Genomic DNA, 121,896 nt, shown 5'->3' on the forward strand with positions numbered 1-121,896 from the left:
AGGAAACCCACGCAGACACGGGGAGAACATACAAACTCCTTACAGACAGTGGCAGGAATTCAACCCCAATCACTGGCGCTGTAATAGTGTTATGCTAACCACTACACTGCTGTGCCGCCTCTGAAGGTTATTTTCCCACCTTGCTCCTAGGCTGCTGCAGAAATTTGACTTTCCCTCGATGAAGTTCACACTCTACTTTCTGGGCTTCGAGGACAAAAAGGAAATCCCAGGAGAGAAGAACGAGCACACGGCCTGGACCTTCTCCAGGAGGGCTACCATTGAGCTGACGCAGTGAGTGTGACAGGGTTCCTGGGGGGGGTTGCTGTGTGGGGCAAGGTTCGTGGGGTAGGAGGTCGGGGAGGAGGTGATTCGGCTGAGCAGATCCTCCGCCCTGGTGGATATCCCATGGTTACCAGAAGCGCCCAGAGTTCCCTGTGTAGTGTTTGATGGCGCTGTGAATTGGAACTGACCACCAGGACAGTGGAATGTTCATTATTGTACAGCTGATCTTCACGTGCAGTTCTTGCAGTCTTATGAAGTTAAATTCGCTAACGTGCACTTGTGTGATAATGTGCAGAGCTCACTGATACAACCTTGGTGTAGAAGCCTCGGGCCGAGTGCTGGAAAATTAGATTAGTTCAGGTGGGTAGCAGGGACACAATGGGACGAAGAGCTGTTCCATGCCCTGTGACTTCATTTCACTTGTACGTCACCCTTTGTGCAGTAAACCGTCCCAGTCAGGTGCTCACAGGAATATTCTCAACAGGTCACGTGAGACAGGTCTGGCTAAAGGGAGAGGTTCTGAGGAAAATCGGAAAGAAGAGATGGAGGGAACCGGGGAAGGGATTCCCAATTTGGGGCCGAGGCACGATTGCCAATACGCGAGGCAAAGTTGGAGATGGACGAGAGGTTGGGGTGAGAGCAGGTGTGAGGGGTTCAGGACTGGAGAGCAGAAGGTCTGAGATCGAGGGGTTTGGAAGGTGTGGTGAGGCTTTCAAACTGAGGTGCGGAGGCCAGCGTGGGTATAGAGCCCAGGGTGTCATGACCGTATGTGTGAGGTGGGAACCGGCTGGAAGGGAAAGGCCCAAATATCTGCTGTTGGGAAGAACCCTGGTGACCTTCAGCTGAAACCTGGGTCGGTGTCCCTTCCCCACACCTGCTGGAGATTTATATTGGACTCCTGGAGTCTCCTATATGCCCCCCACCGGTTCCATCCACCTACCACCCAAGCATTTCACCCACTGGCTTCCCATCTCCCTCACCTGGTTCTGGTGTCAGCTGTCCTTCCCCTCTCCTCTGATGGTTCCCATTATCAGTCACCGTTACTTATCAGATTCCAGCACTGGTTCCTGTTCATTACCCTTCACCAGCTGTTTCCAGCTTCACCCTCCCCTTTCCTGGCTCTATCTGCCCTTTTTGTTTGTATTTTTGCCTGCCTCCATCTATCATCCCCCTGCTTCTGTCCTCCAACTCTATTCCTACCATCAACCACCCCCCCCACCCCCCCCCCCCCCCCCCCCCCCCCCCCCCCCCCCCCCCCCCCCCCCCCCCCCCCCCCCCCCCCCCCCCCCCCCCCCCCCCCCCCCCCCCCCCCCCAACACACACAGGCTCCATCTGCCCATCACCCTCCTCAGTCCACCAATCATCTCTGGCTCCTGCCTCACCTCTCCCCCTCTCATCTACACTGGACATCTTCCCTCTCCACTCAGCCCTGGTGCGGGGTTTTGATAACTAAAGGTGAATGATAACGTCGACAATTCCTCTCCCTCCACAGACGCTGCTCGACTTGCTGAGTTCCTCCAGCAGATTGTTTGTTGCTCCAGATTCCAGCATCTGCGGTCTCTCGCCTCCCTTACTGCTGGTCCCACGCACTGACCATTCCTCCAACACTGGGACTGTTTCTCATCCCAGTTTATCACGATTGGGTGGAGTTCCTGTCAGAACGCTGTTTTGGGGGAGCCCACAGCGTACGAGTTGTGCTCACTGTCCAGCACTCCCAGTCCTAAAGTCAGACCGTCCTCCTCATTGCGGAGAAGGCAGCGAGTATGAGAAGGTAGACTTCGACAATGAACCCCTCTCGACTGCAAGGACCTCCTGATAGCTGATATGAGGCAACTGGGTCACTGCAGAGTAGCTTGGTCTGGGGTCCCGTCTGATTGCATTTCTGCACAGCACTTTGGGACGTGTCTGTGTGGAGAAGGCTGAGTATAAATTGAAGGAGACTTTTAACAGTGAGGACAGGAGGGGCAAAGGGAAGAAGTTCACAGGAGTTCTGGAGAGTAAGGAACAGAAACTTGGCAGCCAGCACGGAAGGAGGAGTGGAGACGTGGGCCGGGGGCTGTTGAGGGATGTGAGGGTGCTGGCTGGAGGCTGATATTGTGGCTGAGAAAGTATATGGGTAACTGGTGTGGCATGAATGGAGGAGCCTTGAAGTTAGGGATTCACTGTATAAAACTCCTGGGATATCACTAAAGTACTGTGTACAGTTCTGGTCATCACGCTATGTGAAGGCTGTGACTACAGGAGATTTGAGGATGGTGGCAGTGGTGGAGAATGTTAATTACAGGTGGGGTTGTCTTTGTACTAAAGGAGACTGGATGGGAGTGTGTAAGTAACTGAAAGCAGCCACCCTCCCAGCAGAGTGGTCAGAGAAATTTGCATCGTCTTCAGCCACGCGTAAAATTCCGAAGGACTGGAGGGTGGCTAATGTTGTGCCATTAGTTACGGGCAGCAAAGACAAGCCAGGGAACTACAGGCCAGTGAGTCTGACATCGATGGCGGGTGAGTTACTGGAGAGGATTCTGAGGGACAGGATCTATCAGCCTTTGGATGGATAGATTTCTTTATTAGTCACATGTACATCGAAACACACAGTGAAAATGCACCTTTTGCGTAGTGTTCTGGGGGCAGCCCGCAAGTGTCGCCACGCTTCTGGTGCCAACATAACATGCCCACGACTTCCTAACCCGTATGTCTTTGGTATGTGGGAAGAAACCAGAGCACCCAGAGGAAACCCACACAGACATGGGGAGAACGTACAAACTCCTTAAAGACAGCAGCTGGAATTGAAACCGGGTCGCTGGTACTGTAATAGTGTTACGCTAACTGCTAAACTACCGAGCGACAAGGACTGATTAGAGATAGTTGGCCTTTGACAACGTCCCACGTGGAAGGCTAGTCTGGAAGGTTTGCTCGCACGGTTTCCAGGGAGACCTGGCTAATTGCACACACAATTGGCTCGATGGTAGGAAGTAGAGGGTGATAGTGGAAGGTTTCTTTTGGACTGGAGGCCCGTGACTAGTGGAGTTCCCCGGGGATTGGTGCTGGGCCCATTGCTATTTGTCATCTATGTGAATGATTTGGATGAGAATGTACAAGGTGTGGTTAGTAAATTTGCGGATGATACTAAAATAGGTGGTATCGTAGACAGTGAAGAAGGTTGTGAAAAATTACAGGGGGAGTCTTGATCAGTGAGGTAAGTGGGCTGAGGACTGGCAAATAACATTCACTCCAGATGAGTGCGAGGTGTTGCAATTTGGGAAGTCAAACCAATGTACGACATTCACAGTGAACAGCAGGGCCCTGGGGAGTGTGGTAGAACAGAGGGACCTAGGTGTACAAGTACATAGTTCCCTGAAAATGGCGTCACAGGTAGACAGGGTGGTGAAGAAGGCATTTGACATGCTGGCCTTCGTCAGTCAGGGCACTGAGTATAGGAGCTGATATGTTGCAGTTGTACAAGGTGTTGGTGAGGCAGCACCTGGAGTACTGGGTACAGTTTTGGTCTCCCTGTTATAGGAAAGACATCACTAAGCTGGAAAGAGTGCAAAGAAGATTTGCAAGAATGTTGCCTGGACTCAAGGGTCTGAGTTACAGGGAGAGGTTGAGCAGGTTAGGACTTTATTCCTTGAAGCATAGGAGACTGAGGGGTGACCATATAGAGGTGTATAAAATCTTGAGGGGCATGGATGGGGTGAATACACACAATCTTTCCCAGGGAAAGGGTACTAAAAACTAAAGGGCATAGATTTAGGGTGAGAGGGGAAAGATTTAAAAGGGACGCAGAGGATGGTGCACATATGGAACAAGCTGCCAGAGGAAATGGTTGAGGCAGGTACAATAACAAGAATTAAAAGACATTTAGACAGGTCCATGGATAGGAAAGGCTTAGAGGGAAATGGGCCAAATGCAGGCAAATGGAACCAGCTTAGATGGGCAACTTGGTCAGCATGGACAAGTTGGCCCAAAGGGCCTGTTTCCGTGCTGTATTACTCTATGATTCTAATAACTAGGCATGGGGCAGATTGAAAGATTAGGAGAGAGTAGAGGAAATAAAGTTCCTTCTCATCCAAGCAGTGGTGGGTTTTGAAACTTGCTGCCTGGATTGTTGACGAAGGCAGAAGCTCTGACTGCTTCAAGAACAGGACCGAGAGCTGGGAAGGGAGATGAGTCTCATTGGCTGTTGAATGGATGGCATGGCCAAAATGGGCTCTTCCTGTGTGATGAACTGACTGGTGGCTTCAAGCTGTCACCTCTGCGTGGGCTGATTGATGAGGGAACGTGCTGGATGGAGCAACTTGTTGTTCATTCTCCATGCTTGTGTCTTGCAGCAACTGGGGCACTGAAGTTGATGAAAACCAGGCCTACCACAATGGCAATTCTGACCCCAGAGGATTTGGTAAGTCTGGTCGCCTTGATTCCCCTGAAGGTTTTGTGGGTCATTTGGCCAAGGTGGAACAAAGCTCTTAGATCAGGAGATCTGTCTTCTCTGCTTGCTTTGTGTGTGTGTGTGTTTGGTGGGGGGGGGGGGGGGGGGGGTGGTGGGGGGAGGTGTGGGGGTGTTGGCAAGACATAGTGGTGGTGGTCTGCTGTGGTGGGATTTCCCAACTGGGCTTGTTAATAGTGTTGGGAGGTTTTGGGGGTGAGAATTTAACAGTGGAGAAGGCTATTTGGCCTATCCTCTTCCTGGTAGATGATTAGTGTTTGACAGAGCTCTGGTTCCTGTTTACAGGCTGACTTTGAAATAAGTAGCTGATATGGCCCCAGGCTTGGGTGCTACAACTTGGGGAGATGATGATTATCCCTCTCAGTACTGTGACAGTGAAAGGTGGCTACATGTTCAGTCATCTCAGGTAGTCAGTGCTTTGAATTTCCAACTGGAGATGCTCCTTACCTGCAGGTCACCTGGGCATTGCTGTCCCCGATGTGTACGCAGCATGCAAGCGGTTTGAGGAACTGGGAGTAAAGTTTGTGAAGAAGGTGGATGGTGGTGAGTCCGTTGGTCTTCGTGCCGTCTTGTTTGACAGCTGTTGAGTGTATTGACATGATAAATTTCACATCCTATGTATACTCAGCAGGTCAGGCAGCATTTGTGGATAGAGAAACCGAGTTGACATCTCAGGTTGATGACCTTTTGTCAGAACGGGAAATGTGAGAGGAGGGTGGAGAGAATGGGAAATGTTTGGGATGGAGTGGGGAACCATGCTTGTCCAGGTGACATGATGCTTTCGGTGCCAAGCAAGCCAATCTGTCTGGAGGATGTAAGTATGGGCAGATGAATGAGGGCAGTGGAGGCCATGCTGGAACTGGAAAACCTTGGTTTCCACCCTATCACTGACTCTCCCTCTGCTCTCCACACCCTCCTTTTCTCTGCACCTTAAAACACACTTGTTTTCTCATTGTTCCAGTTCTGATGAAAGGTCTGAAACATAACTTTGTTTCTCACTCCACGGATGCTGCCTGACTTGCCAAGTGTTTCCAAAATTTTTTGTTTTTCATATTTCCAACATTTTTTTTCTGCTCTTTCCATTCATTTGTTCTAGGACAAGTAAGTGAGGGGAAGTGGTGAGGAATGATATGAAAACCAATGCTTGATCTATTTTTTCTGCTTCAGGTAAAATGAAGGGGCTCGCTTTCATCCAGGATCCAGATGGTTATTGGATAGAGATTCTCAGCCCAAACCAAATGCTTACCATAGTCCCTTAGGTGTGAAGTGTGGAGCATGACACTCCACAACAATTTGGATACTTGAATACAGAGCAGTCATCATTGAACCTATGCAGCAGTGTTTTACCATGAAATGAAATATAATTGCACTGTTATGGAATTTGGGCAAATACAAGTTTTTGTGAAGTGGGATTTTTTTAAGCTCATCTCTGGGCAGTCACTACCAGCTTCTTGGTAAATTATAAATTCATTAATTGCCAAGGAAGTTTGCAGCTTGAATATTCTGCAGCTACGAAATCTCCAAGAACTGACTATGAAGCCTTGACTAATCCAGGTGTACAGTGAAGAACAGGTCCTAATTTCTCAGTGATTTCTTATATTTGCATAGATTCCCTCTTGCAATTTTCAGCAAAGGGGGTGGGGGAAAGGAAGTTGAACTCTTTCGCAGCATATAAAATATGATTAGAAGTTTGTTTTAAGATTTTAAATCCACATTTCTACTTCTGTTGAAGTACTTTCAAATTGTAGTGTCAAATGTAAATTAAATGCCAAAAGGGTTGGAGAAAATCACCCTCTGTAATCACAATTAGTGATTTTTTTTATTCCAATTTGTTGGGAAACCTTGAAGTGGATTGTGGCTTAGTGAAAATTTGTTGTCACTTAGTGGAGATAATCTGAGAGCCACTGCTGTTTAAAATTGCAAACGAGTTCAGTTGAAATTTTCTTCCCTTCTTCCAGCCTTAAAACATCTATGATAGTGGGGAATTCTGATCCCAGTATTGTAGATTATAATCTGTCACCACTGCCCAGGGATCTGAGTAAAACATACCCAGGCTGCTCGCTTATTAAAGGTATTTGGGAAGATTCCCTTTGTGTTTTGATGAACGTCAGTGGGCCAGGCACACTGTTGGCAACAGTCTTGCCTGCAAATTTGTAGATTAACTGAGTCTTAATTTCTGTTAAATAGCAATTATTATCATGCAGAGCCTAATCTGTAATAAATATTTACTTCAGTGTTCACTTCCAGAATTATGCTTTTTTAAATGAATTGTAAGCTGGGCTTCAAGACCTTTGGAATTAGTCCCCAAATTGTTTGCTTGTACTGTAACACCAACAAATCCACCTCCTGCCTGTACCCTCTCTCCTAAAACACTCCCTGACTGTGCAGTCCAATGAAACCATTTTCTTCAATGGCTTTTTACTGGAGGAACCAGATGTCTACAATTCTTCTGGGCGGAGGGGTGGTGCATTGGCCATTGTGTCTGCTGCTGGGGAAAGTCACAGCCAATCCCACTGTCCTGTTCTTCCCCCACAGTTTTGAACCACCTTTGTGTAAAATATTGCTCTGATTTTCCATCTTTTAAAGGATAATAGTCTCCAACTTTTAAATACTTTTTTTTACAAATATACTTCAAAATGTGTCACCATTCTCAGTAAAAGATCTCATTTCCAATCCTCCTACACAATTATATGAGAGTGCTATCGGTTTTTCCCTCATGCACAATCAGTCTGACGTATTTTTACATGGGTTCCAGCCCCTCTGTAAGCAACGGCGAGAGGACCTGAAAGTGTGGACTCTCACTGTACAGCCTCTGTGACACTGGCACTCTCAGCGTCCCTCAGCATGTAGTCTTGGACCTTGGAATCCATTGCGCTGATCATGGACGGTCCTTACACTGGAAACCCAAGTTCCGTAGCAGTTGGCTTGTCTCGATTATGCATCCCTGGGAACAGCCCATATACCACAGAATTCATCTTCACAGCTGTAAGGGATGAACCTCGACAAGACTTCTGCATTACTATCCAGACCCCCTTGCCAAATGCATGTTCCAGAAGGAGATGGACATCAGTCTCCTCTCCACCACAGCTGGCTGAAGGCCACGTTGTAGCACTGAGACTCCTGCTGTGCCTGAAGAGAGGGCCCTGCTCAGCTTCAGTGATGTTTCAAGTTAGTTGAGAATTCTGGTCATACAGCCCAACTGGTCCATGTCGACCAAGATTCCCATCTAAGCTAGTCCCATTTGCCTGTGTTTGGCCCATGTCTCTCTATACCTTTCCCATCTTTGTACCTTTTAAATGTTGTTAATGTACCTGCCTCAACCACTTCCTCTGGCAGCTCATTTCCATATACTGACCATCCTCTGGGTGAAAAAGTTGCCCCTCAGGTTCATAGAATCAATCCCCTCTCACCTTAAACCTGTGCCCTCTAGTTCTTGATTCCTCAACCCTGGGAAAAAGACTGTGTGCATTCATCCTGTCTATGCCCCTCGGGATTTTATACACCTCTATAAGATCACTGATTCTGCACTGCGATGAATAAAGTCCCAACCTGCTCAACCTCTCTCCATAACTCAGTCCCTTGGGTCCCGGCAACATCCCTGTAAATCTCTTCTGCACTCTTTCCAGCTTAATGGCATCTTTCCTATATTAGGGTGACTAAAACACAACACAATATTCCAAATGTGGCCTCTCCAATGTGATGGTGATGAGCATTCTTCCAAATAATGGCCTTTCAGGGAACCATCCACCAGGACCCCTTATACTTGAAGTACATCAAGACAATCCATGTAGCCTGCTGCCTGACTGACCTGAGGTGAAAGGTGGCCTTCTATATGGGACGTGTGGTGCTGAACGGAAGATCCCGTAGCAACATGGCCAGGCCAAGCTTTCCAAAAGTGGAGACAAAACTCAGACCCTGGTGAAACTTTGTGTTCCGGTGCTGTGTGTGGCTATGTCACACAAACGGAGCTGGGGGATGAGCACATTATTGGTGAAATTCCCTCACCACCACCCCTTCTCTGGAGACTATAGCTGCTCTATAACATAGAACAGTACAGCACAGGAACAGGCCCTTCAGTCCACCATGTCTGTGCCAACCATGATGCCAATTTAAACAAATCACCATCTGCCTGCACATGGTCTACATCCCTCCATCCCCTGCCAGTTCATATGCCTGTCTAAGTGCCTTGCACGTTGCAATCATATCTGCTTCCACTACTTCCTTTGGTAGCACGTTCCTGGCACCTACCACTCTCTTCGTATAAAAAAAAACTTGCCTCATAAATCTCCTTTAAACTTTTCCTCCTCTCAGCCAAGAGCTATGCTCTTTAGTATTTGACATCCCTGCCCTGGTTAAAAGACTCTGTCTACTCTACCTACTGTATGCCTCTCATAGTTTTATAAACTTCTATCAGGTCGCCCCTCAGCCTCTGACACTCCAAAGAAAACAATCCAAGTTTGTCGAACCCTTCCTTATAGCTAATACTCTCTAGTTCAGGCAACATCTTGGCGAGCCTCTTCTGTACCCTCTCCAAAACCTCCACATCCTTCCTGTAATGTGGCGACTGGAACTGAAAGAATTGTTAGGCTGTTAAGAGTCAATGTCATTGTTGTGGTTATGTAGTCACATACAGACCAGACCAGGTATGGGGAGCAGAGATCCCCGCAGAAGTACTTAATGATGTTTCATGGTCACCATTATTGAGAGTAACTTTTTACTCCAGATGTACTTAACTACCTGAAGTTAAATTTTGCCTGAGCCATGTGGTGGGAGTCCAGTAACAGAACCAGCATGCTTCTGAACCCCTTCAAACTTCAAGCACTCCAAATTCCTACACTCTGTGTAAGGTCATTCTGCCCAGCTTTTCATTTTGCTATATAACAAACTTAAAAATTTGGACCCCAGTCAGTGACTTGAGAGTGGAAATACTTTGCCTGTTGACTGCAAATCATTTTGGGCCTAAGTGCCATGTGTACCCACAGCTTTAATGCCCCTTGTATGGGGTGCTCAGAAATTCACAGAATACCAACAGTGGGCATCTTCTGCTGTTCTGTGCTCAATTTATGGACAACCTTCCTTACCCAACAAAAGAAAACAGTGCTTTGCCTTCTTCAACCTTTGAGTAATTTTACATTTGAACCACCAATTTATTTCCTTTGGTGGAAAATTACCATGATTTTTGGTGTTCTGAGTGAGAACTGAGGGCAGATCAGCATTAGGCAGAATGAGGCATGTAACAGCCAATACGCCAAGACAGGGTATTTGTAGTGAAGACTGTCCTATCCACAGGTGAGATGAGGCTTTGACAGGAAGGGCCCGTTACTGAGCTGTGCTGCATGTTTTAAGTTGCCTTCACTGGCTGCCTAACTCGCTCAGTGCAGTTTTCATCACTCTTATTGTGGGTCATTTCCAGTCCGTCCCAGGATTTAGTGCAGGCTGTGCACCGTATTATAAAACATCTAGATCGCATTATTTGGCACTTAAAGCCAGCTCATGTAGTTCTTCCTGACCAACCAACCGGCAGTGTGAGAGGATTCCTCAAGGGCTAAAGTGCTGGTCTGTCTCCTTGTCTTTAGGCTCCCTTGATCCATCCTACTATGTTTGTGCACAAAGAGTTCACTGTTTGTAGCTCTACTTCCTGCCAGCTGCCATCAGGCACTGTGGTGTCTTTCACTCAGAGGAGCCATCTGCATTCTGTTATTGTTTTACCTTGTACTACCTCAATGCACTGTTGTACTGAATTGATCTGTATGAACGGTATGCAAGACAAGTTTTTCACTGTACCTCAGTACATGTGATGATCATAAATCAATTTATGAATCTCTCTGAGAGCTCCCAACACTTCAAAGCCCACTATCTCCAGCCATGTGAATGTGCTTTGCCAGAACACAGACCTCAATAGGATTACGCTGGTACTGGAGTCTTCACTGCACTGAGATCAGTATGGAATGCCCTGAAATGTAGCTTCCCTTCCCCTTGGAAATATAAAATGTATTGTAAGTGTGCTGCCTCCCGACCAAAGGGGAGCAGGCTTGGAAGGAAGCAGTGGAGAAAAGCCACTTGGAATGAATGAAGTCCATTCATTGGTGGTTGTGACAGACTTGTCCATTTTCACAAGAGATTACGGGCGGCATGGTAGCGTAGCGGTTAGCGCGACGCTATTACAGCGCCAGCGATCAGGGTTTGATTCCCGTCGCTGTCTGTAAGGAGTTTGTACGTTCTCCCGTGTCTGCGTGGGTTTTCTCCGGGTGCTCCAGTTTCCTCCCACATTCCAAAGACGTACGGGTAGGTTAAAATGGGTTTCAAATGGGCGGCACAGACTCGTTGGGCCAGAAGGGCCTGTTACCACGCTGTAACTAAAACATAAAAAAAAAATTTGTTGAGGCTAAAGGATGCAAGGTCATGACCCAAAGTGTTGACCATACTTTTGCCTCTATGGATGCTGCTTGACCCGCTGAGTTCCTCAGGCAGTTTGTTTTTTTTGGACCAGATTCCAGCACCTTCTGTCTCTTAGTCTACACAGGAGATTTCACTGCCATATTTATCCGCTGTACAAGTTGAGTAGGTGACATTTTATCCCTTCCCAATATAAAGATGCCTTCATTTACTGACACTTGAGTATGTTTAACAAATTGGGTGGCTCCATCTCTTGACGTTTCATCACGTCACACTCTGCCAGAAAGTGTGTGTGCATACATTGCCTTTGCTGCTGCTGCAACAGCTGAAGATGGTTCACTCTTCCTATTAATATTCTACAGACCATGTGTATTTTAAAATTTTGATTGCTCATCTGAGTGTAATTTGGGGCACACAGGTAAGGGGCAGATCATATATGAGCATGGATGAGGAGATGCCCTCTGGAGACTAGAGTTGTTTGCAAGGATGAGAAGAAGTGATGAGGAGGAGGAGGAGGTGAATAGCAGCATTCATACAATAAAGGACAGGTCATTAGATTTCTCTCCATGCTTTGGGCCGAGTTTCGCCCGATTTGGACCTTCGCTACCATGAGGGGCTGTGGCGGCTCAGTCATTCAAATCAGATCGGTAGATTAATGGGCGTTAAGCAAATTGAGGGAGGTGGGGACACGGCAGGGAAATTGGTTCCGTGGTAAAAAGATCAACCAGCTTCTCAATGAACGGCAGAGCGGACTTGAAGGGCCGTGAGGGACACTCCGGCCACATCGTCTGCATGGTCACTTCACTGGGTGGACAGAGGGGAGAGGTTGAAGGATGTGCCCAAAGCCTCCTTGAGGAAATGCAACACCGACCCCCGACTCCTGGGCATCTCAGGCCCACGAAGAGTGGAGAAGGAGCAGGGGGGTGGTGCCGAGAACCTGCCCGGGAGCAGCACCGTCTCACCAAGCCCCACCACCAGCTCCCTCCCTCTCTCTCTCCCTGCCTGCCCGCCCCCCGGGCTGCGGCCCCTGCATTTACATCTCATCATCAGCCGCCTCAGAGCGCAGGGAACCGGGGGGGGAGGGTGTCACCTCAGTGCTCGAGGAGCCGGGTCCCGACGGCGGCCGAGCGATCCCGAGGGAAGCGGCGCCTCCGGCTTTTCACCAAAATGGCGGCAACGTGGCCCCGTCGAACAAAAAGCGCGACTGCATCAACACGGCGGTCGGAAAGGGATCGGGAGCAAAGGCAAAGCGGCACTTGTGACCGGGAGGCGTCCCGGGGACCGACGGAGAGGCCGGGGATTGACGGGACACCCGCCGAGGCCGAGCCGCCGCCGCTGCCAAAATGGCGGTGGCGGTCACGTGGGCCGGGGGGCCCGCTCCGCACGACGTGGGCGGCCGGAACCTTTCTCCGGGGCTGGCGCGGGCGGAGGTCGCTTTGCGGCGGTGCGCAGGGCCTGCGCTATATAAGCGGCCCCGCTTCCGGTGGGTGCGCACTCCTGCTCGGCAGCGCAGCGGAGTCGGAGCTGGTCCGGTGGAGTCGGCAGAAACCCCGCCAAAAGGAAAATCCAACGACATGGGTGACGATCGAAAGCTGTTCGTCGGCGGCCTGAGCTTCGAGACGGACGAGCAGGCCCTGGAGGCCGTCTTCTCCAAGTACGGCGAGATCGTCGACACCCGGGTGATCAAGGACAAGGTCACCATGACGTCCCGCGGCTTCGGCTTCATCACCTTCGAGAACCCGGAGGACGCCACCGAGGCCATGCAGGCGATGAACGGCAAGTCGCTGGACGGCCGCCAGATCCGGGTGGACCACGCCGAGAAGAAGTCGGGTGATGGCGGTGGCTACGGCGGAGGTCGCGGTGGCGGCGGCGGCTACCGGCGGGGCGGTGGCGGCGGCGGCGGCTACGGCGGTGGCGGATACGGTAGCGGCGGCTACGGCGGTGGCGGATACGGTGGATACGGCGGCGGCGGTGGATACGGCGGCGGAGGCTACGGCGGGGGCAGCTACGGGAGCGGCGGCGGCGGATACGGCGGCTACCGGCAGTACGATTCCAAGTCGGGCGGCGGCGGCTACTCCCGGGGCCCCCGCGGCAATAACTACGATCGGTACGCGACCAACAGATAGGAGGAGCCCGCCGCCGGCTGGGCGCTCACCAGGTCGCCGCGATCCTCGACCACTCGCTGTTTCTGAAGGGACTTTTTTTTGGGGCGAACGCCGTCTAATCTCTTGAATTCAATCTCGCTTGTTCGGGACGCTGTCTAACTCCCCCTCCGCCCACACTCCCATCCTTTTGTTGCAGTCAACGTTTCTCACAGCAACCGGGGGGAAATCCTGTTCCGAAATTTCCACCTTAATTAGTCCCTTAGCAGCCTTCCTTCTCCCAGGATAAGTTCCCTATAGCATTTGTTCTTTTCCGTTTGTTTTATTTTTTTTGACTGTTAGGAGTGTAGCTTTATTGATCACCGCATTGTAGCCCACCAGCTCAGTGCTGCCTCTCCCAGTGCCCGGGCATTGCATTAGCTGCTGATTTTTTTTTTGTTTGCTCCGTTCTGGTTTTAAAATGGCGCACTCGCCTTGTGCAGAGACACTCAGTGCTCAAGTGTGTCGGCAACGTGCTCCAACTCCTCCTTTTCCCTGCCCGCAGTAATCATTAGGGCCGCCAGGGTATCTGGTCGAGTAACTCTGCATTGTAACATAACATTTTCGCCTTTAATTCCGAGGCCAATTTTGGAAGTGGGAGCATTTTTCTATTTTATTCACCTCGAGGTTTTTTTATTATGGGGCCAGGTTTCTGATTTAAATGGGGAACAACGATCCAATTTGATTATTTTTTTTTAAGTAGGCTGGGGAATCCGATTGTAGTTTCAGCCGGTTGGGCCAAACGCCACATTTCTGGAGATTCCATTCGTGAGCAACTGTTTGACTTTGTATCTGCTGTTACAGACATGACCATGCTTTAACGAATGCAGAGCATTAAAGAACATTGATTCGGGGGGAATGGTGCAATCCATCCACTGTCAATTGTACACATGCCTGGTTATTTTGTGGGTCGTATTGATATCTGACAAACTGTTTTCTATGTAAATCTTAAGACTGGTGCCATCCCAGCCAGAACACCACTGTGTGTGTGTGCTGGTTCTGGGTATGGCCTCTGCATCAAGTGAGAAGTCTACAGTAAAACTTTGGTACCATCCTACTCTAAACAGTACAACATACTTTAAGCTAACATTTTTTTTAAATGGCAAACTGGTAGGAAGTTGATAGCTGTTTCTTATTGAATTTTCATGAGTTAGCATGGAACGTTTTTGTACAAAAACTTGCCACTTTGGAGACGGATGTCAATGGAAAAATAAAAGTTAAAATGTTCAGTTGCTGTCTCGGTCAAGCTTTTTGGAAACTGGTAAAAGAACCAGTGTGTATGAATAGTCCTTAAGAGGACTTCCACTGGGAATGTTAACTTTGGTTTTTTTCCACAGATTCCACCCATGAGTTTTCTGCTGCCTGCAGCATTTTGCTTGGTTTGAATTAAATGCCTGTATCACATGGATGAACTATTAGTTGACTGTCTGCTGGCAGAATTGGGGGCAGAAACTCCAGTTGATTTGAAGATCAAGTGACATACTGAACAGGCCACTGCAGTAGTGGTCTGTGGGGGGTGACATCTTAGAGCTGATGTCTAATGGAGTTGATCAGTGCACCACATTAGAACAATAGTGCTGACTGTGATGCTTATCCACATTACTTGCCTGCATTAGACCTATTTCCCTCTATGCCTTTCCTATCCAAGTAACTGTCCAAATGTCTTTTAAACATTGTGATCTTATCTGCCTCTAGTACCTCCCCGGCTGCTCATTCCAGATAAACCATCCTCTGTGTGGAAAATTTACCCCTCAGATCTCCCTTAAATTTCTCCCCACTCAGCTTAAACCTGTGTCCTGTAGTTCTGCTCTGAGAAAAAGACTCTATCCTATCTATGCCTCTCATAATTTAATAAACCTCTATAAGGTCACCCCTCAGCTTCCTACATTCCAGTGAGAATAAGCCCAGCCTGTCCAATCTCTCCTTATGACTACATTCCAGGCAACATGCTAGTGAATATCCTCTGCACTCTCTATTGATACCACATCCTTCCTGTAGTACCAACCAAATTCCATGATATTATGCAGGCATTAATACTGAACTTGCTGTATCTAATACAAGTAACATTAAAGAGTCACTTCAGAAAGTTATATGGGGTGGTGCAAAGGTTTATAGCTTCAGTTAATGACTCGATTGCAGAAAGCCATCCAAACGTTGCCCAAGAGATGTGAAGCATTTCCTGTTCTCCTTTGTCACCATGTATTTCACACAGATCTTCATTAATATTAGTGCTTAAAGCAATGTGCATTTGCCTGGCAGATTTCTCTTAAATCTGCTTTCCTCATTGTGATGCATCCATCCACTCACTGGTTAAATGTATTCAAACAATGTTTGGAGAACCAAAATCCCCTTTTCCTGGTTTTTAAATTGGAGCTTAATTGAGTTGTGGTGACACATTCCTTCAGCCACCAAGACTGCATTAACGGACTGCAGTGATGTTACTGCTCTCCATTGTGATGCATTTGGCTGGTTCTGTTCATAACCAACTATGTCTAACTTCACTTTGTTGGATTATTATTGACAAACTGGGAGTGAGATACAGTACAATCAAACAACCAGTCCCTATGTGCAATCTCCTTCCATCACCTGTTCAATTTGACCACAACAATTAAGACTAAAATGGGAGGATAAAACAACTATGATTTGTCTATTCTCCCGTCCATGTAAGTCTTTCTATTATTACGTATTCTTTCAGAGTTTTCAGCCACATTGCCCTTGTCGATAACAGATGGTATTTTAGTGAATAAGTTGAAGTTAATTATCTTTATTGGTTCCTTGCTTCTTGACTTGACATTTACTTTCCATATTGAAATTGTACCAGTGGCCTGTGTGGAGTTACCAACCTCCTCTGGTTACTGACTTGTCAAGCAGAGACTTGAATCCATCATGATTTATAACTGTTGCACCTTACTATTTGTTGGCAAAAGCTGCACAGCCTGAGTACTGTATAGTTTTGATCCAAGTCTTTATCTTTAATCTGCTTTTCTTATTGTGATACATCCATCCACTCATTAGTTTGATATCATTTTCATAAAAAACTTGGGAGAACCTTGGCACAAAGTCCCTTTTCCCTGTGCTTGGTCGATTCTAGTTTTAAGTTGGAGCTTAAGTGGTGGAAATGCATTCCTTCAGCCACCAAGACTGCATTAACGGACTGCAGTGATGTTACTGCTCTCCATTGTGATGCACTTGGCTGGTTCTGTTCAGAAATGGTTGTTTTTGAATTTCTAATTGCAGACTTGTTGGTGCTTTTTTTTTCTTTTTTCCCCCATAGTACCTTCCATCCTTCAAGATGTGGTGTCCAGAATTGCAAGTGTGATTTCCTTCCTTTTAGCCTTGAATCCAAATGGAGCAGTCCTGACGCAGGGTTTCGATTCCAAAACATCGGCAATTCCTTTCCTCCCATGGATGCTGCTCGACCTGTCTGTTGCCTTCAGTGAAAGAATGGCTGAGCTGACCTTGGCCTCATTACTCTTCCTTTACTCATTTTGACCAAAAATCTATATTAGATTCAAAGATTTGGTATCCACTACTTGGAATTCCAAACATTCTTAATTCTGCAAAGGAAGAAATTCTGCCTTGTGTCCAATCAACTTCTACTGAGATTTGTGAAGCATCTACCTGTAAGCCAATAGGGAATGCAAGTATATCCTTCAACTAGATCAAAACTGCAATTCTCTGGGTGTAAATTGGTTTATTATTGTTGCATGTACAATGAAAAACTTTGTTTTGCATGTCATCCATACAGATCATTACAACTGCTTTGAGGTAGTACAAGGGAAAACAATACAGAATGCAGAATAAAGTGTCACAGCTACAGAGAAAGTACAGTGTAGGCAGACAATAAGGTGCAAGGCCATAACAAGCTAGATTGTGAGGTCAAGAGTCCCATCTTATTGTACTACGGGACTGTTCAATGGGATATAAACTGTCCTTGAGCCTGGTGGTACATTTTCAGGCTTTTGTATCTTCTATCTGATGGTAGGGGGACAATGTCTGGGATGGGTGCTGCTCTTGCTAACTACTTTAGTGCCATCCCTTGCAATGGAGGTCAATGTTCCATTTGAGAGAAAGTGAGCATTTTTCATCAATGATTTATTTGAGTGCCTCTCTTAACATGGCTTGTTACATTTGTAGTTTTCCAATCAGTTTTTTCCCGAATCCAATGGGTTTTTGGAAGATGGCAATATATCCACCATGTCTAGTCAATTGTGAGATCCTCAGGTGTACACCACCACTTCCTGGGGTTTGTCAGTTTTTAGTCTTAATTTGCCTGGCCCCCTTCTCTCGGGTAATGGCGATTCCTCTTTTAACCTCTATTCCTTTTAACATCTTGCCCCACAAACATGAATGTGATAACATGTGATTAAGGCCATAATTCCATAAACTCTAAATCTTTGCTTCTAAAAAGCCTTTTATCTGTGGTCTTCAGTAGCCATACTTTCACTTGGTGTACAAGAGTAGTAGTGGCCTTACTGGTTTTTCATTCTATCTGCTATTATTAGTGGTTCATTTCACTTAAGCTGCATTCAGTTTCCTTTAAAATAGTTTGGTTTTGATTGGAAAATTTGACACCAGGGAAGTCAACTATTTAGCACCTTCTGACACCTGGTCATCCCAAAGCATTTTACAGCCAGATGCAAGAGTTTTGAAGTGTAGTTTTGTTTGGAGTACAACACACCAGCCAAATTTTCCACAAGAACTGGACCACTGGGCAATAGCTGGAAATAAACATTGGCCACGGCTGCATGCAAGCTGCTTGCTCTGGTTTATTAATTCCAGGAAGTTTTTCCCTGGTTGTTTTTCTTTGTATTGCCAATTTTTCATTTGGCTGGCTGACTACAGTGCAATCAATTGGCTCAAGGATTTATAACCTCAAAAGACTGACTTAAAACTTAAGTCCTCTCCAGTCTGGAAAGGAGTTTGAATTTATTTAGAATCAGGCTGGAAAATGTCAGATGCTCAGTGGGTTGGGCAGAGTCTGTGGACACAAAACTAAAGTTAACAAATACAAGAAATAGGAAGCAAAATTCAGCTAAACGGCTGCTCTAACCTGCTCTGCCCTTTAACAAGACCACAGCTGATTCCATCTTGGCCCCAGCTACTCAGCTTGAGTTTTTTTAAGGAGATGACCAAATGTATTAACGAGGGCAATGTGGCTGATGTAGTCCACATGAACATCAGTAAGGTCTTTGACAAGATCTAAGGGATATTGCTGTGCAAGTTTAGAACCTATAGAATCCGGGGCAACTTGCCGAAGTGCATCTGAAATTGGCTTGCTTATGGGAGGTAAAGGGTGATGGTTGTCTTTGTGATCAGAATCAAACTGATTTAGGCAGCACAATGGCATGCTGGTGCTCAGAGGCCAAACTATCATCATTGACAGGACTAAGGCCTGTTGACATCTGCAAGACAAAGGTCCTCTGCACACCTGCCTCTGCTACATCTCCCCGCCCTCCGATAATAAAGGTTCATGGTTTGGAGGAGACCTGAGGAGGATTTTTTTTTGCGCAGAGAGTGGTTGGATTCTGGAACACACTGCGTGAGAAGGTGGTGGAGGCAGATATTCTCACAATGTTTAAGTTCTAGTCAAGCACTTCAACTGCCAAGGTATATAAGGCAATGAATCTAGTGTAGGTAAATGGGATTAATATAGATAGGGGCAATGGTTGGTGTGGATGTGGTGGGTTGAAGAGCCCGTCGTGCTGTATGACTCTTTGAGTCTGTTTCCCCATCCATTGCTGTTGGTGCTAAAGCCTAGCAAACATGCAGGATGGGAGTGTTGTTCCCATGTGCCTGTTGCTCTAAAAGTAATAGAATTAAGCAGAGTCAGAATGAAGTAAAGATAGGGAACTCGTATCTGACCAGTCTATGGGGATTCTTTGATGTTGTGATGAACAGATTAGATGTGGGAGGGAAGTTAGTGGATATGGTTAACTTAGATTTACAGGCATTTGATAAGGTCTTATACAGGGGATTGGTCAGCGAGGTCAGACTGTGTGAAGTGGGTTAGTTAACAGGGAGCAAAGAGTGGGAGTAAACTAGGCTTTCTCAGGTTAGCAGGTGTGTTTAGTGGGGTACTACGACTTTGGTACCTTTGCCCAGTTATTCATTATTGAGAGGACCAAACGTCATATTTTGAAATTCACTGATTGTGCAAAACTAGATGGTATTGTAAACAGGAAGGAGGATATAACAAAACATCAAGGGCATAGAGCCAAGTGTTCATAAACTCAGCATGTAAGAAATAATGTGGAAAAATGTCATATCATCCACCTCAAGGCATTAAGCAGAGAAAGCAGAGTATTTTTAAAATGGTGATCAATTGGGGAATGCTGTTGTCACTGAAGGGACTGGGGTGTCACTGAAAAATACCAGCAGGTGTGGCAAGCAAGCAGGAAGGCAAATGGTGCATTGCATCTTATTTCAGGAGGATTTGAAAACAGAGTAAAACTTCAATAATCCAGCACCAGTGGTGCTAGACTGAAATTTTCAGGACTATTGGGTGTTACTTCTATTAATACCTCAACATATTTTCATTTCACTCTTTTTTGCCTGTTACACAATAGTATAATAATTTTTTGTGAGTTTGAAGGGAAGGCGAAATGGAACTCAGTGAGTTTCAGCTTGTTAAACATACAAGCACTTTGGCTACAAATCAACCCATGTTCCAGACCCCTGATGTTCCTGGTTCCAGACACATCTGGACCCGCCACTTGTACTCCAGATCCCCGGTTCCAGCCTCACACCTAGCTCGCACTCTGGATGCCCGGCTCACACTGTAGACTAATGAGTAACCCAGAGGCTGAACAGTCAGGATTTCCAAACAACTGGATACTGGAATATTGAAGTTTTACTCTATATGGGGCCTTTTCTGAATCATGCACTACAACTCCCAGATTCATCTGCATCTCAGAGCTCTGCTGTCTCTTTCCGTTGACATAATCTGCTTTTTATTTTCTTGCTGGAGTAAACAATTGTCTACAATTTCACACTGAATCTTTCTATATCAATACACAAGATGCTGGCTGGAGGAACTCAGCAGATTGAGCAGCATCTATGGAGGGAAATGGACAGTGTTTCCATATGCTCTTTTGGCCTCCTTCTATCTTCCTCATGGCTTTCCTGCCTACCTGTGTTGTCAGCAACCATGGTATCAATGCCTTCATTCAAATCATTTTAATCAATTAGGGTCATAGAGTCATACAGCATGGAAACAGGCCCATCAGCCCAACTGGTCCGTGCCAGCCAAGATGCTCATCTAAGCCCAACCTCCCCTTATAGCTAATACTCTCCAATCTAGGCAACATCCTGCTGAAACTCTTCTGCACCCTCTCCAAAGCCTCCACGTCCTTCCTGTAATGCAGCAACTGGAACTGCACACAAAACTGTAAATGTGGCCTCACCAAGTTTTACACAACTGCAATGCGACTTCCTGTCTCAAACACCAGAGGTCCCAGCACTGATCCTTGTGGGATCATCACTGGTCACAGATCTCCAACCAGAATACCACCCCTCCACCTCTACATCTGTCTTCTATGGCCAAGCAAATTTAGAATCTAATCTACCAAATCATAGAGTAATGTAGCACAGAAACAGGCCCTTCGGCCCAACTCATCCATGCTGACCAAGATGCCCATCTAAACCAGTTCCCTTTGCACGCGTTTGGCCCATATCCCTCCAACCCTTTCCCGTCCATGTATCTGTCCAAGTGTCTTTTCAATGTCATTATTGTACCTACCTTCGTTTGGCAACTTGTTCCACATGTGCACCACCCTCTATGTGAAGAAGTTGTCCCTTAGGTCCCTTTTAAATCTTCTGCCTCTCACCTTAGGTTTAAGCTTTTTGACTGAGTGGGTACAAAGTTGGCAGATGAAGCATGAAGTGGAATAATGTGAAGTTATCCACTTTGGAAGGAAATTGAAAAAGCAAATTATTGTTTAAAGGGAGTGAAACTACAAAATGTTGTAGTACAAGGGGATCTCGGGGTCCGAATACATGAAACTAAAAATAATTAGCACACAAGTATAGCAAGTAATTAATTAGGAAGGCTAATGGAGTATAAAAATCTTGATGCAACTTCATAGGAAGCTGGTGAGACCACACCAAGAGCACTGCATGCAGGTTTGGTCTTCATATGTAAGGAAAGATATGGTTGCATTGGAGGTTAACTAGGTTGATTCTTGGGATGAAGGGGTTAACGTAAGAAGAGAGGTTGAGCAGGTTGTGCTTACACTCACTGGAGTTTGGAAAACTGAGAGGAGGTTTTATGGTAACATAAAAGATTCTTGCAAATTTCTACAGATGTACGGTGGACAGCATTCTGACTGGTTGCATTACAGCCTGGTACGGAGGCTCCAATGTACAGAATTGCAAGAGGCTGCAGAGGTTTGTAGACTCAGCCAGCTCCATCATGGACGCAACCATCCCCACCATCAAGGTCATCGTCAAGAGGCGGTGCCTCAAGAAGGTGGCATCCATCACCACCCAGGTCATGCCCTCTTCTCGTTACTACCATCGGGGAGGAGGTACAGGAGCAATTCAGGAACAGCTTCTTCCTCTGCGCCATTAGATTTCTGAATAGTCCATGACCTATGATCACTACCTCAATATTCCCTTTTCTTGCACTAATTGTTTATTTTGTAATTTATAGTAATTTTACGTCTTTGCACTGTACTGCTCCTGCAAAACAACAAATTTCACGTCATGTAGGTCAGTGATAATAAACCTGATTTGGATTCTGAGTAATTTGACAGGATGGATGGATGGTGAGAGGATGTTTCACCTGGTAGGGGTGTCAGGAGGCATAGTTTCAGAATAAGGGGTTACCCATTTACGACAGAGGAGGAATTTCTTCTCCTCATCTCTGATGAGCTAACAGAAGTCCTTAAAATGACTGAAGGTTTTGATAGAGCAGATGCAGAAAGAATGTTTTTACTTGTGGAGAGGTCATCAATAGAAGCTAGTCGCCCAGAATTCCAACAGGAATTCAGAATGGGGGGTTATGCTGATAGATTTGGATGAGGAAAAACAGGAGGAGGCTTAAATGGAGCACAAAAGCCGGCATGGACTAGATGGGTGAATGGTCTGTTTCTGTGCAGTATACCCTATAGACTGCTAGTTGCTGGTGCCTGTCCCCTTCCTAACACCTGCTGGCAAAGTTCCTTGTGAGAACATAGATCACAGTCCCATTGAAATGCACCCCATCCACCTTAGAACATGTCCCTCCTGCCCTTGTTCTGGTTCCAATGCCCCAAAAACCTGGAGTCCTCCTTCCTGCGTCCTGTTCTGGGTCCTGCACTCATTTGCTTATCTTCTGACACCTGCCCTCCTGGCCTCATCCAACATGCATTAAGCTGCTTTATCACATTGATGGAGATCCAAAGACCTTCAAAATCCTATTTCTGGATCCACCCTAGCTCCTGAATCTGACTGTAGAACCTCTTTATGTCATTGTTACCCACCTGTACCACGATTTCTGGCTCATCACTGTCCTCCTACTGACAACAACATGCCATGGAAGACTCATGCTGACTGCTACAGAAACGCCTGCCCACCTGCCTCCTGATTTATGGAATCTTCAATTACTACTGCACTTCTATCTGGTGCCACATTCTGGTCTGCACTCCCTCAAGCTGCCATCAGCTCCTATAGTCTGCAATGCTGAGTCCTGATTTGAGGGTGCATGTATCCTGGATGCCTGCTCTTCCTCTTTTGGATGGCCACCCACTAACCATCCTGGATGCTCTGTCTCTGCATGGTGATCACCTCCCAAAATATACAGACCGGGAGACTCTCAGCTTTCCTCAGCCTCTGCAGTATCTCTGAAAGGCCTGGATAGAGTGGACAAGGAAAGGATATTTCCATTACTAGGAGAGCCTAGAGGGTCGAGGGCACAGCTTCGGAATAAAGGGACATCCATTATAAAGGGAATTTCTTCAGCCAGAGGGTGAATCTGTAGGTGAATCAGCCAGAATCTGTGGAATTCACTGCCACAGAGGGCTGTGGAGACCAATTCATTGGGTGTATTTATTCTGCTCTTATATCTTATGGTCTTACCCCCAGCTGACACCCCCAAGCTCAGAATATCTGAGTGTGAGCTCAGTCATCTGGAGACACTTCCTACACACTTGGTCCTCCAAAAACACAAAGCATCCAGAAGTTCTGCATGACATCGGAATTGCAGTGATGCCCATCGATGTTCTATGATGAACGAGCAGAAATTCAAAGGTAGTGATTTCTAAATTTGTTCCAGTGCCTTGTGCCAATGAGCACAAAGTAGGAAGAAGGAGCAAATGAACAGATGGCTAAACAAAATGGTGTAGATGGGAGGGCTTCAGTACATTGGGATCATTGGGATCTGTACAAGCCAGACAGATGGGGAACTCAGACGGGACCAGGACCAATATCCTTGTGGGGAGGTTTGCCAGCGCTGCTGCAGAGAGTTTAATCAAAGTTGGCAGGGCGTGGGAACCACTCAGGAGAAGGGAGAGAGGCGGAGTTTGGGTGGGGAAGTGTTTAATAAATAAATGAGTTTGGAAGGCCAGAGGAAACAAAGACTGAAAAAAGAACCAAGTTTATACTAAACAGTTCATTGTGCTGCCATTTCTTGCTTCTCCATTATAAAGTTCTCATCTAGATTCCAGCATCTGCAGTCCTTTGTCCCTCTCATAAAGTGGCCTACATTTGTCTTCACTCATCTTTTTTCCTTCTACATACTTGTGGAAGCTTTTTCAGTTTGCTTTTGTGACAACATAGGTAGACAAAGTGGTGAAGAAGGTTATAGCATACTTACCTTTATCGGCATTGAGTACAAGAGTTGGGACATCATGTTAAGGTATGGTATGGTATTGGTTTATTGTCACTTGTACCGAGGTACAGTGAAAAACTTGTCTTACAAACCGATCTTACAGGTCAATTCATTACACAGTGCAGTTACATTGAATTAGTACAGAGTGCATTGATGTAAGTACAGGTAAAAACATTAACAGTACAGAGTAAATTGTCACAGCTACAGAGAAAGTGCAGTGCAATAAGGTGCAAGGTCACAACAAGGTAGATCGTGAGGTCACGAGGTCATAGTCCATCTCATTGTATAAGGTAACTATTCAATAGTCTTATAACTGTGGGGTAGAAGCTGTCCTTAAGTCTGGTGGTACGTGCCCTCAAGCTCCTGTATCTTCTACCCGATGGAAGAGGAGAGAAGAGAGAATGTCCCGGGTGGGTGGGGTCTTTGATTATGCTAGCTGCTACACCAAGACAACGAGAGGTAAAGACAGAGTCCAAGGAAGGGAGACTGGTGTCCGTAATGCGCTGGGCTGTGTCCACAACTCTCTGCAGCTTCTTGCGGTCTTGGGCAGAGCAGTTGCCATACCAAGCCAGGATACATTCTGATAGGATGCTTTCTATGGTGCATCAGTAAAAGTTGGTGAGAGTCAAAGGGGACAAACCAAATTTCTTTAGCCTCCTGAGGAAGTAGAGGTGCTGGTGAGCTTTCTTGGCTATGGCATTCATGTGGTTTGTCCAGGACTGGTTGTTGGTGATGTTCACTCCCAGGAACTTGAAGCTCTCAACCCTCTCGACCTCAGCACCATTGATGTAGACAGGTGTATGTACACTGCCCCCTTTCCTGAAGTCAATGACCAGCTCTTTAGTTTTGTTGACATTGAGGGAAAGGTTGTTGTCATGACACCATTCCACTAAGCTCTCTATCTCCTTCCTGTACTCCGACTCATCGCTGTTTGAGATACGGCCTACAACGGTGGTGTCATCTGCAAACCTGTAGATGGAGTTAGAGCAGAATCTGGGCACACAGTCATGAGTGTATAGGGAGTAGAGTAGAGGTTTACAGTCCTACATGACATCGGTGAGACTGCACCTGGAATATTGTGGGCAGTTCTGTTCATCATGCTATAGGAAGCATGTGATTAAGCTGGAAAGGGTGCAGAAAATATTCATAGGATGTTGTCGGGACTGGATAGGCTGGGACTGTTTTCCCTGGAGCAAAGGAGGCTGAGGGGTGACCTTATAGTGGATTATAAAAACATGAGGGGCATAGATAAGACAGATTGTCACACTCTTTTTCCCAGGGTAAGGGAGTCTAAAGCTAAAGGGCATAGGTTTAAGGTGAGAGCGAAAAGCTTTAAAGGGGACCTGAAAGGCAAGTTTTTCACACAGAAGGTAGTGATATGTTGAATGAGCTGCCAGATGAAGCGGCAGAGGTGGGTACAATTATAACATTTAAAAGACATCTGGACAGGTACATGGATAGGGAAAGTTCTGAGAGATATGGGTGAAATGCAGGCAAATGGGACCAGCTCAGGAAGACACCTTAGTCACATAGACAAGTTGGGACAAAGGGTCTGCTTCCATGCTGTATAAATATATGGCTCTATGACTTTATCTTCCTTGCAAGTTTACTCTCATACTCTAGTTTTGCTCTCTTAATCAATCTATTTTTTTTTGTTTAATCATAAACTGCTTCTACTGACAACTTTATATGTCTCCAATTTGGATCTAATAGTATGCTTTACTTTCCTTTGTGAGATGAACACTCCTAATCTAAGCTTTAGGTATAATAATCTATATATAAATTATAATCCCCCATGATTATCCTAAAATAGGTGGTGTTGTAGACAGTGTAGAAGGATATGAAAAATTACAGGGGGATCTTGATCAACTAAGTATGTGGGCTGAGGACTAGAAAATGACATTCAATCCAGACAACTGTGAGGTTTTGCATTTTGGGAGATCAAACCAGGTTAGGACTTATACAGTAAATGGTAGGGCTGTGGGGAGTTTTAGGGAGCAGAGGGACCTAGGAATGCAAGTGCATAGTTCGCTGAAAGCAGCGTCACAGGTAGATAGGGCGGTGAAGAAGGTGTTTGGCACACATCATCAGTCAGGGCACTGAGTATAGAAATTGGGAAGTTATGTTGAAGTTATATAAGACATTGGTGAGGCCGCACATGGAGTATTGTGTACAGTTTTGGTCACCCTGTTATACGAAAGACATTATTAAACCAGAAAAAATTAACCAGGATGTTGCCTGGACTTGGGGGCCTGAGTTACAAGGAGAGGTTGTGTGGACAAGGACTTTACTCTCTGGAACATCGGAGATTGAGGGTGACCTGATAGAGGTATAGAAGATCATGAGGGGCATAGACAGGGTGAAAGCACGCAGACTTTTTCCTGGGGTGGGGGCTAAAAACAAGAGCGCATAGGTTTAAGATCAGAGGTGAAAGATTTACAAGGGATATCAGGGGCAGCTTCCTCATGCAAAGGGTGATGTGTTTTGCAGTGAGCTGCCAGAAATAGTGGTTGAAGCAGGCACATTAGCCACATTTAAAAGCCATCTAGATAAGTACATAGATAGGAAAGGTTTAGAGCCAAACGCTGGCAGATGGGATGAGCTCACTGGGCAACACAGTTGGCATGGACGAGTTAGGCCAAAGGGCCTGTTTCCATGCTGTATGACTCTATCACTCTCTGTTTCTCGGAGCCCATTACTAATTAACAGAGACCCTCCTCCACCTTCTCCTATCTTCCTGTCCTTCCCAAATACCAGGAACCCTTCAGTATTAAAGTCATAGAATAATACAGCATGGAAACAGGCCCTTCAGCCCACTGAGTCCATACTGACCATCAAGCACCCATTTACACCAATCACATTTTATTTTCCATACTTTTAATAGGAGGCTACTCCCTACTAAGTTTCCCTTAAATTATTCTCCCCATATTGCCATCAACTCTTCCCAGATCCCACCAGCCACCTACATACTAGGGGCAATTTACAGTGGCCAATTAATCTACCAACCTGCACATCTTTGTGATGTTGGATGAAACCCATGCAGAGTTTCACCTAGCAGAGTCGGGAGTCGGAGCAAGGTTTGGAGCGGGACATTTGAAAAGAGGCGAGTCTCTGTGCCTGAGCTTGTGAGTTTCACCTTGCTGAGTCTAAGCAAGGCATATTTGCAAATTGTTACCAGTTGACTGGCTAATTAACAGCAGTAAATAAAGGGAAGGCAGGTATAAGTGGAGCAGCCATTGTGTGAGTGGACAGTGTTACAGTGGGGGACTGAGGCTTTGGCTCAAGAGGCTTCAGGGAGAAGAGGTGAAGCTAAGTCTCTGGTAAGTTCCTTTCTTTCTTGCTTTGGTGTTTCCTTTAGTGCCAGGCCAGAGTAGTGAGAATGGCTCCAGGGTCAGTGGTGTGTTCAGCTTGTGAGATGTGGGAGTTCTGGGAGACATCCAGTCTCCCTGGTAACTACATATGCATGAGGAGCAGCCAATTGCAGCTCCTTACAGACTGTGTTAGGGAACTGGAGCTGCAGCTGGATGACCTCTGGCTCCTACGGGATAACGAGGAGTACACAGACAAGAGCTACAGGGAGGCAGTCACTCTGAAGCTGCAGGTGGCAGGTAGCTGGGTGACTGTCAGGAGAAGGATGGAGAATAGGCAGGTAGTGCAGAGTACCTCTGTGGCTGTTCCCTCAATAAAAGGCATACTGCTTTGGGTGCTATTGGGGGTGATGGCCTACCGGGGAAAGCCACAGTGACCAGGTCTCTGGCACTGAGCCTGGTCATGTGGTGCAGGTGGGAAGGGGGAGGAGGGTGATAGTGATAGGAGGTTCCATAGTAAGAGGGGCAGACAGGAGATTCTGTGGACATAAAAGAGACTCCCGAATGGTATGTTGCTTCCTGGGTGCCAGGGTCAGGGACGTCTCAGATCAGGTCCACAGCATTTTGAAGGGGGAGGGTGAACAGCCAGAGGTCGTGGTACATATTGGAACCAATGACAAGTAAAAGAGATGAGGTCCTGAAGAGGGAATATAGGGAGTTAGGTAGGAAGCTGAAAAGCAGGACCTCAAGGGTAGTAATCTCTGGATTGCTGCCTGTGCCACTGGCCAGTGAGAGTAAGAACAGGATGATTTGGCAGATGAATGCATGGCGAAGGAATTGGGGCAGGGTTTCAGATTGGCTGATCATTGGGATCTCTTCTGGGGAAGGTACAACCTGTACAAAAGGGATGGGTTACACCTGAACTGGAGGGGGACCAATATTCTTGCGGGCAGGTTTGCTAGAATTGTTGGGGAGGGTTTAAACTAGCTTGGCAGGCAGATGGGAACCAGCGTGATGGGTCAAAGGTTGGTGCATTTAGTGTACAAGTAGATGCAGAATGTAGAAAGACTGTGAGAAAGGATAGGCATTTTGAAAGGACAAAATTGCAGTCAGTTGGATGGGCTGAAGTGTGTCTACTTTAATATGAGAAGTATCAGGAACAAGGGTGATGAACTTGGAGCATGGGTAAGTACATGGAACTATGACGTGGTGGTCATGACAGAGACTTGGCTGTCATAAGGGCAGGAATGGCTGTTGGATGTTCTGGGGTTTAGATGTTTCAAAAGGGACAGGGACAGAGGTAAGAGGTGGGGGAGTGGCTTTGCTGATCAGGGACAGTGTCACAGCTGTAGAAAGGGAGGACATCCTGGAGGCTTCGTCTACGGAGTCAGTGTGGGTGGAAGTCAGAAACAGGAAGGGAGCGATCACTCTATTGGGAGTATTCTACAGACCCCCCAGTAGCAGCAGAGATGCTGAGGAGCAGATCAGATTTTGGAGAGATGCAAAACTAACAGGGTTGTTGTCATGGGTGATTTCACATTCCCTAATATTGATTGGCTCCTTCTTAGTGTAAAGGGGACAGGTGGGGCAGTGTTTGTTAGGTGTGTCCAGGAAGGATTCCAGACACAGTATGTGGACAGGCCGACTAGGGGAGATGTCATATTGGACCTGGTACTAGGTAATGAGCCTGATCAGGTTTCAGATCTCACGGTGGGAGAACATTTTGGAGATAGTGATCATAACTCCATGACCTTTACAATAGCCTTGGAGAGGGACAGGAGCAGGTGATATGGGACAGTATTTAACTAGGGAGGGGGAATTATGATACTATCAGGCAGGAACTTGGGAGTGTAAATTGGGAACAGATGTTCTTGGGGAAGTGCACAATGGAAATGTGGAGGTTGTTTAGGGAGTACTTGCATGGGGTTCTGGATAGGTTTACCATCCTTACCCTGCCTCAATGGGATAAAGTGAAGGAACCGTGTTTGACAAGAGACATAGAATATTTTGTCAAGAGGAAGAAAGAAGCTTACCTGAGGTTTAGAAAGCATGGATCAGACAGTGCTCTGGAGAGTTACAAGGTAGCCAGGAGGGAACTTAAGCACAGACTTGGGAGAATTAGAAGGGGGCATGAGAAGTCCTTGGCGAGTAGGATCAAGGAAAACCCCAAGGTGTTCTACACCTATGTGAAGAATAGGAGGATGACTAGTGTGAGGGTAGCACCAATCAGGGATAAGAGGAAACCTGTGCCTGGAGTCAGAAGAGGTAGGGGAGGTCCTTAATAAATACATCGCTTCAGTATTCACCAGTGAGAGAGACCTTGACGTTTGTGAGGATGTTGTACAACCGACTGGTATGCTGGGGCATGTCGACATGAGGAAAGAGGATGTGCTGGAACTCCTGACAAACAGTAGGATAGACAAGTCACTGGGGCCGGATGGGATATATCCAAGGTTATTACAGGAAGCAAGGGAAGAGATTGCTGCGCCTTTGGCGATGACCTTTGTGTCCTCAATGGCCACAGGAGTAATGCCAGATGATTGGAGGGTGGCAAATGTTGTTCCTTTGTTCAAGAAATGGAGTAGGGATAAACCTGGGAATTACAGACCAGTGAGTCTTACTTCAGTGGTGGGCAAATTACTGGAAAAGACTCTTAGATACTGGATTTATGGGCATTTGGAGAAGCATAGGCTGATTAGGGACAGTCAGCATAGCTTTGAGAGGGGCAGGTTGTGCCTCACTAACCTGATTGAATTCTTTGAGGATGTGACAAAGCACATTGATGAAGGTAGAGTAGTAGAAGTGGTGTACATGGATTTTAGTAAGGCATTTGGTAAGGTTCCTCATGGAAGGCTTATTCAGAGTCAGGAGGCATGGGATCCAGGGAAACTTGGCTATATGGATTCAGAATTGGCTTGCACATAGAAGACAGAGGGTGGTGGTAGATGGAGCGTATTCTGCCTGTGGGAGCCCTGCTCTGTGATTTTTTTTTCTTAATATGAATGACTTGGATGAAGATGTGGAAGGGTGGGTTAGTAAGTTTGCTGATGATAAAGGTTGGTGATGTTGTGGATAGTGTAGAAGCTTGCTGTAGATTACAACAGGACATTGATAGAATGCAGAGCTGGGCTAAGAAGTGCAGATGGAGTTCAACCCAGAAAAGTGTGAAGTGATACACCTCAGGAGATCGCATTTGAAGGCAGAATACAAGGTTAATGGCAGGACTCTTAGCAGTGTGGAGGAACAGAGGGATCTTGGGGTCCACATCCATAGATCCCTCAAGGTTGTCGCGCAGGTTGATAGGGTAGTTAAGAAGGCGTATGGTGTGTTGGCCTTCATTAGTCTGGGTATTGAGTTCAAGAACTACAAGGTGATGTTGCAGCTCTATAGAACTCTGGTTAGACCATACTTGGAGTATTGTGTTCAGTTCTGGTCGCCTCATTATAGCAAGGATGTGGAAGCTTTTGAGAGGGTGCAGAGGAGATTTACCAGGATGCTGCCTGGATTGGAGAGCATGCCTTGAGGATAGGTTGAGTGAGCTCGGGCTTTTCTCTTTGGAGAGAAGGAGGATGAGAGGTGACCTGATAGAGGTGTACAAGATGATGAGAGGCATAGAACGAGTGGATAGTCAAAGACCTTTTCCCAAGGCGACAATGGCTAATGAGGGGGCATAATTTTAAGGTGATTGGAGGAAGATATAACGGTGATGTCAGGGGTAAGTCTTTTACACAGAGTGGTGGTGTGTGGAACACACTGCTGGCAGACGTTGTGGGGGCAGATACATTAGGGGCACTTAAGAGACTCTTAGGTCGCCACATGAATGAGAGAAATGGGGAGCTATGTGGGAGGGAAGGATTGGATAGATATTAGAGTAGGATAAAATGTCGGCACAACATCATAGGCCAAAGGGCCTGTACTGTGCTGTGATGTTCTACAACAGACAATACCAGAGGTCACGATTGAACCCAGACAATGGAGCTGTGAGCCAGCAGCTCTACTAGCTGCATCACCACGCTGGAGATAAGGAAGTACGATTAGTAAGTTTGCAGATGACACGAAAGTTGGTGGTGATGATAGTAAGGAGGACAGTCTTAGGCTACAGAATGATATTGATGAATTTGTAAGATGGGCAGAATTAAATCCTGAAAAATGTGAGGTGACGTATTTTGGGATGACTAACACAATGAATAGTGTAATCCTCAGAAGTATTGAGGGACTTGGGTATACAAGGAGTCCTGAAGACAGCAGCACTGGCCAGGGCATAGAATATAAGTGCAGGGAGGTTATGGTACAACTCAAGAAGTTATGATGCATCTCTATAGAACTCTGGTTAGGACGCATTTAGAATATTGCGTGCACGCACTATAGGAAGGATATTGAGGCTTTAGGGAGGGTGCAGAGGAGGTTTACTAGGATGCTGCCTGGATTAGAGGACATGTGCTATCAGGAAAGGCTGGACAAACTTGGGCTTTTTTCTCTGGAGCGGCAGAGGCTGAGGGGTGATCTTTTGGAAGTGTATAAAATTGAGGGTGGACAAGCAATGTCTTTTTTTCCCATTGAGTGATCCAATACCAGAGGGCATGCATTTAAGGTGAGGGGGTAGGTTCCGAACAGATGTGAGGGATATGTTTTTTTTACTGAGAGTGGTGGATGCCTGGAATGTGTTGCCTGATAGGGTGGAAGAGGCAAATTCATTGGGGGCTTTTAAGAGGGGCTTGGATGGGCACATGAATGAGAGGAAAATAGAGGGATATGGACATTCTGTAGGTTGGAAGGGATTAGCTATGTCAGCGCAACATTGTGGGCCGAAGGGCCTATTCTGTGCTGTACTGTTCTATGTAACTTTATAAAACATTAGTTCGAGCACTGTGTGCAGTTCTGGATGCCACATTATAAGAAGGATGTGATTGCACTGGAGAGGGTGTGGAGCAGATTCACAATGATATTGCCTGGGATGGAGCATTACAGTTATAAGAGGCTGGGTTTTGTTTAACTTTAAGCAGAGAAAGCTGAGGTGGACCTGACTGTAACACAATTATGAGGTGCATAGTTAGGGTAGATAGTGAGAAACTTTCTCCCTTAGCGGCAAGTGTCTATAACCAGAGGGCATAGGTTTAAGCTTAGGGGTCAGAGATTGAGAGATTTGAGGAAGAATATTTTTTCACCCTGAAGGTGCTTGGAATCTGGAACACACTGCCTGAGGGGATGGTGGAGGAAGAGACTCTCAATTTTTAAGAAGCATTTTTATGACCCCTTAAAATGCCATTGAAAGCAATGAACTGAGTGCTGGAAAAGGGTTTAGTATAGCTAGGTACTTGATGGCTGCCACAGACACATTGGGCCAAAGGGCCTGTCTCCGTGCTGCATGACTCTCTGACTCCACTATCCTGCCTGGTCCCCACAATCTTTGAATCTCCTTCCTGGAACCCTTGGATTGAAAATCTGTGTGCCTTGCCCTTGAATATATTCAATGACTGCTCCACAGCTATCCTGGAGAGAGAATCAAAAGACCCACTACCCTGAGAGAAGAAAATCCTCCCCAAATTCATCTCAAATGGGCGACCCATTATTCTATAATTACACCCCAAGTTCCACTCCCCGACACTGGGGAAACACTCTCAATGATTACCCTGTTTATCCCCCTTTAATCAAGTTTCAATATAATCTCTTGTTTGTTCTAATTTCCTACCAGCAAAAGTCCAACATGCTCATTCCTCATGGGACAGCCACTTAAATCTGAAGAATCAAGCTAGTAAACCCCTCTCTGAATTGATTCCAAGGCAAGCCTATCCTTCCTCAAAGAGAATGACAGTCTGCAACACTGACTGTCTCAACAACATCCTTTACAGCTGCAGTAACACTTCCCTGCTGTTACACTCCCTATGCCCTTGCAATCAGGGCCCACATTCCATGAGCTCTCCTATCACCTGCTATACCTGCATGTTAGAACATAAAACAGCACAGCACAGGAACAGGTCCTTCGGCCCATGATGTTGTGCTGGACTAATTAATATCATCAAAACGTTTACATTTTGTTTTTCATCCACAAGGACACCCAGCTCTCTGTACAGTCGCCTTCTGAACTCTCTCTCAACTTAAACAATATCCTCCTTTCCAATTCTTCCTACCAAAGGGGATAACCTTGTATCTCCCCACAGGATATAGATCAGCTGGGAAAGTGGGCGAGTGAGTGGCAGATGGAATTTAACTTCGACATGTTCAAAGTGGTGCATTTTGGAAAGTTAAACCATGGCAGGACATACACAGTAAATGGCAAGGCCCTGGGCAGTGTTGTTGAACAGAGGCATCGGCGTACAAGTACATAGTTCCCTGAAAGTGGTGACACAGGTAAACAAGGCAGTGAAGAAGTCATCTGGCATGCTTGCTTTCATTGGCCAAGGCATTGAGTACAAGAGTTGGGGCATCATATTACAGCTGAACAAAACATTAGTTAAACCACACTGGAGTATTGTGTGCAGTTCTAGCTGGCACCCTACAGGACAGATGTGATTAAGCTCGCGAGGGTGCAGAAAAGGTTCACAAGGATGTTTCCTGGATTGGATGGTTTGGCTAATAAGAGATTGGATAGGTTTGTCTGGGTCTGTTTCCTCTGGAGCAAAGAGGCACAGTTAGGATAGATAGCCAGAATCTGCTCCCCATGGTAGGGGTGTCTAGAGCTAGAGGACACAGGTTTAAGGTGAGAGGGAGGAAGTTTAAAGGGGGTCTGAAGTGTACATTTTTCACACAAATAGTGGTTAGTATCTGGAATGAGCTGCCAGAGGAGGTGGTAGAGGCCGGAACAATAATGACATGTAAGAGGCATCTGGCCAGGTACTTGAATGAGCAGGGCATAGAGGGATATGGAATTGATGCAGGCAAGAGGGATTGGTATAGGGACGATGGTCAGCATATACATGCTGGGTCAAAGGGCCTGCTTCTGTGCTGTGCAGCTCTGTGACTCTATACGCTGACAAATTTCAGCCATCCGCTTATCCCACACCCCCTTTTGTCTTTCTCACAACATCCTTTCCCAAATATCAATGTTCATCAAGAAATTTATGAATTTGAATAAACTTATTCCATACCTCCGTCATTAATATAGATTATCAGAATCAGGTTTATTATCATTGACATATGTCGTGAAATTTGTTGTTTTGTGACAGCAGTACAGTGCAAGCCATAAAAACAAAAAAATTACTATGTTACAAAAATAAATAAATAGTGCAAAAGAGGAATAATTAGGAGTAATTATGAGCTGAGGCCCCAACGATGATCCTTGTGACACCTGGCAAATTACAGCTCCCAAGCCTGGAAACTACTCATTTATTGTGCCTTTTTTTGTTAGCCAAACCTCTATCCATGCTAATCCATGCCTTAAGCCTATACAATAACATGGCATTTTCTTGACTTTTTGGAAATCTACAAATGTTACTCCTACAGGTTCCCCATTATTCACCCTGCTCATTGCATTCTCAAAGAATATCAAAATTTGTGAAACAGTATTCCCCTTTCATTAAACCGTTGACTTTGTTTAATTACAAACATCCTGCTACTACTGCCTTAATAATGCCTTCCAGCACCTTTTCAGTTACAGTTGTTCAGCTAACTGAACCAGTTTCATGATCTGTCTCCCTCCTTTCTTGAAGAGGAGACTACCACCACAATCCACTGACACCTTCCCAGAACCTGAAGAATTTTGGAAGATCACAACCAATGAACCCACTATTTCTGCAATCAATTCTTTTAAATCTATGGTTGGAAGTCAACCAGCCCAGAAGGTCTGTCAGCCTTTAGCCCCAAGATTGGCCAAAGCTCCTTTTCTCTAGTGAAAGTAGTTGTTTTAAGTTCCCCCTTTTGTCCCTTGATTTTCTATCTTTGGGATGCTTTTGGTCTTCTATCAGGGAGAAGGAAGTAAATATTTGTTCAAAGTCTCTGCTAATTCCTATTTTCCCTTTATTAATTTTATACTCTTATCCTTTAAAGACAAACATTTATCTAAGCTACTCTCTTCCTTATGTACTTGCAGAAATTCCTACTCTATTTTTATATTTCTTGCCAGCATACTCTTATAATCTATTTTTTCCCTTTTGGCAGTGATTTCAAAAATATTCCTAGTATTCTGGCCTAACGCTAATTTCTGCAACGCTACACATTTTCTTTCAATTTGATAGTATCCTTAAGTTCCTTGGATGGATCATCCCTCTCAATTAGCTCAAGGATAACAGATGGACTAGTTTCAAATAGCAGGGAAGAATTTGTAAGGATCCCTATCATGAGGGTAGAAATATTAGAAAAACTAACTGGTCTAAGAAGTGACAATTCATCAGGACCCAATGGCCTGCCCTAGAGGGTTTCAAGTGGCTGCAAGGATAACAAAGCCATTGGTCGAAATTTTTCAAAACTTGCTGAGTTTTGGGAGGATACCAGTGGATTGGAAAACTGCAAATGTGACCCATTTGTTCAAGAAGGGAGAGAGACACACAGCAAGAAACTATGGCCAGTGAGCTTAATATCTGTTGTGGGGAAGGTGCTGGAGTCTACAGTCAAGGAAGAAATAGCTAGTCATTCAGAAAAGCTTAATGCAATCAAACCAAGTCAACATGGTTTTATGAAAGTGAAATCATTTTGGAAAATTTGGTTGAGTTCTTCAGGGATATATCAAGCAGGATCGATACAAGAGAACCTATAGATGCATTGACTTGAATTTCCACAAGGCATTTATTAAGCTGCCTCGTAAAAGGCTAATTGGTGTGGGGGGAAACGTTAGCAGACGTGGATTGAAGACTAATGATCACACGGATAACAAAAACTGAATAAATGGGTCTATTCCAGATTGTAAAGATGTAACTAGTGAAGTGCCCCAAGGATCAGCTGTCGGCTCTGATATTTACTAGCTATAGTAATGGCTAGAGGTGAGGCAGAATAAGGTATCCAAACTTACCGATGACACAAAAATCAGTGGGAAGGCTTGCTGCAATGATGATATTTGGAGTCTGCCACAGGATATCAAAGGGTTGAGTGAATAGTTAAAAACTTGGCAAACAAAGGTTTATGTGGGCAAGTGTGAGCAGTTTAATGCGGGCACTTTGGTAGGACACAAAAGGTGGACAATTATCTAAGTGGAGAGATACTGCTAAAGATTAGAATAAAGTGCAGTTCTTGTGCATGAAACATAAGTATAACATGGCCTAACCAATGTTTTGTAAAGTTGTATCAAGAGCAGGGACATATGTTCTATGCACAGCCAATGAAGGCAAGCACATCATGTGCCTTCACTGCCCTTTTTACCTGTGATGCTCTCAGGGATTTATAGACATACCCCTAAGTCCCTCTGTTCATAAACACTATCTAGAGCCCTATTTACCATGCATCTCCTACCATTGTTTGCCCTTCCAAGATGCATCACCATGCACTTGATAGCTCTGCTCAAACTTCTAGCTGATCGAAATCCTGCTTTAGCCTTAGACAACCCTCCTTGCCATCTAATTTTCCTGTCACCTGCAAATTTACAAATCCTACCTCCATTTACATTCAAACCATTATATACACATGGACTCCCTAGGTTACACAAGATCTGTGGACTTTAGGAAGGGGAAGTTGGGAGAACACATACCAGTCCTCATTGAGGGGTCAGCAGTGGAAAGGGTGAGCAACCTCATGTTCCTGGGCATCAACATCTCAGAGGATCTGTCCTGGACTGTTGATGCAATCATGTAGAAGGCACACCAGTGGCTCTACTTCATTAAGAGTTTAATGAGATTCAGTATGTTACCAAAGACTCTTACAAATTTCTACAGATGTATGGTGGAGAGCATTCTGACTGGTTGCATCACAGCCTGGTATGAAGGCTCCAATGCACAAGATTGCAAGAGGCTGCAGAGGGTTGTAGACTCAGCCAGCTCCCTCACAGGCACAACCCTCTATTGAGGACACCTTCAAGAAGCAGTGCCTCAAGAAGGCAGCATCCATCACTAAGGACCTTCACCATCCAGGATATGCCCTCTTCTCGTTACTACCATCCGGGAGGAAGTACAGGAGCCTGAAGACCTATGCCCAATGATTCAGAAACAGCTTCTTCCCCTGCACCATCAGATTTTGAACAGTTGCTGAACCCAACCTCATTCCCTTTTTTTAAGCATTATTAATTTTTGTAATTTATAGTAATTTTATGTCTTTGCACTGTAACCCCTTATTAGTCCTCATTAAGGTTTACTGGAGCTGCTTTAAGTGCATAAATTAGGTTTTTATACTGGCGAGAAAAATCAATTCCAATAGCTGCAAACGATAACGTTGTGAAAGTCACTTGATGAAGCACAATTTTAAAAATTGCATCTTAAACCCAGCAAAAATGTAAAATATCAAGAAAAGGCCCACATTTTTAAAAAATGCATTCATTCTGACAAAATACCTCAGATGTGTTACACCGCTTGTAGAAATATTTAGTGCCTCCTTTGCCTTCTAGATACAGTACATCGGCCTGCGATGGCAGTGACGACCATCTTACTGAACCCATCTGCCTGCACATGGCCCGCATCCTTCTTTTCCCGCCTGTTCCTGTATTCATGTAATTGCATCTTAAAACTATAAATGGATATCCCTATCTCATCGTACCTTTAACTTCAGTGCTGTAAATGGCTAAAATGCAGCAGCAGCCATCTCACGCGGACTTAACTCAGACCTTACAAAAGATTTGCATTGGCAACTTGCACTAAGTTTGCTCTATCCGCCGCTTATAATGTCGGCAATGTTATCACGACGGTTTCCGCAGGCCAGCAGTTTAACAGGCTGCTCCAAAGGAAAACGTTGTGCAGAGAAGGGGGCGGGGAAGAGAACACGCCGGCGAGGGAGCACCAATGAAGCGGATGGATCACCAGCCTGATTCCAGGTGCTCCAGCCGCAGTACGGCGGAACGGCCACCACTGCTTCCAGCCCCTCTCCTCCATCCGAGCGGCGCGGAGAAACGCAGGCACAGCGGACCCTCGATCCAGGACTGCTCCTGGGAGTGGGGGAAGCGCCGGGCAATAGCCGCTCGGCAAGTGGGCAGCAGTGCTGCAGCCCCGCCGCAGCGCCACTGAAGCCGGCCGCGGGGGGCGCCCGCAGGCCGGGCCCGGCAGCACCGCCGCTCCACGTGGCGCCCAAGCCGCATCCCGGTGGGCGGCTGCGGCCGGGCCCTCACCTTGTGCAGCGGCCATAAACTCCCCCGCCTCCCCGCCACCTGAACCTTCAGACAAAAGCATTTTCCAGACCACAATTCAATCTCCTTTTTTTTTAATTTCTCACTTTTGCAAAGACAAGTTTCGTACAAAACGCGTATTCAGCTTTCCATCAAAACAAGTTGCCCGAAGGAAAATAAAGAGTCCGCACGCCTCGGAAAGCGGGGTTTTTGCTTCTCAGAACGACGAATTTTTCACCCTCAGGAGAGGCCGGGCTGCTGCAATGCTGCAGAGGCGCCACATCTACCGCCCGCCAGCAGCTTCCTCCGAGTTGATTCAAAGTAAAAAAAAATGCCTTTTCAGTTACCAAACTGGGAAGATCTTTTAAACCATAAAACTTCGCGACGAACAAAGGGGGGGGGGGGAGGGGGGGCAGAGGAGTGGGGGGGCGGAGGCACTCCCGTCACGGCGAGACGGGGCAGTGGCTTAATCTAACGGGGATAATACGGGACTGGTGGACGGAACCCTCCGCCTACCCGCTCCTCCTCTCCCTCAGGGAATGACTAAGGGGGAGGAAGTGGGCCTCGGGACAAGGCCTAGTGCGCACGCACACACACACACAGGTCATTGGTACGCGTTGCGGCCTCCATAACTGTTGCCGCCTCGGCCTCGGGAGTAGCCGTCGCCGCCGCGGTAGTAGCCGTCCCTCTGGTCATACTGCCGGCCGCCGTATCCGCCACCGCCACCTCGCCCGCGGCCGTAGCCGTAGCTCCTTCCTCCGCCGCCGTAGCCGCCGCCCCCACCCGACTTCTTCTCGGCGTGGTCCACCCGGATCTGACGGCCATCCAGGGACTTGCCGTTCATCGCTTGCATGGCGTCGCGGGCATCACCCGGGTTCTCGAAGGTGATGAAGCCGAAGCCGCGGGACGCGTGGGTGTCCCGGTCCTTGATGACGCGCACCTCGGAGATCTGCCCGTACTTGCAGAACACCTCCTCCAGCGCCTGCTCGTCCGTCTCGAAGTTGAGGCCGCCGATGAATAACTTTCCTTCCTCAGTCATGTTGGGTTTGGGTGTGCGTGCCCGTCCTGCCTGCCTTCCCTCACTCCGGTGCTGCGTAAGTGTTAGCTCGACGGCGGCGACTGCCCAACTCCGGCTCTGCCCGCCGCCGCGCTCACTAAATGCACTCGCTCCGCCCACCTGACCCTCACGCCGCGGCTCCATTGGCCAGGCGCCGTCGACACCAGCCAATAGCGCGGCAAGGGGGTCGTTCGGCGCGGCAGCAGCGCGAGGCCAACCGCCTCCCTCTGGCTGCCGCCCGCCCGCCGCCATTTTGTCCCCTCGCACGTTCTCAGCCTCCATTCTCGGCTGCCTTTTGTTCCTCCCGAACAGGGGCGGCGAGCTGCTGCACAGTCCAACTAACGGCGGTCACAATCCGAGACTTTCACTGAAACATCCGGCCTGGCTTCATCCCCAGTTGTGTGTCTCAAATGTTAAGGATATTCAGCGTTCCCCGCCACAGGAAGTCGTTTCTCTCCATGATAAAAGTTTATCCACCTGCTCTCACAATTCAACCATTCTGTCAGCAATCAACACCAAACATGGCTCCGGAGATTACTGACACAGCCCAGTTTACACCAGCCATTCCAGCAATTCGGAACAAGCTTCAGACTTGTTACGTGCCCCAAGCGCCGTTGAATTGTTGTGCAGATGGGGGATGGACAATTTGTGTCTGATCTCCCCATGATGGCATTAGTCGTGATTTCTCACTTAACAGAGTGGGCCACGTGAAGGCTGCCATCTTCCACTCCTCGTACACTCAATTAAATCCTTCCGAATCCTCACACTCAGAGGAAGTTAAGATAAACTCAAACGAGTATCTCATTAAAAAATCTAAGGGAGAATTTGAGTTTCTGTGAAACCTACCATGAAATCCAAATCACAAAGATAGAAAGCAAAAGCAGTATTAAGCCATTCGTCCCTTCTCGTCTGCTTTGCCATCGGTATAATTTCAATATAATCTTGGCTAATCATCAGAATTAGATAACCACACACCCCACAGCAGTTGTGAACAGCATGGAAAGTGTCACTGACAGTGCTATCAAGTAGAACCTACTCATTGATGCCCAGAGTGGGTTTCACCAGAAACACTCGACTCCAGACCTTATCACAGCTTTGGTCCATAAGCATCAGTGAGCATCAAAGAGAAAACACTCTAACGATTGGAGTCACACCTTGAACAAAGATGGCTGTGGTTGTTGGGAATCAATTATCCCAGCCCCAGGACATTGCACTAGTGGTCCTTCAGGGTCATGTCCCAGGATCAGCCATTTTTCAGCTGCTTCATCAATGACATTCTAAGACAAGGTCAGTAGAGGGAATATTCCTTGATGATTGCATAAGGATTAATTCTTTTTGCACTTCCTTAGCTCACCTCCAGCAACAATACTAAGGTCATTCAGGATGAGTTGATAGGTGGCAAGTGTGTGCCACAAACGTGCCAGGATTTAACCATCTCCAACAAGAGGGTCTAACCACCTACCTGTGACATTTAATGACATTACCATTGCTGAGTCCTGCCACCACCAACATCCTGGGGATCAGCTCTGACCAGAAACTGAATTGAACCAACCATCTGAATACTATGGTTACAAAAGCAAGTCAGACTGAATATTTCCCCCACCTGGAAGAGTGTAGCTGTAACAACACTCATATTGATAGCATCTTGAACAAATCTTGAGTCTAAATCCCAGAACTCCCTCCTTTCACAAGGAAAACTGTGGCAATTCACAAAAATAGCTTACCACCACCTTCTCTTTTTGTTTTGGTGTCCAGTTTGTAAGGTGTGAAAATCATGTTTAATACTACACTACTGTATCTACTAATCAATATAGTGGTATCTTGAGTAACATAATGAAACTTTCAATTAAACCATAAATGCTCTAAGTATATATTACATGTTTCTCCCTGTAATACTGAGGCTCAAACATGCTTAAGTGTATTAAATCATAGAATCACACAATACAGGGCTTGACCACCATTCCTCTGCTGAATCTTTGAGAGAGCTAATCCCTTAGTCCCATTCTTGCTAGTCCCACTTATATTCAAATTCCATTTCAAAATTCTTATTGATTCTACCACACTATCAGAAAGTGACTGACTAGCACAGCCCACTGTATACACAGAAGAAATGCTCATGTCTTCTTCAGTTCTCCTGTAAATTCCTTTGTCTAGTATATCTATCCTGTCTAAACCCTCACATCCTTAGTTTTGTGCACATATTTGAACACACTTCTCCAGATGTGGCTTAAACAGTTTATGTTTAGCATTATTCCCATGCATTTGTACACTATGCCTCTATAATAAAGCTCAGGGCCCTACATGCTTTTTTAACAAGACTGCTCAACCTGTCCTACTACATCAAAGCTTGGTACATGTTAACCTGCAGGTAAAATTACACTCCCACTAAACCTGAACCAGGTGGTGGGCACAGTAAGAGATCTTTATTAGTCACATGTACATTGAACCACAGTGAAATACATCTTTTTGAGTAAAGTGCTCTGGGGGCAGCCCGCAAGTGTTGCCCATCTTCCTGCGCCAACATAGATTGCCCACAACTTCCTAATCTGTAAGCCTTTGGAATGTGGGAGGAAACCGGAGCACGCGGAGGAAACCCACTCAGACACGGAGAGAACGTACAAACTCCTTACAGACAGTGGCGGGAATTGAACCCAGGTCGCCGGCGCTGTAAAGTGTTACGCTAACCGCTACACTACCCTGCCTGCCACAAAGTTTCAGTGACCAGGATTTGATTCCAACTTCGGGTGCTGTCTGCGTGAAGTTTGCATGTTCTTATTGTGACTGTGCCAGGTTCTCCAGTTTCCTCCCACAGCTCAAAGATAGCAACAGTAAACTACCTTAACCCAGAATAAAACAACGTTCTAATGAAGGGTATCAGATATGAAACAATTTCCACGTATGCTGTCTGACCTGCTGCATATTTTTAGTATATGTTTTTACTTGGAATCCTTTTCCCCAGAGGGCAGTAGAAACTCAGTGTTTGGTTATATTCTAAACAGAGATTGATAGATTTCAGTATATTAGGGGAATCGAGGGATAGGGTAACAGGACCATAACATGATGGCAGTAGAAGATCAACCATGATCTTGTTGAATGATCTAGAGATGATCTGGATTTGCTTCAGTTTGCCTACCACCACAATTGGTCAACAGCAGATGCAATTTCTCTGGCTCTTCACTCGGCTGTGAACCATCTGGACAACATCAGGCTGCTGTTCATTGACTACAGCTCAGCATTCAACACAATCATCCCATCCAAACATATCAAGCTTCAAGACTGGGGCCTCTGTACCTTCCTCTGCAACTGGATCCTTGACTTCCTTATCAGTAGAGCTCAATCAGTGAAGATTGGTAACAACATCTCCTCCAAGCTGACCATCAACACAGGTGCATCTCAAGGCTACATGCTTGGGCCCCCTGCTCTACTCCCTATACAGGTATAACTGCATGACTAAGGACAGCTCCAATGCCATATACAAATTTGCCGACGACACCACTGTTGTTGGATGAATCACAGATGGTGACGAGTCAGCATACAGGAGCGAGATAGGATACATAATTGAGTGGTGCCGCAACCATAACCTCTCGCTTAAAGTCAGTAAAACTAAAGAATGATTGTTGACTTCAGGAAGGGAAGGAGGGAGACTGTAATCCAGTCCACATTAGTGGATCAGAGATGAGAGGGTTAGCAGCTTTATTGTTTTTCTACTAAATCCAATTACTTTTAGGAATATGACTACAAAAGTCCTCTCTCACTGATATTCCTTCCAAATGCCCACCTTTAGAGGGATCTGAATTCTATAGTCAATTATCTGCTTCTTCATTATTGTTAGTACATTGGAAGCAGTTCAGAGAAGGTTTACTGGACCAACAACTGCAATGAATGAATGTGAGGAAAGGTTGGACTGGCTTTGCTTGTATCCACTGGTGTTCAGAAGGGTGAGAGGTGACTTGGTTGAAACACAGAAGATCCCAAGGCATCTTGACAGGGTGGATGTGAAGAAAATGTTTCCCCTTGAAGGAGAATATAGATCCAGGGATCACTGTTTGAAAATAAGGGGTCAAGGCAGAGATGAAGGAACTTTTAAGGTTGTTAGTCTATGCATATCTTCAGTCCAAACACTAAATCCAGAAATGCTACCTCGTTGGGCTTGCTGCATACTGGCTAAAAAAAATTCTCTTGAATTCACTGTAGCAATTCTATGTATTGGTATTGGTTTATTATTGTCACTTGTACTGAGGTACAGTGAAAGACTTATCTTGCATACCAATCATACAGGTCAATACATTGCACAGTGCAGTTATATTGAGTTAGTACAGAGTGCATTGAGGTAGTACAGGTAAAAACAATAACAGTACAGAGTAAAGTGTCACAACTACAGAGAGAGTGCAGTGCAATAGGTGCAAGGGATCGTGAGGTCAGAGTCCATCTCATCGTATAAGGACACCGTTCAATAGTCTTATCATAGTGAGATAGAAGCTGTCCTTAAGCCTGGTGGTACATGCCCGCAGGCTCCTACATCTTCTACCTGATGGAAGAGGAGAGAAGAGAGAATGACCCAGGTAGGTGGGGTCTTTGATTATGCTGGCTGCTTCGCCAAGGTAGCGAGAGGTAAAGAATCCAAGGAGGGGAGGCTGGTTTCTGTGACGTGCTGGGATGTGTCCACAACTTTCTGCAGTTTCTTGCGGTCCTGAGCAGAGCAGTTGCCATACCAAGCCGTGATGCATCCAGATAGAATGCTTTCTATGGCGCATCGATAAAAGTTGGTGAGTGTCAGAGGGGACATGCCAAATTTCTTTAGCCTCCTGAGGAATTAGAGGCACTGGTGATGTCTCTTGACCGTGGCATCTACCTGATTTGACCAGGATAGGCTGTTAGTGATGTTCACTCCCAGGAACTTGAAGCTCTCAACCCTCTCAACCTCAACACCGTTGATGTGGACAGGTGAATGTACACTGCCCCCTTTCCTGAAGTCAATGACCAGCTCTTTTGTTTTGTTGACATTGAGGGAAGGGTTGTTGTCATGACACCATGCCACTAAACTCCCTATCTCCTTCCTGTACCCTGACTCATTGTTGCTTGAGATACGACCTACAACAGTGGTATCATCTGCAAACTTGTAGATGGAGTTAGAGCAGAATCTGACCATACAGTCATGAGCATATAGGGAGTAGAGGGCTGAGGACACAGCCTTGTGGGGCACCAGTGTTGAGAATAATTGTGCTGGAGGTATTGCTGCCTAGCCTCACTGATTGCGGCCTGTTGGTCAGAAAGTGAAGGATCCAGTTACAGAGGGGGTGTTGAAGTCCTAGGTCTCGGAGTTTGGTGATGAGTTTGCTTGGGATTATAGTATCGAAGATAGAGCTGTAGTCAATAAACTATGTTCTTTATACTGACTGTATTTCAGATAATATTTGGATAATTATAATCCCTTGCTATCACTGCCATGTTTTGTCACTCATCAGCAATTTGCCCACAAATCTACACTTCAATTTTCTTAAGTGTTTTCAGATGTTTCTTGTCCACTCTGTGATTGACACTGATTCTTTGTTTAATCAAAGGGTCATTCAATTACACTTTTTACAAATCATCCCTCATTGCTGTTATTAACTCTTCAGCCAATGTTGGTAACACCCACTTCCTTTATCCCCCCCTCTATTTGTCTGAAAACAGGAATGTTGAAGTGCCATTTCTACCCTCTAAGTCAAGCTTCCATAATAGCTATAATATCACATTCTACATGTATCGGTATCTACAAATCATCTTACCTTGTACACTATTGTTGCAATTACATATTTACTTTTCTATCCATTCTCCATCTTTATTGCCCTATCTTCCAAATTATCTCATCACTTCTGCTTCTCTCCCTCTGAATACTCACGCAGCTTTTCATCTCCCTGCCAAACTAGTTTAAGCAGATTAGAGCACATCTATGGAGAAAGAGTCACAAGGCACCTGTTTCCCATGCTGTTTTTGAACTTCCAATCAGGTTTCAGCCACTGCAACAGCACCAAAATGACACCATTAGAAGTCACAAATGAGGTCCTGTCAGATGCTCAGTCTCCAAGGGTGATGCAGTCACTTGAATTCTCCAACCTTGGAGGATCATCCAGTGGGGCAATGAGTAGAACTTAGAAACAAGAATGGGGTGATCACTTTGAAGGGACTGGATTATAGGCTCCCCAATAGTCAGCAGGAATTCAAGCAGATATATAGAGAGATTGCAGATAGCTACAAGAATAACAAGGTAGTATTAGTGGGAGATTTTAACTTCCCCAATATTGATCAGGTCACCCATTGTGCAAAGGGTTTGGACAGGATAAAATTTGTTAAAACTCCGGGGATGGTACCGGAGGATTGGAGGGTGGCGAATGTTGTCCCCTTATTCAAAAAAGGTAGTAGGGAAAGTCCGGGGAATTACAGACCAGTGAGCCTTACATCTGTGGTGGGTAAGCTGTTAGAAAGGATTCTAAGAGATAAGATCTATGAGCACTTAGAGAATCATGGACTGATTAGGGACAGCCAGCATGGCATTGTGAAGGGAAGATCTTGCCTCACAAGCCTGACAGGATTCTTTGAGGAGGTGACCAGGAAGATTAATGAGGGTAGTGCAGTGGATGTGGTCTACATGGATTTTAGTAAGGCATTTGATAAGGTTCCTCATGGTAGGCTTCTTCAGAAGGTCAGAGGCCAAGGGATCCAGAAGGCTCAGCAGTGTGGACTCAGAATTAGCTTGCCTGTAGAAAGCAGAGGGTTGTGGTGGAGGGAGTGCATTTGGATTGGAGGGCTGTGACTAGTGGTGTCCCGCAGGGATCGGTTCTGGGACCTCTACTTTTTGTGATATTTATTAATGACTTAGATGAGGAGGTGGAAGGGTGGGTTAGAAAGTTTGCAGATGACACAAAGATCAGTGGTGTTGTGGATAGTGTGGAGGGCTGTCGAAGCTTACAGGGGGACATTGATAAGATGCAGAGCTGGGCTAACAAGTAGCAGATGGAGTTCAATCCAGAGAAGTGTGAGGTAGTACACTTTGGAAGGACAAACTCCAAGTCAGAGTACAAGGTAAATGGCAGGATTCTGGGCAGTGTAGAGAAGCAGAGGGATCTGGGGGTTCATATCCACAGATCACTGAAAGTCACCTCACAGGTAGATAGGGTAGTTAAGAAAGCTTATGGGATGTTAGCTTTCATAAGTTGTGGGATCAAGTTTAAGAGCCATGAAATAATGATGCAGCTTTACAAAACTCTGGTTAGGCCACACTTAGAGTACTGTGTCCCGTTCTGGTCACCTCATTATAGGGAGGATGTGGAGGCATCAGAAAGGGTGCAGAGGAGATTTACCAGGATGCTGCCTGGCTTAGAGAGTATGGATTGAGGAGAGACTAAAGGAGCTAGGGCTTTACTCATTGGAGAAGAGGATGAGGGGAGACATGATAGAGGTATACAAGATATTGAGAGGAACAGCCAGCACCTCTTTCCCAGGGCACCAATGCTCAAAACAAGAGGACATGGCTTTAAGATAATGGGTGGGAAGTTCAAGGGAGATGTCAGAGGAAAGTTTTTCCACCCAGAGAGTGGTTGGGGCATGGAATGCACTGCCTGGGATGGTGGTGGTGGAGGAGGCTGATACATTGGTCAAGTTCAAGAGATTGTTAGATAAACATATAGAGGAATTTAAGATAGAGGGATATGTGGGAGGAAGGGGTTAGATAGTCTTAGGAATGGTTTGAAGGGTGGCACAACATGGTGGGCTGAAGGGCCTGTATTGTGCTGTATTATTCTATGGTTCTAAATGTGTCCAAGAAGGCTTCCTCAATAAACAGAGGGCTCTACCAGAGAGGGCACAATACTGGACCTCCTCTGAGGGAATGCGGTAAGGCAAGTTATTGATGTGTCAGTAGGGGTGCATACTGGGATCAGTGATCATAATTCTATTATTTTTAAAATAGTTATGGAGAATGATAAGTCTACAAATAAATCTTAAATTGGGGAAGGGGCAATTTTGTAGTAATTAGATGAGAACTTGCAGTGGTCAATTGGGTGAGACTATTTGCAGGTTAAGGGACATCTGGCAAGTCAGAAGCTTTTAAAACCGCAATTTCAAGAGTTCAGGGACACCATGTTCCTGTTAGTGTGAAGGGCAAGGTTGGCAAGTTTAGGGAATCTATGTTGATGAGAGATATTGAGGCTCTGGTCAGGAAAAAGGAGGCATACATCAAGTTAAGGCAGTCTTGATCAAACAAATCCCTTGATGAGTACAAGTGTAGAGATAACTTTATTAGGCACATGTACATCAAAATACACAGTGAAATGCATCTTTTGCAGTGTTCTGGAAGCAACCTGCAAGTGTTGCCATGCTTCCAGTGCCAACATAACATGCCCACAACTTCCTAATCCATACTTCTTTAGAATGTGGGAGGAAACTGGAGCACCCAGAGGAAACCCATACAGACACGGGGAGAACGTACAAACTCCTTACAGAGAGCAGCCATAGGAATACACAAGAGGGAAATCAGGAGTGCATGAGATAAAGTTGGCAGGCAAAGTTAAGGAAAATCCTAAGACATTCTGCAGGTATATTAAGAATGAAAGGGTGGGTAGGGAGAGAACAGATCCCCTTAAAAGTCAGCATGGCTGTCTATGTGTGGAGCCATACAAGGTGGCTAAGATTTTTAATCTTAACATTTCTCATCAGTTTAATAACAATTTAATAACATTTCTCATCAGTTTTTACTGTGACAAAAATCATAGAAGCTAAGGAACTGAGGCAAATGAGTTGTGATGTTTTGGACCATATACAAATTACCAAGCAGTCTTAAAGCACATCAAGGTGAATAAATCCCCAGAGCCTGATCAAGTGCATCCTGAGACCTCCTGGGAAGCTAGGCAAGAAATTGCAGAAGCCCTTGCAGAGATATTTCCATCATCTTTAACCACAGGAAGTTCTGGAAGACTGGAGAGTGGCTAATGTTGTACCGTCATTTAAGAAGGGCAGCAAAGGCAAGCCAGGGAACTACAAGCCAGCGAGCCTGATATCAGTGGTAGGTCATTTACAGGAAGGGGTTTGTAGGGACAGGATCCACTAGCGTTTGGATCGACAAGGACTGATTAGGGATGGTCAACACCGTGGGAAATATTGTCTCACAAATCTGTTAGAGGTTTTCTGAAGAGGTAACTACGTGGATTTGAGGTCAGAGCAGTGGACATTGTTTAAATGGACCTTAGCAAGGCCTTTGACAAGGTCCCACATGGAAGGCTAGTCTCAAAGGTTAGATCACCTGGGTTCCAGGGAGAGCTAGTTAAGTAAATACATAATTGGCTTGATGGTAGGAAGCAGAGAGTGAAGGTAGAAGATTGTTTCTTGGACTGGAGGCCTGTAACTAATGATGTTCCATAGGGATCTGTGCTGGGCCCACTGTTGTTCATCATTTATACAAACGATTTGAATGAGACTGTGTAAGGTGCAGTCAGTAAGTTTGCAGATGACACTAAAATAAGGGGGTATTGCAGATAGTGAAGGTGGTTATCAAAAATTACAGTGATATCTTATTCAGCTAGGTAAGTGGGCTGAGCAATGGCAAATAGCATTCAATTCAGATAAATGCAAGGTGTCACATTTTGGGAAGTCAAGCTAGGGTACCAAAGAGGACTATCTGGATGTTCACGAACCAGAAACCACGGATGAACCGGGAGATCCATTCATTCCCAAGTCCAGGACTGTGGTGTTCAAGTCAGGTGACCCTGAACTATACAAGAAATTGAGATACAATCTCCATAAAGCTATCAGAGATGCCAAAAGACAATACCAGTCCAAAATTGAGTCCCAGACCAGTCATCAGTTGTAGCAGGACTTACAAGCTCTAACAGGCTACACCACCAAGTCAGGCAGTATCGCCAGCAACAGCACAACCCCTCCTGATGAACACGTTTTGAACAGAAGGGGATTGGAATGTCACCACCCATCCTGACAGCCTCCAATGCACCTGAACCCACAGTCACTGTTGCAGACACAAGATCAGTCTTCCAGAGAGTGAACCCACAGAAAGCATTTGGCCTGGATGGTGTCCATGGCTGGTGTCCATGACTGTGTCCTTGGATTCTGTGCAGATCAGCCAGCAGGGGTATTTGCAGACATTTTTAATCTCTCCCTGCTTCAATCTGAGGTTCCCACTTGCTTTAAGATGACCACTGTCATCCTGGTACCTCAGAAAAACAAGGTAACATGCCTTAATGACTACCGACTTGTGGCTCTGACATCCACCATCATGAAGTACTTAGAGGCTAGTCATGGCATGCATTAACCCCAGACAACCTTGACCCACTGCAATTCACCTACCGCCAAGACAAGTCTACAGCAGATGCCATCTCCCTGGCCCTACACTCATCTCTGGAGCATTTGGACAGTAAAGATACCTAACTTCCTGACCAACAGACTGCAATCAGTAAGGATAGGCAGCAACATCTGTCACCATTATTTCTTAACACTAGTGCCCCACAAGACTGCATCCTCAGCATCTCACTGTACTCCCTATACACTCATGACTGCGTGGCCAGATTCTGCTCCAGTGCCACCTTACAAGTTTGCGGATGATACCACCGTAGTGGGCCGATCTCAAATAACAATGAGTCAGAGTACAGGAAGGAGATAGAGAGCCTAGTGACGAGGTGTCATGATAACAACCTTTCCCTCAATGTCAGCAAAACAAAAGAGCTGGTCATTGACTTCGGGAAGGGGGAGCAGTGCACATGCTCCTGTTCACATCAGCAGTGCCGAGGTCGAGAGGGTTGAGAGCTTCAAGCTCCTAGGAGTGAACATCACCAATACTCTGTCCTGGTCCAACCACAAAGAAGCTACAGCCAAGAATGCTCACCAGCGCTTCTACTTCCTCAGGAGTCTAAAGAAATTTAGCAAGTCCCCTTGGACTGTCACCAATTTTTAAATCAATGCACCATAGAAAGCATCCTATCTGAACACATTACGGCTTGGTATGGCAACTGCTCTGCCTGTGACTGCAAGAAACTGCAGAGAGTTGTGGATACGGCTCAGCATGTCACAGAAACCAAGCTCCCCTCCAAGGACTCTGTCTATACTTCTCGCTGCCAACTTGATCACAGACCCCACCCACCTCAGACATTCACTCTTCCCCCATCCCATCGGGCAGAAGATACAAAAGCCCGAAAGCACGTACCACCAGGCTCAAGGACAACTCCTATCCCACTGTTATAAGACTATTGAACAGTCTCCTAGTACAGTAAAATGGATTCTTGACCTCACAATCTACCTTGTTATGGCCTTGCAATTCATTGTGTACCTGCAATCTCTGTACCTGTAACGCTTTATTCTGCATTGTTATTGTTTTCCCTTGTACTACCTCAATGCACTGTTATAATGAATTGATCTGTACGAACAGTATGCAAGAGAAATTTTTCACTGTACTTCAGAGCATGTGACAATAATAAACCAATTTACAGTGAACAGTAGGGCCCTGGGGAGTGTTGTAGAACAGAGGGACCTTGGAGTCCAATTACATAGTTCCCTGAAAGTGACATCACAAATAAACAGGGTGGTGAAGGTGGTATTTGGCATGCTTGCCTTCAGTCAGAGTACTGAGTAAAGGAGTTGGGATGTTATGCTGCAGTTATACAAGATGTTGGTGAGGCCATAGCTGGACATTTGTATATAGTTTTGCTTATCGTTATAGGAAAGCCATCATTAAGATGGAAAGAATGCAAAGAAGATTTACTGAGAATTTTGCCAAATGCTGCCAGGACTCGAAGGCCTGAGTGATAGGGAGTGGTTGGGCATGCTGGGACTTTATTCTTTGGAGTGTAGGAGACTTAGGGGTGACCTTATAGAGGTATGTAAAATCATGAGGGGCATAGATAGGGTGAATGCACACAGCCTCTTAGAGAAAGGGAATCAAAAACTAGCAGGCATAGATTTAAGATGAGAGGGGAAAGATTTAAAAAGGACTTGAGGGGCAACCTCAACATAGAGGGTGATGCATATATGGAATGAGCTGTCAGAGAAAGTGGTCGAGGCAGGTACAATAACAACATTCAAGACATTTGGAAGGTACATGGATAGGAAAGCTTTAGAAGGATAGAAAAGGTTTAGAGGGATGGGAGAGGTTTAGAGGGATATGAGCCAAATGTGAGCAAATGAGACTAATTTAGTCGGGCATCCTGGTTGGCATGGACGAGTTCGGTCAAAGGGCCTGTTTCTGTGCTGTATTACTCTATCCCACTCTTGACCACCGTTTTTGACCTCCAGTTGTTTCAATAAAGAACACAAGCTTGAGGAACAACACCTCATACAACTTGGCACATTACAACATTCCAGACTGAACACTGAATTCAACAATTTCAGATAACAAGACTTTCTAGTCTTGTCTCACATTTCCTTCCAGCATTGTCTTTTTTCCTCTCATCATTTCAGATTTCATTCATTTTCTACTTTCATCTGCTTTAGACATGGCTTTTGTTATTCACCAGCCTTCACCATCCTCTTCCAGCTGGGATCACCATCACTTCCATCAGACAATCTGTCTCTAGCCTATCGTGAACCTCCCCTTTGTTCTCTCTGCCCCTCCCCCATTTCTGCAATTTAAAACTTTTATAATTTCTAACTGATCACAATTCTGATGAAAGGTCAATGACCTGAAACATTAGCTGTCTCTTGCTACAGATGCTGCCTGACTTGAGACAAGCAAGTCATACACTTGCCCTGTCAAACATTCTTGCCGGATCTGTGGTAGAGTACGCAGGTCCTATTTTGGCCCCACCAGCAACCTCAGAATAAAAAAAGTGAAAGCAAGTCATCCACGACCTCAAGGAAATGTCGAAGTAGAAAATCACTGAAAATCATTTGATTTTACAAACATTTTTTACGCAGCTTTGAAAGCAAACAAATGATTTTGATGTCTTTGTCACCTCATCAGAAGCCAGAGAATAAGCAAATTTAGCAAACTATGTGCCAAATGTTTTTGTATCAGTGTGACAGAACCCTGATTAGGTGCTGAGTCAAGCTTTATGGAGCTTATTACACTTCTAAACCACCAATAGAATGTTTTCAGAAGTGACAGGCTAATAGACAAACAGTGTCTGATAGTGACCCAGTCTACCACCAACACAGGCAAGCTCCAGTATTCCTAAATTCAGATCAATCCAGTGCCAGTACTCCTACAATACTCACATACCTAAAAATCCTGAGAATTATTGCAGAACACGAAATTCTCATTTGGGAAAACAGCCCTTACAATTACCAAAAACCAATGTGTGGACCTGAGGGATAACCTTTTCACACAACGAGTAATTGGTATCTGCAAAGAGCTGCCAGAGATGGAAATGGAAGCAGGAACAGCACCAATATTTAAGAGGCAGCTGGACAGGTACCCAAATGAGCAAGGCCTAGAGGGATATGGTATTAAACTAGGCAAATGGGATCATAGGCATGGTGGTCAGCATAGATGTAGTGAAAGGACTTGTTTTTATGTTACAACTCTATGAATTTATGACTACAGTTCTAAGTATCCAAAGTTTGGGCAATGCACTGTTAATTTGCTAGCCTTCTGACACTAATACTCACATTTAAATAATGTACAGTAGGACACTTCTGATATTAGACAAGACACAATGATAATAGTACTGTGTTCAGACAATGTGCCGCACAAACTCCCTTGTAGACAATGCAGAGCACTGAGAGTTGAGTTCAAACAATACACAACCACAATATCAGTCAAGACATAATGACAGCAATTCCAAATCCAAATAATAAGTAAAACAGACAAACAAGGTGATTAAGGTTAAAGTGTAGGTCACCAGAACTGTTTGAGCACTGGGATGGCAGGCCACAGCTGGAGTGCCACATTCCAGGATGGATGTGCTAGGGCTGCAGAGAATACAGATACTTACAAGGATACTATCAGGACTGGAATTTTCATTTTTGAAAAACGAGATTGGCTAGGCTGGGTGTGTTTTCCATTGAGCAAAGGACGGCAAGGGGAAATTTAACTGGGTGTATATAATTATAAGAGGCAGCAAAGTGATCAGGAAGGACTTCCAACCTCCAAATTCAGACATTGCCATGGGACTGAGATGGCCTTAATCAAAGTCCCCTCTGCTATCCTATGTGATTGTTACCACATAAATGATTGTTTCACATCCTTCACAATCCATCTGCAGTCTTTGACTGCAGGACTTGCTTCAGGATCCCCACCCTCTGACTGCTCGTGGACTTGGTATTTAAAATCACTGTCCAGATGAACAGTTTGGTCAAAGGTATGGCTAGTTCTGGAGCACTGGTCTTCATTACAGCAAAATGTAAAATCTTGACTGTATCCAATGCCCTCAGCCATTCCATGAAATCATGTAGAATAAATCAAATTGGCTGAAGTCTGGCTGTTGTGCTCAATGTCTTGGGTAATAAATTATGTGCATAGAATCAATCTTTATGTGCAACTACCCACTTGTTAATTTTTTTTTCTTGCAAAATTACTCTTCTATCAGGAGAAATCACTAGTTCACCCTGCTCTTCAAACAGACTCCATTTTCTATGTAAACTGTCTTTGCTGTGCAATAAACTGTTGTGAGTCATATGCCCTGCCTCACTTCCAATTCATCAGCTGAAGCTGTATTGTCAACTGTTACTGATACTGTTAATCCTTTATACACCTGCACTGCAAAATCCTTTTACTTATTCAAAACCCTCATATATTCAGTTTTAGATCTCACTTACCATTCCTACACTTTCCATTTTTTTTTGTTAAATCACATCCACCATCATGGGGTTCATATGATTAAACTTCCATCTTTTTTCAATTTTCTTATCAATACTGTAGTAACAATACTGTAAATAAACTCTATATTACCAGAGCTCAGACATTTAATCTGAGGTATCCTGCACCAATCTCTTAGACTCTGAAAACAGATTTCGTTTTGACAAATCTGCAAGTTGTATACCCTGAATACAAAGTTAGCTGCTTTGCCCAGAAATCCAAAGGCAGTTGTCTTTGACTGGCATGGAATTCATATAGAAAACTTCAACCAGGTCTCAGATGGGACAAATTTTTAAAAAAGGGAATATCAGAATCAGAAGTACAGGATCTCAGCTGGTGCCTTTCTGCCATTCCAGATCCATTTCACTTGATGCCCTGACCTAACAAATATCTACTGATGAAAAGGAGATAAAAGACTGCAGATGCTGGAATTTGGAGTGAAAAAGAAACAAACTGCTGGAGGAACTCAGCATCGATGTGTGTGTGTGTGTGTGTGGGGGGGGGGGGGGGTGGGGAAGAGAGAAAGAGGGGGAATAAATGTGTCAACATTTCAGGTTGAGACCCTGCACCAGGACTGAGAGTGGAGAGAGAAGATAGTATGAAGAGGAGAGAGAGAGTGGCAAGACAGGTGCAGTAGGTGATAGGTGGACTGAGGAGAGATGAGAATGATGGGCAGATGGAGTCAGATGGGAAAGGGAAGGGATGGAATTGGGAGTTAGAGGTAGCTGGGTGATAGGTGGTAGCAGACTAACAAAAAACAGGTCAGATGGAGGGGAGAGTGAAGGTGGAGACAGCTGCTGAAGGGTGATAAGCAGGAACACAAAGACTACCAGTGCTAGAATCTGATAAATAAGGAATGTGTTAAATGGGAACCATTAGGGGAGAGGTGATGGGCAGATGGAACAAATTAGGCATGGGAGTGGGGGGGAGAAGAGAGAAAGAAGTGGGGCGGAGAGCCAGTTGGTGAAATGCTGGGTTGTAAACTACCCAGGTAGAACATGAGCTCGTTCTTCTAGTTTGTGCTGGGCCTCACCCTGGTAGTGGAGAAGGCTGAGGATGGACAAGTAAGTGTGGGAATGGGAAGGGGAATTGAAATGGCAACTGGGAGTTCAGGATGGCCATTGCAGACAGAGTGCAGGTGCTCTGCAGATCAGTCACCTAGTCTTCGCTTGATCTTGCTGATGTAGAGGAGGCCACACTGAGAGCACCAAATGCAGTAGAGGAGGTGCATACAAATCCTCACCTGGAAGGACTGTATGTCCTTGAATGGTGGTGAGGGAGGAGGTACACATCACCCCTGGATCTTTGTCCAATCTGCTCCATAGCCACTACAGCACCAGAAAAAGTTATTTATTCACCCAAATCAAATGTATCAAGATTTTTTTCAGCTATCAAATCACCTCAGACTTCTTTGCTCCAACCAGAAATAATGTATTGCTCCAGTTGTGGCCTCACCAATGTTCCATAAAGACTCAATATAATTTCCTATGCTTACCTAAAATCTTAACCTACCAGACTACCTTCAGATATTTAAACACACGCTGTGGCACAGCAGTTAGCCAGATTTGATTTTGTGACCATCTCGCTGTGACCAAATGAGTTTCTGCCAGGTGGATTAAATGGTTACAGTTTATTATAGATAGTGAAATATTAAATCAAAGGGGAGTTAATGGACACAAAAAAAATTGTAAGCTACCAGGAAATGAGGGGGATAGGACTGATGGGATTGCTCAGAGATGGCATGTCACTTGGGGCTGAATGGTCTCCTTAATAGAACACACACTGTTCCTACACCCCTTTGTTTCATCTATCGTCTCTCCTTGCTCTTCATGCAAAAATGTTTCACTGCACTGCTCACCCAGAATTAAATTTCATCTACCACCCCCCCTTCCCTGCTACCCAAATTCACTTGTTTTCTGTTTTATGGCAACAAATCAGAGTTCATGTCCTGACAGTTTAGCTTAAAAGCTCCCTGACCATACTGGTAAAAGCCCAATCTTGTTGAGGTGCAACTCATTCATCCTGAATAGGTGCCAATGCTCCAGGTCCTCCCTCTTGGACCTTACTTCTACTCACATTAATCTGACTTCTCTTTCCATTTCTAGTCACAGTAACAAATGCCACTGGGCAAAATCCACAGATTAATGCAATCAAGGTAGTATTTTTTGTTTAACTTTAGCCGAAGATCAAAAAATGCCCAACTATAGAAACTCAACCGCAAAATATTCTGCAGCTTCTCTATATCCTTTACTCCAGCACCAAGAAGGTAACACACCACACAGAGGTCACATCAAGTTACACGAATGCCTGGTCATCCCCATCACTGGACTCTCCACAACTATATTTTTAATGTTTCCCACTTATTCAGTCCTTTGCTCTATGGTGACTTGTGTTGCACTGCATCACCAAACAAACTCATTCTCCCAATCAGACTCTGAAGCAGAGTACTGGTTTAAAAATAGCATGCATCAATTCTTTTGGCCCTCAGCCGACAATCCCAAACACTGTAGCAGAACATCTCCCAGTTAAAGAATCAGGGAACCTTGGAGTCTCCCACACTGTACGACTTCAACTGTTCTTCAAAAACTGAAGTTCAGCGCAATCATTTGGAGATATTGTACATGCACTGTTCATGAACTGGCTTCAGATGCTTGCCCATAACCCAAGACATTGTATTTTCATCTTTTCTCATTTTATAAAAAACCACCAGTACCTTCCATACCTATTTTTTTTTAGAAAAGTGTTCCAGTTTAGGCAGTGACTGTCAACATGCAATAAGAAAAACAGGCCATCTATCAACAGCAGCTTGGTGAAGAAAGCTCAGCTTCTGGGGTCGGTTCGGGTGGGGGGCAGATAATGTCCTTCAGTCACAAGAGCTTGTTCCACCAGTCAAAACTAAGTTGAATGGCAAAAACCAGATGCATTACAGGAAGATGAAGAGGAAAAAAAAAGCAAATGAGGTGCAGAGACAGCATGAGACCTGCATCAAACATTAAAGACTCCAGAAATACTGTAAGTATTTAGAAATGGAAATTTACCCTCAGAGGAAAAGAGCATGATTGAACGACTAAATACATATTTAACATCAGCCTTCATCAGGAAAGGTAGTCTTAGCAAAGGAAGATGTAATTGAGAGTCCGTGTTAAAAATTGATTAAAAAAAGGTATTGCAAAGACCAGCCCTCTTTAAAACAGATAAATAACCTGGTCCAGATGAGCTGCACCCTTGATCATTTGCTGAATGGAGGGAGAAAATTGAAAGTACCAAAGACAGTAAAATGGCAAATTTTGTCTCTTGTTCAAAGAAACAGATTTAACCCAGAAATGGAGAATGTTCTAGAGACAATAATCAGGGACAGAATTAGAAGTCACCTGGACAAGTGTGCATTGATCAAACAGAGAAGGCATGAATTTTAAAAAAAAACACATCTCAGATTTTTTGATGAACTGATAGAGCTGACTTAGATTTCTGAAAGGCATCTAATGACACAAATAAGCTTAACAAAAAAAAATCAACTAATCCAGAGTTTAATTCACTGTTTAAACTTCAAAATGTTGGAAATCTGAAATAAAAACAAACTGTCAGAGATACTCAGCAGGCCAAGTAGTATCTATGGAGAGAGAAACAGTCAACTTTTCAGGACAGTGGTCTTTTATTGGAACTTAAGTGACAAGACAAGCATTTTAAAGATATTGCCAAAGGAAATTGTGAAAGGATGGAGTGGAAACCAAATCAGTCCATACAACACATGCTGAAAATGCCATCTGAGGGTGCAGGCTTCCAAATCATAGCCATCTGTATGTGCATGTAGAAAGAAACAATGTTGGAACTGAGATGCAGAACACAGCAGTGGCTGGAAATCATAAATAATGTCAGATATATTTCCATGAGGTAGCATGTATTCATAGGAAAAATGGTTAGAGGTTTATATACTTAGAGGTAGCTAATTGAGTCCAAAAGGCTGTAATATTCCATTTTCTGTTAATCTGGTTCAGTTGTATCTGTTGTGACAACACTTTCCTCAGATGTGCTTCAGAGAGGTTTTCCTTTCTCAACTGTAGCTTCTTGCCATATTTGAGAGAACATGCAATCACATGCTAATTTCCTGTAAAAAGCCTTTACATACAATGTAATCTTCATCACATTCAATCTGATACCACCAAAGCATCTCTGCTCCTCCCCTTGCAGTATTTTTTATTTGCAACTGGAGAAACAGCACACCATTTTCCGTCGTGGAACCTTGAACCCTAACGGCATGAACATCGAATTTCTCCCACTTCAATTCCCAACCCCCACCAACCATGCTTCTTTTCTTCCCTTTCCTAGCTTTTCTTCTAACCGCCCCCCCCCTTTTCCCACCTTACCTTTGACCCATTCCCCAGTGGATCTGCTCTCCCCTCACGCCTGCCTATCATTATCTCTTCCCTGCATCTACATATCACCACCTTTTGCCCACCCTACCTCCCCCTCTTTTGTCCACCTATAACTGCTCTGCTTTTCCCTCCTATATACTGATCAGGCTTCCCTTTCCCATCTTCAGTCCTGAAGGGTCCTGACCTGAAACAATGTCTGCCTGCTTTTCTCCACAGATGCTACCTGACCTGAGTTCCTCCAGCATCACAGTGCTTTTCATCTGTTTTCACACTTCCATCTACCAACCACTGATCTCTTGGTACTTTACCATGCACTCACAGATGCAATACCTCTTGTCCCATCTCACTACACAAGCACCCAAACACTTCTTCCAGGTGAAAAAGCAGTTCACTTGTACTTTCTCCTACTTAGCAAACCTCAACTCCATCTTTCTTCAGTGTTCACGATGTGGTCTTTGCAGAAGTGTCAAAACCAAACACAGATTGGAAGATCCCTTTATAGACCAGAACCAGTCTGCACAGGTGCCCAATCTTCCAGCTGTCTATAACTATTTTTGTATCCCATTAGCACTCCCTTTTGGCCTTTAATATTGTTCCAAATCAGACCAAAAAACAGTTCATTTTCCATCTCAGCATGTTGTAACACTTGGGACCCAATATGGAATTCAAGAATGTCAGATACTGATCTTTCCCGTGTCAGAAATGGCAATTCTGATACGTTAACTTAGTTTTCCCCTCTCCATAAATGCTCCCAGACATGCTGAGTATTTCCAACATTTTCTTTTACTTCAGATATCCAACCGTCATTGTGTCTTAGCTCCAGCGTATTTTTTTCTTTGATCATCTCCCTCTCCTTTCATACCTCCAGGAAGATCAGCAGTAATTAACAAACCTTTACCCTTGAACTGCACCAACAACTTGCATTTTGGTTTCTACTCAGACATTTCCCTTTTCAGCAATTTACAACACCTGTTTTCATTCGTTTCCCAGTCTGATAATAGACCATTGACCTGAAACTCCCTCTCCACAGATGGTGCCTGACCTAATTATTTCCAGTATATTCTATTTTTTACTTTGACAAGAGATGTTTCTCAGACTGAAGGGAAATGCACTGAAGAGCTCCTCAGGCATCAGTACTGAGACATAGAATCTGCTTATTAAAATGCTGATTTTGAATTGGGTACATGGGGCAATCTCCAAATTTGAAAATAACAAAATTTGAAGATGCATTGAACTGTGAGGACAATAAGATATTAAGGAAATATTGACAGGCTGGAAGTGTGGATAGGTAGTAGGTAAAATTGCTGAGAAATGTGGTGTTACATTCTGGTTGGAAAATAAGAGCATATTTAAACTAGAGGGCAAAAATGTATAAGGGTGAAAAGGAAGAGTCTGCGCACACATTAAACAGAGTGAGAATTATACAAGACCCTGGGCTTTATAAATAGAGGCAGAAAGCACTGGGACAAGGAAGTCGCATTAAATCTTGTGCAAAATACTGACTTCAGCCATAGGTGGAGAATTCTGGGCACCAACAGTCCAAGGCCATGACATCTTTTCTAGAGGATATAGAAGAACTGAATCAGAAAGTGTCACCAAAGAAGATTGGCTAGTTGGATTGTCTAGAAAAAATTGGGCTGCTTTCCTTGAAAAAGAAGCCTGCGAGGGAAGTTAAAATCATGAAAGATAGACACTGTAAGGAAACTGTTGCCACTGGTGAATGGGGTCCAAGAACTAGGAGACAGAATGAAGGTGATTAGCAAAATAAACAGGAAAATAACTACTGCTTTTCTGTTAAGTATTTAAAACAATCCTGAAATACTGGAATGCATTGTGAGGGATACTTGTGGAAGCAGATTCAATTGCTATGTTTAAAAGGGAATAAATATGTGGAAAGATAGACGTTGCAGTGATGGGGGAGGATGACGACATGGGATTAGCTTGATTGTCCTCACACAGAGCAGCACAGAATCCACATGCCCAATAGCTGCACCTTGTACTGTCACTATTCTGTGAACTAGGTTCCAGCTCATCTGATCCAAATCCTCTAATACCTTTGTATATTTCACAAACTGATATAATGCCCAAAGCACACTGTCAAGGCTCAGAAATATGACTTGGGGGGTTGGTAGCAACCCAACAAGCACTTCAAGCCAAGTAACCTGCAATCAAAAAATGGATTTAAACATAAATACCAAAACAATCCAAAACTTAATGGCTTACCTTGATTCTTCTTGTTTCCTTCGAACAACCTTCAAATCTTCAGCACTGACAACATTCATAAATAAAGGAAATAATCATGACAGGAGACATGTTTAGCATGAAAGAATAATCTTCAGGTTCATCTTGGAGTGAATTAGAATGGTTTATAACAAAGACAAGTCACTAGAATTCCTGAAGCTATTTTATTCAGATACATCCACTGGCAAAGATTGGTCTCCCAAGTGGCAATTTGATGTCCAAAAGGGGCTTACCAGCCGATGAAAGTACAACAATGATAAATGAATTTAAATGTATACAGTTTTCAATAAATGAGTTTCAAAATAAAAGACCACGATCAGTTTGCTTTCCAAGAGGCCTGTGACAAGCTGCATGACAGAAGAGCTGCTCTGTAGTCGATTTTCTCATTATGTTTTAGTGACAAGTGACTCAGCACTCGGGTATACTGTTGGCAACATACAAACAAGGTTTCCCGCTCAAATGAATGGTTTCTACGGGTTCCATGTTACTGGTCCAAGTGAAGATAATTAAATGCATGAAAAGATTATAATGCGGGATGGTTTAAGATTTTGATTTTAAAAAGCGTTCAATCCTCATTACGAGATAATTAAGTCAAGAAAATCGGTCGATCGATCAAAAGTAACTCGAGCGATCCGTATTCCGAGACCAAGTCATCTTAAGGATAGTAATCATAAAATGGCCAGGAAGAGGGAGTTAAATAGTTTTCCGCCCGATTTCGTTCTTTGCGCCGCATGGAATTGTGGAAAGAGTTCACCAGAAAGCAAAACGATTTCGACAAATTCCAAAAGGAGCTCACGGAAGGAGACTCGGGCAATTTAATCGCCAACACACTGTCCCAATGACACAGAGGCTCCGTGGGTCGGATTTAAAAATTATCACAGAAAGCCACATGGTAAGCGAGGTTCAAAGTCGAAAGCTCAACTTAAGGAAGACCCCAGAACAAACAACAGGTAACAAAATTAATCATGACAATGGTCAAACTGGGTTTCTAGCATTTTAACATAACAGGCAAATCACATTCATTCACGGCGGCTTTCTGCGGTTCCAGGGCCGCCCTCTCAGCGGCGGGCGGATGGGAATCCGGCACCGACAGTTCCTCCAGGCCATCAGTCATAGTCTCGGTAAGGGCGACCTCCGTAGCTGTTGTAATTGCCCTGGCTCCGGTACCCACCCGAGTAGCTGTCGCGCTCGCTCTGGTCGTACCGGCCTCCGCCCCCATAGGCGCTCCTCTCATTCTCCCAGTAACTGCCGCCTCTCCTCCGGTTACCGTAACCACCGCCGCCCCGGCCTCCGCCGTAACCGCGACCGCCGCCCGTCTTCTTCTCGGCGTGGCCCACCCGGATCTGGCGGCCGTCGATGGACTTGCCGTTCATGGCCTGCAGCGCGTCCTTGGCGTCCTCCGGGTTGTCGAAAGTGATGAAACCGAAACCACGCGACGTGAAGGTCTCCCGATCCTTAATGACTCGCACCTCAGTGATCTGCCCGTACTTGGAGAACTGTTCTTCCAGGGCCTGCTCGTCTGTGTTGAGGCTAAGGCCGCCGACGAATAATTTCCCCTCATCCGACATGTTAACGACGAGCTGAGCGCGCACCTCGCTCGCTGAAAGGAAAGCTTAAAATGGCGCCCAGCGCTCCACCGCACCAGACAAAGAGGAAGAGAAGGCCGGAAATTCCGTCACGCCAGGGAACGCGGGAACCGCCTACCCGGAAGTTCGCTGCTCTCTCCGTCTCCGCTCCGCTCCGCCCCGCCCCCTCTCGCCCTGTGTCGGAGAGTTCTTTTGGAATCGCAGCTCATGAGTCAAATCAGCGTCCAAGGCAGGTAAGAAGCACTAAGGGCTTAACGGGAAATAATTTGTTTCAGAACAAAACCAGTGAAGAATTCATTTGAACAAAGCATTGCGTCACCAGACATCGAATTTAAAGCACAGGATCTGATTAAAGACAAATGGTTATACCTCCAAAGATTTATTCACCAGCTTCTGCAGTTAATGGAACTGTCCCTTCAGTCTACATTGTCTCTCCGAATTATCCGCCAAAATATGCTTCACATTTTGCATTAAATTTCACCATTATTTGCCTGCCCATTCTGCAAGACCGTGTTCTCTTGTTTCTCTAAAATTCATGCCACCTGCAAGTCGACCCTGTAGTCCCACATCCAAGTGAATAAAATACATCATAGAAAGCACTAATCCAAGCTCTGACACCAAGAATATGGCTGTCACCAGGCTCCAGCCTTAAAACAATCATCCACCAGGCCACACCACTTTGTCTTCGAGAGAATTATTATCTGATGCTGGGACTGAATTCTCAAGAGTTCAGAAGAATGAGAGGAGTGCTCATTTGAAAATTACAAACTGTTAGAGGGCTTGACTGTCCAAATGCATCAAAGCTTGGTAGGGCAACTACTCAGCCCAAGACCACAAGAAATTGCAGAGAGTTGTGTACACAGCTCAGTCCATCACGGAAACCAGCTTCCCCTTCATTGTCACTTCCCGCTACTTCTGGAGAGCAGCCACATAATCAAAGACCCTCCCACCTCAGTCACTCTCTCTTCTCCCCTCTTCCGTCAAGCAGAAGATAAAGGCTTGAAAGCACATACTATCAGACTCGTGGTATTTTCTCTCCCACTTTTAATAGACTCTTGAATGGACCTCTCATACACTAAAGATGAGACCTTGATCTCCCAATCTACCTCGTTGTGGCCCTTGCAGTTTGTTTTTCCTGCATTGCACTTTCTCTGCAGCTGGAACACTATATTCTGCATTTTGTTTTCTTTTTGCTACCTTGATAATAATTATGTCTGGCATGATCTGCCTGGATGGCACGCAAACAAAGCTTTTCACAGTATCTTGGTACACATGACAATAACAGTAAACCAAAACCATTGTTCCCCTGACCAAGTCTAACATCAGGAAGCACAGTTTGAGAATAAGGGATAGGTCATATAGAACTGAAATGAAATATTTCTTCATTCAGAGGGAGGTGAACCTTCAATGCTCTATCCTGGTGGGCTGTGAAGGCTCAGTCATGGAGTTCATTCTATACAGAGGTCTATAGGTTTCTTGATATCAAGGAACATGGAGACAGTAATGGAAAATGGTGCTGATATGGACGATCAGCCATGATCTTGATACATAGAGCAGCCTTGAAAGGCCAGAAGGGCTACTCCTGCTTCCATCTGTTATGCCCTCGATTGGAAAATTGTAGTTAGGTTTTCCAATCTTCTACCAACAGGTGAAGTGCTACTTCTTTCTTCCTCGACATTAAAATAAGCAGGGATACTTTTATCTGCATCTGGAGATTTAAGTACACAAATCCACTTAATATCATGCTTAATACTTCACTCTTCTTCTGGCTGCATTGAACCCCCTCTCCATCAATTTTGTGATGCCATACACATTTCAAATCTCCACCCATTAACTTTGATTTCCAAGCCCTGCTCCTGGTAACCCTCATGCCCTTTGATTCTACTTCCCAATTTTCCTCATGTCCTTTTACCCTTCAATTCCTTTTACAATTTGTTTCTTTGTACATTTTTTACCAGTACCAAGCCCAATACAAGCTTTCCTTCCTTTCATGATTAACCAAGCCTGCAGTTCAACATCATGGAAGGTGCAAATATGAATGCCTTCCACTGCTCCAATGCCAATTTACTTTCAAGCAGCTGCTTCTAGTCAACTTCTGCAAAATCACATTTCAGCATGAAAAAACTGGCTTTAACTTCATTTAAAACTTCTATGTTTAATCTAACATTTTCTCATAACAATGCTTAATCTAATAGAAATACTGATTGCCAGAGAGAAATACATTACACCCTCAAGAAGCCCAAGTGTAAGAGGAAGCTTAAATTTGGCATTTGAAGGAACTGCATATGTTCAGAGGTGAAAGTAGATTTAAAGAACCTGTACGTATCAATGCAAAATGTACCAAAAATACCAAGGTAGTTTTGCTATCTTGAACAGGACTATAAAAGCAACTAAAAGGGGAAGAAAAAGGCACAAAATACTCAATTCCAAATTGCATGCCCTAGAAATAAAAAGGAGATCAAAACAGTAGAAAATGCTTTGAATGCACATTGGCAGAGGAATGGAAAATTGCAGATGCAAACAACAATTGTATAGAAGCCACAAATCTAAGTTTATATTCATGATGAAACTTTTGGAACCTTTAATAAGGACAAAATCATAGCAGATAGGTAGAACAAAACATAGGTTCATGAAAAGATTCATTGTGTGACAAAGGAGGTAAATAGATTTATAGCAATGGAATATTGAACTTCATTGAGGGAATTGAAACAGTTTATCTGGTGCTGAAAAGCTATAAGGAAAGAGTTAAATTAGCCAAAACGAACTTCAGATTCCTCCTTAGTACATGCAGTAGTGTGTAACACAAAATGTGGTTGTACGACAAAATGGTGTCAGCTCGGATTGTGGGAACATTGAGAACTTATGGGAGTACCGTAAGTACTCCTTACATTAGATACCAGGGAAGAATGTTTTTTTTCCCCCGTTACAGACCTGTTGTCTCTGTTTCTAAGTTATGTGTTTAGGCTGAAGGTCACAAGTGATAAGGTGGTACAGGCTGGTATCACTAAGGAATGGAAAGTACTGGGGTAAAAGTTACGTTAAGTTTTTGAGGGGTATAAAAAGGAGGCACCTTCTTGGTGCAAATCAGGACCTTTCCTTAGGCTGGGTCAAGACTGGTGCTAAGACACAGACAGAAGACTGTGAAAGGCTGTCAGACACCCAAGGTTCCCTCCGGCATTATATAGATCAGTTCGTTGATTGGTTGATAAGTATTATTTTGCTTCCTTCTGTATTTTAAGTAATCTTCTTCCCTTCTGTATTTTATCCTTTATATAACACTAAAAGTAGTTTCTGTAACATTTAACATATGTACAGTATAGTGCCTCCTGTTTGCAAATACCTCTTGCTGCTGAATCAGGAAAGAACAAGGAACAAATTGTAAAATATTTTCATTACCAAAGCAAGAAAGGAATATTCAATTGGCAAATATTTGGTTAACTGAAAGATTTGTTGTCAGATTGGAATAATGTTACTGGGACTCGAGTGTGGGACATCATGCTTAAAAAAAAATCAGCTATGTGTCACTAGCATTTACACTAGTAAGTTTGGAAATAATACAGAAGTTAATGAAGTCCTAATAATTTTTCATCTGAAACATTAACTGTCCCTTTCCATACACACTGTCTGACCTGTTTAGTTTTTCCAGCATTCCAGAAATGTCGAATACTGGAGACCATATTTAAGGCAGAGGGAAAGTTTAAAGGAGATGTACATGTCAGGTTTTGTTTGACACAGAGTGGTAGGTGCCTGGAACAGGCTGCCAGAGGAAGTGGTGCAAGCAGCTATAATAGTGGCGTTTAAGAGACTATTAGACACAGGGACTGGAAGGAAATGGATCATGTGCTGGCAGAAGAGATTTAGTTTAATTTGGCAGACATTGTGGGCCAAAGAGCCTGTTCCTGTGCTGTGCTGTTCTATGCTCATTTTCCATTCTTTTCTTCCCTTATCCCACGGAGCTTGCCAGGCAAGTCGCGCTGCCTTACCATTAACAACTGGTGAGAAAAGAGGAGAGTCTCTGTGCCTGTGCCTTGCAAGAGTCTAAACGAGGCATATTTGCATTCTTGCCAGTTGATTGGCTTATTAACAACAACAAATAAAGGGAAGGCAGGTATAAGGGAAGCAGCCATTATGTAAGTGGCCAGTGTTCGAGTGGGGAACTGTGGCTTTGGCTCAAGAGGCTTCAGGGAGAAGAGGTGAAGCTAAGTCTCTGGTAAGTTCCTTCCTTTCTTTGCTTTGATGTGTCCTTTAGTGCCAGGCCAGAGTAGTGAGAATGGCTTGAGGGTCAGTGGTGTGTTCAGCTTGTGAGATGAGAGCGTTCTGGGAGACATCCAGTCTCCCTGATAACTACAAATGCACAAGGTGCATCCAGCTGCAGCTCTAATTCCCTAACACTGTCTGTAAGGAGCTGCAGCTGGATAACCTTCAGCTCCTACGGGAGAACAAAGAGTACATAGATAGAGCTACAGGGAGGCAGTCTCTCCGAAGCTACGGGTGGCAGGTAGCTGGGTGACTGTCAGGAGAAAGATGGAGAATAGGCAGGTAGTGCAGAGTACCCCTATGGCTGTTCCCCTCAACAACAGGTATACCGTTTTAGATAATGCTTGGGGGGTGGTGAGGAAGAACGACCTACAAGGGGAAAGCCACAGGGACCAGGTCTCTGGCACTGAGCCAGGTCATGTGGTGCAGAAGGAAAGTGGGGGAGAAGAGGAGGGCAATAGTGTAAGGGAATTCCATAGTAAGGGGGGCAGACAGGAGATTCTTTGGACGTGAAAGAGACTCCAAAATGGTATGTTGTCTCCCAGGTGTCAGGGATGTCTCAGATCAGGTCCACAGCATTCTGAAGGGGGTGGGTGAAAAGCCAGAGGTCGTGGTACATATTGGTACCAATGACATAGGGAGGAAAAGAGATGATATCCTGAAGAGGGAATATAGGAGTTAGGCAGGAAGCTGAAAAGCAAGACCTCAAGGGTAGTAATCTCTGGATTGCTGCCTGTGCCATGTGCCAGTGAGAGTAAGAACAGGATGACTTGGCAGATGAATGTGTGACTGAGGAATTGGTGCACGGGGCAGGGTTTCAGATTTGTTGATCATTAGGATATCTTCTAGGGAAGGTACGACCTGTACAAAACGGATGGTTACACCTGAACTGGAGAGGGACCCATATTGTTGTGGGCAGGTTTGCTAGAGCTGTTGGGGAGTGTTTAAACCAGTTTGACAGAGGGATGGGAACCAGAGTGACAGGTCAGAGGTTGGTTCATTTAGCATGCAAGTAGATACAGAGTGCAGAAAGACTGAGGAAGGACAGGCATTTGGAAGGGCAAAATTGCAGTCAGTTGGATGGGCTGAAGTGTGTCTACTTTAATGCGAGAAGTATCAGGAACAAAGGTGATGAACATAGAGCATAGGTAAGTTCGTGGAACTATGATGCAGTAGCCAATAGAGACTTAGCTGTCACAAGGGCAGGAATGGCTGCTGGACATTCTGGGGTTTAGATGATTCGTTAACCACTTTCTCAAACTGCCCCTGTCACTTTCAAAAAGCCATGCACATATACCCACCGGGCTCAAAAGATGTTTCAAAAGAGACTGGGACGGAGGTAAAAGATGGGGGAGTGACTTTGCTGATCAGGGACAGTGTCACAGCTCGAGAAAAGGAGGATGTCCTGGAGGGATTGTCCACTGAATCAGTGTGCATGGAAGTCAGAAACAGGAAGGGAGCAATCACTCCATTGGGAGTATTCTCAATAGCAGCAGAGATGCTGAGAAGATCAGAAGGCAGATTTTGGGGAGGTGCAAAACTAACAGGGTTGTTGTCATGGGTGATTTCAACTTCCTAATATTGATTGGCTCCTCCTTAGTGTAAAGGGGATAGATGGAGCGGTGTTTGTTAGGTATGTCCAAGAAGGATTCCAGACATAGTATGTGGACAGGCCAACTAGAAGAGAGGTCATATTGGACCTGGTACTAGGTAATGAGCCTGATCAGGTTTCAGATCTCACTGTGGGAGAGCATTTTGGAGTTAGTGACCATAACTCCATAGCCTTGGAGAGGGACAGGAGCAGATGATATGGGACAGTATTTAACTAGGGAGGGGGAATTATGATACTATTAGGCATGAACTTGGGAGCGTAAATTGGGAACATGTTCTTGGGGAAGTGCACAGTGGAAATGAGGTTGTTTAGGGAGTACTTGCACGGGGTTCTGGATAGGTTTGTCCTATTGAGGCAGGGAAAGGATGGTAGAGTGAACGAACTGTGTTTGACGAGATATGTAGAATCTTGTCAAGAGGAAGAAAGCTTACCTGAGCTTTAGAAAGCATGGATCAGAATGCTCTCGAGAGTTGCAAGGTAGCCAGAAGGGAGCTTAAAAATGGACTTGGGAGAGCTAGAAGGGGGCATAAGAAGTCCTTGGCAAGTAGGATCATGGAAAACCAAGGCATTCTACACATGTGAAGAATAGGGGAATGATGCGAGTGAGGGTAGGACCGATCAGGGATAAAAGAGGAAATGTGCCTGGAGTCAGCAGAGGTAGGGGAGGTCCTTAATGAATACTTTGCTTCAGTATTCAGAGAGAAATACTGATTATTGTGAGGATGACGTACGACAGGCTGATATACTAGGGCATGTTGATGTGAGAAAAGAGGATGTGCTGGAACTTTTGAAAAACATTAGGATAGATAAGTCACTGGGGCCAGACAGGATATATCCAAGGTTATTACGGGAGGTGAGAGGAGATTGCTGCACCTCTTGCAATGATCTTTGTGTCCTCACTGGACACAGGAGTAGTGCCAGATGATTGGAGGGTGGCAAATGTTGTTCCTTTGTTCAAGGGAGTAGGGATAACCCTGGGAACTACAGACCAGTGAGTCTTACTTCAGTGGTGGGCAAATTACTGGAGAAGATTCTTAGAGACAGGATTTATGGGCATTTGGAGAAGCATAGGCTGATTAGGGACAGTCAGCATGGCTTTGAGGGGCAGGCCTCACGAGCCTGATTGTCACATCCTCAGAATTCAAACTACATTGGAAGTAGAGCAGTGGATGTGGTGTACATGGATTTTTGTAAGGCATTTGATAAGATTCCTCATGGAAGGCTCATTCAGAAAGTCAGGAGGCATGGGATCCAGAGAAACTTGGTTGTGTGGATTCAGAATTGGCTCGTTCAGAAGATAGGGCAGTGGTAGATGGAGCGTATTCTGCCTGGAGGTCGGTGACCAGTGGTGTTCCGCAGGGATCTGTTCTGGGACCCCTGCTCTGTAATCTTTATAAATTACTTGGATGATCATGCGGAAGGGTGGATTAGTAAGTTTGCTAATGATACAAAGGTGGGTGGGTGGTGTAGATAGTATAGAATGTTGCTGTAGATTACAACAGGGTATTGATAAAATGCAGAGCTGGGCTGAGAAGTGGCAGATGGAGTTCAACCTGGATAAGTGTGAAGTGATACACTTTGGAAGATCGAATTTGAAGGCAGGATACAAGGTTAATGGCAGGACTCTTAGCAGTGTGGAGGAACAGAGGGATCTTGGGGTCCACGTCCATAGATCCCTCAAGGTTGCTGCGCAGATCGATAGGGTTGTTAAGGCATATGGTGTATTGGCCTTCATTAGTCAGGGTACTGAGTTCAAGAGCCAAGCGGTAATGTTGCAGCTCTATAAAACTCTGGTCAGACCACACTTGGAATATTCAGTTCTGGTTGCCTCAATATCTAAGACTCGGATAGGATGTGGAAGCTTTAGAGGGTGCAGAGGAGATTTACCAGGATGCTGCCTGGATTGAAGAGCATGTCTTATGATAATAGGTTGAGCGAGCTAGGGCTCTTCTCTTTGGAGAGGAGGAGGAGGAGGAGGATGAGAGGTGACTTGATGGAGGTGTACAAGATAAGAGGCATAGATCAAGTGGACTTTTTTCCCCAGAGCAACAGTGGCTCACACGAGGGGACACAATTTTAAGGTGATTAGAGGAAGATAAGGGGGATGTCAGGGGTAAGCTTTTTCCAGTGGTGGGTGCGTGGAATGCACTACCGGCAGAGGTTGTGGGGGCAGATACATTAGGGATGTTTAAGACTCTTAGATAGACACATGAATGATAGAAAAATGGAGGGCTATGTGGGAGCGAAGGGTTAGCTAGATCTTGGAGCAGGATAAAAGTTCGGCACAACATTGTGGGCTGAAGGGCCTGTACTGTGCTGTAATCTATGTTCTTAACTCTGAACAGCCTAGTTGTTTTGTGCGCTGATAATTGTCCCCTTTAAGCCATTTCAGCTCATCCCATCAGACACTTACTTTGTTCTACACCCCTCCCCCACTAAGGTTCAGAGGGATATGCGCCAAATGGGAGTTACACAACTGGTCAGCATGGATGAGTTGGACTGAAGGGCCTATTAATGTGCTGTATAGTTCTATGACCTTCCCTCAAATTGAACAATTACTTGCAGACCCAAAACACCAACTGTCTCTTTCTAGAGATGATGCCTGCTTTGCTGAGGTTTTCCCTGCATTTTGTTTTAAATTGCAAAAAAGTGTAGTTTATATTTTTGTGAAAGCTGTGTCTGTGATCCTGCTGGAAGTAAGCTTTTTTCATTGCACCTGTGCATACATGTACTTGTGCTTATCACAAACTCAACTTTGACTTTAATTACATTGTCTGCTCTTCTGGTCAGTTCACATGTCAAATACCAGACACAAAATTAGACACCGTTAAGGGAAATCTCTCAAATGATTACCAGGCAGAAAGAACGAAATTAAAGGATATTCTGAGGGCTCCTTGTCAAAAAATGCCACATCTGCACCAATTTGAAGCCCTGCACCTACAACAGCTTAAAGGGGAAGAACAACATTTGGGATGGCCACTGAGAATTAAGACCATGAGTCATTAGACACCCCACCTTAAACTACCAACACCAGCTGGGCTCCCCCTTCATTTGTCATAGTGTCTGTAAAACCCCATAATAATCTGTCACCCAAGAACTCTCAAAACTCAAGCGGAAGCTAGTAGTTCTCATCCTGAATAACTGCCTAGGACAAAGTCAAAGGAGCCAAATTACAGGTCAGAGTGATTGCTCTTAACATCAAGGCATTATGTTACTCATGAGGGTCACTCTTTCCACAGATGCTGCTTGACTGAGTTCTTCCAGCACTTGTTTCTTTTGCAATTTATGGTCCAAATATCAAGCCACAATGAAATTGAAATCATGAAGCCACTGCTGTAATCAAGGGACAGGAGGGCAATTGTGGCTGATGCATGCCAGTCATCTTAAATCCAAGTTAATAGCCACAGAGTGGAAAAAAAAACAACGCTGCTACAGGAACTCGCCAGGTCAGACAGCAGCTGTGGAGGTAAAGGAATAGCTGATGTTGTGGGTCAAGATCCTACACCCATTCACCTTCTCAGAAGCTGTCTGATGTGCTGAATTTCTCCAGCAGTTTGTTTTTTGCTCCAGGTTCCAGCTCCAGACTCTTGTCACCATTTTAATGGCCACAGAAATACTTTTTGATCAGCTTACAGGATGCAGCATATCAGTCCTCACTGGTGATCTCTAAATGCTTATTAACTGAGGCAGTGAAACTTCAACCACTTAGTTGGTCTGAAGCCACATAACAGATCTTGCAAAAATGGCAGATTTCCCCTCCTTAGTCTTGATAATGAAACAAAACAGGTTATTTTGTTACATGGAGTAGTTTGAAAAAAAATCCAAACGTAACTGAACTTAAATTCCCCATTGGTCACAGTGGGATTTGAATTTGCCTCTCTGGATTTTCCCCTCAATGTCAGCAAAACAAAGGAGCTGGTTATTGACTTCAGGAAGTGGGATGAAGGGTCTCTACCTGAAACATTGACTGTCCATTTCCCTCCATAGATGCTTCCTAACTTGCTGAGCTCCAGCTCCTTTGTGTGTTACATGGTATGATTTGTCTGGATGGCACGCAAACAAAAGCTTTTCACTGTATCTAAGTCCACATGACAATAAATCAATTCCAATGTTTCAAAATTCTAGCCGATAGTCACGTAACTTCAGGATTGTCATAAGGCATGACACCTTTAGATGTTTATCAATTTTCTTCAATCATGAGGTCAGAAATCAGATGTTTACTAAGGGCTCCAGTGTTAAGTTCCATTCACAACCCCTCAGTTAATGAAGCAGTAGGTGGTAGCATGAAGCAAGACTAGAACAACATTCAGGCAAAGGACACCCAAGAGCAAATTATCCTTAATCCACCCAAGAGCCAGACAATAGCCATTCTTGTTAAAGGTCAATCTAATTGCCTACTAACAGTCAACAGGTGTCCTAACACCATCAGCCTAGGGAGAGGGTGGAGAGGTGGGAATGTGGCACCATTAACCAGAAACTGAACTTCACTCACTTAAGACAATGGATGGATTCATAACAGTACTCAAAAATTCACATCATCTATCAGTAATGCACCGTAGCTTCAATGTGCACGATCTGCAAGATGCCCTGTGGTAATTATACAAAGCTTCCTCAAGAGCACCTTCCAAACTCACCATCCATAAGGATAAAGGTCGTATCTTCTTGGGAACACCACTGGCTGCAGCTTATACCCAAGTCACACACCATTCTCACTTAAAAGTAATTGCATGCCTACATCACTATATTTCCTCATAGCACTGTGGAGATAAATTCAGTACATAGACTGCAACAGTTTTAGCCATTTGAGGATATTAAATTATAGGCACAGGAGTTCTCATATCCAAGAACTTCATTTAATTTGTGCCAATTATCATAAATCTGGTTGCTAAGCCACCTGCTGGTAAAAAGCTTCACTGGTGTATCAATAGTCAAAATATTGAACATTTCTCTTCTTCCTGACATAACACACATTGAAAAGGTACAATTTCTGAAACAGCAATTGGGATGACTATATCTAACACAGTCATTTGCTCACCGATTTCTTGTAGCACTCCTGGATTGAAATCACCTGGGGTTGAATTCTATTTCTTATATTGCTGTAATTTATCATCTTCTTTCACTGTGAAAACAAATGAAGGACTCATTGAACACTTCTTCCAATTACTTTTTTGCCACCTTAGTCTTCCATTCCAATCTTTAATGGACCCAATCCCAAAATTGTTCCTAACGTTTCTACAAAATGCTGTTAGCTTTGCCATCCTTTATTCTTTTACTTTTTAAAAAAAGTAATTGTTCTTTGTACTCTTACTTTGTATAACTTTCCCATTCTGCTGCTATGCCACTTATCCCTACATTTGTGGAAGACTTTTCTTTCAGTTTTGTGATCCTTGACTGATCCATTGGTAAACTGCACTCAAAACTTCTTCCTCAGATGTATATTGGCTTGAAACTTCAAACCTGTCTGAGTTTAGCCATTAATAGTTCTACCCAGACTATACCAGTTAACTCACTCTTAACTCTTCAAGACCTGGCTTGTTTTGAGACTCCCTTCTCCTCAAAAGCTAATGAACTGAGGACCATCGTCTCGACTTGCAAGCTGTTCCCCCACCCTAAGACATTGAGAGTCCTAAGACATACCATGAATATGTCAGGAGAAAAATAGTAGCCAAGTCAAGAGTGGATCCCCCTTAGGGACCAAAGAAATAATCCAAGTGTGGCGCCAGGCCATGTGGGCAAGGTCCTAAATGAATACTTCTCATCTATATTCACCAAGGACATAGAAGTTGGCTAGTTCAAGGAGGAGTACATGGATAACCTGAAGCAGATCAGTATTAAGGATGTATTAGATAACGTGTACATTTGGAAAGGCACGGATCATGGATAGTCAACACTGCCTTGTGCAGGGAAAATCCTGCATCACCAATTGGCTTTTGTTTTTGAAGTAGTAACTAAAAAGACTGAAGGTCAGGCCACTTCAACAAGGCATTTGTCAAGGTCCCATATAGTAGGCTCATTTAGAAAGTTAAAGCAGATGGGATCCAAGGGAAGCTGGCTAACTGGATCCAAAAGTTGACTTGGTGATAGGAGGCAGAGGGTAGAGGTGAAAGGATATTTTTCTAATTGAAAGTCTGGTGTACTGCAGAGATCAGTGCTGGGACCCTTGTTGCCTGTGATATATATTAATGACTTGGATGCAAATGTAGCTGGTATGATTGGCAAGTTCGCTGATGACAAACTTGGTGGTGTTGTGGATAGCGAGGATGGTTGTCCAAGGCTACAGCAGGATACAGATTAGATGGAAAGTTGGATGGAGCATTGGCAGATGGAATTGAATCCCATCAAGTGTGAAGTGATACATGTAGGAAGTCAAATAGAGGTACGAGATGAACAGTAAATGGTGGGGCACTAAGGAATGTTGGTGAACAGACCATATTTCTCTGAAAGTAGCAATGTGATAAACAAGGTGAAGGCATATAGTATGCTTGCCTCCATAGGTCAGGGAATAGAATATAAAAATTGGGATGTTATGTTGCAACTTTAGAAAACACTGAGTTAGACTGTACTTACGAGTGCTGTGTGCAGTTCTGGTCACCACACTTTAGTAAGGATGTAATTGCACTGGAGACAGTGCATATTCACCTGGACGTGCCAAGATTGGATGACTTCAGTTGCGGAGAGAGATTGGATAGGCAAGGCTTGGTATCTGGAGCAATGCAGGCTGTTGGTGACCTGACAGAGGTATAAAGTTCTGAGGCAGACAATCAGAATCTTTATCCCCCCCTATGGTAAGGGTATCAAAAAACAAGGCAGCATAGGTTGAAGGTGCAAGGGAAAGGGGATGAGGGGAAATTTTTTCTTAGTGGTTGATATCTTGAACTCTGTGTCAGAGGAGTCAGACATAATCACTGCAAACAAGACATTTAGACAGGTACTTAAATAGGCAAGGCACATGTACTTAAATAGGCAAGGCAGAGGTTACAGACCTTGTGGGCAAATATCATTAGAGATGTGTAAAAATGTCAGCATGGACACTGTGGTCTGAAGAGTACATTTCTGCACTACATGACATACTCAGATTATTTATTCTCTAGTTTGTGTTGTGCCCAAATTAATGTTTTATACTGGAATAAGTATATTTTAGAAATTCACTTCCATTATCTGTTTTGGTTACCCATTAAAACATCTCTCGTGACAACCATATTATTTTCACACTACTCTCCATTCTTTGAAACGGCACCACTTGTAATAGGCTGTCAGTCCTAGAAAAGCATATCCATCAGCCTTCTTTCCTTCACTGTTATGCTCTTTGTTCCCACTGATTGCTCAAACTAGTCAAATACTGGCTTTCAAGGCAGTTATTGGGTCATTGCAAAAAAAAAACTGGTCCATCAAGACTGTACTGTCTCTACATTGGAGTCCAGTCAGTCCCTCTCCCCTTGGGCCTGCAAATTCTTTCCTTTTATACATATAATCAGTTCCCCTTTGAACAAGGTTTTATCGTCTTCCATTACTACTCCTGACAGTGCATTGCAGACACTAACTATTTACTGTTCAAGATTTTTACCCAAGTCACTTCTGGTTCTTTCACCACTCTATGCCTGGTTCTCAACTCCTCCACCAATTTGACAAGTGTCACTATCAGGGGAATGCACTTTCCTCTTGTCTCTCTAATGCTATCAGTTAGTTTTAAATCCATACCTCCCCATTTCCTGCCCCCCCCCCCCCCATTGTTATGAAACGGAACCCATTTCTTCATACCTTCAATTACATCCCATTGACAAGCCTCCCCAACACTAACCCCCATCACACAATATCCTGTTGCAAAGAAAAAAACTAGCCTATTAAAACTTTAGTCATGACTGCAGTTTTCCAGTCCTGACAAAAATCTCCTGTCTCCCTTCTCCACTGTAATTCTATCTTTCCCATTATCTGGTGACTAGAATTCATGCTCAAATTGTAATCTTATGCTGTCGAGTTATAAAGTGCTTCATATTCCATGCTTAGGCTAATAAAGGTGAGTGGTTATATGGCTTTTTAAACCACGAAATTGACCTTGCCTGCTACCATTTAAGGACTTGTGGACATAGCTTTGAAGGTTCTTGTGTTCCTCCACACTGTAGCTAGGTTTGTAGGAAGAACATTTAACTCCAAATTAGCTCAACATTGAAAAGGTCAGGCAACTATTACGAGGTTTGTGGCTTTCACTCAAAAATTGACCTAGCATCACATCCTGTTGTCATGTAGAAACATTGGCTGTGATGCAGATTCAGATGAATCCATGAAAGAAGGGTGCCTCTTTTGTCCTGATGCAGGTGTCAACCTGAAATATTGACCATCCCTTTGCCTCCACTGCTGCTGCTTGACCTAGTTTTTTTTTTGCCTGCTTTTTATCTCGAATGGGGCTGTTCTGGCTGGGCTACCAACTATGCCTGACTCAAAAATATGGGACAATACAAAGTAACCCACAATGAAGTTTGTGAGAATGGAGGTAATCTATTTTAGGTCACAAACTATTCCAATCAGAATTGTCAGGAGATGGGATGCCTCTGCTGATTGACAGCCCTCTCAGAATGTATTGCCAATACAGCCAAGCCAGGATCTGATTTGGAAGATGCTGGCATGACAGAAGCTCAAGTGATCAGATCTTGGGAGAATAAATAAGACCAGTGGAACAGGAATGGGATAGAAAGGGTTTGGGGGAAAAAGGAAAAGTACTGAAGATGAAATTGCAGAATTCCAGAACCATCTCAGAAACAGCCCCAGGGCAGACAGCAGCAATGTGAAGAGGCCAAGTTAGAAGGTTCTCCAAGGAAACACCAAGAACAGGCAAGCAATTCAACAGGCATAGCAGAGAGCACGGTAAATGCAGAAAACTGGGATACGTGGCTCAGAAGAGCTACGCAGCAAGGAATACGAAAGGTAGAGAAAGAATCCTGGGTATAGAGTCTCAGAATCCAATGATTCTGACTGGCCCAAGCTTGAAAGTAATAAGACTAGAGTAAATGCATTTCCACCATGGGAGGAGGTAGATGGGAACTTAACCTGGAATAGCCAAATATACAACTGTGCACACAAGTATGACAGCCACAGCAGATTGACCATGCATTCAATTGTACAAATACCTGTCGATGCAGGGATGACACTTAATAGTGCACCTGAAGGATCTATGGATTCCTATTGGCCAGTACTGATCCAAGGCCACTAACCTAGAGGTGAACTCCATTTTTCTTTCACAGTGATACTGTCTTGACAGATTCGATTTTCCATCACTCTTATTTCCTATTTTCGATACCTCAATTCCTGTATTCTCTCTTCCCCACCCCACATCCTGTTTGCATTCATCTCCCTCTATTTACACTTTATTAACAAGTCTTCACCACCAGCAACATGTCTTCACCACCAGCAACATGTATGGCATCAAGTCTGTTGGTTTCAAGCCTGTCACAGACAGGCCCCTTCTCTGCAACTTGAAACAATTGTTTTCTCAATCTTCAATTCTGATAAGTAATGGTGTAAATTGTTCACTTACTCTTGCCCAGCTGCTGCCTGACTGCTGATTATTTCCAGCAATGTTTGTTTTTACTTCAGATTTGAAGTAACTGCAGTTGCTTTATGAAGTGATTGAAGATGACTTTTAATGAACCTATTGAGAAACATGGAAATTTTTAAAAACTGCAATCTGAATTAAGTGGAAACATCCGTAAGGTCAGGCAGCATCTGTGAAAACAGAAACCAAGTTAACATTTCAGGTCAAAGACCCTTTGTCAGTCCTATAAACCTCTTATAATTAATAGCAGAATGTTGATGGGAGTTATTATAGTACCTAACAAAACAGGAATTAAAAATAAACAAAAGATTACTTGCAAGGCAAAAAGGTAATGCAATTTTTGGGAATCACAGTGATAGCAGGAGAGCACTGATCGGGCAAACAAAAAAAAAGTACAAGGGTCACCCGAGGTTTTTTCAGTTTTTAATTTATGGAGATCATGCAGGCTTATCCAGACTTTTGTGCACAGAGGTCAACCAGATTGGAAGCTTGCAAAACAATGAGAGATGTTTTATTTAAATTAAAAACAGCTTCAGCTTTGGAAATAATAGACCCCCCCCTTAACAATAGTTAAGAGACTATTTTACAGAAACTGGATTAGGTGCATAATTATAATTGGCAAATGGAAACAGATTAGGAGTTGGTCTCTAATAAGGAAAATAGAGTCATGAGAACATCTAATTGCTACCTAGTGAGCAGTTAAGCAGTTTACCATTATCAATGCAAATGTAAAATAAAGATAATTCTAACATATGGTTAAACAAGGAAGGCACCAGAAACAACCACAAACATTAGCCTCCCCGATCAATGTAGCTTGCACTGAAATACTTTAACAATTTCAGTCCAAATTCAATACTGTATTGTAACAAACTAAAAGTAATCTTGAAGTATTATGGATACATTTCAAAGAAATTCAACAGTCCAGTCTGAGGCAGAAAGATCAGTTCAGTGATGTAACTGAGTCAGTTAATGTAACAGTAAATGTTACTGTTACAGTGCAACCAGACAAGGGCAAAGGATATGAAAGTCACATTAGTATCTGATGGATTGCTCATGTCCTTCCTTCTAACTATAGAGTGCACAATTTTTTTAAACCAGTTTTTGCATGAGTGTCAATTAACGTTTGTCCCACAGAACTGCTAGATGGCAGCTCCCTCAAACAATGGAATGTAACCTACTCCTAGCATTCCATGTCACCAAAATCTCCACCATCAACATCTTCAAAGTCACCATTTTTGATTTATTTGGTCACGAGCTTTTCTTTCAGTGCAGAGGCTGATACACCGCATTTTATCATCCAGGAGCTCTGGACCTGGCAGTCCTTTCTGCAAAAACATTCACCCTGAACCACTTCAGTTTCCTCAAAGGGCCCTTCCCTATTGCTTAGACCAATTTACTATCAAGTAACTAATCCCAGTCAACTTTTGAAGGCACAGTCTAGTAAGTGACTGTACCACAATTTAAAAATTTACACATGATAGCCACCACAGAAATAACCTCCCACTAATGGTCTTTCCATCTGCCCTGCTTCACTTCCTAAAATATGGCAAATATTTCCCTTTTTATTTGGCTTGCTAGAAATTCCCATGAGTGCAATTAAAGTGCTCTATACACATTTCACACTTATTGTATCCCAGTAGGTATCAAAGTAATTGAAATCCTCCACTTGTACCACCCTAATATTTTTGCACATCAGAAATTTACATCCAAATTCATACTCCCGACTTCTCAAACTGTGACATGAATTGTACAAGGACATTCACACAGAAAGCCCACTAAAATTCAGCACTTTTCAGTTGTCTTCAAAAATTTCAATGTTCTTTTCTAGCCAGTCCTTGCCAAATCACTTCATGAGTCTACATCCCCTTGTTGGTTCCCCTTCTAGCCTTCTCCATAGCCCACACTGCCAAATTCCACTTTTACTATGGGACTCTAAGATACGTGAACATTGTTTTGGGTGCCAGTTTACCCATATTTAAACTACCCACAATACTGGTTTGCTCAAATATTCTCTTCCCCCCCCCCCCCCCCCCCCCCCCAAACAATGGAACAGTTCCACAGAGAAGATCAAGCAATAGACAATTTTTCTTTTAAGAAAAGACTTTCTGGTGGGGACCACTATCATTATTAGCTCAATAATTCCAAACAAAGGTTTTTATAACAATCCTATCTACAAGATTTCACATTCAGTACAACTAATCACTAAGTTAAAGAAAAGGTGACGAAATGATGTATAATGAACCATTCCAGAAGATCATACATCACAGTGGTGATGGATCAAGGAAATAAAGCCTCTGAGGAATTGAGAATAAAATGAGGGTGGCAGATTGTTAGTTGCCAAAAGTCACACCCAATCCCACCTACAGCTATTTCCAAGGTAGTAACCAACACGAGGTTGGCTGAAATAGGCACTGCAAAATAATTTGCCAATATGCTCACACAAACAGCTGCTTGAATGAATTATTGGAAGCCACCCTACAAACAGTATCTGTAAAGAAAAAATAAATGTTTCTGTAATATTACAAAGAACAAATAAACTGCAAAAGGTAAAAAAAAATCATTCACAAGATGAATAATGAATGCAACATTTTGTCTGCACAGCCTTTTTGATAAACATGGCCAAAGATATACAAGTTCACTCCAAACTAAATATCCAATACTCTAGTTACCTTAAGATTTGGTAAATTCTGGAGGACCACCTTCAAATCTTCAGCAGTAACAAGAATCAAGTTATCAGGATGAGACATGTTTAGCAAGAAAAGGATAATCTTCAGATATACCTCCTCAGTGTGAATTTGAATGGTTTGTAACAAAGACAAGTCACTAGAATTCCTGAAGCTATTTTATTGAGATACATCCACTGGCAAAGATTGGTCTCCCAAGTGGCAATTTGGCGTCCAAAAGGACCATACTGGTCGATGAAAGTACAACAATGATAAATGAATTTAAATGTATACAGTTTTCAATAAATGAGTTTCAAAATAAAAGACCACGATCAGTTTGCTTTCCAAGAGGCCTGTGACAAGCTGCATGACAGAAGAGCTGCTCTGTAGTCGATTTTCTCATTATGTTTTAGTGACAAGTGACTCAGCACTCGGGTATACTGTTGGCAACATACAAACAAGGTTTCCCGCTCAAATGAATGGTTTCTACGGGTTCCATGTTACTGGTCCAAGTGAAGATAATTAAATGCATGAAAAGATTATAATGCGGGATGGTTTAAGATTTTGATTTTAAAAAGCGTTCAATCCTCATTACGAGATAATTAAGTCAAGAAAATCGGTCGATCGATCAAAAGTAACTCGAGCGATCCGTATTCCGAGACCAAGTCATCTTAAGGATAGTAATCATAAAATGGCCAGGAAGAGGGAGTTAAATAGTTTTCCGCCCGATTTCGTTCTTTGCGCCGCATGGAATTGTGGAAAGAGTTCACCAGAAAGCAAAACGATTTCGACAAATTCCAAAAGGAGCTCACGGAAGGAGACTCGGGCAATTTAATCGCCAACACACTGTCCCAATGACACAGAGGCTCCGTGGGTCGGATTTAAAAATTATCACAGAAAGCCACATGGTAAGCGAGGTTCAAAGTCGAAAGCTCAACTTAAGGAAGACCCCAGAACAAACAACAGGTAACAAAATTAATCATGACAATGGTCAAACTGGGTTTCTAGCATTTTAACATAACAGGCAAATCACATTCATTCACGGCGGCTTTCTGCGGTTCCAGGGCCGCCCTCTCAGCGGCGGGCGGATGGGAATCCGGCACCGACAGTTCCTCCAGGCCATCAGTCATAGTCTCGGTAAGGGCGACCTCCGTAGCTGTTGTAATTGCCCTGGCTCCGGTACCCACCCGAGTAGCTGTCGCGCTCGCTCTGGTCGTACCGGCCTCCGCCCCCATAGGCGCTCCTCTCATTCTCCCAGTAACTGCCGCCTCTCCTCCGGTTACCGTAACCACCGCCGCCCCGGCCTCCGCCGTAACCGCGACCGCCGCCCGTCTTCTTCTCGGCGTGGCCCACCCGGATCTGGCGGCCGTCGATGGACTTGCCGTTCATGGCCTGCAGCGCGTCCTTGGCGTCCTCCGGGTTGTCGAAAGTGATGAAACCGAAACCACGCGACGTGAAGGTCTCCCGATCCTTAATGACTCGCACCTCAGTGATCTGCCCGTACTTGGAGAACTGTTCTTCCAGGGCCTGCTCGTCTGTGTTGAGGCTAAGGCCGCCGACGAATAATTTCCCCTCATCCGACATGTTAACGACGAGCTGAGCGCGCACCTCACTCGCTGAAAGTCAAGCTTAAAATGGCGCCCAGCGCTCCACCGCACCAGACAAAGAGGAAGAGAAGGCCGGAAATTCCGTCACGCCAGGGAACGCGGGAACCGCCTACCCGGAAGTTCGCTGCTCTCTCCGTCTCCGCTCCGCCCCGCCCCCTCTCGCCCTGTGTCGGTGAGTTCTTTTGGAATCGCAGCTCATGAGTCAAATCAGCGTCCAAGGCAGGTAAGAAGCACTAAGTGCTTAGGGAATGAATTTCCGAACACAACCAGTGAATATTTGAACAGCATTGCATAGACACGGGTCACTAGGCATGTAATTTAAATCAGAGAATCTGACCATCCAAGACAAATAGTTATGCTCCACTACCAGACAGCATAATGATCGTTGGCAATTTATAAAGCACCTTTAGCATGGTGAAAGCCAAGTCAAGTCGAATTTATTGTCGTGTTCACAAATACGGTGAGGTACAGGTGCAATGAAAACCTGCTTGCAGTAGCCTCACAGGTTCAGAGAACACACAACACATAAATTATACAGGACAGAGAATAAAAAAAAGACGTCAAAACAAGACATGCAAATTAAACACAATCAGAGACAAGTCCATAGTTAGTTAGTCCCCAGTGTTCTGTTGCTGAGGTAGGATTAGGGTTCTGCAGGTCGGTTCAGGAACCTGATGTTGTTGGAAAGTAGCTGTTCCTGAACCTGGTGGTGTGAGTCTTCAGGCTTCTGTACCTCCTGCCTGATGGTAGCAGTGAGAAGAGGACATAACCTGGATGGTGAAGATCCTTGATGATAGATGCCACTTTCTTGAGCCAGTGCTTCCTGCAGATGCTGTCAATTGTGGGGAGGGCTGTGACCATGATGGACCAGTATATCTAGTACCCTCTGCAGCCTCTTGATTTCCTGTGCAAGTCAGGAATCACGTGTGTTGTGTGAATGGGCCTAACTGGGATCCAAGGTGGGAAACTGGCTGCACTGTCAGGTGAAATTAAATAGAGACATGACAATAATAGACAATAGGAGCAGAAGTAGACCATTCGGCCCTTCGAGTCTGCACCGCCATTTTGAGATCATGGCTGATCCTCAACAATCAATATCCTGTTCCTGCCTTGTCCCCATATCCCTTGATTCCCCTATCTATAAGAAACCTATCTAGCTCCTTCTTGAAAGTGCCCAGAGAATTGGCCTCCACTGCCCTCTGAGGCAGTGCATTCCACAAATTCACAACCCTCTGGGAGAAGAAATTTTTCCTCACCTCTGTCCTAAATGGCCTAGCCCTTATTCTTAAATCATGCCCCCTGGTCCTGGACTTCCCCAACATCTGGAACATATTTCCTGTCTCTATCTTGTCCAATCCCTTAATAATCCTGTCCAGGAAAAGTCAGTAATCACCCAGAATTAGCTTTAGAGTGCTCTTATTTTTTTATCAGAAGCCACTTATTGATCAGTTCCTGATTTTACTGTTGCATACTGATCACTACAGCCTGCCAACGTCAGGAAAATGTCATCAAGAGGCTTATTACAAGTGGCAATAGTGACAAATTTTAACCTGCTATAAATATTAGAGTTGTTCATTATGTTTTATGATGATATAGATAAGTTATAAAATTAGAAAGTAATATATGTTTCATGTAAGATATTGTGGAACAAGAGTGAAGAGGCCAGCTCCTAGTGCAGGACAATGGATGGTTAGAGTAACTAAATCCTGTATAACCAATTGTCATAACTGAGTACATTTAACTGCAGGAAAAGAATTCCATTAGAAGAATGTGGACATTATGTATTGAGGAAAGAATATTGTTGACGCTTACCAGTGAAGGAAAAATAAAGGATATTAAAAAAGCAATGTTTATGATGACATAAAATTATGAGTATAAATTGGGTTGGGTAGTTTCAGGTTTTTATATGCTGTCCAGGAATGTGATAGAAGCAAGCAAGAGCCTCCTGGATTTTTCTGAACCGTAGGGAATAATTTCTGAGAATGATACAGCAGAGAAAGAGCTCCTTAATTACTGTGCTTGGCCCTTGAAGGAGCAATTTTATTTGTAACAGACACCTATCTTTTTCTCAGAACCTTTGTTGTCAAAGCCCCTGATCACATCAATTCACTACATAATGAATCCTCGACTAGCGTGTAGATCTTTTTCCAATTATGTTAAATCCACATCCCCATTACCAACAATCCTGCCTTGCCTACTTTCTCTCCTGATATCCATCTCCTCCACGTGGATTCAAATATCCTATTTATTCCCTGTCTTGCATATGCTTGACAAATGAAATCCACGACTGTCTGTGTGAATGCACTAGCTTTTAGCTCCAAGGCAAAAATGCTACCAACTGAGCCAGAGGTGACCATCTGGAGAAAAGAATGGAGAAAAGAGCTGATTCATGCACAGTGAATCAAACACCATCCCCAGGTAACAAACGGTTTTCTGTTTTCACAAATGTCCATTAGTCGATTTTGTCCAGGTCAGAAAACACACAAAAATCACACAATATCACTCAATATCACTCATACCTCTACTGTATTGTAATGAATGGCATCAAAAGCATATAAAACTGATAAGAAAGAACAATTACTAATGGAGAGAAAGAGGAAACTAGTTCTGTTTGTTGGAAAGAATATATGTACGTACATTGGACTTCTGAATTTAATGATATTATGGGAGCTTGTTCACATGTAGGGGTGTCCAAAAACTGGATGTTTATAACCCAGGGACTGTCAGTATTGGGTTGACCCTGAGACAAACCGCTATCTGCTCTATGACCAGATTGCCTACTTTAATCAATGTAACATTACTTCATTCTGACATTCCTGTTGCTCTTCTGTTGTAAACCTCATCCAAGGCATTTCTCATCTCTCGATTTGACAATTTAAGAGCTTTCCTAGCCAATATTCCAACGTTAATCCATGTAAATGTCCTCGTCCACAACTCTATGATCCAAGAGATAACCCACTCAACATCACTGTTATGCTAACAGTCTGCACTGTCTTCCAAAACAATCAAATTGTTCTTGGCATCTGTAGCTCTGACACAGTTGAACACTCCTCCTTTCCACAGTTGTCCAGGTGTATGTGACTGTACTCTCCTGGTTTCATTCTCCATCAAGTTGCACAGAAAGTTACTAATGGTGGCTTCTCTTCCCAGTCCCAGTCCCAGCTCCCTCTTATGTCCTCCATAAATTTATTCTTGTTCACTCCTATCTTTTATCTGTATGTTACCTCTTGGCAAAATCATCTGAAAATATAATTAGCTTCTGTCTGTCCACTTACAAAACCCAGATCTTCATCAATAAATACCTCTCCTGACACACCACCATCTCTAAATCATCAGCCTGCTTGTATATCCAGCAATAGATGAGTATAATGCTTCTTCAACTAAAATAATGGCTTAAATCTTCCCAATTTTTTGTTCCTAGACACAAACTTCATTCCTTAGTGTTTGACTCCAAATCTCTTCTTGGCAATGCTTGGTGTTGTTCCAGACCGTTTGCAACCTGCCATTTTTGAGTCTAACATGATTTTTACACCACAGTTTGTATGGTTGGTAAGATTGCATTCCCTCCTTTCATATTGTAATCTCTACAGTCTATGCCTGTCTCAATTCTTCCATTGTTAACAACTCTGGGCTGGCCTCTGCATTGTCACCCTCCCCAAATCTGAAATTATTGAAAATTCTCCTGCCCAAGTCCTAACTCTTACCTAGCCTAGCTTACCCATCTCCTATCATGCTTGGTTTCCACAATGTCCAGATTTTTCAAATCCTTCCACAAATTTGCTATTCCCTTTCTTTAAATATCCTCCAGCCTGGTGATGCTCCCAGATTCCTCCATTCTGTTCTGTTTTTAATTACTCAGGTGTTCCCTCTATGAACCTCGTACTACTTTTTCCCTATTGTGATGCTCTGTAAAGCCTATCTCATTAATCAAGCTTTTACTCTGATACCTCTTGTACCTTGATGCCAAGTTTTTGATAATATTCATTTGTAAACTTTGTAATGTTTTGCCTTGTTGAAAATCTTACAGAAATACAGGGAAACACAAGATGCTGGAATTTGGAGTGACAAGCAATCTGCTGGAAGAACTCAATGGGTTGAGCAGCATTTGCAGGGGTAGAAGAATTTCAACCTGAAATGCTGACAATTCTTCTCTCCTCACAGATGCTGCTCGACCCACTGTTCCTCCAGCTGATTGTTTGTTGCCAAGATACAAGATGGCATTCTGCGACTTCTTTGCTTTTGCACTTCTGTTTAAAAAAAATTTAAGAGAAAGAAGTGAGTCATTCAGCCCAGTTGTACACGTCAAAGAGCTTCCTAGCCTAATCCCACCTTCCAGCACCAGGTCCATAGTCCATAGCCCTATGGCTCACTACTTTTTAAGCACACATTCAAATACAGGTTAATCTGATGAGTGTTTCTCCCTCTACCACCCTTAATATCTTAAATTAATGTGACGTTAAAGGTCAGGTATCTGTTCTGTAAAGGCAGTTTCATGATCTTCACACATAATATTGACCAAGCTTCATATCACAACATGTTACAAGGAAACAACAGGACTTTTAAATGAACTTCATATCAATATTAATAGAGCCACGTATCCCTTGCAGTTTTTTTTAACATCCTTCTTCATGTTTTGTCTACATATGTAGTAAATCTCTGATAACCAGGAAAGTGGGCCAAGGAATGGCAGATGGAATTTAACTCAGACAAGTGTGAGGTAATGCATTTTGGTAAGTTAAACCAGGGCAGGACTTACACAATAAACGGTAGGACACTTAGAAGGTATTGTAGAACACAGAGACCTAGGGGTATAAGTTCATAGTTCCCTGAAAGTGATGACACAGGTAGACAGGGTGGTGAAGAAGACATTTGACATGCTTGCTTTCATCACTTAGGGCATTGATTACAAAAGTTGAGACGTCATGTTACAATTGTAGAATATGTTGATGAGAGTGCACTTGGAGTTCATAGCTATAGGAAGTATGTCATTAAGCTGGAAATGGTAAAGAAAAGAATCACAGGGATGTTAGTGGGACTGGAGGGCTTGAGTTATAAGGAGAGACTGGGTGGGCTGGACTGTTTTCCCTGGAGCATAGGAAGCCGAGAGGTGACCTTATAGAAGTATATAAAGTCATGAGGGGCAAAGATAAGATCACAGTCTTTGCCCCAGAGTAGGGGAATCTAAAAGTAGAGGGCATAGATTAAGCTGAGAGGAAAATTTGAAGGGGACCTGAGGGTGGTAGGTATACTGAATGAGCTACCAGAGGAGATGGTAGAAGCAGGCACAATTACATTAAGAGACATTTAGACAGGTAGATGGAGAGGAAGGATTTAGAGGAATATGGGCCAAATGCAGACAAATGGGACTAGCTCAGGTAGACAACTTGGTCAACATGTTTCTGTGCGGTATAACTCTATGACTCCAATCCAGCACACTGTGGACTTTGGTGGTGGCAGACATTCCAACTATTGGATGTTATTGTTATCAATACCCCAACACATTTTTAATTCACTTTTTTTTAGATGTTACAAAAATAAATGTATAAAAATAAATTCCAATGAAGCCAACAAGTTGGGAGGGAGTGCGCAGAACCAGGGCCCCGGTGAGTGGAAAGGGAGCACAGGAAGTATAACCTGGCGAGCCAGATGCTGGATAGTTGGATAGTGGATTATTGAGTTTTACTGTACTTGCAGGTCTCTCCCAACTCGATCCCCAAGTAAAATTGTTCCATTTAGGTATTATCAACTCCCATTCTTCTTGCCAAAATGCATTTTTTTTTCCACAGTTCTTTGTGTTATATTGTGTCTGCCTTTTTCATCAGTCTGTCTTGTCCTCGGGCAAAGTGGTCCAACCAGGCATTCCAGGACAAATTAAAGATTGTGTTAACTTTAAGGAGAAGATGTGCAAAGATGGCAGAAAAAGCAGTAAGCTTGAGGATAGTGAACATTTCAGAATTCAGCAACTGAGGAACAAGGTATTGATAAAGAAAGGTAAAATAGGATATGAGAGCAAACTAGCAAGGGAATAAAAACTCTGTTGGAGCAGGTGTGTGTGTGTTTGTAAAGGAGAAAACTAGGCATGAGATGGTGATGGATAAGCAGATCAGATCAATTTGAATAAAAACATAAAATTTATAAATACTGACCAAATTGGTTAGTATCTGCAGAGAGGTAACAGTTAATATTTTAGGACGATGGCTGCATCAGAAATTTATTCCCCTTCTGAGCATTTAGTCTAAATGTTTTGTTAACGTTCACAGGATGAGCTGAACCCACAGGTTAATATCTGCCAGAGAACACAAACTGTTTGCCAATGTTTAACAATCCATCACTGCCCTGTACTTGCCAGGAGAACTATGTCCCGCATCACACTGGAGGAACTAATTGCACTGGAAGATGTGCCACTGGATGATGTTGCCGAGGCCACCCCTGAGCCCGTGGAAGAAGACCATGAACAACAAGAGCAACGTTTTGCTCATTGGCAAAGAGTTGCCAATGCACATCAGGTGGACCTTCCTCGGAGTAAGTTGTTAAACAGAACAAAAAAAACTCTAAATTGTGTTCTAAGAGTGAGTGTAATCATTTTAATCCTGATTTGATGACAGTCCCCTGTTGTAGGTTTTAATGCTGCGTAGCATGTTAACTTTCTGTTTTTTTTAACAATTCCTTTATTAACCTCCTGTCCTTAATGTGTACGTTCTTGCTGGAGTTTTAGAGATGCTATCTGGCCAAGTGCTATGTCCAAGATGGCAGTTTTAATGTGGAAGCCCCATAATTACAGATTCCAGTTCTAATCACAGGCTATAGACTGAGCAAGGTTGTGGGGAGGCCAGGGTGTGGAAGCCAGTGTTAACGTCAACTGAGACAGCTAAAATTTATCTTTCATTAAGGCACAGGCCTGCACTGTGTGAGACATGCAGCTGAGAGAATTACCAAATTGCATTGTGGGTAAATCATCCCATCTGTTAATTGGCACTGTTTGTTTTTCTTCTTCTGGGATATGTTAAATGTATTTGTAGTTCCTTGTCTGCTACATATTTTGTATGATACATTGTTCACCAAATCCTGTTAAGAGTGTTGCCTGAGGATTTCAGCAGAGATGCTATCTGCTCCTGATGCCTTGTTTTTGAATTGGGATATGACATCTGAGAGCACGAGATATGCTGATTAGATTGCTATTGGATGGGGTAAATGGCAGTCGCATCAAGGACAAAGTCACAGTTAAGGAGGTCTTTGAAATGTTCCTTCTGCTGGGCATTGACTGGCTCTCCGGTCCTGATGAGTTCAGCCCCTTTCCTGGCTTTCACTGAGGTCGGGCCTTAGAGCTGTAGATGGCTTTTACAGTGCTGACAAATCCACAGGTCATGGCTATTAGCCATATGCTGAGCCTCCGATGCTCTTTCCATTCACCACCTGCTCTTTAGGTACCAGCTATTCTGCTGGACACCTCATTTTAGTGCCTGTAGGGATGTTTCCTTTTTCTTGAGAGGCAATCCTTCCAATCCAGAGGTGCCTTACTTTTTCAGTTAATTAGCTAGTTGATTTACTAGTCATTCTCATCAAACCATTCTTGGTCTATTCCGGTACAGAATGCCAAAGTCCCTTCACAGGTCTAATAATGAAAGGCTCAAGCATAAGCTCTGGATACTCCTTGGCTCCTATAGGCCATGGAGTTTCAGAACTGTACGTGGATCTCTGAGTGTGATCTGACTAAAGTTTAATGACTAGCCTAGTTTTCAATTCCATTCCTCTAGAAGTAATTCCTGATGCCTGGTTTCCTTATTTGTGGCACATTAACCTATTAGTTTTAATGAATTGTTTATTTGTACTTTTCTAGTATTATGATCTTCCTATTTGTACTAACAAAACGTATACCTCACATTTGCCTACTTGACAGGTCTTTTAATGTTCCTCAGTAATTCATGTGCTCTTTTTTGGTTTTGACCATTGTCCCTGTTGTTATAGATACGGTCATAGAGCAATATTGCATCGAAACACATCCTTCGGCTCAACCAGTCCATGCCGCCCAAGATCCCCATCTAAGCTAGTCCAATTTGCCCAATTTGGCCCATATCCCCCTCAACTTTTCCTATCCAGGTACCTGTCCAAGTGCCTTTTAAATGTTGTTTAAACCTGCCTCAACCACTTCCTCGAGCAGCTCATTCCATGTACAAGCCACGTTCTGGGTGAAAAAGTTGCCCCTTAGGTTCATACTAAATATCTCCCCCTCACCCTAAACCTATGCCCTCTAGTTCTAGATTCCACAACCCTGGGAAAAAGACTGTGCATTCACCCTGACTATACCCCTCATGATTTTATACACCTCTATAAGATCACCCCTCATTCTCCTACGCTCCAATGAAAAATCTCCCAATCTGCTCAACCTCTCTCCGTGGCTAAGAGCAACCAAAACTGGACACAAATGTGGCCTCACCCCGTCTTGTACAACTGAAACATAGCATCCCAACTTGTGTACTCAAGGCCCTGACTGATGAAGGCCAGCGTGCCAAAAGACTCCTTCACCACCCCGTCTACCTGTGATGCCACTTTCAGGGAACAATGTACTTGTACTCCATTACTGCTCCCTCAATTCTACAACACTTCCCAGGGCCCTAGCATTAACTGTAAAAGTCCTACCCCAGTTTGTCTCTGAAATTAAATCAGTTCAGATAGAGAAGAACAATTTCTTGTAGCGTGAGATGGAAATGAGATGGACAAAGGAGGTTTACAACAATGAAGTAAAGCTTTAAAATGGTTCCCTATGAACTCTCTCCACAGCCACTGCCCTTCCCCAGGAGCTGTTGAGACCAGGTCAACTGAAAATTACAAAATTTAGTTTGACAGATTTTTGTGAGATGAGGGTACTGAGGGTGATAAAACCAAGGCAGACAGAGGGAGTGGAGATGCAGCGCAGTTGCAATATTATTGAATTGTGGAATTATTGAACATGTCAGGAGGAATCTGCCATCCAAGAGATGGAATAATAGATTCCTCCTCACAGGACAATTCTTCATGTCAGGAATGAATCTTGTGAATCTGCACTGCACTGACTCCCAAGTCATATCCTTCAGGACAGAGACCAAAACTGTACATTGTACTTGAGACATGGTCTCACCTAAGCCCTGTACAATCTCAGGAAGATTTCCTCACTTCTGTAGTCTAACCCAATTTCAATAATGCCAACATTACTTTGCCTTCATAGTTGTTTCCTACATGTTTACTTTGTGTCTCAGGAATCACTACACTCTGTATACCAACTTTTAATAGCTTCCCAGCATCTAAAAATTGTTTTACTATTCTTCACACCATCTTTTCCCAAGTAATGCTCCATCTGCCACATTCCTGCCTATCCATATTATTCTACGGATACTTTGCATTCTCTTCACGGCTCACTTTCCCACCTAGTTTTGTATCATCGGCAAGTGTTACATAATGTTACATTATGTTTCCTCTTTTCATCTAAGATAACAAAATACATTTTGAATTGTTGAAGGACCAGTACTGGACACCCATCAATGACCGTCTGCAATCTGAAAACAATATATATTCATACTCTGCCTTTTGTACTTTAAGAGGTTCTCAGTCTATGCTAACACCATGAAGCCAACCTCTATGTAACAATCTTCTCAGTGGTGCCTTATCAAATGCCGTTTTGAAAATCTGGATGCACTTTAACTCACTTACTTGCATGCTGATACTTGGGTTTGTCCAACGTGGTTTTTCTTTCATGTATGTTTACTCAGAACATTAATCGTATTTGTACCTTCTAATTGTCCTAATTCTATTTCCTCCAATTGGCCAACATCAGGCTTACCGATCACAGCTCACCCTCCCCTTCCTTAAAGAGGGACGTTACATTTGCCACTTTCCAATCTGCTGGAGCAGTTCCAAAATTCAGAGAAATTTAATTCAATGTCTGCAAAATATATTTTGATATTCTGAGAACATTTTTGGGATCTATGTGAACGTCAACATTTTTATACCCACAGTCATCAAATATTACATTGTTTTGTCTGTAAATGTGGCCTACAGATATGATCGGACCGATTCAGCAGTTATCAAGAAACAATCAGGCACAGGAGGTTGTGCCCCACCAACCCATCAGATGCCATGAGAAGGTAAAGGACTGAAGTACACTCTTGGGAATTAACTGTGATCTGCTTTGTTCATTATGCAAAGATCCTGTCAATAGCTGGTAACAATAGATCATCTTGTCTAATTCATATGGTGTAAGTGAGATGCTGGTGTAAGGAGCAAAACCAGAACTTTGAGGGAGAAAGGTTTCAGCACTATTTTTGCTGTTCAAAGTTATAATCACAAGCCTTAAGTACAGCTGTTGCTTCAAACATACCTTGCAGGAGAGTACCGCACAGAGTCCCTTTGTGTCTGCTCCATTGATATCACAGAAAATTTATTCTAACTGGGTTTGTGACCTCACTCCTGAGTGGGTGACAATCCATTGGATTCTAGAAGCAAAGATTGTGGGTGGTACAGAGGAATCATTGAAAGATACAAAATTCTGGCAGGGCTCAACAGGTTGTTGCCCCTGGCTGGGGGTTCCAAACATTAAGAACTGTGATGAAGAGAATTTTTTTCATTCAGAGGATGGTGAATTCTCTACCACATTCCCAAGCAACAGTGGATTTTCCAGCATTGGATGGCTCCAATGGCTGCCCCTCTTCCCAAACAGGAATGTTGACACTGTAGGACCCAGGTGCATAAACAGCAGGATAAAATCACTGTACAACAGGATAAAATCATAGAGTTTTTACAGTGCAGAAGGAGGCCATTCAGCCATCAAATCTCTGCTGGCAATCCCATCAATCTTCCTCCTCCACTCTTTGCTCACATGAGGCTGTTGAAATGAAATATTTTCCAATAGTTAATAGCCTCTCAATTTTTAGTCATTGGGGAACACTTACCTCCCTTTTCAAGTAATATTCTAATTAATATTTTGTAAATAATGAAAGGAGAAGTACAGAGATCTAAAAGGCCCATCTATTTTCTTGTTGACAGTGTATTGTGAGCTGAAGCGAGCTGGTGTGTCCCTCTAATGCCATTTATTTCCATTGCTGATGAACAGCTTTATAAGATTGCCTCCTAGTGGCCAGTAATATTTACCCATTGATTCATTTATCTCCATCTGCATTTTTTGACATTTCTGCATTTTTTGACATTTACACATTTCCATTATTTTGTTTTAAGTTTTTCTCATGTTTTGAAATGCAGGTCTTAATGAACTATTTTAAAAAACCTCGTGTCTAGTAGAAGTTAATGAACAGTGAATGAAACTCAAAAAGCTGCAGATTCTGGAAATCTGAAACAAAAATTGAAAATGTTGGAAACACTCAGCAGGTCAGGCAGCATTTGCGGAAAGAGAAACAGAGTTAAAATTTCAGGTTGAAGACCCTTCTTCAGAGATGGGAAAGGGAGAAACATGTTAATTTTAAGTTACAGATGCTGTGTGACCTTCTGAGTGTATCCAGCATTTTGTCTTTTTGTTACACATCAACAGTGTTTGTTTCACACAATCATTAACTGTCTTGTCTCTGTGATTGAAAAGCAATGGGCTGAATTTTCTATTTAAGCACATTATACCCACTGACATTTCAACCAAGATGTAGCTCAAAAGTGGGGAGAAAAACTCCCAGCTACAAGATATTCAGGGGAGATGGATAAGAGAAGAAAGAAGAGGAGACCATTGACAGGTTTATTCAAGGAATCTATCCCTCATCAGTAATGCAGTTGAGGAGCTAAGGACTTTCATTCGTAAGAATTGTGATGACAGGAGACCCAATTATTCTCTCATAGGCTGAGGATAACTTGCTTTCACTCATTCAAGGGATTTTGGGGTGACCATGCGAGATCTGCAGGTGAGTAAGGTGGAACTTGATGGGTTAGTTGCATTGTATGCTGGATCTGCTGCTTTCAATTTACTTCCAATATACTCCCACTGGAGAGATCTGAAGTGCTCAGTGCATTCCTGCATGCCTTCTGCTAGTTTGAGAGGTCTTGGGTCAGGGATTCCCATCAGTTAGTGAGGAAGTTTTGAGGGTGTCCATGAAGCATTTTCACAGTCCTCCTGGAAATGGCCTGATATGACAGAGCTCAGAGAAGGGTGCTTCCTTTGCTAGCCTGATGTCAGACAACATGGTCTTGCCATTGGTGCTGGTTGACTGTGATCAGACTCGCGGTGCTGGGAGAGGACACTGACATTGGTTAAGAAGGGTATTGATCTGAAATGCCTACTGTCCATTTCCCTCCATAGATGCTACCTGACCTACTGAGTTCCTCCAGTGTTTTGTGTGTTGGTTAAATTCCCCTTGGATTTGGAGGATTTTGGAGATGTGGAACAGGTGATACCTCTCCAGTGATTTTAGGTGCCTACTGTAAGTTGTTCATGCCTCCATGAAGGAGGGCAGGGACCAGCACTGCTCAATAGACATCAGTGCAGGGTTTAGGATCTTCAAACACTGTTTCCCTCAGGTGGCTGAAGGCTGTTTTAGTGCATGAGGCAATGGAGGAGTTCATCATCAACGTCTGGCCTCACTGCTGGGCGGTTCCTGAAATATGGAATGTGATCTGCAATGACCAGGCTCTTCACACATCTCGATTGTCAGGGGATAGTATAATGAAATGGGGACAGGTTGTGGTGAAGGACTTTTGCATTTTGGATGTTTGTTTCTTGTATACTTAGGTAAAGGAATCAAGAAATGGTTGAGAATTTGGCCTCCAAGTCTACACATAGGCATCATTTGCATGCTGTAACATGATTACTGTTGGTCTTATCTAGGTTCTGGAGTGGCGATGGTGAAGAATGAACAGTTTCTTGCACATCCTGTATATTAATTCCAGCAGTGAACTTTTGGAGGTGAAGTGAAGAAATATGGAAGCAAGGACTACTAAGAAGTGGGTTGGTCGGTCACAGTCTTGCTGGACTCCAGTCTGCACTTCAACTGAGTCTGTGGTGAGGATTATGGCTGAAATATTATCATGGAGCAATTTTTGAGGACAGTGAAGTTTGAGAAAAATCCTTCATAATCCTCCCAGTTGAGTCAAAGGTTTAATAAGGCTGAAAAAGTTCAAATAGAGAGGTTGATGCTGCCCTCTTCACTTTGTTTGGATTTGTCATACTGTGGTCATGACATCCATTGTGCATCTCGATTTAGGAGATGAGGAAGATTTTTGCAATGACTTTCCCTGTGAGGGAAGCAACTCTGTAATTACTACAATCAGACATCTTCTTTCTTGAAAATGGTCATGATTACAGTACATCTAGGATTTTTGTGGCACATTCTCTTCTTCATAATTACCTGTCTGCTGTGTATTACCATTTCCTCTGCTCCAGATGCCTTACTTTAGCTGTGGGATAGCCTTTTCAACCTCCTTCTGGGCAGGGGTTCTACCAAGGTTGTCATAGATAGTATGCTGTGGGAAGGAGTCAATGACTCTTGCGTCAAAAGACAAGAGCTTTAATCGTGAAGATATTTGAAGTGCATTGCTCAGTGTCTTCTAATTTTCTCATTCACCCATATGAGCTGCCCTCTGTTCTCGGCTCTTTGTGTATTGGGTCCTTGTATGTTGGGGCCATAGGTGGTCTTGACAGTATTAAAAATCCTTGCTATCTGAGACAGCAAAATTGTAAGGGGCAAAGAGGGGAAGGGATTCCTGTGTGTTTATAAAAGAACCATTTTGCTATTTTCCAGCCCAATAAGGAAGCTAGTAGCTTTGTATCAAGTTCTGTGGAGTGAAGTGGAGCTTATTTCAATGGGAGTGCATTTTGAGAACAGTGATCACATTATCCAGTTATGAAAACAAACAAGGTATAATCAAACAAAGTAATTCTTCATTGGAGAAGTACTAACACTATTAAGTTGAAAAGAGGTCTTATGGAGATGGATTGGACTCAAAGGTTGATGCAGAAAACAGTATATAAAAATGAGACTATCTCAAAGTGAAATTTGGAATAAAGAGACAGGGGGTTGTGGGGGGGGGGGGGGGGAGATGGGGTTGGGGAGAAGAATATCCAAAGCTTGAGGTTCCTAATTGAAGAAAGACAGATTAAAATGAGACCGAGAAAGGACATTTGTAAGGTTGATGATGCAGCAGAGAATGAAGATGAATATACAAAAAGAGATGAGGGCCTCTGGGGATGAATTAGTGGCTAATGCAAATTCTTTGGGAATTGGCTATCTTCTGGTTCCTCTCTTACCTCGCCCACAGGCTAAGTCATTCTGTTTAAGTTGAACAGGAAATGTCAGCAGAATATTCACAGAATTGTTATAGCGCAGAAGAAGCCCACTTGGCCCACTGCCTCTGCACTTCTATGGTTCCCCATTCCTATTCTAGATCCATTGCAGGGACCTCATGGGAAATCATGATTGGAATCAGGAGCAAGAACATTGAATAATTTTTTTTATGTATGTATTAATCTTCCTGTTCCTCTTCCTTACCTCAGAAGCCTAATTGCAATGTTATTCTTGTTGCAGGGATGATATCTGGGACTTTCTTTCCCACCGTACCCTGACTGGTTATTTGCTTTGCCTCTATTCAGATGGTATTTGCTAATCTTCTATAATTAAACCAGAAAATACTAGAAATACTCAGCAGGTCAGGTAGCATCTGTGGAGAGAGAATCAAAGTTAATATTTTGGATTGGTGACTTGACTTGCTGAGTATTTCTAGAATTTTCTGTTCTGATTTCAGATTTCCAGTAACTGCAGTTTTTTGCATATCTAAGCTGTGGTTGGTTGCTGAAATTCATGGGTAGCCAGCCAAGTTAGAAAACATAGAAACACAAAAATAGCTGGAGTACACCCTTTGAGCCTGCTTCAACATTCAGCAGGACACAGCTAATCCTCTATTTCAATACCTTATTCCTGCTCTTTCCTTCTGTGATGCCTTCTGTGTCTGGTAATCTACTTTGCATATATTCTGTGGGTTGGACTCCACAGCGTTCTCTGATAGAGAATTCACCATCCTCTAAATGACAAAAAATTCTCATCACCGTTCTAAACGTCTAGAACCCCCAGCCAGGGAAAACAATTTCCCAGGCTGTTGAGCCGTCAGAATTTTGTATCTTTCAGTGATTTCTTCACTTGTTTATCACTTTTACTTGAGTGATAAAACTTTGCAGTCTAATACCTGTAAAGTTTGTGCTCGCTCTGTCTATAATACATCTGGCTGATGTCACAGCAGAATGATAGATGGTATAAAATTTTCATGTTCTTCTTGATATAAAGGAGCTTCTTGATATTTTTTGAGACTGAGGCTAAATGATTATGTAATTTAGTTGCGATCCTGTCATGGGGGTGGAAGATTCTGCATGATCATTGAATGGGTAAGTTATACCTTTAAACTGGAGAAGGATTAGCCAACTGCAGTAACGGTTCTATTCATATTTCTTCAAAGGATAATCCACCACTCTATTGAGAGACGTATGAATATGGCATCACTCAGCAGAGATAGTATGCTTGTATCTCATGGTAATCTTTCCTGAGTGTTTTGTAATTATAGGAATTTGACATTCTCGTTTTTAAGAGAAGAGAGAATGCCCAGCCCCACATATTGAGCCATTCCACATGGCTCAAGAGGCTGAATTAATTTTGAAAGATGATGGACTTACCTTTGCCATGGTAATTATATAGGGACCACACCATCAGGAGATGATTGTTTGAATTTTCATCATGAGGGAATTGGCTTTTGTGCTTTACTTTTCTATGCTGCAACTTATATTCCATTGTTCCCCCAACTGGTTTATCAGCATTTAGGATCTTAGTTATCATTTGATTTTGGGTGTGCCATCTAGTGGCCAATCCTCTTATTAATGAAGAAAAGATGCTCAGCACTGAAATCTTGTGACTGACCTGCCTACAGTGAATGCTCAGATCACAAAGGGCACGTTGTGTGAGTGTCTAATGAACAAATTCCAAAAATCATTTAGGCCATGTTGACAATTAGAAATCAGTTTTGTGGCTGTGAGTATTGGAGGCTGAAAGACTGCTTAAAAAGCCGTCCGTGAAACAGTGCAAAGTGAGCATGCATAAGTAGGAACAACTTGTAGATAAAGTTCCTCAAAAGGCCTTCCTGATCTTTCATATTGCTGATGCTGAGTTTTGATGCCAGCTAAGGCAGTCTCATTTGGGCGAAAAAAATTAAAACCACAATGTGGTCATTCGGAATCCACCGTTCAATTTGTGAATCCTCAATCCGAGTACAAGTTCGTCTCATCATTCGTCAAAGCTATCACTTCAGAAAATGAGATATAAACTGGAATTTCTCACCTACCCTGCAAGTTCACATGCACCCCTTGAGCGGATCTTCAGGTGGCAATCTCCTCAAAAAGCTCAGGGTCTTCCTGACATGAGTGGCATCACATGGTGAGACCGAACAAGCTCAGCCTGTAGAAATGCAGAAAAATTTTGATAGCCAACTAAGCCACAGGACAGCTAATATTATTATCAAATAATTTGAATGAATATTTCTGTTATTTGGAAACATTCAAAATTATTCATAATTAATGACTTGCATTTTAAAAATTAATAAAGATTGAACTATGAATTTATATCCCTATATCTTTCTGTTCTTGTACCCCTTTTAGAATTGATTTTTCTCATACTTTCTATCTAAAATTAACACTTCACATTTCTCAGCATTGAATTTCGTTTGCCACTTATCCGCCCATTCCACCAGCTTGTGTACAGTATATGTCTTTGATGTCTATGACAATCCTATTTATAGTTCACTCTCCCTGCCAATTTTGAGTCATCTGTAAATTTGTAAATTGTGCCCCTGTTCACCCAAGTGCAAGTCAATAATATTTATTAAGAAAAGCAGTGCACCTGGTAACAACTCCTGAAAAGTAACCTTTCATACTACTCTGTATGCCTGTTTGACTGTCCTTAATTATTTTTAGTAGAACAGTCCCCATTAGGTTGAGTGAGCTAGGGCTTTTCTCTTTGGAGAACAGGATGAGAGGTGACTTGACAGAGGTGTATAAGATGATAAGAGGCATAGATCGAGTGAACAGTCAGAGACTTTTTCCCAGGGCGAAAATGGCTAACACGAGGGGGCATATATTAAGGTGATTGGAGGAAGGTATAAGGGGGATGTCAGAGGTAAGTTTTTTTTTACACAGAGAGTGGTGGGTGCATGAAACGCACTGCCAGCAGAGGTTGTGGGGCAGATACATTAGGGACATTTAAGAGACTCTTAGATAGCCACATGAATGATAGAGAAATGGAGGGCTATGTGGGAGGGAAGGGTTAGATAGATATTAGAGCAGGATAAAATGTCGGCACAACATCATGGGTTGAAGGGCCTGTACTGTGCTGTAATGTTCTGTGTTCTATTACTGAGGTTAAAGTGACTGGTCTGTGGTTACTGGGTTTATCCCTACACTCTTTTTTGAACAAAGGTGTAGCATTTGCATTTTTCTAGTCTTTGGAGACCACCTCTGAATTCAGTGATGTTTGGAAGATTACAGCCCAAGGTTTCTGCAATTTCCTTCCTTACTTCTCTCAGGATGCATCCCATTTGCATTAAATCATTATTTACTTTAAGTGCAGCCATCCTTTCCAGTACCCCTTTATCAATTTTTAGTCCATCCAGAATTCTAACTATGTCATCCATTGCTGAGATTCTAGCAGCAGCATTTTCTTCCTTTTGGTGAGGAATGATCTAAGTCGCTCATTTAGTATCTTGACCATGCCACTGCCTCCATGGATAAAATTCCTTTCTGGTATTGGTATTGGTTTATTATTGTCACTTGTACCGAGGTACAGTGGAAAAATTTGTCTTGCATACCGATCGTACAGGTCAATTTATTACACAGTGCAGTTATATTGAGTTAGTACAGAGTGCATTGATGTAGTACAGGTAAAAATAACAGTACAGAGTAAAGTGTCACAGCTACAGAAGAAGTGCAGTGCAGGTAGACAATAAGGTGCAAGGTCACAACAAGGTAAATCGTGAGGTCAGAGTCCATCTCATCGTATAAGGGAACCGTTCAATAGTCTTATCACAGTGGGGTAGAAGCTGTTTTTGAGCCTGGTGGTACGTGCCCTCAGGCTCTGTATCTTCTACCTGATGGAAGAGGAGAGAAGAGAGAATGTCCTGGGTGGGTGGGGTCTTTGATTATGCTGGCTGCTTCACTAAGGCAGCGAGAGGTAAAGACAGAGTCCAAGGAGGGGAGGCTGGTTTCCATGACGCGCTGGGCTGTGTCCACAACTCTCTTTAGTTTCTTGTGGTCCTGGGCAGAGCAGTTGCTGTACCAAGCCATGATACATCCAGATAGGATGCTTTCTCCGGTGCATCGGTGAAAGTTGGTGAGTGTCAAAGTGGACATACTGAATTCCTTTAGCCTCCTGAGGAAGTAGAGGTACTGGTGACATTTCTTGGCCGTGGCATCTACATGATTTGACCAGGACAGACTATTGGTGATGTTCACTCCCAGGAACTTGAAGCTCTCAACCCTCTCGACCTCAGCACTGTTGACGTAGACAGGTGCATGTACACCGCCCCCTTTCCTGAAGTGAATGACCAGCTCTTTTGTTGACATTGAGGGAAAGGTTGTTGTCATGACACCATGCCACTAAGCTCTCTATCTCCTTCCTGTACCCCGACTCATCATTGTTTGAGATACGGCCTACAACAGTGGTATCATAGAACACTGCAGCACAGAAAACGGGCCATTTGGCCCTTCTAGTCTGTGCCAAAACTTTCATCTGCAAACTTATAGATGGAGTTAGAGCAGAATCTGGCCACGCAGTCATGAGTATATTAGGAGTAGAGTAGAGGGCTAAGGACATAGCCTTGTGGGGCACCAGTGTTGAGAATAATTGTGCTGGAGGTATAGCTGCCTATCCTCACTGATTGCAGTCTGTTGGTCAGAAAGTCAAGGATCCGGTTACAGAGGGAGGTGTTGAGTCCCAGGTTTCGGAGTTTGGTGATGAGTTTGCTTGGGATTATAGTATTGAAGGCGGAGCTGTAGTCAATAAACAATAGTCTAATGTAGGTGTCTTTACTGTCCAGATGCTCCAGAGCTGAGTGTAGGGCCAGGGAGATGGTGGCCGCTGTAGACCTGTTTCGGCGATAGGCGAATTGCAGTGGCCCGAGGTTGTCTGGGAGGCTGCAGTTGATGCGTGCCATGACCAGCCTCTCAAAGCACTTCATGATGGTGGATGTCAGAGCCACTGGTCGCTGACTGGTCCCACTTCTCCTCGCACAACCCTTTACTGTTCATATGCCTATAGAATATTTACATTTACTGCCAATGATTTCTCATGCTTCCTCTTATTTCCTTTTTTATTTCTCCTCTGAATTTTCTGTTATCCGCTTGGTTCACATTGGTGTTAACAACCTGGCATCTGTCATATGCTCCTTGATCCTGCTCTGCATTACCCTCTATCATTTTGGCTATTGATGAGTTGAGCTCAGGCTTAACGATCCTAGACTGTACCTGAAACAGCTCCAATTTAAAAATCTATTGTTCAGTTACAGTTTATCACCCAAGCTTTCATTCCAAATTAGCCAGACAGATCTATTTTCATTTCATTGAAACTGTCCATCTCAAAATATCTTTTTCCATAGTTTCTCTAAACCTTATAACATTGTGATTGCTGCTTCCTAGATGTTTCCCCCAGTGATACCTGCTCCATTTGGCCTGGCTCATTTCCTGGAATCCTCCAGCCATGTCACAACTCCCACATTCTTTTGTCTATGTTCTTGTGTCTATGTCCTCACTCTCCAGCTGTTTCTTTTCACATATTTGCACCTTGTTTATTGCTCCGTTCTCCCTGTGTCTGCGTGGGTTTCCTCTGGGTGCTCGGGTTTCCTCCCACGTTCCAAAGACGTACGGGTTAGGAAGTTGTGGGCATGCTATGTTGGCGCCGGAAGCATGGCAACACTTGTGGGCTGCCCTGAGAACACTCTACGCAAAAGATGCATTTCACTGTGTTTCGATGTACATGTGACTAATAAAGATATCTAAATCTGCTTATCCCAACGGTCACCCCAGTTTTACCCTATCAGAGACATTCCCCCCCTCCCCCACCGCCTCCCTCAGCTTAATAAACTTCTTTTCTCTCCTTCTCAATTCTGAAAAAGGATTTTCAACCTGAAATATTAACTCGATGTTTCTTCCCACAGATGCAGCCTGACCTGCTGAGTATTTCCAGCATTTTCTGTTCTTATTTCAACAATGCTGCCTTCCTTGTTGGGCCAGAAATGTACTTATCAGCTCAAACCCATGATGCACATCAAAATAGTTCATTATTTTAAATTGGCTATGGCTAAACTGGTTGTAGTCTTGTAGGAAAATTGTAGGCTCAAATGTAACTGGAGGTTTGCTTACATAAATCTAGTCCGACACCCAAGGTATTACTGAATGAGTGGTCCATTGTCAGATGAGATGAGGCCTGGTCTGTTCTTCCAGGTAGAACTGAAAAACATGGCAGTATTTTGAGGAAGAGCGAAGGTTGTTCTGGCCAAAACTTATCCCTTGGATAACTCCAGTAAACCAGATTATCTGACCTTTATCACACATGTGTACGTGTACATCTATAAAGATTCCTGTAGTTTGCTACGCTGTAATAGTGACTATATTTCAAAAGTATCAAGTGGCTGTAGAGAGATTTGGGATGCCCAGAAAAAAAGCATGATAGACACAGCCTTTAACTTTAAAAATAAATTGTCACTTATTTTGAGAGCCACCTGGTTATTATGACACCCCAACAACAACTTTAATAGCAAAATACAAGCTGCTGGAGGAACTCAGTTGGTCAGGCAACATCTGCAGAGGGAAATGAACATTTCGGGTCGAGACCCTTTATCTGGACTAAAACATAAGAGGGGAGATAGCCAGTATAAAGAGGTGGAGCAAGACCTGGCAAACGATATGTGAACCCAGAAAAGGAAGAGTGATAGGGAGATGGAGGAGGGAAGAGTGGAAATACTGACAGAGACTGGGAGGTGATAGGTGGAGGCAACAAAGGACTGCAGAAAATGGAATCAAATAAGGGAGGCGGGGTGGGCAGATGCGAACAGTGTGGGGAGAGAACTCAGCAAAGGAGCGTGTGGGTGATGAGCAGATGGAGTAGGTTGGGTAGGGGAAAGAATTTGGTTGAAACGGGAGAGGGGAGTTGGGTGTGTCTAGGAGGAACTGGGTAGACCGGGAGGAAAGAGAATATGACAGAAAAAAGTGATAGTGACAAAAGAAACAGATTTTGATCTGTGAAAAATTTGGGTTAGCAAAAGCATGGCTACTACCTAACCTGTGATTGGTACAGGGCAGGCTGGGAAGTAATATTTAACAGGCTGCTGGTGGCTGTGGCTTGTCCCTGGTGCAACCCTGCCATAAGGGCAGCCAGCACCTAAACCCATGCAGTTTTGTTCATCCAGTTTGGTAGAATTGGTTGAGATTGTGCTCTGGTCCTAAAGAGGCATTTAATTCAAGTCAAGCATGCAACTAATTGATGCAAGATGTGACCTAAATTTTCAAAGGCGGGTACCAAAATCTATTTACAAAATTCATCAAACAAAATACATTGCTTGCTTAAAGGTAAAAAATATATAAACAAATGGGTGATTTCACTTTTTTGTGTTGCAGTGTAATGAAGTCATATATGAGGAACGCTTGTACCTGGCAGGGAAATGGGCTCATGTAATCACGGGTGAAAAACTCTACGAACAAAGCATTTCTATGGCATTTATGAAACTGATGCGTTACATTTGTAGCGAAAATTCAGCAGGTATGAGGACAAGGATAGCTCTTCAAGAATCTTTCAAAAGCTTTTGCTGAAGACAAAATACATTCCTTTTTTATAAATTAAGTTCTGTTCAGCTTGTATGTTTTTATTTTCCTCCCCACTGCCCCCCTTATCTCCTGAAGGTATTCTGGTAAGTGATTCCATGGGATTCTGCACTTTTGGATATCCAACCTTAAGTAAGCAACCTTAATACCTTAGCCAGTACCAGAGAGACTCCAAACAGATCAAGTAGCTCAAAACTGGGCATCCATGAGGTATGGTTGACCATCAGAGAAGCAGAGATGTGCACCACCACAATTTGTAACCTCATGGCCCAGCATATCTCACACACTATCATTATTATCAAGTTGGGATCAACTGTGGTTCATTGAGGACTACAGAAGAACAAGCCAGGAGCAGGTTCAGGCATTCCTTTAAAAAAAAAAGGCAGGTCAGAGGCTGGAGATCCAGTGGCAAGTGATTCACTTCCTGACAGCCAAAAGCCTTTCCACTGTTTACAGAGTACAAGTCAGGAGCGTAATGGAATATTCTTCATTTGCCTGCATGAGGACAGCACCGCCATCTCAACACCCACCAAAACAAAGCAGTCCTTGTGAATGGCACACCATTAAACACCCTAAGTATTCATTTCCTCCACCATTTGTCTACAATGACTGCAGTATCTACCATCTACAAAATGAATTTACTCACCCAGGCTATTCTGATATGACCTTCTAAACCTGCAGCAGGTGCATGGGAAGACCACACCTGCAGGTTCCTTTCCAAGTTGCACACCATCCTGACTTGGAAATATATCACTGGATCTTCACTGTAACCAAATCCAGGAACTCCATCCACAATGGCATTGTGGGAGAACCTTCATCAGAAGGACTGCAGCAGTTCAAGAAGGTGGCTCACCACCACCACCTCAGGGGCAATTAGAGGTGGGCAATAAACGTTGGCCTTGTCAATGATACCCAGATCCCAAAGATGAATGAAAAGAAAAATCCAATTCTGACCTTCCCATATATTCATCATTATGAATTTTATAGAAATACCATTGAGGCCTTGCTGATTTTTCTCAACCTCTGGGAATTTGAGAACACTTGTATTATTGTTTCTACCCTGTTTTAAACTAGATGGCAGCACTCATCATTAATTGTGTTTGGTATCATTTAGTCTTTGTGATTTTTCTTTTAAATAATGGGTGATTCTATTATTCACTAAACCACTGGGGATCTGTAAAGCAGTCCTTGATTTATTAATTACCTTGTATGTGCTTAAGGTTTATTATTCATCATTGTCCTTTGATGCATCCACTCCTGTTATTTTCTCCTTTCTCTTGTCTTCCTGTCCAGGTCACTTTCTTGGTATGACTATTCCCATCATTAATGAAATACAAATGACAGAAGAAAGGAATGGTCTTGTCCAAGACATCATCACTGGGTACTATCTGCCAGCACACTTTCAAGACCAGCCACCCCAGCCAGCAGATCCAGACATTATAATTGTAGAACGTCAGGCCATGAGGATTATTAGCAGGTGAGTACTTTGGTTATTGTTACCTTATTAACTAAAGTTCTTTAATAATGTTCTACTTAAAATCACTGGGAGTGTTGTGGAGCCAATGTGCAATTCCAGAGATATCAATATTTAATCCTGTTCTCAGGAGCAGAAGGACCATTGACAAGGAAGCTGACTGTAGTTATCATGGAGTCATACAGTAAAGAAACCGGCTCTCTGCCCCACCATGTCCATGCCGATCTCATTTATCTGCACTTGGTCAGGAGCCTTCTATGCCTTGGCGATTCAAGTGCTCATCTGAATACTTCTCAAATGTTTTGAGGGTACTTGTCTCTACCATCCACTCAGGCAGTGCATTCCAAATTCCAACTATCCCCTGGGTGAAAACATTCTTCCTAGATCCCATATAACCTTCTTACTTCTTACCCTAAATCTGTGCCCCCTAATTTTACAAATCTCTGCTATGGGGAAAAGTTTACTACTATCTCCCTATCCATACCCCTCATAATTTTGTACACCTCAATCAGGTACCTCCGCAACCTCCTTCACTCCAAGGAAAACAAACCCAGCCTATCCAGTCTCGCCTTATAACTGAAACGCTCCATCTCAGGCAAACCCTGGTAAATTTCCTCTGCACCCTCACCAGTGCAATCACATCCTTCCTATGGTGTAATCACATTCTTCCAATAGTGTGGCAAACAGAACTGTGCACAGTACTCCAGCTGTGGCCCAACCAATGTTTTATAATTTGTACAAATGACCTCCCTGCTCTTATATTCTGTGCCCTGGCTAATGAAAACAAGCATGCAGTATGCCCTCCTCACCACCTTATCGACCTTTGCTGTCACGTTCATGGATCCTTGGACCTGTACATCAATGTTCCTCTGTTCTTCAGTACTTCCTACCACTCGTTATTTATGCCATTCTGTTGTTGGTCCTCCCAAAGTGCATCACCTTGCACTTATCAGGATTAAATTCCTTCTGCTATTGCTCTGCCCATCTTACCAACTAAGAAATATCATCCTATAGCCTAAGACTATTCTCCTTTCTATTAAATAATACCACCAGTTTTCATGTCATCTGTAACTTACTAATCACACTTCCTACATTGATATCCAAATCTTTGCTGCGCCACTGGACACTTTTCTGCATCACCCATATTGATCTTATTGAAAGAGATCACGAAACTTGTGCCATGAGCTCAAGAAAACAACCTAGACCTTAACGTCAGCAAAACAAAGACTTAGGTTGTTGACCTAAGGAAGCGTGGGAGATGGGGTTGGGGAGTGAACACAACCCTGTCCTCATCAATGGAGCTGCTGTAGAGATGGTCAAAAGGTTCATGTTCCTGGGCATCCAGATCACCAACAACCTCACCTGGTCCCTCCACACTGATGCAGCGATCGAGAAAACTCATCAGTGTATTCACTTTCTTCGGCATCTGAGAAGATTCGGTATGTCCACAAGGATTTTCTTGAACTTCTACAGATGCGCTATGGAAAGTATTCTGACAGGTTGCATCTCAGCTTGGTGTGGCAACTGCTCTGCTCTTGACCAACTGAACTTGCAGAGGGTGGTAAACACAGTCCAGTCCATCACAGGTTTGTCACTTCCTTCCATCTAGTCCATCTTCACGGTGCATTGCTTCAGGAAGACTAACAGTATCATCGAGGATTCCTGCCACCCTGGCCATTCTCTTTTCTGGAGAAAATACAGGAGCCTGAAAGCCCAAATGATTGGACTTAAGAACCACTTCTTCACTGCTATCAGACTTCTGAACCAATCACCTTTTTCACACCCACTTCCTGGTGCTGCTGCCACATTCTTGTACTCTTAACTCTACCTCTCTCAGTTATTCCACTATTGTCACTTTAGCATATTTTTTGCACTACTTCAGATTGCACTAAATCTTTGCACCATTCTGCTGTTTTGCACTCATCGTTGTATTTATTGTTGTGTTTATTATTAGCATGTATACAGTTTATTCTGTGAGCTTCGTGCAAAAAAGGAATTTCATTCCACCTTGGTGTATTTGACAATAAACTAGTCTAATCTAATCCTTACTCAGTCAAATGATGAATTGCTTTTGAGAAAAGTTTCATCTTTTGTCAGGCATTTAGCTCTTGAATCAGCACCTGGGTTTGAGGCATATCTCTACTGGTTGAATAGTTCTAGTCAAACCAGAACTGAATATCATAGCAGATAATAATCTGGTGTTGATTTATATCACTATTCACAACACTTTCCATCATTTTATTTATGCTTGATAGAGACAGGACACTGATTAACTAGGTTGTATAGATTATGATGACCATCTCCCTGGTTCTTTTGATTGCCTTTTCACTCCCAAACTGAGGAATATGGAGGATGCTTGCAGCACACCCACTGATACTTCAGACTCTTCCACTCAGGTTGCCTCATCTACTTCTGCCAAACATTTGGAATCGGATAGCACCAAAGGTTACTTAGCCAATTGTTTCTTTACCAGTTCTTTCAAAGAGTTATTTAATCTGTATCTTTCCCTTGCATCTCCCTCTAGCCCTGCAAACATTTATTTTTCAGTGTATATCAATTTCCTTTATAAGGTCCCATTGAATCTTCCTCCACTGACTTTTTAGACAATGTATTACAAATCACTGACGCATAACAAAAAATTCTCCCAGTTCTTTCTCCAGTTATATTAGATATGTGTCCTCTGGTTGCCAGCTACCAATCGAAATTGTCCTTTCTCTCTGTCTTTAGTGAAGCCAGGACTTCAGTTCTCTTTGAGAGTGCAACAGAAATGTGGAGCAGGCAGTTTTTGTTGATCTATGCTTGAAATGGGAGGGTAGGGAGTGAGATGAGCAACATGGAAAGCTCTAGGAAGGAATGCTTGTCTGGAAGATTGACAAGAGAGGAAATTGAACAGTTCGCTACTCTAAAGTCATTGTTCCCCCAGACCATAAAACCACAGAAACTCCTTCAATATTTAATTCTTGCAAATAATCTAGACTTAAAACCCCCAATCTAGTAGTGGCCAAATAACCAATTCATAATTTACCTCACCTTCTAGGAATTTGTTGACCTCATCCCTTCATTTTGATTTCTCAAATTCGTTGAAAAAGCTGTTGCTTAATTGGGAAGTATTTTCAAAGTATATCTGGGAAAAAAAGATTTTGTGAATTCAGTACTGCCATTCACAGATTGCACCATCATGAATTTGGACATGTTCATTATCTCCTGGATAATGATGAAGCATGAAAATGGCATCATAATTGCCACAAATCTATGTAAATGGAACATGCTTTGCATTAAATTTTAACTGTTTATATGTAAAGAAATAATTTTGGAAATGTTACTTAAAAGTAAAACATATAAAAGATAGCAACCCTGAAGCCAGTATCTGAATATTCAGTGCCCCCTGCAATGATATGTAAGTTGAAGAAGTACTTATGGGAAAACTTTTTTCTGAAGTAAACACGTGATTGAAAAAGCAATATCACTCAAATGATGAAAGGAATAAGAAATATTTCCATTTAAATTTGAGACAATGGAAGAATTGCACTTTCAGGTTCAACCATCTGATTTCTTCAGATAAAGGTAGACCCAATTACAACCATCTACCTTTGTGCTGTAAGTTTATGCATCTTCCTGTGTGTGTACATGAAAAACTAGTGCCACATACCTTGAATTGCAAACACTTTGTTTTACACAGTAATTTTTTTTTTTGCATAATCAATCCTCTCCCCTTTCTCAGGCTGTGCACCCTGTTTGGGTTGAGATGACCTTTGAAAATGTGCCACTGAATTGCTCAGTTGTAACTTTGTACCAATATTGGCAAGAACAGTAACTTTCTTTCCCGGAGAGTAAATGTATCTAATCCACGGCACTACCTCATCCCAGAGATACAAGGATCCTTTGTGACCCACCCTACCATCCAATACCAGAGGGGAAAGGGCAATGTATCAACACCTAGTCACAGAAATTACAAGTTATGGTCTGACCCACTTTTGGTTCCATCCTCCATTTTAGAACATGGTCTCAGAAGTTTTTCTTCTGGGAACCCTCCACCTCTCTGGTGCTTGGCTTGCAGTTATCCTCTAACTGCAAGATGTGTAAGCCACTACAAACAATGAGTCTACCTTTTCATGATAGGGTAGCACAGCTCTGTACCATGATAGTGGCATGTTTCATTAAAGCATTTTATATATGTTTCAGCAAAGCTCTTTTCAAATTGTATTTTCTTTTATAGGAGTTTCCATGGATCAACTACTGAGCAGACCATATTGCATGAAATTGAGACCCTGTCAGAGTTACTTGGTTCCACTGATTCCTTCTTGACGGATACCTATATTGTGGCTACATATGAAAATCCTTCCGTCCCACATCAAAGGAATGAAATTTGGTTCATTAGTCATTCTCAGTGATGTGTTGATTTCAACTGATGCAGACAATCAAAGGTCATTTGATTATACAAAACAATTCATAATCTCAGCAGCTGTCTGTACAAAGCATAGCTTAATTTATGTGACTATGCTTTGGCTGGGTTGTATTTTATATTTGTACATAAGTAAATCTATGGCTTTTTTGATTCGCTTATTGCTTGCCCGTACACCTGCTTATGAATTTTCTCGAGTCAGAAACAAAATGCTGGAGGAATTCAGCTGGTCAGGCAGCCTCTTTGGGGGGAAATGGACAGTCAACGTTTTGGGTCGAGACCCTTCATCTGGACTGAATTTTTCTGCTTCCCTCTGGGCTGATGGAAAGATTGAGTTGGCAAACCAGGCCTCTGTGTTTTGCTTAGTGGGAAGTAAAGTCACCCAGACCGTCTACTGGAAAATCTATCTTTTCCTCCCAGAGCAGCCACAGTTTATTGCATCTCCTTATAATACATAGGTTGAGGGATTTATTCATATCATTTGATATCAGTAGCACATTATAGATCTGTTATGATAGTATTCATACTGGGCCACATTGACGAAAGTATAGTTATAGGTGTGTATAGGTTCGTTTGTACAGGATCTCCCAGAATAAGCAAACTGCTGCTTTCCATAAAGCACTGTATTTTTTTGTGATTTTGCCAATTTCAAATAGGTAACCAGAAACCAGAATGCTGCCCTTCCCTACCTAATTGCCCCTGAGAAGATGCTAGTGGTGGTGAGTCACCTTCTTGAATGACTTCAGTCCTTTCTGGTGAAGGTGGTCCCATGATGCTGTTGGATAGGGAAGTGCAGGATTTAGATCCAATAGTGATATATTTCTAACTCAGGAGGTTATGTAATTTGGAAGGGAAGTTGCAGGTACTAGTATCCCCATGCATCATCTCCTCTGTCTTTTTTAGTGGTAGACATCCTGGATTTGGGATGTGCTGTCAGAGTGATGTCAAGCTTCATGAATGTTGTTGAAGCTGCACACATGCAGGCAAGTAGACATTATTCCAAAATGCCCTGATTCCTACCTCAAAGACAGCGGAAGGGCTTTGGGAGTTGCAAGCTGCATCACTCGCCACAGGATACTGAGATTTTAAGCTACTTTAGTTGCCAGAGTTTTTAGGTGGCTGGTCTTGTTGAATTTTCAGACCATGATAATAACCAATTGGTGGCACTGAATGCCAAGATAAATTGGGTAGACTCATTCCTAACTTCAACTCCCCTTTCTCACACTGTCCCCATTTTTATCAATGGAGACACAAAAGACTGCAGATGCTGGAATCTGGAGCAACAAACAATCTGCTGGAGGAACTCAGCAGGTTGGGCAGCATCTGTGGGAGGAAAGAAATTGTCCACATTTCAGGTCAAAACCCTACATCAGGGCCTGATTTGTCTGATTTCTTTCGTTTTGAGACTATGACCTTGATTCCGCAGCCAGTGAACAAAATCTTCTTACCATTTACCCAGCAAAGGATCTTAAGAATTTGAACTGATCCAAAATGCCTCACCTTTTTTTTTATCCTTTGGAATATCAGCCTGGTTTACTCAAACTCTCTTGGCAAGTCAATTTGCTTATCCCAGGAATCAGTGTAGTAATAGAAGACTGCATTTGGAGATTCATATTGTGAGTTTTCATTGGTTTGATGAGACTGTAGTACCATTAGTTGACATGTTCTAGCAGATATTGTTTTCTTTCTCCACTATTATCTCTGTGTGCAATTTTGCCAATTATTAGTTAATTCACTAACTTTCAGAGAAACAAAATAAATGTAATTATTTCGATAAGATCCTTGTGGTTTTGTACATGTTAAGTTAAAGAATATTGCAACCCTGGTTTCAGTCTTTGGTGTCTTCATGCTGCTGATTTTCTTCCTGCTTTTTGCTTTGCTCTTTATCCTTTGCCTTTTACTTTTTTTGTTGCATTAGGATGAGGTAAAATGATGAGATACGGTTGGCATTTCTCCGGTAACTCGCCTCACTTTTGCCTATCCACTCACCCTTACCCCAATATTTATCCACAATATTTCCCTCTTACCAGAATCTCAATTCCTATATACTTTTCTCATGTTTTATTTGCCATCAAAGTACAACTTTTGGAAGAAACTATACTAGAATGAGTAAAACAAAACTTTCTTTCACATCATCCTCGCATCTCACAAAGAACATGACAAGTATTGAAATATTTGTAAATTTTTGTAACATCACAATATCAGTGATGGTATTGATTGACTTTTTTTAAGAATTAATTAACATCAAGTAAAGGTTCATCACTTCTCTCCCCCACTGACCTCAGAAATTTACAGAATACAACGACACAAAAGATGAGCAGTTAGTACATCAGACATTAATATAGACAAAATATCAAGTGCTGAGTAATTTTTGGGTTACATAAACATATCTAATTTTTACTTCCAAAACAGAAGATGCTTGGAGTGCTCAACAGACCAAACAGTGATCAAGTTGAGGAAGGACGCCTCACCTAAGTGGCTCCATATACAAGGATGTAAACCTCAATGGTCTCAGATGCCACAACCAAGCTTGATCATGTCATCACCAGAATCATCATCCACCAGAGGTCACTAGACAGCAACAAGTAGAAGAAAATATGCCTATTTCTCTGAGAAACATTTGTGAAATACCAGCTGGATTTTCTAACAGTGGACATATGAGCCTTGAGGACAAGTTCATGACATGCCCCAAAGTCACCTACTCAACAGTCTGAGACAGAAACTTGAGACAGAAACTTAACACAGCAGCTCAACAGTCAATCACAGAAATTTAACACAGCAGCTGATGGAAACCTGAAATAGAAACCAAAACCAATGCAAATGCTCTACAGAAATTACTTGGAACAAATGCTCAGCCATTGCTTTGTGTTGGTTAAAATCCAGTTGTAATCAAAGACATTAGAAGTTATTGTGATAATAAATGAGTAATTCTAGATATAACATGGAAAACATCCCCTATTTTCTCTAAATAGTGTTGTGAGATAGCTTATGTCTACTGTGAAGTCAGATGCTAATTATTGACTAAAGTCATGGATGCAAAACATTCAAGGCTCCATACTGTCCAGACCAAGTTTGATCAGCATTCCATTCACGACTCTAAACGTTAACTCCCTCCACCAGCAGCACATGGTGGTTGTAGTAGATTGCAACTCACAAGGCATCTTCAAAAGCACCCTCTCGATACTTACATAGAATCTACTTGTTATTGCTTCCAATCCAAAGCAAACTCTTCCACCCTCTTTTCGCTCCTCAACCACACCATCTCACTCCATCCCAACAATCTACAACATTAAATGCAGCATGCATATGCAGACATCATCACTTCTCTTTCTGAGCCACACACCATTCTCAGTAGGATATACAATCACCATTCCTTCACTATCACTGGAATTTACTACTCAAAAGGAATGCAGGAATATCTCCACCACATTCCCTGGAGCACTTCAAGGTGGTTCACAACAACTTCTCAACAGCAATCTATGCCAGCCAGCCTTGCCATCAATATCTATATCCAATCAATGAATAAAAGTAATACACTTCTGGTTCAAGTACATAAGTTAGCTGCTTTCAGATAGGTTGAGTATATGCAGTTCATATTAAATAAAGTGAACAGCGATTTTGGTGAATGTTTAGGTGCTTTGGATTGGAGGCTTAATAACAAGTAGATTCTATGTAAGTATCCAGTTAATCAAGGTAAACATGTTGGTAGGCTTTGACCAAATATTGCTTGAGTTTATCATAAGCATCACTCCCCTCATAAGAATGACGTCTTTGCTCTATTTCGAGCTAAAGAATACACAATGGAGGGCACAACTTCCAAATGTGAGAACTTACTTCCTTGGGAAAATTCCACAAGACCAAGAACATTTCCTTGAACCTCCACAAGACCAAGAATATTTCAACCATGGAGTTGTAGATGTGACTGTCTATAGTACTGTGTACTGCAGTCACTCATGCATTTTCAAAGAATCTGATTAAAACTTGAAAATCAAAAAAATTGCTGATGCTGGAAATCTAAAATTAAAACAGAAAATGCTGGAAACACTCAGCAGGTCAGGCTGCATCTGTGGGAAGAGAAACAAAGTCTTCAAAGAAATCCAGTAGATCAGGCAAACACTACTTATCTTTCAGAAGTCCATGTTGAGTCTGCTCGTTCCTATTATTCTTTTCAGAGTGTTCTCTTATTTCATCTTTTATAATGGATTCCAGCATTTTCCCTACCATCTGACATCCTCACAGGTCAGTAGTTCCCCATTTTCCCTCTCCCTCTTTTCCTAAACAATGCTACCCTCCAATCCACAGGAACAACTGCAGAATGGAAAGAACACTGGAAGATGACACTCAGAGTATCCACTGTCATTTAAGCCACCTCCTTCAAAACTCTGGGATGTATATCATCAGGTACTGAGATTTACTAATTTTCAAGTCCATTAACTTCTCTAGTGCTATTTTAGTTAACTCCTTCAGTTTCTCATCCTCCCTGGACCCTTGATTCTCTAATATATATAGCAGGTTTTGTGTGTCTTCTTATGTGAAGACAGAAAAAGTATTTTTTTAATTCATCTGCCATTTCCTGATGAATTCTCCTGTCTCTGTCTGTAAGAGTTCCACATTTGCCCTCTGTAGCCTTTTCCTTTTTGCATACTTATAGAAGCTCTTACAGTTCATTTTCATTTTTCTCACCAGTCTTCTTAGATATTCTCACTTGGTTTTCCTTGTCAATTTCTTAGTCTTCCTTGGCTGAGCTCCAAAATGCTCCCAGTCCTCGGGCCTCCTACTATTTCTGATGTTAGAAGCTTCTTCCATTGATTTAATACAATCTTTAAGTTTACCCTCTGCTCCTTATTTGTTACATAAATGAAATTTGCATAATCCATTAAGGGACATCTATTGTGTTAAAACATTCAAAAAATTTGATAGGATAAAAAGTCTTTTTCCTTTGTTGGGTAAGTTCAGAGTACAGTGGCCTAATCTTAAAATGAAAAGCTAGGCTGTTCAGGGGTGTTATCAGGATGCATTTTGACCCAGAGGATAATAGAAATTTTTAAGACATCACATCGAAACACACAGTGAAATACATCTTTTGCGTAGAGTGTTCTGCGAGCAGCCCACAGGTGTCGCCACGCTTCCGGTGCCAACATAGCATGCCCACAGCTTCCTAACCCATACGTCTTTAGGATGTGGGAGGAAACCGGAGCACCCAGAGGAAACCCACGCAGACACGGAGAGAACGTCTGCAGCTCTTTTCTCCAAAATGATAAAAAGTTTAATTAGAAATGTTGGAACTGGTAGATTTTGTTCAATCAGTGATTTTAGATATGTGAAGCCAAGTCAGATAGATAAATCAGGCAGAATAGTGGAACAGATTCAAGAGACAGAATACCCTACCCCTGTCCCCGTTTATAGATGAGCAGTCAAAAACAAGGCCATGAAATATGCAAATGAAGAATGCATTTTCAGGAAACTTCATGAAAAGAGGGGAGAGACATGAGAAATAAATGTTTAATTAGGGATCAATCCACTTTCAAAGACGCAATTCTATCAAATGAAGGCAAGGGCTTTGATTCCTGTTTTGGAAAGCTAGGTATACCTTTCAACCATATCTGCCTTAAACTATATTGATCATACATAATTTTGCTGAAAACTGTTTTGGTTCTGCTGCTGGTCCTGCTGCAGGAGAAGAACAGAGAGGCCCAGGGACATATAAGATAGTTCATTCAAAGTAGCAGGACAGGTTTGAGAGGTGGTTAAAACAGCACAGAGGATCTGTCTTTATGTTGAATCTTTATTGGGCCATGGCTGATATATTGTGTCCTGTTCTGGATGCCACATTTTTGGAAAGATGAAAAGAAGATGCTTTAGGATGTAGAAGGGATTTACAAAAATGATTCTAGGGATGAGCAACTTTAGTTATGTGGATAGAGTGGAGAAGATGGGATTGATCTCCCAGAAACAGTGGGCATTGCCAAAGGATCTGACAGAGTTATTTAAAACTATGAAGAATACAGACAATAGCTAAAGAGGAACTGTTCCTATTAGCAGAAGCCTCAAGAACTGGGACATAGAAGGAAGGTGACTGGCAAAAGAAGGAAAAGTGACTGAAGGAAAAAACATTTTTTATGGTGAAGCCCTGGCATGTACTGCTGGGATAGTAGTGAAAGAAGATTCAGTTATAGATATCAAAAAGGAACTGGATAAGAGCCTGAACCTAAAGAATTTGCAAGACTATGAGGAGAGGCAGGAGAGGGGAAGTAACTGGATTGCTCTTGCAAAGAACTGGTACAGAATTGACAATCTGCATGGCCTCCTTCCACTGTCTCAGCTGAAGCTGAAGAGCTCAGGCAGGAATTCCAGAGTGCAAGTGCAAGGTGGCTGAAGGCATGACAGTGTGGCAAAACAGATGATACACAAGAGATCTTAACCAATGTAAAGATCTGTACAGAGTTGTAGAGCTGGAGAAGATATAAATATGGACCACTTTCCATATCTTGGGAGCTAGCTCTTGGTGAAAGCAAACATCAATAATGAAATACATTAGTCGTCAATGCATCAGCACAGTCTTTGGTTGATTGAAGAAAAGGGTATTTGAAGTCCAAGGCATCAGACATGGCAGAAAATTAATTGCCGATCAGGCAGCAGTGATTCCTGCCCCTACCCTTCCACACCGCCACCCCACCTCACCCCACCCAATATGCTTCTGAGTCCTGGATTACCTCCAGCAGTTATCAAGGCACTGGAAAATTATCATCAGTACTGTTTGCAACAAAATCCTCCACTGGAAGGACAAATAAAACCAATGACAGCATCCTATCTCAGGTCAACATCCTGATTATAGAGCTCAAGTTACACAAAGTCACCTACAACAGGCAGACCACATCATTCACAAAATAGACATTATTCTGAGCTCTGTAATTGAAATAGATTAACAGGCAAATGGAGGAAAAGATTAAATGATGTCTTCAAAGCTTCTTTGAAGAAATGCAGCATCCTGACTGTCTCCTGGAATTCTCAGGCACATGATCCCTCCAAGTGGTGAAGGAGCATTCAGGATGGTAGTAAGTCCCTTGAGGCCATGCATTGGTAGCCCAAAGAGGCCCTGCCAAGGCAGCAGAAGGAGCAGACCATCTTACACACTATCTAATCATCTGTTATGTCAGCTACCACCGACCCCATCTGTGCAAAGGTCTGCAGCTCCCATTTTGACTTCGTGAGCCACCTCAGGATGCACAAAACTTGAGTGGAAGTACGTTATCCTCAATCCCAAGGGAGTACCTATGAAGAAGATTGTGGAATCTTTTTATCTATAAATTACCTACACAGGTTGGGGTACAACAACAGATTAACAACCCCCACAAAGGAAGGGAAGGTCCAGTCGAGGTTCATTCTAATTGCTGTGTAGTAGCTTCAACTGGAAAGTGCACCCAATGGCTCTAAAGTAGTCTTTTACTATTCACTGTGTTACATGGAAGTTAATCATTTGAGCAAGGGAGGTTGGCACTGTTTACAGCCTGCATACCACCAAGACTTCAGGGTCTGTGTGATTAGAAAAATAGTGAAAATTAATGGAAAATTGAAAAACTGAACAATGACAAACCTTTTTGAGAATTATCATTGAATCCTCTGTTCTGTTAATTATAAATTATTGCACTCTCCAGGAAGCCTATGGTAGGTATCTACTGGTAAATGCTCTTGAAGTATGAATTTACCATCTGAAATACCACACAATCCAAAACATTATAAAAGTAGCCATGTTTCTCTCATGTATCTCTCAATCATAAGTGATAACTTAAAAACTTAATCAGAAGCAGGACTAAACAAAAACAGAAAAATATCTGTTTTGCATAATATTTTTTAAAACTTTAAAACTTTATTTATACAGCACGGTAACAGGCCCTTCCGGCCCCATGAGTCCACACCACCCAATTACACCCATATTAACCTACCAACCTGTATGTCTTTTGCAATGTGGGAGGAAACTGGAGCACCCAGAGGAAACCCATGCAGGACATAGGGAGAACGTACAAACACCTTACAGACAGTGGCAGGAATTCAACCCCGATTGCTGGACCCGATTGCATTATGCTAACCGCTACGCTACTGTGCTGCATTTTATGTAGTCACATTATAAAATAAGACTTGCCCTATAAACCCACTGTGTCATTCGTAACTGCACTTAAGTCAAAGTCCATACAAAATCTCTGTATTTGCACTGACCAATAATTTTAAAACAGAAAAATAATATGGGGAAGTGGATACATCCCCTTTCAGATATTCAAAATCATACAACAATTCATATATTTTATTAGGGTATTGATTTCCTCTGCACTACATGTACTGAAATTATAAAAGGACTTTTCCAGAAATGATATTGTGATTTCAGTACATAACATTCAAAGAGGAAATCTTCATTTTTCTCCATTACGTTAAATAAGGTTTCTGTTTTGCATGAGTTCTGTATTGTAGATTTACAAAGAGCAACTCCAAAGTGCATTTTCAGTGCCATACATTAACCGGTTCATTCTGGGTATCATAATTAATGTGCTTGGGGTTTAAAACCTCATGCATGACATATTTATCAAATGTTACAAATATTGTGATGGAAGAGATGATAGAAAGGAAGATTATCACTCAATAGAGAAGATGAGAGCTGGTTGTGAAACATGACTATTTTGCAACCTTATTGCTGTTACTTTTACCAGGGATTTGGGGGGATGGTGAAGTAAACTCATCACCAAACTCCGAGACCTGGGACTCAACACCTCCCTCTGTAACTGGATCCTTGCGTTTCTGACCAACAGACCGCAATCAGTGAGGATAGGCAGCTATACCTTCAGCATGATTATTCTCAACACTGGTGCCCCACAAGGCTGCATCCTCGGTCTTCTACTCTACTCCCTATATATTCATGACTGCGTGGCCAGATTCTGCTCTAACTCCATCTACAAGATTGCAGATGATATCACCGTAGTAGGCCGTATCTCAAATAACGATGAGTTGGAGTACAGGAAGGAGATAGAGAGCTTACTGACATGGTGTCATGACAACAACCTTTCCCTCAATGTCAGCAAAACAAAAGAGCTGGTCATTGACTTCAGCAAAGGGGGTGGTTTACATGCACCTGTCTACATCAACAGTGCTGAGGTCGAAAGGGTTGAGAACTTCAAGTTCCTAGGCGTGAACATCACCAATAGCCAGTCCTGGTCCAACCACATAGACGCCACAGCCAAGAAAGCTCACCAGCGCCTCTACTTCCTCAGGAGGCAAAAGAAATTTGGCACATCCCCTTTGACAATCACCAACTTTTATCGATGCACCATAGAAAGCATCCTATCCGGAGACATCACGGCTTGGTATGGCAACTGCTCTGCCCGGGACCGCAAGAAACTGCAGAGAGTTGTGGACACAGACCAGCGCATCACGGACACCAGCATCCCCTCCATGGACTCTGTCTATAACCTCTCGCTGCCTTGGTGAAGCAGCCAGCATATTCAAAGACCCCACCCACCCGGGTCATTCTCTCTCCTCTCCCATCAGGCAGAAGATACAGGACCCTGAGGGCACATACCACCAGGCTCAAGGACAGCTTCTATCCCACTGTGATAAGACTATTGAATGGTTCCCTTAATACGAATGAGATGGACTCTTGGCCTCACAATCTACCTTGTTATGACCTTGCTCCTTATTGTCTACCTGCAATGCACTTCCCTGCAGCTGTGACACTTTACTCTGTACTCTGTTATTGTTTTTACCTGTACTACCTCAATGCACTCTGTACTAACTCAATGTATCTGCACTGTGATAAGATAGGATACAGTATCTTTATTAGTCACATGTACATCGAAACACACAGTGAAAAGCATCTTTTCCGTAGAGTGTTCTGGGGGCAGCCCGCAAGTGTTGCCACCCTTTCGACGCCAACATAGCATGCCCACAACTTCCTAACCCATACGTCTTTGGAATGTGAGAGGAAACCAGAGCACCCAGAATGAATTGATCTGTATGAATGGTATGCAAGACAAGTGTTTCACTGTTCCTCGATACAAGTGACAATAATAAACCAATACCAATACTCCCCTTTCCCTCAATGCTGCTTACTTAAAGATACAGAAGAGACATGAGTGTTAATTGGGAAGTATCTGCAGGAAGCAGGGCAACTTTTATAACTGATCTAATCCTCAGAATGCTTTCCTAAACACAGTGTACATTTCCCTCACATATCACAAATGCTAAGGTTTAGTGTTAGGCAGTGAAGATGTCAGTAGCTTTATGCCACAGGTATCAGCTCTTGAACCTAATGAAATTAGTTTCCATCACTTTAACCACCTGAGGTTTTGCCCATCTGATAATAATTGTTTACAGTACATAAATGCAAATCATCTTCTCCATTGCAAATAGTGGTACCTGACTTCAAAGTAACCTCAGTGAGAAAGGAAAGGAGGGGTAAACATTAAACATACTCCAGCGGTACGCTGCCTTCAACTCAACATCTAACACCATCCAAAAAAGAATTCCATAGACAGGAGAAACTTGGTGTGCAACACTGTTTGTTATATCTTGTGCCTTCTATTCAATATTCTACATTGGGTAAGCCATGTCAGTTGCATGCTTAACACCAGACTCCCAAAAAGGTTCTCTAATCCCAGCTCTGTCGCAGAAAGCAATTACCAGGTGGACAGAGGAAAAGATTCAAGGATGTGCTCAATGCCCCCTTAAAGAAATACAGCATCCCCATGAATTCCAGGGAATCACAAACACACAACCAATCAAAGTGGAGAAGGAACATTGAGAACCTCATGGCCATGTATCAGAAGCACACAGAGGCCTTGTGTAAATGGTGGAAGGAGCACAGTATCTCACAAACTACCTACATGCCCACCTCGTCAGGCACTTCCTGCCCCATCTATGAAGTTTCCACTTTGAACTGATCAGCCACTTCAGAACCCACAAAATCAGAGTAGAACCAAGTAATCCTCAATGCCAAGGGACTGCCTAAGATTGACTGATTAATGCAGGTGCAAACGTGAGATAGTAAGAGTTTAGAATCTGTATGTCCTGTGAGGGAAAGAAACAAAGATGGTAAGTTTCAGGAACCTTCGTTCACAAAGGATTGAAGGTTTGATCAGGGAAAAGAAGGAAGTGCATATCAGGTATAGGAAAATAAGGAACAAAAAAGTCCTTTGAGGTTTTTAAGGGATATTAAGATAGGGGATACAGTGGGACGTCATGTTGCAGCGGTACAGAAAAAAAACTTTGGTTAGATTGGTTTTACTTTAGTTTGGTAAGACTACTCATTGTGTATTGTGTACAGTTCCGGTCACCACACTACCTGAAGAATGTGGTAGCATGAAAAAGAGTGCAGAAGAGATTCACCAGCATAGTTGATACAAGAGACTGCAGATGCTGGAATCTGGAGCAACACACAATCTGCTGGAAGAACTCAGTGGGTCAAGCAGCATCTGTAGGGGGAAAGGAATTGTCAACATCTTGGGTTGAAACCCTGTATCAGGACCCTAAACATTTATTATTCCTTTCACCCCACAGATACTGCTCAACCCACTGAGTTTCTCCAGCTGATTGTACGTTTCACCAGGTTGTTGTCTGGAATTAAGTTATAAAGATAGATTGGAAAGGGTGGGTTTTTTTTCTCTTTGGAACATAGGAGGCTGAGGGGCGAGCTTGAAGAGGTTTATGAAACTATGAAGGATATAAATAGAATAGTCAGAGTCATTTTCCCAGGGCACAGAAGTCTAGAACTGGAGGGCATAGATTTAAGGTGAGAGGGGAGACATTTAAAAGAGATCTGAAGGGAAGGTTTTTCAGACAGAGTGTGGTGGTTGTCTGAAACAAGCTACCTGAAGAGGTGGTCAAAGCAGATACGATTACAACATTTAAAAGGCATTTGGACAAGTATTTGGGTAGGAAAGGCATAGAAAGAT

The 121,896-nt window shown here is 43.4% G+C and overlaps 6 protein-coding genes across 10 annotated transcripts in view; 3 read left to right on the plus strand and 3 right to left on the minus strand.

Moving 5' to 3' along the window:
- The window catches only part of glo1 (glyoxalase 1), an 11,588-nt gene extending 4,622 nt beyond the window's left edge, over positions 1-6,966 (plus strand). The window contains exons 3-6 of the mRNA XM_052024266.1: positions 151-291; positions 4,611-4,678; positions 5,180-5,269; positions 5,894-6,966. Coding sequence (XP_051880226.1) covers positions 151-291; positions 4,611-4,678; positions 5,180-5,269; positions 5,894-5,985 — 391 coding nt within the window. The 3' untranslated portion in view covers positions 5,986-6,966. The remainder of the gene's footprint in view (positions 1-150; positions 292-4,610; positions 4,679-5,179; positions 5,270-5,893) is intronic.
- Positions 6,967-12,450: 5,484 nt separating this feature from the next.
- Positions 12,451-14,492, plus strand: LOC127574835 (uncharacterized). The gene has a single exon (XM_052024265.1). It carries the CDS (start codon positions 12,466-12,468, stop codon positions 13,246-13,248), a length of 783 nt encoding a protein of 260 aa, XP_051880225.1. The 5' UTR covers positions 12,451-12,465; the 3' UTR covers positions 13,249-14,492.
- A 24,140-nt stretch (positions 14,493-38,632) lies between these two features.
- On the minus strand, positions 38,633-39,908 carry LOC127575369 (cold-inducible RNA-binding protein B-like). The gene has a single exon (XM_052025183.1). It carries the CDS (start codon positions 39,891-39,893, stop codon positions 39,159-39,161), a length of 735 nt encoding a protein of 244 aa, XP_051881143.1. The 5' UTR covers positions 39,894-39,908; the 3' UTR covers positions 38,633-39,158.
- A 21,238-nt stretch (positions 39,909-61,146) lies between these two features.
- LOC127574795 (cold-inducible RNA-binding protein B-like) lies at positions 61,147-62,575 on the minus strand. Its single transcript, XM_052024149.1, has one exon. The coding sequence runs from the start codon at positions 62,567-62,569 to the stop codon at positions 62,108-62,110; it is 462 nt and encodes a 153-aa protein (XP_051880109.1). The 5' UTR covers positions 62,570-62,575; the 3' UTR covers positions 61,147-62,107.
- Positions 62,576-62,777: 202 nt separating this feature from the next.
- soul4 (heme-binding protein soul4) lies at positions 62,778-112,752 on the plus strand. 5 transcript variants are annotated; one of them, XM_052024148.1, is made up of 7 exons: positions 62,778-62,820; positions 86,923-87,003; positions 88,623-88,795; positions 92,306-92,391; positions 103,881-104,022; positions 105,378-105,561; positions 109,775-111,720. In XM_052024148.1, the coding sequence occupies exons 3-7, from the start codon at positions 88,630-88,632 to the stop codon at positions 109,947-109,949; spliced, it is 753 nt and encodes a 250-aa protein (XP_051880108.1). In that variant the 5' UTR covers positions 62,778-62,820; positions 86,923-87,003; positions 88,623-88,629; the 3' UTR covers positions 109,950-111,720. The 5 variants fall into 5 exon arrangements, with proteins under 5 accessions (XP_051880108.1, XP_051880105.1, XP_051880103.1 ...); XM_052024145.1 differs by lacking the exon at positions 86,923-87,003 and adding an exon at positions 112,373-112,752 and having other exon boundaries at positions 62,786-62,820; positions 109,775-109,982; XM_052024146.1 differs by lacking the exon at positions 62,778-62,820 and adding an exon at positions 82,454-82,496.
- Positions 80,828-82,250, minus strand: LOC127574796 (cold-inducible RNA-binding protein B-like). The gene has a single exon (XM_052024150.1). The coding sequence runs from the start codon at positions 82,248-82,250 to the stop codon at positions 81,789-81,791; it is 462 nt and encodes a 153-aa protein (XP_051880110.1). The 3' UTR covers positions 80,828-81,788.
- Positions 112,753-121,896: the final 9,144 nt, after the last annotated feature.

Source organism: Pristis pectinata, chromosome 10, assembly GCF_009764475.1.
Source record: "Pristis pectinata isolate sPriPec2 chromosome 10, sPriPec2.1.pri, whole genome shotgun sequence".
NCBI lineage: Eukaryota > Metazoa > Chordata > Chondrichthyes > Rhinopristiformes > Pristidae > Pristis > Pristis pectinata.

Excerpts from the sequence above, each read along its gene's own strand:
- LOC127575369 (XM_052025183.1), bottom strand. The coding sequence starts at position 39,893 with ATGGAGGCTGAGAACGTGCGAGGGGACAAAATGGCGGCGGGCGGGCGG.
- LOC127574795 (XM_052024149.1), bottom strand. The coding sequence starts at position 62,569 with ATGTCGGATGAGGGGAAATTATTCGTCGGCGGCCTTAGCCTCAACACA.
- soul4 (XM_052024145.1), top strand. The coding sequence starts at position 62,795 with ATGAGTCAAATCAGCGTCCAAGGCAG. Across the intron at positions 88,796-92,305 it reads TCAGGTGGACCTTCCTCGGA|ATATGATCGGACCGATTCAG; the intron begins GTAAGTTGTTAA and ends TGTGGCCTACAG. Across the intron at positions 105,562-109,774 it reads GCCATGAGGATTATTAGCAG|GAGTTTCCATGGATCAACTA; the intron begins GTGAGTACTTTG and ends TTTCTTTTATAG.
- LOC127574835 (XM_052024265.1), top strand. The coding sequence starts at position 12,466 with ATGGCGGTGGCGGTCACGTGGGCCGGGGGGCCCGCTCCGCACGACGTG.
- LOC127574796 (XM_052024150.1), bottom strand. The coding sequence starts at position 82,250 with ATGTCGGATGAGGGGAAATTATTCGTCGGCGGCCTTAGCCTCAACACA.